This window comes from Mchenga conophoros, linkage group LG8 (genome assembly GCF_057382185.1).
Source record: "Mchenga conophoros isolate Kocher_MC1m ecotype Shallow Benthic linkage group LG8, M_conophoros_male_GT1.1, whole genome shotgun sequence".
In the NCBI taxonomy this organism is placed as follows: Eukaryota; Metazoa; Chordata; class Actinopteri; order Cichliformes; family Cichlidae; genus Mchenga; species Mchenga conophoros.
In genome coordinates, this window is record NC_140533.1 from 5,828,922 (window position 1) to 5,973,100 (window position 144,179).

Here is a 144,179-nt window from a genome sequence, read left to right on the forward strand (position 1 = left end):
ATGATGACAAGAGGTGGAAGAAAGCCAGGCCAAGAGGAGCAGCCTGATGAAGGAGTTGGAGCTTCATCTGAGCTAGAGGCCATGGCAGCAACAAGCCCTGAGGACAAATTGGAGGAGTTGACAGGGTTGGTGAAATCTCTTATGCGGTCTCAAGCAGCCAGAGACCAAAAGTGGGAGAAGGATTTGTCACGTCAGGAGCAAAGGTGGAAAGGCATGCAGCATCAATTTCAGCAAATCCAGCTACAAGTTAACGCTGTAATTGATAAGCCTGATCCACCAGAGGCGCCAGTGCCCCCTACAACATCTGAAGAACAAGAACTTGGATTCAAAGGTGAAGACATTCCAGTGGCCAGTGGGTCCAAGTCTTTAAGTGAACCAAAACTTTTTCCTCTGTCTACAGAAGATGACATTGAACATTTTCTGACTACGTTTGAAAGAATGGCAAACGTGTGTCGATGGCCCAGAGATGAGTGGGCTATTCGTCTGGTTCCCCTGTTGGCAGGTAAAGCCCGCACAGCCTACATTCTTATGGATTTAACAGACTCTGAGAATTATGATAAGGTGAAAGAGGCAATTCTGGTAAAATATGAGATCACTGCTGACACCTACAGACGCCGCTTCAGATCTCTGAAAGTTAAACCAGGTGAGACGCCACGTGAACTTTATGTAAGATTGAAAGACCCGTTTTCAAGATGGATTAAACCTGAAAAATCAACTGTAGAAGAAATATCTGAGCAGATAATTCTGGAGCAGTTTTTGAGAATGGTTAGCCCAGAGCTGGAGATCTGGATACGTGAGCATGATCCGAAGACGGCAAAGGAAGCAGCTAGCCTCACAGAGGTTTTCACTTCAGCCAGAAAAGGAAGCAAGAGCACCTACTTCAGCCGGGAGACCCACTACACCCAACCAAGTAAGTCCATTGGGGGTGAACAGGGTTCTGGTCAAGTTCAGGCTAGAAATCTTTCTAGTTCTAGGCAGCTCCCTTCTCATAGACCTCACAATGTGAAGAAATCCTTTAAGTCTTCAGTTCAGGATATTAAATGTTATCACTGTCATAACTTTGGCCATACACAACAATTTTGCCCTGCCCTTAAGTCAAAACAATCTCTTTTGTGTGCAGTTCCAAGACCAGCCACAGAGCCGGTAGGAAAGAAAGCTTGTACTGTCCCTGTTTTAATTAATGGGCGTAAAGAGGAAGCTTTGCTTGACTCTGGGTACTTCCAAACTCTTGTACATTCTAGCATAATTTCAGGAGAAAAGCTAAGTGGGGTTGGGGCTACAATAAGTTGTGTGCATGGAGACGAACACAGGTGCCCCACTGCTGAGGTTTACCTGACAGTGGGAGGTCAAACCCACTTGTTAGTGGTAGCTGTGGTTCCCAGTTTGCCATATTCAGTGATACTTGGTAATGACATCCCCACTCTTTTTGATCTAATACATCAGTCAGATTATGACCCTCAAGTGAGTGCTGAGAAAGACATTCAAGGCTTAGGTGATGAATCTGGAAGCTCACTTCCTCTAGATATGACAGTTGAGCCATTTAAACCCTGTCATGTAGTCACAAGGGCACAAAGTGCAAAGGAAATGATGAAAGAGCTACCCTTTTTTGAGGAGTCTCTCGAAACAGAGCCAGGGAAGATTAGGAAGTCTAGGGCTCAGAAAAGAAGAGAAAAGTTCAAAGGCTCAGGGGAAAAGGGTACAGCATTGTTCCCTAAGCCAAATAACCAACTTGAGTTTGATGTTCCCTCAGATTTAGGTGCACTCCAAAGAAGCGACCCTACTCTAAAACCCTGGTTTGAGAAGGTAACATAGGTAGAGGGGGCTAGTCAAGGTCAGGTAAGCTGTCTTGCAGACACTGTTTACTTGATTAAAGGAGGCATCTTGTACCAGAGAAAGGGGAAGTGTGAAGCTGTAGCACTCCCACAACAGTTAAGAAACAAAGTTATGGATTTGGGTCATTCAATTCCATGGGCAGGTCATATGGCTTTTCACAAAACACTGAATAGGATCAGTAGCCGTTTTTTTTGGGCAGGGATGTATGTCCAAGTTTCTGAGTTTTGCTGTTCCTGTGAAAATTGTCAGTTGACCTCAGGCAAAGGAGTAGCACGAGCCCAGTTGCAACCACTGCCAATTATTGAAACACCGTTTGAGAGGCTAGGCATGGATATCGTGGGCCCTTTAGAGAGGAGATCCACAGGTCATCGCTACATATTAGTCATATGTGACTATGCGACACGGTTTCCTGAGGCCTTCCCACTCAGATCAATTAAAGCCCGTCACGTCGCTAATTGTCTTCTGCAGCTTTTTTCTAGGGTAGGCATACCAAGAGAAATTCTGACTGATTGTGGACCGAATTTTCTATCCAAGTTGTTGCAGCAGGTTTATAAGTTGTTAGGGATAAAGGGACTTAAGACCACCCTGTATCACCCCCAAACGGACGGGCTAGTGGAGAGATACAACCAGACTCTCAAAAGTATGCTGCGTAAGTTTGTCTCTGACACAGGTGCTGACTGGGATCAATGGCTGCCATACCTTCTGTTCGCCTACCGGGAGGTCCCGCAGGTTTCCACTGGCTTCTCGCCTTTTGAACTTTTATATGGTCGCCAAGTGAGAGGCCCCCTGGATCTGCTTAAGGACTGCTGGGAGGAATCCAAAGCAGAGGGCGAAAACATCGCAGCCTACGTCATCACCATGAGAGAGAGGTTGGAGAAAATGGCATCATTGATGCAAGACAACATGAAAGCTGCACAAAAACATCAAAAGACATGGTACGATCAGAAGGCCAGGGATAGGGTCTTCCTTCCAGGTCAGAAAGTACTGTTATTGCTTCCCACCAGCGATAACAAGCTGCTGACAAAATGGCATGGACCATACAAGATCGTCAGACAGGTGAGTAAAGTCACTTATGAACTGAATATGCCAGAAAGAGTTAAAAAATATCAGACATTTCACATGAACTTGTTGAAGGAATTCCACAGCCGACAAGAGCCGGTCTATCAGTTACTGGTGCATTCAGTTAAGGATGAGGAGGTGACTGAGAAGTTCTTTCCAACTAACATTCAAGTTTGTGCTTCAGTTGACCTTTCTCATTTGTCTCCTACTGAGCAGGCTGATATAAAACCACTCGTGGACCCACAGCTCTTTCGAGAAACACCAGGCTTCACATCACTGGTTCAGCACAAGATACGGGTGAAGGAGGATGCACCCGTTCGACAAAAGAGCTACAGAATTTCAGAACGGTTGGTGCCAGTGCTGCAGAAAGAAATAAAACTGATGTTGGACCTGGGAATCATTGAGGTGTCAAGTAGTGAGTGGTGAGCCCGATTGTTTTGGTACCAAAGAAAGATGACACCCTGAGATTCTGTATTGATTTCAGATATTTGAATGCAGTATCCAAGTTTGATCCCTACCCAATGCCCAGGGTGGATGACCTGCTGGAGAGAGTTGGATCAGCAAGGTACATTACAACACTCGATCTGTGTAAAGGATACTGGCAAGTGGCTTTGGCACCAGAAGCGAGAGAGCTGACAGCCTTCAAAACTCCTTTTGGTATGTACCAATTTAAAGTCATGCCATTTGGGCTTCAAGGTGCGCCAGCGACATTCCAACGATTAATGGACCATGTACTGAGAGATGTGTCAGCATTCTCTGCAGCATATCTGGATGATGTGGTGGTGTACAGCGAGTCCTGGGAAGAGCATGTCATTCACCTACAGAAGGTGCTACACTCCATTAGACTGGCTGGACTGACTATCAATCCCAAGAAGTGCTCCATAGCCAAGAGAGAAGTGGAGTACTTGGGCTTCGTGGTTGGCTCTGGGAAGATAAAGCCGCTAAGGGCCGCCCTGTTACAGTACATAACGTCAATGAAAATAAGCCTGGCATAAATCTCCTTCAGTTCCAGATGGGTCAGGGTTGTGTAGAGTGCTGTGGCTATGGGATCCCCTGTCAACTGGTTATCCCTTGTAATGGAAAATTTTAGCTCGGAATGTCAATTAACCTCAAGTCCTTTGTTTATGAAGTCGTGCTTTGCCTCGTGTTCTACATGTCAACAGTATAACCTCCTTATAACTTTTGCCCTTAAAGAGACCAGGATGTAATGCAGAACACGTCATAACATAACATGATTAACATGTATCTGCTGACTGTGAGGGGCAATGAACAGAGCACGCTCCTGGCACACAACCACCTACTGTTTCATAGATAATGCAAAAGTGGCTCATCTCATTGTGAGCGTAGTGTGCTATGAGTGCGTCATGATACCATAGCGATAGAGCTTATGTGAGATGTTTGTGTGATGCTATAAAAGAGGTGCATGACTATGCAACCATCGTGTTGGCTGTCTGTTTGCTCTCCCATCCGCATGGTAACAAAAGTATTGATTGCAACTGACTGTGTCTGCAGACTTTGTTAACAGAAAACAGGCAAACCAGTGTGGGTAAAATGTGGGTGGAATTCTTTAAATGATGTGTGATGTTACAAGTTTCTCAACTATAACATAACTAGCAAATCAGCAACGTGTAACTGGACTAGTTCTTATATAGCACTTTTCTACCGTATCCTGAGCACTCAAAGCATTTTACACAACTTGTACATTCACCCATTCGCACAAGCATGTTTTTCTACTGTTTCTAAGTGCTTCCTACCTAACATTCATACTCCGATGGATGCATCGGAGAGCAACATGGGTTTACTATCTTGCCTAGGGATACTTTGCATGCAGACTGGACCAGACTGGGATCAAGCCATCAACCTTCCAGTTAGTAGGTGACCTGTTCTACCAATTTATCCAACTCAGAGTATCAGTTGGGCTGGAGCATATCCCCACTGTGGCCATGTAGCCAATTACCAAAGGGATAACAGAGAGACAACCCTTCACACTGACATTCGTACCTTTAGCCAATTTGGAGTTACCACTTACACTAATGTCATGTCTTTGGATTACACAGTTGGAGTACACAGAAATGAGGGAATCTTGTAAATTTGATTTTGACTTGCTTTGAGGTGATGGCTCAAAATGTTTAATTACAATGAGGGCTCGCGGATCTTTGGGACCAGGACTCTGTCTGCTCTGGCTGGCCGGCTGCCTGCATGGTCATCGCTGAAGGCCCACTGTGGCTGCTGGGTGACTCCTGTCTGGGGCTCTCCTCAGCTCTTTTCTAGGTGCCCCTGTGGTGGTCCCTCTTTGGGCTCTCGTGCTCTGGGGGGCCTCTGGATGGCTATGGCCTGGATCTCCTCCATGTCTGCTTCATGTCCGGGGGGGCAGGACTATGGCTCCCCACATGTACTATTAGACACTTACATGGAGAAACCTTTTGAATACAAACACGCTCACAAGCACAGCTGTGCCCATGGTTCCTCACAGACACACACTGTCTGGGTTGGCTGCTGCCTCTAAACATATCGTGCATTATTAGTACTGTGTGCTGCTCGGCAACATGCAGTATTTATTATTTAGTGTTACTTATGCATATGTTGGTTGTTGCTATGATTACAGCGTCTTTTCTCTCTCTATCCCTCTTCTCTATTTTTCTTTTCCCTCTCCTTCTGTAAACTCACTTCCCAGCTTCTCTTTCCTTCTTTCTCTTTCCTGTCTCTTGGTTCTGTCCATTCTCATTTAAAAATTAAAAAAAGTGTATATAAACATGTGAAGGAGAAATTTCCAATTATGATTGAAGAAAAATAAACAACTTTCTCTTAAGTTGAGTTTGATCTTTCTTTTTACAAGTTATTGATATGCAGCCATAGACAATATAAAAAATACAGTCTGAAAAAGTGAAGGCACTGCATAAGTGGCTTTTAATCTGCATATTTTATTTTTAAAAAAGGGGTTTTCTGCTTTTGTTTTTTTTTTTCTCCACTTTTGCTGCAGTGATATAATCCTAACTGTTTATAGACACGTTAGCCAGTAAGAAACCTACAAACATTAACACAATTTGTCATCAAAAAGGTGTACAACTTTGACATTGCGTGACAAAATCTTTGTTTTTCTTGTCCATATATAAATGCAAAAAAAAAAACATCTGAAAATCTAAACACTGACATGTGAATGAAGGGCCAAGACACATACAATTAGAAAAAACCCTTTGTTTTTCAAAGTATTCAGGACTTGTTCATGGTAAGAAATCCAGACCATCCAGTAACACATTGTTTTAGATGGTCTTATTTCAGATGTTCTCTTGACTGAAGTTTTGTCCATTTTCAGAGCCTTCTCTTTGACATGTACAATAAGAACAACTGAATCCACATCCTACATCTTCACTTAGTCGATATGCTTATATGTGCTTTATTGTCATAAGTAGCAGATGATCATATGTCAAGAAGCCTCCAAACATTGCTGGAAGACAGATTTCTGTCTTCATTTACCTTTACAGTTGTTGCAGTGGTCTACATGTTAATTTTTTGTTTGTTGTTGTTTTTAAAAATATATTTGAATCAGAGTATGGTATATCAACATGTCAACAAGCTAACTTACTTACTTCTGGATGTCTGAATGTTAAATGATATTGCAAAACTTCGGAGAACAGCCACGCTTTTTACTCCCAGTAGTGCCTCAGGGCTCGTCTGCTTCTTTTGAAGTGAAGAAATACTTGGACCCAGAAATGTCTAATGACTAAACAAGAGAGTTGAACTTAAATAACACTGTGAAAAATGTTCCATGTGTGTTATTGCATCAGCTTTCTTGTTCTTGTGGTGATGGTCTTGTAGTTGGAGAGAGCATGGAGAGAAAAGGTCTTGTCTTCTACCAATGGAAATGATAACGCTAATGTAACCTTGACCATACACAAAAAAGGACTATGATGCCACTGTGATGTAAATTAAAAAGCTGCAAAACATCTAAAACCTGATAGAAGATTGAAGATTTTCTTTAAATTGTCCATATCCTTTAACTTGAAAGTTCCAAAAGCTCTCAGAATCATCTTTAAGTGCTGATGGTGTGTCACAAGTCTCTCAGCAAATGTAGCGTCAGCACTCATTCTGTATAATCTTAGCCATCCAGTCTGATCTGGACACGAGTAACCTCAGTCTGGCCCCTGACGACTGGATCAGCTCCCTCCCGCTGAAACAGGGAAAGATATGAAAACAAAGTTGCTCGTGCCAAATTCTTAAAATATGAGATATGATAGATTTCTTACTTTTGGTAGTCCAGTCCAAGAAGGCTGATTCCATTAACAGCCAAGATCCTGTCTCCTGGTAACAGCTTCTCACACCGGGCAGCTGGAGAGTCTGGGACCACTGCACGAATGAAGATGCCCTTCGCCTTCAAAGAAGTGTCCTGAAACATGAGGTGTCGAGTTCTCGATTAAAGCAAAGATTTCACAGTTTCTGACTGTGAGGTTTTCAAAATGGTCCTTATTTTTACCTGCATTATATTTTTTTATATATAAATGGCATGAAGTAATATAATTCATGCCACAATACATAATAATATATAGTTATTATGTATTATGTATTATAGATATATTTTTAGTGTTACGCATCTGCTGTTAACAACTCAAGTACAGTTGTCACACAGTGGAACTTTGTATTTATCTTTTATATTGGTTTTATTTTGATTTTAGCGTTTATTTGCGAGTGTAGTTTTTATTGCATGATTTTATTCTAATGTTCGTATTGCATGGTTTTTAGCGTTTTATTCTACATTGTTTTAATCCACTGTGGATTGGCTGGGCATGGGACAATTAGCTGATAGGGACAGACTCCGGTGCAAAATGCGAGGTGGGCTGGGATGTGACGGGTCCAGTGAAGGGACGAGAGGGGGACAGGAGGCTCCTCCTCGTCATTCTGGGATGAGGCTGGCGTGGAGCCCGCTCTGGAGAAGGAATTTCTGGCCTGCTGGTGGACCCATAATGAGCATTCATCTGGGGTTGTGGGACAATTACACCAGTGGATTTTAGTGCAAGTAGAAAATGGTATTTTTATGGGTTTTAGAATTGTTTTATCTAGTCTCCGTGGGAATTTTAGCATATGGAGAACTTTTTATTGTATACTTTTTTCTTTTTTTTTTTTTTTGCCTGTCCCATTTGGTGGCCATGGAGCAGAAGCCAGAGGGGGCTGCAGTGGCGTGCCCGCCGGCTCTGCCGGCGGCCAGCTGTGCCAGAGTGAACCGAGCCCCAGGCCCAGAGGCCGGAGGCCCGAGGGCCCCCTTTGCCCCGGAAGAGGCCTGACCGAGCAACAGGCACCAGGCCCCGCCAAGTAGTCACTGGGAGTGAGCTGGTACATACCTGAGCGCCCAGCCCCGGACACCAAGAACCACCAACGCACCAACCCCTGAGGGCATCAGTTACCGGCAGGGAGTGTGGTGAGGGGAGATAGGCCTTTGGTGTATACTTTTTTCTTAGTATTTGGGTTGTTTTATTTCTACTGCCTCGGGAAATAAACTGTTGCTGATCAGACCTGCTTCATCTTTGTGCCCTTGGTATCTGACTCGCTTGCTTCCCCATGTATTTAAGGAATCGTTCGTATGACATTCTGGCGCATCAGCTTTAGTGTCTGCGTTACACAGTACTGTACTCTGCTTCAAAGAAGCCAAACTTTAAGTGTTTTTGAGTAATAGCTGTCCAGACTTTCAGAAGCTCTTTCAAAGTTTTTCAGAGGATATCGGGCACATTTTCATACCTAGCAAAGAGTCATTTTAAATTGTATTTTTAGGCACTTCATTATTAGGTTGGTTGGTGGCTCAATGCTTACTCAAACCTTATTTCTTTTTCTTTTCATTGTAATAGCTGTAAAAGTTTACAGCTATGTTAGCAGAGATAAGATAAGATAAACCTTTATTAGTCCCACATCTCGGAAATTAGTTGTGTCACAGCAGAAAGTGGACTGTGCAAAGTAACAACAGCAAAAAGAAAAATAATGGAATAGAATAAGATAAGAGAATAACATTTTTTTATTTAAATGGTAAAACACAGTTTTTAAATAATTATAATGTTGCAAATATTTAAACAAGTTTAACATATTACTAATAAAAAGAAAAACAAAACATAAAGCTGATTATTAACTGATAATTGATAATCAGTAGCATGTTTGCTAGCTATTTGTCCTTATCCAGCAACAACTGCTAAATTCAATCCTTTTTAATCACAAGATTTTTTTCCTGTGTGGGAAAATACAAATATTTAAGCAGTGAAAATTGAATTCTATTATCTCTTTCTGAACCTTTTATTGTTATATATATTTTTTAATTTAAAATGTTTCTCTTTCCTCTTCCAAAAACATAAAAATGTTATTTATCTTTTTTTATTAAAATGAGCGCTGTGATGGAGTATCGGGCCACAACATACATCGTCTTTATTGCACGATGGCATAACCATCAACAACCTCACATCTGTTCATTACCAGCATTTCGTACAAAGCTTGACCAGACACAGCTTACTCCATACTCCTCACCACACTAACTCTATGTGCTAAAAGAGAAATCACTTCCTTCCTTGTTGCTAAAACCGATTCTGACATACGATTGCAGTAACTCAGAGGGTATAGCAGCTGTGGTACAATTGTAATCTTTTTCATTTTCATTTCGACTTTTTTCTTGAAATAGATCTTCAACTTTACTCTTGGAATTTCATTGTCATAAAATTTTAGCTGTGCCATAGATTCTGCTAGCCCTGTGACGAACTGTCTACAGGTTAAATTCTCGTTGACTTACCCTTGTGTCTATTAGAGCAAGACCAATCCCTCTTTCACCTCGCTCCAGCTCCAGGCTAAAAACCTCTTCATCTGCTTCTTCTTCATCTCCGTGCTCCTCCTCTTCTTCTTTTAGTTCTACGAGTGTTTTCATATTGCTGCAATCGGACTTTAAGCGGTCTACTTTGAGAGCAGCTAAGCACTGAAACACTAATCCACCTGGAGAGTAAAACAAATGATATGTTCAAAAAAAGACGCAGAGAAGAAACTAGGAATGGAAATGTCTTTCTATACCTTCATCATGTGCATCTACACCAGAGAGCCAGGGAAGTGTCTCATCATCAGACTTCATCCATTTGTCTTGGTCTTCCTTCACCTGATCAGTTCGACCTAGTATGAGGGGACTGTTAGGTGGGGTGAGGAGGCAGGAGGGGTCCAGGACTGACCTCCTCGACTCGCTGGTCTCAGTCTCTCTTGTCTGCAGCTCTAGATTTCTTAGCTTTTGGGACAAAATATTGGCACCAGAGGAGCTGAACTCATCCAGGTAGCTGGTGAAGAGAGGAAAGGGTGATGGTGTTGAAGGCGATGATGGTGATGGCGGTGATGGGGGTGAAGGTGGTAAGGGAGCAAAGGTACTTGAAGGGGAATGGTGATTTTGGTCACTAGGCTCCCATAAGTTCAAATCAGCTTGTAATGTATTCAAAGTTTCTAGACTGCTGTTTTGAAGATTAGCCACATTAGTCAGGTTAGCCTCCATTTGAATCCCATCACCCTGGTGGACAAATAACATTAGAACAGCATGAATAGATACACCAATGAGCATAAAAACAGCCACCATAGCATAGTTCATTGTAACATGATGTAAACGATAAAAAGGGTGTCACCAGATTTATTTTTTATTGCATTATTGTCTGATGAAGAACTTGTGACTGTGAAATGTGCAACAAATATGCCTGCAGTGTTCGAGCTGTTGATTTTTCACTTTTAATGGTCACTTTCAGGCCTAACATCTGCCCTTGCTCTGGTATAGATATGTGATTAGCTTTCTAGTCTAAGGAGCTTGGAAAGAAAAAACATCTGGACTTCTTTAAGTTGCTTGAAGACATTTCTGCCATGTTTCGGTTGTGTACAGGCAGGAGAAGGACCCAAATGCAAAACTCACGACAACAAAATTAAACTCAAAAAGCTGCTTTATTCCAGAATGGCATGGAAAACTAAACTAAACTGGGACATGGATAAACTGACATGCACGGAAACACAGCCATGAGGGAGACTACGACACTGACAAAGAGAAACACAGGGCTTAAATACACAGAGGGATAACGAGGGAATGAGACACAGAAGGAGAGCACAGCTGGGAGTAATCAGGCTGGACGAGACAAGGGAAGCAAAACTAGAATCACTCACATGAGACATGAACCTTCAAAGTAAAACAAGAAACACACTGACTGAACTCTAGACATGCAAACTTAACAGCAACTGAGAAGACAGAACATAGGGACCTGAAACATGGGACAGAAAGGCACAGTAGACACAACGTGGACATAACGCCACAGGGAAAGAGTAAAACAAAACACAGAACCTCTTAGAAAATAAAATAGGAAACATAATGAAACACAGACATGACTACATGAATTTGACAACATAACAGACATGAAACACATGAAGGACAAGGGAGACTTAACAGGGGTTGGAAGACACAAGGGGAATCTAATAACAAAGAACTAGAAAAACTCATGAGCTTAATCACATAAACATCCAAATAAACTAAACTCAAAACACTGGGTCATAAGACCCAGGATCATGACAATTTCACCTCTCATCCGAGAAGCTTCTAAGGTCGAATGGTGGAGAGTCCTGGATTTAAACCCTGTGGGAGTGTCCCCTGTAGAGGGTCAATGAACCCCTTAATGATCCTCTACCTAATCACACGAGCCAAGGTGTGAAAACGGGTGTAGGTCACAATCAGCCAAGGTTTCGGGTGAGCTCATTGTGAAGCCTAGCCCCACCCTATCATGTGATTTCCTGAGGTCAGAAGGCCCAGGATATGAGTGGGCGTTAAGGCATCTGGGATCTCAAAACTGGATTATAGATGGCAGAGAGTTGGTGTTGTAAACCACTGTTCAAAGATGGTCGATCACAGTGGACATAGATGGCTTCTTTCAAACCATCTGTCCTCTCTGTCCAAAATGTGAACATTGGCATCCTCGAAAGAGTGATCATTGTCCTTTAGATGCAGATGGACTGCTGAGTCTTGTCCTGTGGAGGTGGCTCTTCTATGTTGTGTCATGTGTTTATGTTTGGTCTCTCAAATGTAGAGGTCTGAGCATTCCTGAGTATTCCTCACACATACACTACATTGTTAATTTTGTGTTTAGGAGTTCTGTCTTTGGGATAAACTAGTTTTTGTCTGAGAGTGTTGCTGGGTCTGAAGTATACTGGGATGTCATGCTTGGAGAAGACTCTCCTGAGTTTTTCTGATAAACCTGCTACATAGGGGATGACAATGTTGTTGCGTTTGTCTTTCTGATCCTCCCTGTTGTCTGTCTAGTTGTTGTCTGGTCATCTTTTCGGTGCCTCTTTGCTGACTTGATGAAAGCCCAATTAGGATAACCACATGTTTTAAAACTCAGGAGAGTTTTTTCTTTCCAAGCTCCTTAGACTACGATGACCTGGATGACTGACAACCTTCACAGATGATCAGCTTTCTAGTTTTTCATAAAATCATCGACAGATGTTTTAACGTTTAAACGGGCCCAGGCTAGCTGGGACTTCCAGTCTCTATGCTAACTGACTGTTACTCTCAGTGACTTAGTGTATAGCTATTAAATACTGGAATTTGAATATTAAAGACAAGCTGAAAGCTGAACAAGAAGTTTTTCTTGAAAAAGGACTGAGTGGTACTAGACTTTTTTTGTTGTTTTTCAGTTGAAAGCGACATTTTTTAAAATAACATTCTTCCTTTGAAACCGATAATGTGGCTACCTGTTGGACATCACTTCTATGTGCAATCTTTGTTTAGCTCTTTGAATTTGTACTTGCTAAATACCCCAATATATTCTAGTTACTGGAAAGAAACACTCAGTAGAGCTAAGAAACCGGTCAGATCGACTAAGAACTGCTGAACTTTATTAATTAGCAGTTATTACTCCTAATTAGCAAGTGTTATCAGACTAACACTACAGACTAAGAAGGTAAACACAGTAAAAATCAACATGGTTGGTTTTACACTGTTTGCTTAGTGGTGCTAGCGCTTAAGCTAAAGCTAATGCTGCTATAGCCTCACAAGGCTGCTAGCATGACGAGAAAGTTTTCTGATATATGTTTTTTTTAGCAAAGGCTTCCAATCTGACTTTATGTGCAAACTTTATACTTTTATGCTTTATATAAAATATTATTTCTTTTTGCAATTTTCTTACCTTGTGGTCTTCAGCAGTTGAGAGATTTAAGGTGGAAATAAACTCTTTGAGCTTGTCCAGTTCTCTCCTCAGGGCTGAATCTGTTACGGCTCTTCTCAGTTGAAGCTGGTAGCCCACGTCTGGCAGCACCAGTGGATGGTGGGTGTCAAAGCTCTCAAGAATGTCAGCTAAGCAAGAAGATGGAGTGTATTAAAATGAAAAAAATGAAAGGTAAGATTATTGTGTTCACAGTACACTCACTTCTCACCTGTTTGGCGTGCTGCAGCTTGTTCTTGCACTGAAGGAGTCCAGGTGTGTCTACAAGGCGATGCTGGGCTATATAGACTCAAAAGATGGTTCAGCTGGGCTGGACTCAGGGCAGGATAGTCTAAGCGAAGAGAAACCCATGTTTTCTGTGTACACACACACACACACACACACACACACACACACACACACACACACACACAGTGCATTAGAATGATTCTTCTACTACATTTTCATCTGTTAAGTTAAATAAAAACTTTCTTTAAAAAAAGAAAAGCGCTATATAAGAAGCTGTACAAGTCAGTTGTCTTTTTTGAATACAGTTACAGCTGCTCAACGGAAAGGTTTGTATGCTGTTGTGAAAAGCAGCCATTTAAAGGTGAGTACCTAAAAACTGGGACCAACGACCTTAAGCCAGTGTCCCTCAAACCTGACTGGGGTAACCCTGATGTCTCGGTCAGCTTGAGCTTGAACTTGATGAACTACCCACATTCATCCACAGGTTTAAACAGAACTAGGCAATTTATCAACTGCACACAGACTGTTGAATCAGGGTTTAGTATACTCCCCAAGGACACTTCAATATGTAGACGGGAATGACCTTCCAAATATCAGACCACCCACTCTACCTCCTGAGCAGCAGTTGAGCTGTCTATCCATCAAGAAAGACTTTGGTCTGAAATGTTTTCGGTTGGGGAATGTCATTTTTCACAACAAACAAATCTTCAGCAACTGTGGGATGCTATCACATCGCTATGGACCAAAATTTCTAAGAAATGTTTCCAGCACTTTGTTGAATTAGTTCATGTTTAAATATGACGTTAAGCAAACACAGGGCAAGCAAGTAGATGCCTTTAGGCTAAGTGCAGTATGTCAGTTAAATACTGGAACGAGAAACATCATCAAACCATCCATCCATCCCTTCTCTTCCACTTATCTGGGCCGGGCAACAGCCTAAGCAGAGGAGCCCAGACCTCCCTCCCTCTAGCCAGCTCCTGTAGCTCATTTCCAGGGAAACACAGAGGCGTTCCCAGGCCAGCTGAGAGATATCATAATTCCATGGTGTCCTGGGTCTGCCCATGGCCTCCTGCCGGTAGGAGATTCCAGAACACCTCACCAAGGAGGCGCCCAAGAAGCATGCTAACCCAAACCACCTCAACTGGTTCATTTTGATGTGGAGGAGTAACACCTCTACTCTAAGCCCCTTCTGGATGCATGTGCTCCTCACCCTATCTCTAAGGGAGATGCCAGCCACCCTTCAGAGATAGTTCATTTCTGACGCTTGCATCTCATTACCCCGAGATTGTGACCAAAGGTGGGAGTAGGGACCTAGAATGTCCGTTGGCTCTCAGCGAAGGCGGTTGCACTTTTTCTCCTCTCCTCCTTACCCTTATCTCCCCTGCTTAGCCTCTTGTCCTCGTCTTGTCTCGTGTGCATTACTTTCCCTGGAACAGTCTCTCACTGTCGTTCTCTAAAACCTAAAAGAGAATTATGGATTTGATCAACTGGTCTCTGAATGCTATTGACACCCTTTTCTCAACGAGGAGTCTGGGCTCGGGAGAGCCCGAGTGCCCTGGAGGGACTTTCCCTGCCGGATACACGATGGACGGGTGGCAGAACTGGAGGGTCATGTGCCTGGCGGGACTGTCGATCGAGGACGCTGAAGATATCTACCTATTCGGAACCATGATAACAGGGTTCTTGCTGATCGGAGCTGGCTTGGCCCTGGTTTATCGGAGAAATAAGAGAGCGGAACCGGCTGTTCAAACCCCCCCAAGGCTGCCCGCTGGAATCGAAGCGATGGGACGAGGCGCGACCTCTCACAACGAACGCAGCATGGTTAACACCTTGGAGACGCTTACAGCTGCTGTGAAGGCTCAAAACAAGACCATTGAGCGTATGGGGGGATACATCAGAGAGAGGCCTGCTCAAAATGAGACCCTTGAGCGAAAGTTGGAACACATCGCGGAACGGATCACTGCAGTTGTGAGGTCTCAGAATCAAAAGAATGATAACACCATGGAACAGAAGTTTGATACCATCATGGGGAGGCTCGCGGCTCTCCAACGGGAGATTGAGAGACCAGCGTCAGAGTGTTAAAGAGCAGCTTGAAATTCTCCTGGGCTGCTCGCATGGAAAATCAACAAAATCAACATCGTGTGTTTTACCTGCAGTAAATTCTTTCTAGGCGTTGCCAGCAGATTGACAGCCGATGAGAGTGTGTGTGTGTGCTCCAAGGCTAATTCTCCCAGTCCGGCTGCATGGGCCCAGTCAAGGAGCAGGTCAAGATTGGCTCGTATTCGCACACCTCTGGACCACTGATAGAACCCTGGCTCAGATCCTGTGTGCACAACAGTATTAAACATGTTTTATGTACTAATGTATAATGTACAGTAAGTTTAGATATTAGTCTCCCAACTATATATGCACAGCTCAGAATTGGGGCATCCTCCTAATGAGCTGAAGATGGTTTCCTGGGGGATCTCCTTCCAGTTCTGGACTTGGGCATCACTGAGCCCCTGGACAGTGTGAGATGCAACATGGTGGAGGTCATTTTGTAGTTCTTGCAGTGCTCCTGCTGTTCCTCCTTCCACAAAGGAGCAGGTATCAGTCCTGCTGATAGTTTAAGGACCTTTGACATCCCTGTCAACCTCTCCCAATTTTTGGGGGGTAGGGTTATTTAGAAGGTTTAATGAGTTTGTTATATGATTCTTTTAAAATGTTTTTTTTAACTCTTGTATTAATTACTTACACACATGGTTATATTTTAGCCAATATGATAACTGAAAATGTAGAAATCTCAACTTCTCTTTATGTTGGTAAAAACCTGCTGTAACCTATTGATTTATGGTTATTACAGTTGGGTATGTTTAGCTCTTTCATTTGTTTGTTGAATTATAAGAAACAGACAACTGCTATCTTTATTGCATATTGTTAAATTCCCACAGTAGAAGCACTTCGGTTTAAGTCGGCACCTTCATACTTCAGAAGAAATACAAAGGAGACAAGTGAACAAGTTCTGCAGCCACTGCTAAATCTCTTGATGGCCACTAGAGGGCAGGGCAGTTACAGCTAAATGTAACTTCTGTTAGTACATAAACTTTCAGGCCTTAAGAACTTAATTATGAGCCAAGAGATATACGGGAAAAGATGCCAAACACGCTGTAAGTTTAAGCCATACATGATGCATCACAATCTCTGTGCCAGTATAGAAGAAAAGATGAAGTGCAAAGAAATTCATGACAAATGTGACTCAGTGTAAATGTTATTACAAAGTTAGGGCAGAACACTCACACAGTTTTCCCATTTAATAGTAACAATCTGATCTTCTTGTGACTGATGAGGATAATTCACTAGTAGACGAAAGACTGAGAAGTAGTCGTGGTATAAACTGTGAAGACCTGAAAAGGTGAAATGATTCTGCTGACCTATAAAATTATCCACTTCACTTTTTACTACTTGTCAGCTGAGACTATCAGGAAAGACGACGCTCGAACCAGCAAAAATGTGTTGAAAGAACTTGAAGGCAACTATGTGAAACTACTAAAAGATTTTGTGATTTGGATAAAAAGTGAAAGCTACTGAGATTTCTCTAAGGTCATTTAATGCATGTCAAGAAGAAAATGTTCCAGACTTTAACACTCTACATTTATAAAGGCTAATTTACACTATGGAGCCCTGCTTTTAAAAGCTGCCATATGTTTAACACAGTCTGTGAGGCTGGATTTAAGAAATAAGCCTTAATAGTTTTTAGAACATGTTTAGCGCCATCTTGTGCCAGTACAGAACATAATGTCACCGGGTTGGTTGGTTGCAGCTCACAGACATTTTTAAGTTTATGTTAACTAACTAGTGACAGAACCAATAACCCAGTGAAAATCAAGGAGAAAAGGCAGTCTAAGGGGGGTTACTTTTGTGCTGCCTCTGTCTACAACAATGAGTTTTATTCTAAGCAACCAAAGATATAGTGTCCACTTTCAGTCTCTGTCTCTTAAGCAGTAAGTGGATTTCCTTGTTTAGCTACCTGTACTGAAATTGGAAAATCCACCTGCCAGCTATAACGTTTGGGGTCCAAGCATTTTATAAATGAGGACTGTGTGGAGGAGAGCCTGCTTGAGTTACCAGACTGAAAAGCTGGTGTCCGAAACCAAGCAATCAGCTGGCAAAGCAGAGGTCTGCAAGTTACGATATTTTATGCAGTAAATTTGTCTTTCTTTTCCAAGCACAGCCAAACAGTTTACAACATAACAGGTTACTACGTGTGCATCACACCACAAACCAAATTGTGCTTCTTACCGAAGCACAATCGGGGATCTTGACATCCATCAGCATGGACGTTATGTTAATCCTAAACTGGTGTGATGTCTGTGGTGTGACGTGCTTGTAGTAAACAGTTTTTTCTTAAAACATAGTTTTTGGTCTGCGTCGGTTGGAATAATTGGTTCCCTGAAAGCAGAGACTTTGCAGAGTAAATAAATAAAAACATAACGACATACTGTAATTATAATTAGATAGTGCTCTACTGTTTTTGCGTTTTGTGTTATCCTCATGACTAAGGTGTGTTCATTTTGACCTTGTTTTTTAATATCTCTGCAAAGTAATTTGTGACCTGTTTTTGTCTAAAAAAAAGTACCCTGTAAGTAAACTTTACTTACTTACATAATTATTAACCACAAACCCCTGTGAAACACTGCAGGCAGCTTACGGCGTAATTGGACGTGCACTTCTCTATAAATTTAACAACAAGCTGCGTTAAGGCAACCCGCAGCGACTGTGATTGGCCTGTTCTGTATCATCGATTCGACCTATGCTACTGTTTCACTGCAGATTTTGAATTCATCAGTGCAAGGGTAACAGTCATTGTCAATATAAGGAATAATAATCGCAGCATCAGCACAAGGAGTCACAAATGTCAGCAAGTTCCTGAAGCGAGATTGATGAAACTACGGGAATGGATGTGAGGGAATGTACAATGATGTGGAAAAACTTGACGGACAAATATGTTTGCCCCTAAAAAATTCTGACCACAACACATAGTGGGGACCCAGGAGGGAAAAAATTCCCAGCATTCCCACAAGCACCCACATAAATGCTGGCAACAGTGTTGCTGACTTACAGTAGATTACATTGTAGCTTCTACAAAGATTCAGCACAGAAGTCTAAATCAGGCTTTAAACCTCAGAGGGTTAAAGGTCGTAACTGGCTAACCAGACGTTACAAATTTGACCAGTAATTCTGTACATGCAGGTTTTTTTATGTTCTAGTGGCATTTGAAATTCAAGCGTAATTTAGAAAATGCTTCAAAATATTTGACATTAGTTATCCTGATAATAGACTGAACAAGAATGTACCAGTTTCCAGGTTATCCAAATATATCTAAATATCTAAGGGGTTTGTACTTCTTTTATTTAGTGGTATTTATGTGCTAATATTAATTATTAGGTATCTTTGTCTGTGGGTTAGACTGATGCAGCCTATGAATGCACTTTTCTAACTCGTCACTGAGCATTCCTTTCTCTTATCCAAATATGGTCACCTTGCCTAAAAAAACCTCTCAAAGGTTAATGCAGCAAACAGTGGCTACATCCATCTTTAATATAGTCTATGATACAGACACTGGAACACCCCAAGCAACCAGCGTACCTCTCTCCATGAGTGAGTTGAAGAGTGATGCATTGATGAAGTAGAAGAGGTAGCTGATGAGCTGAGAGGAAATCTCCGGGTGAACCTGGCAGTCGGAGACTAGTGTCAGGCACTCGGTCAAAACCTCCACCACCTGCTGGATCTCCCCAGGGACCTGCAGTCCTCCGCTACCCAGGACCTGAGCGCTTTCACTGGCTGTACTCAGGTCAGAATTTTCCCTGAACGGATTGCAATCCAAAAGTCCTGGCAGGAGTGGGTAAAGGACCTTGTGAGACAGAAAACAAATGTGCAGCTTAGAGTCACTCAGTTTTGATGTGGAGCTGGCAATTGTTGATAATTCCTGTGGGTCAATTTGAGGTTGGAAAAGTTAACTTTGTGTGGTGTATGTTCTGATTAGCAGGATAAAATAAAACACGTAACCCCCTAACCTAGAATTCAGACCACCCACAATTTCCTGGCGTGTCTGTCTCACACTATAACATAGCTGATAGAAGACTGGGTAGACCCAACCAGTGCTCGCAGAAATAAAAAAGACATAATGTTTTTAACATTTCCTTCCTTTCAGTGAAAGGCCCTTGGTGTTCTTCAGGGCGAGCCCGGACAACGGCCGCTTTGTTCAGGCTAATTGTACACAGACATCTCCCTTCCTCTCCGATCTCACTCTTAGACCCACCAAGCATCCGAGGCCAACTCCATAGATCACATTCCTAAAAAGCTGAATATGGCTCGTGTGGGCTTGGCATTGCACTGCAAAAAGAACTGCTGAGTGAAGGGTTTTGAAGCAATCCACCCTGAGGAGATCAGTTTACTTTCACTAACGCTCTGAAGCTAGGAAAGGCCGAACATGAACAGGAGAACGTAACGACCACGGATCCCACTGCACATAAGACGCTGGAAATGGCTGAACAATAAAGCAAATAATCTTGCAAATGTTGCTGGTTGGAAAATATCTCTCAGTGGAATCAGGGCAGAGAGGATTTATTCACTCAGCAGCACTGGATTCTGGGATTACCACATGCATCCATGGCACGTATTAGCCTGGGGTAAAAAAACATAAAACTGCATTCATTGTGACGAACACGTAAACACGCAGTCTGCCCACAAGCCTGTTAAAGTGCGCCTTTATTCATCACGACATGTCTTCAGCTGCAATAGCTGCTCACCAGTGGCGCCTTTTGTTTTCCATCCCGCAGCAATAACCCTCACATCAGATGGAAAGCCATGAAAAACTCCTAAATAAACAGAGATTTAAGAAACTTTTAGCATGTCTGCTGAGATTTAAAGCTGAATTTGCTGTGATCTAGGAGGAGTTATAATGTTATCAAACAAGAGGTTTTTCCTGGGTCACCTTGTGGAGCAACCTGTCAGGATTTAATATAACTTTATACTGCCTCAGACAAGCTACACTACATAAAACGCTACTGTAGACTAACAGTGGTCACACCACAGGCCTCATGGCTCTGAGCTTTCTAAGTTGTGGCGTTCATGATGGATGACAAAACATGCCTGGATTATCAGGACAAGACCAGAAAAAAGCAAAAATCAAAGAAGACTATGTGAGAAGAAAGCGAGTTCAATCTGCCCAAACAGCAGAGAAATAACTTTATCCTCTTCTCTTTTGTCTAGTAATCAAGATTATGCAGCACAAATAATACCTCACATTAACCCATCCTTGGCTCATGAACGATTCATAGAATAGATTACAATAAAATAAAGTTTTAAAAGATACATTCAGTTAAAATAAGATCTACGTGGTTTAATTCAATTCAATTTTATTTATACAGCACCAAATCACAACAACAGTTGTCTTAAGGCGTTTTATATTGTAAGGTAGACCCTACAATAATACATACAGAGAAAAACCCAACAATCATATGACCCTCTATGAGCAAGCACTTTGGCGACAGTGGGAAGGAAAAACTCCCTTTTAACAGGAAGAAACCTCCAGCAGAACCAGGCTCAGGGAGGGGCGGGGCCATCTGCTGCGACCGGTTGGAGTGAGAGAAGGAAGACAGGATAAAGACATGCAGTGGAAGAGAGACAGAGATTAACTGTACTTGACTTTACCAATCAATCTATCTTCCTTCAGCAATTTTAAGTTCACCGCAAGTGACGCTGTACAAGATGGATAAAAAAAACCAACAGCAACAGTATTTTGGTGGAGAAGGTGGCAGTTTGTTGTAATACCCTGTTAACATTTAATATCTGGTCAAAACTGGGACAACTGGTGCTTTCCTGTGTCCCCTGAAGTTCTTCATGATCTGCTGTACCATTATATAACACAGCCGAACGAACTATTAGTTGCTCTAATTTGTAAATTGTTTTGTAGAGATAACTAACTGACAATGAAAAGGAAATTATAAATATTACCAGTTGATTGGATATACTCCAATAAAGTATTTTATAAGCAAAACGGTGCAGGAGAGAAGTTAAGGTGAACCAGCTGAACATTACATTTTCTAAAAGGTAAAATTATGCATCATGTTAGAAATTACTATCTGTAGGCAGGTATCTAGACCATATCCTCCAACACTTTTCCTCTTTAAAGAACCAGGGTCATATTACTGAGTTCCTTCCTTCACAGGAAAATTGTTTAAGAAAAGAAAATTGCAGCTGCCAGAATTTATGTGAGACCTCTGTTTTTCTATCTTTAACATGTCAGCATGTCAGGCTGGCTAATGTCATTTGCTAATGATGTCTTGGATGTGGCCTAATACTTGAAAAGACAGAACTCTTTAAATCTGCATTGTTCGTTTGAAGCATCACGGTAACTGGAAGAGGAGACTTCCATATCAACTATCAGCTTAAAGATGTAACTGTATGACTCCAAAATAGGACAGTCTCCTGATTAATTTTTTTTGGATGCTATTTTCACCCACACCCACACACTTAACTGGAAATTTATCTGAATCTTTCCTGGGCAGAGCTCCATGGGTGTGGCGCTTTAGTGAAAGTGCACAACTGGATACTGTGGCTACAATAAAATATGTTTTTTCTCTTTTCCCAAGGAACACTGTGTGAATAAAGCACAACATAAATCAATACAAACATACAGACTAAGAACTGTAAATGATTTACCTTTAGTGTCAGGAACTTGGCAAAATGTGCTTACTAGTTTTCCTACTGTGAGATAAGTATGAACATCAGTCTTTAGTCTAGGAACTAAAATTGGACCTAGAACAAGGAGACAACTAGCCTAGCTTAGCATAAATAATGGAAAGGAGCTTGACTAACTCTTAAACTTCTAGAAAAATTAGACAACCATATACCAATACAGACATTTCACTTGTATATTTGAATTAATAATTCTTTTTTTTGCCTTTGGGAAACCTGGCCTTTTTATTGCTCAAGGTGGAATCATAGTTTACTAACAAGGTGCTAACTTACTGGAATACAGTGTGTTTTCACTGGCAAGAAACATCCAAACTAAGAAGGAAGAAAGAAAGAGTAAAAAAAGAAGAGAAAAGCTACAAAGCTTGAAAACCAAAAAAAAAGAAGCTAAAAGGGTGCAAAAAAAGTAGGTCTTCATTACTTCATTAGTACAACTGTCACATCATACAGACATTTGAAACTTTGTTAGCATGAGAATATGTGCACAAAGTCCTTTCTCTACAAATAAAAAGTTGAAAGAAATGGTTCCTTGCTAACACACACACACACACACACTCACACACACACACACACACACACACACACACACACACACACACACACACACACACACACAAAGGCCCTTGGTGTCCCGCCTCTCTCCCATGTCACAATGCACTCAGTGTGGTCTGGCAGCATTGCTGCTCTGTCTGCTAGAAAGCTACTGGAATGCTAACTAAGCTCTTTATTCTCAGCCATTTGCAATGGGTGGACCAGATGATCTACAAGTTGTCTATGCAGGTCAGATCGTTTCCTTCCAGTTAAACCAAGGACATATGTAATCAGCAATTTGTAAACCGCACCACTGAGTCACTTCCTTGATAGTAGTCTGTTACCTTAGTGAAGTAGTACACACACTGCTGAAAGGCGAGCATGATGACCTCCTCTAGGACAGCTATCGTCTCTTCGCTGGCTGAACGGACGCAGGACATCAGAAGCTCTAACAATACTGAAAGGTATACATTCAGAAACGCATAAATGTCATGTAATCATATGGTTGGAAATGTGGACTGTGCTTCATAATTTTGCACTGTTTGGTTGCACTACTGCCCAGCATAAGATAAATAAGGAATATGATGAATTTTAAATTATGCCAGCAGAGATCAAGAATAAAAATCCGGAGTTGGAAACAAGCAGAATAGCTCCTCTTTCATTATTATCATGGTTACATGCTCTCTACAGCACCTAAACAACTAACCCAAGTTCTTTACTTCCTTGCTCTCATCATCTTCCTTCTCTGGTTCCTCCTTTTGTTCCTCCTCTTCTCGGGCTCTCCACTCCAGAATAAGAGGCAGCTGGTGCTGAATGAGCTGCAGCAGCTCCAGGCTGTTTGACATCCACACCACTAGGGGGTGCAGTCCAGGGATCAGCTCTTGAAGGCAGAGAAGAGTGGGGTCTTCTGGGTTTGAACCTTCGCACCTGAGACTGCAACACAGGAGGAAAGCTGTGCAGTGTTCTCTGTGAACTGTAATATAATTAGTGTCGGGGAAATAAAGAAAGCTCTGCTTACACTTCAGGCTGAACTGCAGCCAGCTCCTTGGTCTGCTCCTGCACGACAAGATTAAAAGTTTTGGAGTGACTTAAAATAGCAATAGGTAAAATTGTAAGCCAGAGCCATCTGGGGGATATAACACAGTATTTCTCTGTTCTTCAGATAGTAACTTAATTTAGTAATTCAGTCCTTGGTTGCTACAGTGAACAGCAGTTTGAGTTCCTAAGAAATGATTCCCTGAAGAAAGTTCTGCTTTGGGAAATTAACTTTTGGAACAGAATTTTAAGCCTGATTTTCTCCCTGCAGACATTTTCTCTTTGGTCTCGGTGTGCTCGTGCTGGATGCACTCAGCAACACTTGAAAGTGACCTCTCCTTTGGTTAGCAGTGAAGCAGATGATTGAAAAAGACTGTAAGCACATCATGGCGACCAGCTATGGATCTCTTTAAATATTAACCTGTGCACATCCTTTTTTAAACATGAAATCTCTGATTTCCTGACATTGAACACATCTGGAGCAACTTTTTTTGCTTGTTGTTGTTATGCTCCACTTTAAAATGTGGCCGAGCTCCTTATGTCTGTTACTACAACTCACCCACATGGCACTCTGAACTCCACTTGCAATACGCAGCAGAAGCCTGCGTAGGTCTGACGTTTGAAGACAAACTGATGAATACTGAACACACATGCACAACAGGAATGCAACAGTCAATGGTGGTCTACCACTGATGCTGCTACTGCTCCCCATAGCAACAATCTCCTTCACAATAATGTCCTCGTCTTCAGCTGCATAGGTAAGAGTCAGACTGTGGCCTTCAGGTGATTTTAGAAATGGAGGCCCTCCGCTCAAGGGCAGTTTGCAGTTTGGGCTCTGGTAGGTGATGCAGGTGCTACAGAGGATCTTTTCGCTTGTAGTTGCAGAGGTGGTGTGACCTAGAGTCCAGGAGGCGGCAGACAGGCTGGGTTCAAGAGCATCACTGATCACTTCCTTTATTTTCCAGAAAGAAACAAGAAACATGAAACATGAAGCAGGATTTGCACTTAAGAAAAAATCCAAATTGATTAAAAGTAAAAGATTTTGGTTCTTGTGAAGGTAATCTGCCGTTACCTTGTGCATTGAAGCTAGAGGGTCTTTGAAAAGAAACAAGTAGTGCTGTCCCAACCCAATAATATCACCAGAGCAAAGCGGTTCCTCATTTCTCAGCCCTTTTCCATTCTTAGTGACCACGGCATCCTGACGCGGGCAGAGAACGGTGGGTGCAACGGCGCTGTGGCGAAGGAAGTAGCAGTGTCTCGGAAGAATATCAGCGGCAAAGAGAAGGATATCAGCCTTTGACCCTTCCTTGTGACCGCTTTGTTGACCAACAACAATATTTGGGCTGGCAAGGAGGTAGATGACAAAGTCCTGAGTGAAGAAATAAATGACAAGTTACCAAACAATCACCAAGAGTTCGCTATATCTCATCTTCTCTCAAATGTATTCCACCCTGTACAGTGCCGTTGTCTGCTGGTGCTTTGTTCAGGCATGCTCAAAGAATTTCTTTTAGTATATAAAGAAGCATTATGATTACCTGACCTCCCATGTGAGATTTTTATTTTTTTTTACTTTGGTATTATTGTTTTGGTTTTACCTGCTTCTTTGATTACATTTAACTTCCAGATCTACTTGGTTTAATTCAATTCTATTCAATTTTATTCATACAGCGCCAAATCACAACAACGGTCGCCTCAAGGCGCTCTGTATTGTAAGGTAGACCCTACAATAATACATACAGAGAAAAACCCAACAATCATATGACCCCCTATGAGCAAGCACTTTGGCAACAGTGGGAACTAAAAACTCCCTTTTAACAGGAAGAAACCTCCATCTTAACCAGGCTCATGGAGGGGCCCCCCCTCCATGAGCCTGGTTAAGATGGTGACCGGTTCAGGTGAGAGAAGGAAGACAGTATAAAGACATGCTGTGTTTAAGCACCAAAAGCTTTAGAATGGATCATAGTTTTGGTTCAAATCAGAACTTGCACAATGATCCAGTGACAGGTTCCAATACTTCTAATATAGCCTATGAATGGTTGCCTGAAGAGGATTTAGTGATAGTAGGAAAGCTAAACAACAAGAATGCAAAGATCTGCTTAATACAATTCAATGACAAGTGTCTGCACAGTGAATGCTAGCATGCTGTACTTGAGTATAAACAGTGGTAAAAAAAAACAGCATTTAGTAACAGAAAGGTGTGTCCACACAGGCAAGGCCAACATGGAAATCTGTGCTGACACAAAATCTGTGACATTCAGTGACTTCAGTAGGGTTCAACTTTTCTGAACTTTGAGGCGAGCAACGGAAGTGACTGTCACTGAGCTCAAACCATATTTTAATTACCATATGACAGGATTGTAAATATATTTGAGGGTTATCCAGTTATCCAGGAAATCGAAGTCTGGAATGTCCGCTATCAACCAACCATCAGCAATAAAGCAAATTGCTACTGGTGTGAATGCCATAGACATTCCAGACAGACCTCTGAGGTCTAAGTCATCGTAGGTGGAACACTACTATTAATGCTGACGCTAAACCTATATTTTAGAGAAGGTAAAAACTGATATATTTTTTTTATTTTTGTCTGATTAATTTCTTTGTACCTTGATTGCAGAGACTTGGGAGCACAATTTAAAGGTACAGTAAGTAATCTTTTGACATTATTTAGTAGAAAAAAAGACAGTTGTACTCATAAATATACATTGATTAGTGTATATGTACATCTTCTAAAAAACTGATGCATTCTCACAAACTCGGAATGAATTCATTAAAAATACATGGCAGCGAGCGCTCCTGTGGGGATTTGGAGGGATAAGAAAAGATTTTACACACTGTATCTTTAATAAAAAAGAAAAAATACATATTCTGATTGCCCAAGTTTAAGAAAGCATATCAATCACTGAAGAGCCAGCAGCAGTCTAGTTGCGGTTGAAGAATAGCGTAAAAATTAAAGTTGAACAGATGTTGCAGATGTTACTCTGTCATCAGCTCAAGGTGCTTCTTAAATAGCGCCTGAATGTCCTTGTTAGACTTTCTAGTAATAGGTTTGCATTCAAGAATCATTTTCTTCTGTCTATTTGCCAATTATATAGACAGTGGAAAAAAACAACAATTAAAAAAAACTTGAGAAAATTATGAGCAGAAGAAAGAAAAGCACACACTTCAAACCTCACACATTTGTGTCCACTGAGCTAACTGCCATTATGTTCATGTGGTAGCATTACTGAGTTAATGATGCTGATCTGACACATGCTGCAAACTTCACAAACCAAAGGGTAACGTGAAGTCGGCTACATCGATCTTATATACACAGTCTGTGGTTAATCAGCAACATATCTGCAACATGTTAACAGACTGCATCCATTTGACTTTGTTTGGTCTGTAAAAAATGTTATAAAAAAAGGCTCAAATCTGAGTAATGAGTGCTTTTGTAATGCTTGAGTTCATTTTATGGATAGTGCTGTGATCTGGAGACACAACTACACACGTTAGCCCTTTTGTTAATCACTAACAAAAAGAAAGATTGAATTTAGTGCATTACGTCAGTCCACCATCAGCTATGTAACAGTCTCCCTCAAACAAAGCTTAGCAGTCTGATCATGTGGAGGTACTGGAATTAAAATCTAGATCCAAGCCTGATTAGACAAACAATGTTTTATTAGCCCCAGTGAGTGGCAAGCATAGTGTGTAGAGATTATTATGTTTGACATTCCCCTTGTGATGCTTGTGTTTTCCAACTGGACAGATTAAAGCTGAATTAATGCACAAATAAACTCTTTAAACCTTTATAATAGTATATCTTGGGGGTACATGATTATATTCTTATGAAGGGTATTTTGGGAAAGAGCTGTGACGCAGAGCTAAAGCACTGCAGAATCTGTGTATGTGTGTGTGTGCCTGCATGTGTGCGGCTGTTGGCCACCGTTAAAAAACCACTGGTAATCAGTCAGGAAGCAGTGCCAGGCTTGTCTTCTTCTGTTTCCTGAACAGTGTTTTTATACTGACAGTTTTTCTACGTGCTGTTCACTGACCTTCACAATAATGATTCTTTCCGCTGCCTCTCACTTTCACTTAAGAAAACAATGGATTTTACAGCACATGTAACACTATACTTTAAAATGTAATGGTTTGCATATGGAAATATTTTTTAAAGAAGCTGAAAACAACGTACATGCAGCTAAAACTGTAGAGCAGTCTAAATTTACCGTTAGCTGAGTCGTGCCCAAAAATTATACCTCATCGTTTTAGCTAACCACACCTAACAGAGGCAGAGCTACTGACTGACTATAGCGGTTTTTAAGTGTAGAATCTACCTAGCTAACTGATAAAGCAAGTTCTCGTTCTATGAATTTTATATAAATGCATTTCAACTTAACAACGCATTAAATTGTCTGGTGAAAACTGCATGGTGCTAAAAGACTGAAGCTAAAACTGCCTATTCCAGTCAAAAGTTAGCATGCTCAGCAGTTGACATAAAAGACACAGCAACGTATTCCATTGTGTTACTCAATGAGAGTAACGTATTCTGAATGCTTTGGATTCAGAATACTCTTAATATAAAATGAGTAACAGTAGGGTGGACATTAGTTGAGGCTGCACTTTATGCAGCGATTTCGTATAGAAAATTACTCGGCGCGTAAATAAAACAGGCCCGCGGCTGCGAACCGTAGTAAAGAGACCTCTGGCTAATATGTCGGGTTCCATGTCGGGCTCGTAGCCGAAAACTAGCTTTACTTTGTTGTCTGGGTCAACTTTGCTAACGAGAGACAGAGCGAGGCGTTGAAAGGCTGCTCCAACGGAAGTTATTGTTTTGGAGGAAAACACGAACACAGTGTACAGTCGAGTCTAAATAGCTTACTTACAACTGGGTTCGTCAGGCACTCTTTTTGGCTGCAGTGGTTATTATTATATTTACATGTTCCATACATGCTATGGCTGTAACACTCTGCCTATTGCCTTCATATTAAATAATTTTTTGAATAATACTTTTAAAAAAATATTTCTTCACGTCATTATGCGGGCCGCAAGTAGAGGTGGCATGGGCCCCGAGATTGAGAAACAGACTCAATCTCGGGGCCTCTCAATGTATGTTTTGTTTGCATTTCCACCGGCGTGGAATTACCAAAAATAGAGAGGGCATAGCCTAACATATGAAGCAGGAAAAGATCGCAGTGTAATCCCTTTATTTCGCAAAGTAACTGTACTCTGATAACCACCTTTTTAAACAGTAACTGTAATGGAATACAGTTACTCATATTTTGTATTTTAAATACGTAATGCCGGTACATGTATTCCGTTACCCCCAACACTGGAAACAGAATCATTGTTATAGTGAAAATGTAACTATGAGTACAAGATAAAATGTTAAGATCCATTCTGGCCAACTGCAAAAAAGTATAGTTTCCTAATCCTAATCCTAGAAAGTGTTACCATTCAAAACATCTTAAGATGTTAACATTATAGGGTTTGAGAAGCTTGCCAAACATTTACCTAACAGTTCTTTACTGGCTTGTCTCACTGTGTGTTAACAGACCTCTCTCAACTGAATTATAGTTGTTATTTATCTGTCTCTCTTCCACAGCATGTCTTTATCCTGTCTTCCTTCTCTCACCCCAATCAGTCACAGCAGATGGCCCCGCCCCTCCCTGAGCCTGGTTCTGCTGGAGGTTTCTTCCTGTTAAAAGGGAGTTTTTCCTTCCCACTGTCGCCAAAGTGCTTGCTCATAGGGGGTCATATGATTGTTGGGTTTTTCTCTGTATGTATTATTGTAGGATCTACCTTACAATATAAAGCGAAATGAATTGTCTGGTTTAAGCTCCAAGAGGGACACAAGAAAAATGCTTTGCTTGAGGCTTCAGAATGAGACCTCACTAACCAATGGGTGACCTCACAGTGGCCTTGTCCATCTTATACATACAGGCTATATTTAGGAAGTGTGAGGTGAGCCCCTTTGGGGGGGTCAATGTAGTGATCATGCTGGTCCAGGACCAGGATAAATGAGGAGTGTTACATCTTTGCCATGCATATGGATAAAAATAATGCAGATTGCTCAAGTCCCAAACAGATGCAGATGATCAACAGTGGCAAAGCCTAAGAAGAGAATTTAAGGGAAATAACCAAATGAGTTTGCCAATACTGTTGTCTGCCATTATTTTTTGTTTTTGTTTCTTTTGTGGGAGTGAACAGTTGGTAGTGTTACCCAAACTCAGCATCCGGGACAAACTTCCACACAGTAAGTAAAAACACATGTGTAGTTATTATGAACGGGACCATTTTTTTAAATGTTGCACATACACACTTTTTAGGTCTGTATGTAGTGTACTGTTATGCTGCTGGTTCTGTAAACATAATATGATAGCTATTGCAACTTTTTAGAACAAATAAATGAGGGAGCTCTGGCAGTAGCAGTAGAGGACATCAAAGTTAAGTGGTAACAATAACTTGAAATATAGTTTGGGATTCACCTTTCATGAGCACAATTCACAATTTTATCCCCGGGAAACTTTTAAAGCATTGATTACTTAACTATAAAGATAAACTTTATGTAATAGCTGAATTGTCATGACACTTTAATGCCAATTCAGCTTGTGTGCATCAGTAATGCTAATGCAATGACACTGTAAAATACACTGCTAGTTTACATCTTTTTAGTGCGATCATATAAATAATGACCTGGTTGTTGCTGAAGGTTCTGAAGGTGAGGTAAATAAAACAGTAGCTAAAGTACACAGTGTAACCAAAAGTTTTTCAGTTTGATTATCACTTTCTGCATGTTTCCTGTCTTGTCCTATTGGCCGAAGAGGCAAATTGCCAGAAAAAATAAAACTGACATCAGATAGACCATTCCCTAAACGTACACTATTGTCTTTTTAGTTTTTTTTTTATCATATAAAAACACCACTCACCCGCTACTAAACTCTTTAAATGGACGATTTCAACACTCGAACATGTATAAAAAGCCAAAGCACTGACAGGCATTGCTGTTTCCTACTGCTGCTGACATATGATTGGAAAACTGCTTTTCGGGGTCAGATGCAGAGCGTGTGTTTGGATATGATACCTGCGCGGGGTTGTAGCCCTGCAGCAGTAGCAGGTATGGACAGTCGTGAGGAGGGTGAATAGAGTACTGTGTGGTGTTATCGTCGCTGCTCTCTGTCTCCTCCCTCTCCGACTCCTCTACTTCCTGCTCGCCTCTCGGCCTTGACGGACAGAGGTTCTCTGTTTTGGCCCCCTCTGAGGGAGCTGCAAGGCTGTGAATGTGATTCTGTTCTGGATGCTCAAAGCTTTGCACTGACGTTTGATTCGGGCACTCGCTTTCATCCTTGACACGTTTTTCGTGATCTGTGTCGTGTTTGGTCTCTAAGAGGTCCATCTCACTTTTGCTCCTCCACAGTTTCTGGCTCCGGCTCATGGTTTTCTCTATGAGGGTGGAGGTCACTCTGGAGCGGCTCTTCTGCAGCTTACGAGCCTGAGCATTGATACCTGAGAGGGAGATGAATAAACAAATAAGAGAGCTGGGAATAGCGTTGTAACTACATCCAAACTGAGCTGCAGTAAAAATATACAGAGCTCAGGGCTAATGGAATGTGGTGATAGAGCAACACCCTTTTTTTTCTTCCTGAAGCAAGGTGAGGTGTGTGTGAGCCTCGGTCATTTGTCCATGGTGTGTTTATGCCAGGATGAACACAGAAGCACCATACAGGAAACAGACCTCAGTGGAAAGAAAGAGAGCTCATGGAAAAAAAGAAGAAAAAACGGCACCCCCGCAGCAGGCATCTACAAGCTGACACCGATAGAAGGCCATCACAAGCTGTGCCATTCATAAAAGCAAAACACATAACAGGACACAGTCTTACACTACGAACACAGCTGTGTCAACCACAGCTGGGGCCCCTAGTAGAAATGATTGTAGAAAATAGTCCAGCCAGTGCTGTTACAGTACCACGGAGTGTTTGTGTCAGGTATCTGTGGAAAGTTCTGGTGTTTTTCTTCTGTCACATCATCCCTTGTAAGGCCAATTAGATATTGTAGCAGTGTAAATCTTTTACAGCATTTTGCAGCAAGCAGTGAAGTACAAAAGATAGGGTGTGTCACTGGAAGAAATCTAATTAAACAAGTGTGTCTGCGACATCAATTACATTTAAAGTTTTAAAGAACATTTTAATGGAACTGAGAGCAAATGTGATCCCCAAATTTGCAGCAGAAATTGAAAAGAAAGGAAAAAAAGAAATAGTAGACCTATTAAAATATAGCTTGGCCTATGTGGCTTGGCCTACTTTCACTGGAACAACAACGTGCCAACAAACCACATTTTTACTGTGAGAACTTTAAAACTGGGCTTAACACTGACAATGCTTCATTTACTGGTGAAGACTCCTATTCCAGGGCATGCACCCTGGTTCAGGATGTGGTATAGTGTGCAGCGATAACTCCTTATTGCCCTGTGGCTATAGCGTACCAGCAGTGATGGTATCCTTCTCTTTGGATGTCTTCTCCTCTACTGAACTTCTCTTCTGGATTTCGAATCGTCTTGCCAAACCATCTCTGGGTTTCCACAGCGACTGCAGGAGGAGGGGTTTTTCATGGTCGCCCAGTACTCGGAAACCTTCTGTTCTCCACGGATGATTACTAATGGAACCAATGGTGTCACAGAGAACGTAGGACTCCGCTTCCTCCTTTCTCAGGCCATACCTAGATCACAGTTAGCCATGTTATCATCCTTTCAAACCCAGAGACAGAGCACTAAAACAGTAGGCAGCAAAATGTCTCCTGAGAATTTCTCCTGGACAATATCATTAATTCTCTTGAGACCGAAGCATTACATTCAGAAGCACTCAAGGTTTATGTTCGCTTGTTAGCAGCTAACTATGCCTGTTTCTTCACAGTGGGTTTATTAAATGTATCTTGCGTAAAACACCCTTCTGCTGTGTCTAGAAACAAATTTCTTAAAAGAAGTGACAGCAAATTGCAAAACTTTATACTGAGCTCAAAAATGCTTAAATGCTCTGAACAAGTGAGAGAGACTGTTCTTGAGTGCAATATTAGCTCATCACCAAAAGCAACTGCTTTCACATAAGTGTTTATATACATTACATGCAGTACTATGTAAAAGTGCAATAAATTTCTTTATACTTTACTAGGATAATGGAAAGGAAGTGCAGCAATTTACTGATTATATTGTTTTTCTATTCAGGTTTGCTAATAGCATTGGTAAAATGTTTGGTATTATTCACGTGTTGAGAAAGAAATTAAAGCATCTGTTTTCATAATTTCATCAGTTTTGACAAGATTAATCACCCCCTAAAACCCGTTGCCATTGATTTTCAGTTTAATTCTTGCATAATTTGGCATGTCTAAGTCTTTTCTTTCCCCTTTCCTTCCTTAAGAATCACTTTTTGAGCTCTCCACTGAAACATTTTCTGTTGAGGCTTCAATGAAGGGGGTGAAATGCATCTATCTGACCCTGTTTCAGGTTTTTCCAGTTTCTTAAGAACATGACTTTTAGATAATGTTCATCTGGCACATTTGCTTTCATCCATCACTAAACATTCCTCAACATTTTTTAAGGACACACTGCATAATGCTGAGATATGTCAATTTTCAGGCTAATATATTTCTGGGAATCTACCCTGTTGGTACAAAAATAAAATTTTATGCCCCTTAGATTTTGTTATCCTCGGCACTTTTGTAGGATCAGCTAAAAAAAATGGGAACAAATTGTGTGCTTGTGACAAGCTTTTAGTAACAAACTTTACTGTTCTTTGCTAAGTTGTCTATAATGTGTAGACACAACACTGATTCATCCCTTGAATTAGATAAGTTTTTGTGCTTGAATGATTCATTTATCAGTGTTAAGTGGTAAACAAGTAAGTAAAATAAAAAACCCAAAACATTCCTCTGAAAATGTCAGGTACAAGGACGGGACTGAATCAGCAGCTAACGTCAAGAGAAAAACTAAAAGACCTTTAGAAAATCTGGAGCTCTATTGCTAAAAACACTTACAAATTAAAAGAAAGTCTTCGTCTTACAGTACTGTACTAACTTTACAATTTATCAATATAATTTTGACTGATAAACCTTCATAGACAAACAAACACAAGGTCAAATAAGTCAAACTGACTAACTTACTGTTTGCTAAGCCATTACGCTACTGCTAATGTTAGCAAGCACTGCCTGTTAACTGAATCTTCAAGCCTTTAATCCTGCTTCACTTTTTCATCTTTTTATGTAGAGTGCATACATCCAACCTAACAAATCTACCATATCATTGACAAACTATTATGTGTGCATAGATTTCTTAGCAACTAGTTGCACATTTGTCCATACAACAGAATTAATATTTAACTTTAGAGTTGTTTTGTGCTTGCTTGTTGAATGTTAATCCAATATTCACTTTACTTTGGGCTTTAATTCGATTTCCATTTGCTCCTGAGGGAAATATCTGTATTTAAAGATGCTAAAACCCAACTTTGTTTGCCAGCTAGTTGCTAACTATGTCTGCCTTTGTTGCCGTGCATGTAGTGGGTTTTTAAGAGCTGGAAATGGGTTTGCTGGGAGTGAACCAAGTAAAAAATGCTTCAGGCTGTTAGAAACGCAACAATTAGCTCCAAGAGGCTAAAATGTTTGGTATAATTGATGGAAGCTGTAGAAACTAGGGGTGATTCTTAGTGGTTTCTTCACTGTTGGCACCATTTTTAACTTTACATATTGTAATGGGTCAATGGTTAACATTAAAGGAATTAATGCAGCTTTGACACATTTGTCTTCCAGATGTAACAGACCCTCCTTTTATTCTGTTTCTTTGAAGTAGTCAAAGCAGTATCTTATGAATATTACAATAAACCTGTTTTCATTACACAAAAAAATAATTATTTGAGAGTGTTTGCTGAACCGTTACTAAATGCATAAAGTAGTAATGGCATATTTAAATGTCACTGCTGCAGAGAATTATTTTCACTAAGAGAAAAGAGTCATGATTTACTCCTTCCTCTACAAAGTGAATACCGCTTGCATTAATCATCCCATTATGTTTTTTGGCTGAAATATAAGCAAACGCTGACAGACACTGATTCTCTAGAGGCTGCCTCGGAGCTGGGCCACACTGGCCGTCTTTAACACAAGCCTGTGGTTTTCTCTGGTCCTTTTCAGCAATACTAACTCAGTGGCCCTGTGTGCACTATACTGCAGTTATAACAAACAGAGCAATGGGTCATACCAACTTTGTTCATCTGAAATATACAATTCTAAACACAGAAACGTAAATGCGCTAACCTTTCATCAGGCACTATAGCCAGTCTATAAAACTATTCTGACTGCATTGATATACAAACTCCGCTCCAGCAGAAGAAGCATATGGATATACATAACTCAGCCAGGCTCATGAGCAAACACACAAAGCAGGCACATATGGCAGGCAGACGCATGTTCCCAGATAACACATGGTCTCACCGTTCAAGGGCCTCTTTGACGAGCTCTTTTGCACTGGAATGCGTGGTGGCGAGGACGCTTTTATAGTGAGCTCCTTCCAGGATTTCATTTCCAAAGATCTTCAGGATTCCTGGGGCAGTTATCTGATTGGACAGCTCAGATGGGTCTTCTGCAATTAAAGCATCTGCAGAGATCACTGCAGAAAGGGAAGGAAGGTTTAATGCTTTACTCAGTTGTGGTTTGGTATTATCGATGAAAGGCCAAACTTTTACATGTGATTACAAAAATTAGTTTTTATTAAAGGAGCTCCATGTTTTATTCTTAACTCTGCTAGAGTAGCTTTGTATGATTCACATTTAGTAAATACTATATTTACTTTTTTTAAACCTCATTCTTGAAGTCAGGTTAAGTCAGGTTTCCTCTGAGTTGCTGCCCATTAAAAAACAAAAGGTTTGAACAGAAGGTTGGTGGGGCTTCTGTGCTCAGGGCCAGTTTCGGTATATCTACTCTATCTTCACATCATATAGAGCCAAGAGTAGAAGAAAAACTGTCAGAAATTGAGTGGATAGAACAGCCTGAAGCCTGAAAAAGTATAACAGGTCCCCCTTCACGGAGCATTAGTAAAAAAGCATGCAGTAAAACAAGTTTAATGCTAACTGATGCAGTTTAGGCTGGTTCCTCAGTTTCTCTTTAGCTGATTGTCATTCAAAACCATTTTAACCAATTTCAGAATTCATATTTGCATTTGAATGGACTTTGTTTTTGTGACTTTCCAAAAATTGAAGGACAATGTAATGAAAAAATATGGTGAAAATCAGAGGTGGGACCAAGTCATTGTTTTGCAAGTCTCAAGTAAGTCTCAAGTCTTTATCCTCAAGTCTCAAGTAATGTCAGGCAAGTCAGAGTCGAGTCTCAAGTCACTGGTGTAAAAGTCCGAGTCAAGTCACAAGTCTGAAACTTTGAATTTCAAGTCCTTTCGAGTCTTTAAAAAAAAAAAACGAAAAAATAATGTTGCAGTTATGCTAAATGTAAATATTAGACCATGTAATTTTAAAATCTGTGTTTTTCTCAACACATGACAAAATAGTGAACTTAGAAAATATACACAAATTGTGAAATTGCACCTCTTTAAAATGCAGCTCAATTAAACCTAGCTCCAAGAATAATTTTCACCGACAGTTCTGAGATAAGCTGCATGTTATTCTTGGATGCGGTTGTAGGACCAGCTTTAAAATCGCATGACAAAAATATCATACACATTAAAAAAAAACTGTATCACCAACGTAGCCTGGACAACATTTGCTAGTTAGATGAAGTCAGCTATCTCATCGTAGCATATTTATATGCATATTTATAATCATACGCTTCTTGGAGTGAGTGCACAACGACGGATGGGTGCAGGACCTTGAAATGCACCGTGTAGAAAGTAAAGACCATCGTACATATCATAAGTTTACCAGTCTCACAAATCGTCGTCATAAATACACATTCCTTAACCGTTTATTAATAGGACCTTTGAGCTCAACGGTAATTAATTAGCAGTGGAAATAATTTTTGGTAGCATCACAGAAATGTAGCAGTGACAACAATATTGTATGCTGTAATCGTACTGGGCAATTAGTGATACAAAAAACCTGTTTTATCCTGTGAATAAAAGCATATGTTTTTGTCAATGTACCAAAATAACAGAAGCGAAACGCAATATTGTGTCAGGACAATTCACTATTTATGCACAATAAACAAAGGAGCATAGCGCGACCATTTCTGTTCAGCGCCAGACTTGCTTGTAACCTATATCACTAATTATGTTATGAAAATGACGCATTAACTACTAAAAAACACTGACCTTCGTGTAAATGCTTGGAGCAGACTAACCTGTGAGCTGGAGTGTTCTGGGACGTTATATTTGATCTTTGAATGGCTGCAATCCAGTCGCGTCTTTGTTACTTCGGAAACATGGCTCGAACAATTTCTCTTCAACGACGTAATCCGATAACAACCGATCTCTTTACCCGTCGGCTTCCCGTGGCTGTCATGCGACCGGCTATTGCAGTTAATAATACAACAGCTTCTTGACATTTTTGTGTTTCTTTTTATCGCTGTATAACTGATTTTAATTGAAAGCCTGAGTGCGCTAGTACCGCTTGCCACGAGTTCCCAGAATCCTTTGCGGTTCTACCCGTGAATGACGTCACATTTTCAATCTCTATATAATATGCATGTTAAATTTTATATTTGGGGTAAAATATCAAGTCTTTTCAAGTAAACCGGTTCAAGTCCAATTCAAGTCCCAAGTCATTGGTGTAAAAGTCCAAGTCAAGTCACAAGTCTTAGAACATTTTTTCAAGTCAAGTCTAAAGTCATAAAATTAATGACTCTGACTCGAGTCCAAGTCATGTGACTCGAGTCCACACCTCTGGTGAAAATTAATGTACAGTAAGTGCAGTGGTTCCCATATAGCACTTTTTTACTCTACGTGAACACTCAAAGCACTATATAATCACACTCGCATTTATTTCTACATCCAGGTGCTCTCTATCTCACATTCTCACTCCAATGAACATAATGGGAGCAACTCAGGTTCACTCAGGTTCAGCATCTTGCCCAAGGACACTTTGGCTGGCTAGGAATCAAATTTCCTGCCTTCCGATAGTAGATGACCTGCTCTACACCCTGAGCCACAGCCCCTTACTGTACATCCATGACCCGCTGATGAATATTCTTTATAACACAAACTGCACAACTGATGCAGCCAGTTTAACTTAGTGGTATTGTTTGATTTAATCAAAACAATTATTATTAAAATGAAAACAGCAGAGGCAGAGCTACTCTGACTTTTATTTTCTAAACTGGCTCAGCCTGCATGCAAGATTTTGGTATTAATCTAAAGCGCTTGCAAACTAGTGCCAAAATAGCTCTGATGATATCATTTGGGTCATCGTCTTGCACATCATCACTTATCCCAGAGCCACAAGTCATCTGTGCTAAAAACACTAGCTGTAGCATTAGCACAACAAATCCTGAGTGTAAACATGCAGGGAGAAAGTAAAGTCACTGTGACGTACTGCTTCCCTTCCTGGTGTGGACAGACAATGATGACTTGAGTCCTGCAGTCAGTGCCATGGAGCCTGAGGTGGAGGTGGGGGTGCGGAGAAAGACACCTGAGAGGCGGTGGGTGTTCCGACGAATGCGGCTTTTGCAGGGCTGTCTTATGGCCACGCCCTCAGCAGATCTGCTAGCAGATGAACTTCCAGTGGATGAAGCTGAACTGCTAAATAAAAAAGTAAAAAAAGAGTGTTTGAGAAACATTTTGAACACTTACCAGCTGGAGGACTGATAAAGCCATCACATCGGTTCAAGATCAAGGAAGACATGTTTGCGTCTTCAATCAATCAGACAATCATCAGCCACAAAAAAAGGGAACCAAAACAAAGATATCAGAAAAAGCAAATCGAATCATAAAGTATCATGTCCATTCTTGAAAGCAGCACGTATGCTAGGCACATACCGTTCTGACCGTAATGCAGTGCTGCCTGGTTTCCTTCACCATGCTTCTCTAAGCTCTCTTGGGACATGAATGAAATAATCAAGTGTTGCTTTACTTCTGACTGAGCCTCTAAGCTACTTATCATTATGTTTCAAAGGTTCTCTGCAGTTACGCCACCACTTGGAAATAAACGATTTTACATGTCTGATTGATAATCTTAGCACTCCTAGTTGCACATAAGCAGTTGCATTAGAGGATAATGAAAGCTCCTTCAAGTTCTCTCGGCTCAAAATGTGGGTTTATTTGTAGAAGAAATACGCAGTGGCATTTTTTTCAGTTTGGTCTTCAGCTTCTGAATCAGGCCAATAGTCTTAAAAAAGGAAGACGAGCACCAGTAGCTGAGTTCATCATAGTGTAGTGTGTGTAGTAGTGTGCAACAATACTGCAAGGCTCTAGCTGTACCAAACTTAAGTTCATGTGTCCATGTTGAATTAAAAACCACTTGCCTGAGCTTTTTCAACTTTGAACTGAACTTCAGTGTGACAGTATCATTGTCCATGTATGTGTTAGTGCAGCTTCACTGCTGGCATCTTTATGGTTGTGTTTCTTCAAGGGATAAGTCCCTGTAGAGCAAGGTGAATTTTGCTGAATATCTTTCATTTAAAACCTCGTTTTATTTTATGATGAAATACTTTTGTAATGGCTCTTGTTGTGTATGATACCTATAGTTTGCGTTTCCTGGTCTTAGCTGACAGGTTTGGTACCCAGTGTGGTCTTCTGCTGGTGTAACCCATCTGTTTCAAGGTTACATATGTTGTGCACTTGATTAGTGGTTATTATTTCAGTTTGTGGTCTTCTTATCAGCTCAAAGCAGTCTGACCATTCTCCTCTGAGCTCTGGCATTTTCATTTTAATCTCCACGCCACATCTAAAGTCACTTAAATCATCATTCTTCCCTATTCTCATGATCAGTTTGAAATTCAGTAGGTCACCTTAATTATGGCTAAATGGCTAAATGGAGTTCCTGCAGTGTGACTGTCTGATTAGATATCTGTGTCAATGAGTGGTTGAACAGATGTATGTAAGAAAGTGGATGATGAGCGTAGAATTGATGACTCTGCCTCAAGGTACTGGAGAAGTAAATCTTACAGTAACAATTTATAGTGCAGCCTGTCAACTGTAATTAAATAATATTTCAATATATTTTATTTGAAATAACAATAGAAGTATATTTACATACAAATACTTAAGAAGGTAACAAGTCATATTGTACAGGAAACAAAGAAATAATTATGCGGTAAGTAAATGTAACTTATGTGGTTACATATGTAGAACAATTTTAAGTTCTACATAAGTAATTTTAAGTACTGTGTGATTTCCCTGTACTTTTTAGAGTGTGGCTGTATTTTAGAGTGGGATAACCTTGCCTAACTTACAGGTATTTTACAGAAAAGGAGACAGAAATGATCCTGTAAGTAATATGAAGTATGGCCTAACTGAGCTGTGTGCAATTACCTGATGGTTTTGTGGGAAAACAAGTATTCATTAGTTAAAATTACTTACATACTACTTAAATTTACTTAGAGTGTAAATATTTCTTTGCTTCCTAACAAAATCTGACTTGTTGCCCACTTATTCAAGTGCACCTACCATTAAGTATTTGTATCTAAATATAATTAATAGTAATTTCAAATAATGTACATCAAATCGTCGACCTTGGGCTGGAAACACCAATCTGCAGATGGATTCTAAACTTCCTCACAAACAGGCCCCAGGTGGTGAGAGTTGGTAAGCACACCTCCTCACCACTCATCCTAAACACAGGTACGCCACAGGGTTGTGTGCTTAGCCCCCTCCTATATTCCCTGTTCACACACGACTGTGTTGCTAAACACGAGTCCAACATCATCATCAAGTTTGCGGATGACACAACCATCATAGGCCTCATCACAGGCAATGATGGCCTATAGAGAGGAGGTGATGGCGCTGTACGAGTGGTGTCTGGAAAATAACCTGACTCTCAACATCAGCAAAACTAGAGAGATGATAGTAGACTACCGGAAACGACCAGTCAGAGAACACCAGCCCATCCACATCAACGGTGTCAAGGTCGAAAGGGTCAGCAGCTTCAAGTTCCTTGGAGTCAACATCACAGACGACTTCTCCTGGACCCTTCAGACAGACACTGCTATCAGGAAAGCTCGCCAGCGGCTTTATTTCCTGAGGAGGCTGCGGAAGTTTGGCATAAACGCCAACATCACCTCAAATTTTTACAGGTGTGCAATTGAGAGCTTGCGGACGAGCTGCATCACAGTTTGGTACGGACGCTGCTCTGCCAGCAGCTGTAAATCACTACAGAGAGTGGTGAAGGCAGCAGAGCACATCACTGGCATGAGGCTTCCTGCCATTCAGGACATTTATCTCCAGCGATGCCTCCGTAAAGCACACAGCATCATCAAGGACCAGAGCCACCCAGCACATCAGCTGTTCTCCTTGTTACCATCTGGCAGACGTTACAGGAGTCTGTCTGCTCGGACTACAAGACTCAAAAACAGTTTTTACCACCAAGCCATACGACACCTCAACCACAACACTTAAACACACACAACACAGTCCACAGGACGCACTCAGAAGCTACCCTGCAGCTTCACAAGTACTCTGTTTAATCTGCACTGGTCACTCCACTTTATTGTTATTGATATTTATATTTAAAAGTGCAATACTGTAATTTTCTGCTGCTCATTCCTGTGCAATATCCCATCTGCCCCCCGTCATATTTCTTTTCAAGATTTTCTTATTTAATCACTAGTGTACATATATTTATATTTATAGATACATATATATTTAGTCATCTTTTCTCTTTTACCACGTCTCTCTAATATTTTGCTCCTTACTATTTTTCAATTTTTTATTACTTTATTTTATTTTATTATATTTTATTATATTTTCTTCTACTGTACCATGCTGCTGAGTGACTGCTGCTCGTCAAACACCTTTCATTGCAATGTTGACCCTGTGCTAACTTGCATATGACAAATAAAACTGAAAACTGAAAACTGAAAATTCCACTTAATGATTGTGCTTTTAGTAAATGGCTATATTATAAAGCATTACCACTCTTACAACTCTAGGTCTGTTTGCCATGGATGACTGCAAAACACTACGAAAAAAGTAAGAAGTGGAAAACTGAACTGTGAAATGCTATAGGAGAAGTAGACTGACAAATGCATGTGTGTATAATTTTAAAAATCTATGTCACGACTGAGCCAAAAATGACCCCATTCAGTCACTTGAAGTTTAAAATTTCCGATCAGTTCCTGTTCACAGTGACTGGGACTAATATTACATGAAATACAAAACATTCAAATCGGAAGAAAGAGACAGAAGTAAACTTGCACTTGGGGATACAAATGTTTTGTCAGGTGAACAATCAACATGGATCATCTGTTTTTGTTACAATTAAAGTCAAGTTCACAGTTCAAATACACAGACAGTCTGTCAGTGTGAATGTGAACCTCATGCTTTGTTATATCCAGTGGGGATCGCAAGTTCCAGGACACATCAGGATTGAATACATAACAGCATACAACAACATTCAGACAGCATGCCTAACAATACAATCAAATGACAGGAAGCACGAAGACAGAAGTAAAGGTGCACTGAGGCAGACAAAAGTTTGGTCAGGTGAACAACTTGTTAATTAAAGTGCACATGAACACAATTAGGCACGAATACGCATTTGTTAGCACGTGTTTCATACTCACTGCTGAGAGCCATCACTGGTCTTCCTCCCCAGCCTGACAAACCGTCTTTTTGGGAGAGCTGCAGGTAAGTTCGGGGGTCTTGGTGGTAGAGAGCGCAGCTCCTCAGAGGAATCTTTAATCCGACTCATTCCTGTCTGATCCACCTGGTGCTACGTTAAAGTGGTTTTATTCTAAATGATCAGAGAGGGTTATTCTAGTGCTCGACTGGAGAACAGCCGGTGTTGCCTTGCATCATTCCTGACATGTTCCATTCAGGAACCGAGGCGCAAATTCATCCAGCTGCTGCTTCATTTTCCGGAATAAGCGCTGCAGATGTTTCCAACCCTCATCCAGCTGTTGACGGACTGCTCAGTCCAACAACAGCGACGAAGCTTCTCCAGTTACAACTTCATCTCTTAACTGTCTCTGGGACGCTGACACGTGATCGAAATATATCTTACTGATGTCATTCCAGGGAGCGGACACATCTGATGAACACTGCTGCCATTATGACGTATCCTGTCCGCTTCCAAAGGAAGCAGCCTGTTTCAAATTCATAACGAACCCGCTCTCCAGATGTGTTTCGACAGCGCAACTGCCTGAAAGTGCCAAGGCTGCACACACCCGCCCACCCGCACTGAAACTTTCAAAATAAAACCTTACTGAAGAACTCGTCTGACCTTTTAAATCCCAGCTTTTACAGCATTGCACCGCTTTTCTTGCTGTGGAAGATGTGCTAAGTTCACGTCTGTGCTTGAAGCAGACAGAGGAACTCGAGCAGTGAGTGAATCCAAGATTTCTGTGTCCATCACTCCATCTTCTGGCTGAAAGCAGATCACAGCCAGCGCCCTAACCATAACCTTTTTCCTGACCTTAACCAGGACTTTAATGATGTTAAATAGCGTGTTTCTAAGCGATTTGAAGAACATGTGTAGATTGAGTCCATACGGTTCTCATAATTCCTCATTTTCCCGAGGTCGTCATTTAGGAACGTGGTGGGTAGCCGAAAACGTAATATGTTGACGATTTGTCACCTAGCGTAAAATGTTACGCTTTGGGAGTGAGAACGTGTTGTCACAGCAGGATTTTTTTTATTTATTTATTTGTTAATGTAGGCTTATTATTCTAATTTGCAGTTCCGATTTTTTTTCTTTTACTCTTAAATCTACTAGATTCTAGCTTTGCAATGATTTACCTTTCAAATTAGTCCTTATTTATCTAATACAGGTCCCTGGTGTAACCCCTCAATACCAACTAGTTTAGGACTGACTCAGTCCAAAAGTAGTCAAAGCCAAAGTTCTTCTGATTTGCTTTCCCACGAAAAAAAGAAGATTTGAACAGCAGGTAGGTTTCTGCTTGAGATATAGTAACATCCCCTCTTGTTGGTAACACACAGAGCTAGTATTTAAAAAAGTGTTTAAAGCTGCTTTAGCTTTAAGCTTGAGGGATTATTTTTGCATATTATGTCATTACTGGAGTCTTTGCCCATCTTTAAGTGGAGCTATTATGGAAAAAACAATCATATTTGAGTTGTCGGCACTACGTTTAAGATACTTTTGTTAAACCTTTAATAACTAAAAAGATTTAGTGCTTGGTAAATCCTTTTTAGTTATTAAACCCTGAACCAAATTGCTGACTTATGTCATCATCAGAGGTCCATGTGTGACAAGAAATGTTATAATACTTTTATTCAGTGTTCTCAGTAAAAATATGCTAACGCATAAAACCAATGTGTAAAATTAGCTGATTGCCCTGAATGCTGTCATTTAGGTTGCTGGGTAGAAGACATTTCTTGCTATAACTGGCAAACTCACATCAGAGTGTATCACATGTGTTTTGTAGTTTCATGTGATTCCAATTTCGTATCAAAATATAAACAAATAAGAGGTGACTCAAGACTTTTGCACAATATTGTAACTGAGGTTTAGTTATTCAGCCCATTACCCATAATGAGAAAAGAAAGTAGCTACACAACAAATAAGATCCACTCCATACAAAATTTCACTAGTGGATGTAAGAGCTAATACAATATTACACTAGAATGATAAGATACAAGCTTAAAGTTGCTTTTTATGTTTTTCCATTCGTCCGTCAGAAAGTCCACCAGCAGCTGTTTTGTTTGAAGAGTTCCAAGAGCAACACCACGTGACCGTCGATTAGAGACATGACCACTAGATGGTGCACTGCACTGTGCGTTACAAATAACCGAGTGTAACACCCTGAACAGAAGCTCTGCTTGTACACTGACATTGTTTATAAGGGATTCAAAAAATTGAAAACCTTACATATTTCATATATATATATATATATATATATATATATATATATATATATATATATATATATATATATATATATATATATATATATATATATATATATATATATATATATGTTCTGTATAGGCCCTTTTGGATAACATGACGCTTCTGATACCTGAATCTTGTAACAGCTCCTGTAGTGTAAACACTACGCAGGGCTTCCCCCGCATGTCACTGCAAGTTCACACCGTACAGGTTCTCTCTCGTGTGGACTCGTTTACTTGCACTTCACTGGATAGGCTATCCATCTTATCGTGAGCAGGAAAGAATCCGCCTGTAGGCCAAGGTCAGGCTTTCTCAGTACATAGGAAGAGAACAGAAGGGCTTAAGATCTAGTAATCAGATCCCCGGCTGGAGAAGGAGGAGTGACACCTGCAAGCAGGAGACTTAAGAAAGCTTTACAGCCCATACCTAAAAACTTACCTAACAGTAGTTAAGTCAGTGCTGCTGTTTGCGGAACAATTAAAAATGCCTTTACTACACACAAATCTCCCTTTCTTTCACTATCTCCAAAACAGAAAACAACACATCTGCTGTGTTATGAGCCAAAATAAAGCAGAGCTCTGTGCTTATGTTGACTCTGACGTCTATAATTTGACCAGAACTGACCTGCTGGAAATGCACTGCATGACTCTGGTATTTTAATCAGTTTTGACAAAAACATTAGCTTACACAGCTTAATCAGAGGTGCCAATAGCAGAACTCATATATTACTGAGTGGAAAAAAACTAAACTGAAGTTGGCTGTGTTGGTTGGTGGAACATCTGATGTGGTGTGCACATTTAAACACAGATCCAAAGGGCTGAGACAATTAAGGATAATTTGGTGGACAAAAAGGGTGGATGGATTGACAGCTAGTTGTTTTTCTATAAAAGTTGCAAAAATTTTAAATTAAAGATTTTAATTTATTACAGTGTGGAGTTACATATACTCCTGGGTGTGTTCAACAGATTGACAGGTGACAGGAATTGATGTATGCTGGTGGTTTTAACAGAGAACTTCACAGCTCAGTATCTCAGCATGACCAAACACTACAAATTTTAAACAACAGACTCGTGTGACTTTTTCCATCATTGTGGAACATTTTCATGCTGCAGTATTTTGTTTTGTTGTTTTTACCTTTCTTTACTTTTTTTTTTTTTACAGTGTAAGAAAAAACTCTTGTTGTAAAGACAGTTGGGAGTAATGAACACTGTTGTTGAGCTAGTTAATAGGTATGCCCTCGTTGTCATCTGTTGTGATTTTATTTTGAAAGGATGCTTCCTGTTATGCTGCAGAGTGCACGCGAGAGTTCAATAATAAAAACTAAGTGTTGTTCCGGTGAAAAGCCGATGCCCCACGTGTGATTATTCCTCCGTCTAGACAATATAAGTATCTTCAATATTCATGCAGATTCCGCTGGAAGACCCGTCTCTGCTAACAGGTTATGGGCCCAGGAAAACATTGAAGCTACGCCAGGGGAAAGTTTACCACCAGAAAAGTCGCAAAGTACAGCGTGTTCGGTGAGGGCTAGCGTGCTAAGTTAGCACCATGAATAAGCGTGCTGGTGAACCCAGTGGCCGATGGGCAAGGTTGGTTTTTGACGGAGATGAGAAGAATTATGAACTGTGGGAGACAAAATTTTTGGGACATCTTAGATTACAAGGTCTAAAAGACACAATATTGAAAAGTGATGAGGACGATGAGGACGACGAAGATAAGAATGCCCAGGCCTATAATACAGTTCCTGGATGATAAGAGTTTATCGCTCGTGATGAGAGAAGCTGCCGATGATGGACGCGAGGCACTGAAAATTTTAAGAGACTATTATGCAGGAAAAGGTAAACCAAGAATTATCAGCCTTTATACCGAACTGACTTCTCTGAAGAAAGCAAGCAGTGAGAGCGTCACGGAGTACATCATACGCGCAGAGACATTTATTACAGCCCTGAGAAATGCTGGAGAGACACTTAGTGATGGTCTGCTTGTAGCGATGGTGTTAAAAGGTTTACCAGAAACATTTAAACCTTTTTCCGTTCACATTACGCAAAGTGAATCAGAAATCAAGTTTGCGGAATTTAAAACGAAACTCCGCAGCTATGAGGACACTGAGAAAATGCGCTTAATGGAACAAGAGGATAACATCATGAAGGCGAGAGTGCAACCCAGCGTGAGACCCGCAGCAGCTGCTAATGACCACAGGAGAGACATGTCAGACATAGTCTGTTTTAAGTGTGGCCAACGGGGACACAAGGCCAGAGCATGCCGCTACAGACAGTGGTGCGGTCACTGTAGGAGCAACACCCATCGAGAGTGGACTTGAAGGAGACGACAACGGAATGATGAAGCACGCATAGCCTCGGAGGAGGGCGACAACGCAGAGAGCGACGACACCTATGTCTTCCGGATGAGCGATGACTACGCGGCACCTCAACAGCCACAAGACATCAGGACCAAAGGCCTAATGGTGGATACTGGCGCAACATCACACATCCTGAATGATAAAACAGCGTTCAAGAAATTTAATGACGACTTCCAGCCGGGAACGCACTGTGTGGAATTAGCTGATGGCACCAGGTGTAAAGGAGTGGCTGAAGGCAGAGGAGATGCAGAGGTGTGCTTGATAGACAGCAGAGGGAGACAGTGTAAAACAACACTGAAAGACGCCCTATGCATTCCCTCATTTCCACAGAATATCTTCTCTGTGAGAGCGGCCACCACGAACGGAGCCACTATCATCTTTAAGAAAGGAAGGAACGTCCTTCAACACAGAGACGGTACAAAGTTTCACATCCATGAGCACAACAGACTTTATTACCTTGAGACTGTGAGGCTACGTTCACACTGCAGGTCTTAATGCTCAATTCCGATTTTTTGATCAAATCCGATTTTTTTGTCTGCTTGTTCACACTACAAATAAAATGCGACAGCAAACGCGCTCTAGTGTGAACGCTCAAAGCGGCCCGCATGCGCAAAAGAAGATGTCACACACAACGCGCTCTGTTTAGACCAAGAACAAACAGTATTGTTTGACTGATGGCCGTTAATATAAAGACTTCGGACTTTACGTTTCCAAATTTTTGCTTTAAGTTATTTTGTTATTTACATAATAATGTAAATAACCTAATAATGATCCTTATTGCTGTTTAAGAGAGGAGCGGTGCTTCAAAGGATAGCTGCAGATTTCTGTCAGAATCTGCAGATTATACAGTACAAATAAAATGTTTACGTTGTCTTCCCAACAGTTTCACTGACATCTACACTGGATGGCTAGGAAGCGTTCGCGATGTCTTCTCCGGCGCTGATAATTGGCTTCAGTCTTGTGTCGGTGACGTAAAAGGCGGATTTAATGCGACTTGACCGTTCAAACAGCAGTCGCTTTCTAAAACATCGGATATGTATCGGATTCAGTACCACATACGAAAGTGACCCAGATCGGATTTGAAAATATCGGATTTGCGCCGTTCACACTGTCATAGCATGATCGGATATGGGTCGCATAGGGTCAAAAAAATCGGATTTGATGCGCTTTCGCCTGCAGTGTGAACGTAGCCTAAGTGTGTACGATGATAAGTATAATAATTGTTTTGATGTGCAGACATGGCATGAAATTTTGGGACATTGCAATCATAGTGACATTCTGAAGCTACAAAATGTGGTTGAAGGTATGAAAATCAAAGGGAAAACTGACAAAGAAAGTTTGAACTGTGAGGTGTGTATTCAGGGAAAATTTGTCCAGACTAGGAATAGAAACCCTGACAGGAGAGCTGAGAAACCTCTCGAGCTGGTACATACGGATCTAGCAGGGCCGATAGATCCAGAATCACGAGATGGACACAGATATGCATTATTGTTTACCGATGACTTTTCCGGTGCAGTATTTGTATATTTTCTCAAAAACAAAAGTGAAACAATGCAAGCAACTGAAATCTTTTTGGCCGATACAGCTCCACACGGGAAGGTAAAGTGTATCAGGTCAGACAACGGCACAGAGTTCATGGCAAAGAGTTACCAGGTATTGTTAAACAAACATGGAATAAGACATGAAACTTCAGCCCCATATTCCCCTCACCAGAATGGTACAGCGGAACGTGGCTGGAGAACACTTTTTGATATGGGGAGGTGCATGCTTATTGAGAGTGCCATACCAAAGGAATTATGGACGTATGCAGTTCAAACAGCGGCTATCGTGAGAAACAGATGCTTTAACAACCGGACAGGGCAGACACCTTACTTTTTGCTGACTGGGCGGAAGCCCAATCTATCCAGAATGCGAAAGTTTGGGTGTGAGTGTTATGCTTACAAGCAAAACAAGGGTAAGCTGGATTCTAAGTGTACAAAAGGGATTTTTGTAGGCTACGACAAAAACAGTCCAGCATACAAGGTTTATTTCCCAGACAGCGCCAAAGTGCAAAAGTTTAGGCTGGTTAAGTTTGTAACCAAACACAATGAGGAAAAGCAAACACAAACTGATACGACATCTGAGGATGAAGACATACAGGTGAGGGAGAGACCAAACGTGAACAGGGAAAGCCCCAGTACCAGTTCACAGGAACCAGATACTGACAACCAACCAGAAGTGAACAGTCAGATGCCACTTAGTGATGAGACTGAAAACTCCAGAAGGTATCCTTCTAGAACAAGAAAGAAACCAGATTATCTAAATGAATATGAGTCAGGAGAAGACATTGATGATCAAGTGCTGACTAACATAGACTACTGTTACAGACTGATAAGTAACTCACCCGTGACATTCAGTGAAGCTGCAAGGTCACCCAACTCTAGAGAGTGGAAAGCAGCTATGGATGAAGAAATGCAATCCTTAAAAGAGAACAACACCTTTACCCTAACAATCTTACCTGAGGGAAAGAAAGCAGTGGGGTAGGGCTGGGCGATATGACCCAAAATTCATATCTCGATATTTTTTTAGCTGGATGGCGATATAAGATATATATCTCGATATATTTTTTTAAAGCCATAAAGTAAGAACAAAAAGAGAGTTCTTAGTCAAAGCTGTGTCCCAGATGTCACACAGGCACTTTTATTAACATAGAGCAGATGTACATAAAATTTACTCAAAAATAAATTATGAGCATTTATTAAATAATAATGCTCCATAAATAAAAGAAAACAATGTTGTTTTTGTGCATAACAAAAAGCTCACAATTGTGCAGTCAAAATGTAAACTAAAAGACGCTGAGCACAATAACAAAGACAGATTTCACAGCTGCTCTGTTCCCAACTTGTACTGCGTGACTGACAGCCTGGAGTTTGAAATCCGCTTCGCAACCGCGTCTCTTAACAGGTGCCATTTATAGTCCTTATACACAGTAGGGTAATATTACGTTGAAGCACAGTACGTATCACTCCGCGAGGCTCAGCCGTAATGCTCCGACAATCCATCAAGCGGTGCAGCTCCGTAGCTTACCAAAGTCGTACTAAAACATTTTTGACAGATTGCTGAGCGCCGTGTTCCACATAAAATCGGTTCGCGGCCATCAAGCACAACCAGAATTCATACATAAGGCGCGCTGTCAACTTTTGAGAAAATGAAAGGATTTTAGTCCGTGCAGCGCCTCTGGGCTGCATGGCGTTAGCGTGGTTAGCTCGTTAGCGTGGTTAGCTAGCTAACACGTTGACGCCGTCCAGCCCCACGCACGGGGCGATGCGCAGTAACTCGTTAACGGAGATTTGCCGTGTCCATCTTGTCGCTTCCTGCAGGTGAAGCGATGGGGGAGGAGGGGGAGTTGTGTTCAGTGAAGGAGAGGCGAGGCCGAGTAACATTGCGTAAAGACGAAAGTGGACGAAAGAGAGGCAAACCTGCGGCTCCACAAGTATAATTATAACGTAACATAGACTATATCGATATAAAGGATATTGTCACATCTTATATCTCGTATAAAAATATATCGATATTTTTTAAAAACTCGATATATCGCCCAGCTCTACAGTGGGGGCGTAGATGGGTATATGTGAAGAAAAACAGTGGTGATGGATCAGAAAAATATAAAGCACGGTACGTAGCTAAAGGTTACAACCAGTGTTTTGGGATAGGCTATGATGAAACTTTTTCTCCGACTGCTAACCTGACAAGCATAAGAGTATTGATGCAGTGTGCAATACAAGAAAACCTGATTTTGCATCAGATGGATGTAAAAACCGCATACTTGCATGCACCAATAGATTTTGAAGTGTATGTTGAGCAGCCAGAAGGCTATGAAGTAAAAGGAAAAACAGATGAGAAACTGGTCTACAAGCTGGAAAAGTCACTTTATGGGCTTAAACAGTCAGGCTGAAACTGGAACAGGACATTACATGACTATTTGATAGAGAACGGTTTCATGCAGAGTCCTGTAGATCATTGTGTTTACACAAGGAAAACAGGAAAAGAAAAAGTGATCATGATCATATGGGTTGATGATATTATTATTGCAGCCAGTGATGAAAGGGTTTTGAAAACTGTGAAGGAAATGCTAACTGCAAGATTCAAAATGAAAGATATGGGGAAACTCAAACATTTTCTTGGTATTGATTTTGAGCAAACCCAAGATTGTGTAAAAATGTTACAAGAGAGATATGTAGAAAACATACTGGAAAGATTTCAAATGCAAGACTGTAAACCAAGAAACTCCTTGTGAACAAAGGTTGAACTACAATGATGATGCTGAGAAAATGAACAATGTCAGAATGTACAGAGAGGCAGTAGGTAGCCTTATTTACTTGACCTCTTGCACACGACCAGATTTGAGTTTTGTTGTAAGTAAGCTGTCACAGCACTTCAAAGAACCAGCTGTGGAACATTGGACTACTGTGAAACATGTTCTAAGGTACCTGAAACAATCAAAAGACAAGACATTGTGCTACAGGAAAAGTGACAAAGATTTGAGAGTACAAGGTCACAGTGACTCAGACTGGGCTGCGGATGTGACTGACAGGAGGAGTACTACAGGTTACTGCGTAAGCCTGAATGAAGGAGGTACTTTGGTGTCATGGCGAACAAAGAAGCAGCCAACTGTTGCCTTGTCAACTTGTGAAGCAGAGTACATAGCTTTGGCAGCAACAACACAAGAATGTTTGTACTTGACACAACTGTTGCAAAGCATGTATGAGCATCAAAAGAGACCGCCAAAGATTTTTGAGGACAATCAAGGGACTATTGCATTGGCAAAGAATCCTGTTAACAGACAGAGGTGTAAGCATATCGATATCAAATATCATTTTGTGAGATCAACAGTTAATGCTGGAAATTTGATATTGGAGTATTGTCCGACAGGTCTGATGGTGGCCGATGTTATGACAAAGCCAGCAACAAAGGGGAAGTTATTGAAGTTTGAGAAATATATGTTTGGAGTGTAAACAAATAGTAAAGAAAAACTGTTTCTTTTGAAATGCATGTAAAGCTGACAACGTGAGTGCAAGTGGGGGTGTTGAGCTAGTTAATAGGTATGCCCTCGTTGTCATCTGTTGTGATTTTATTTTGAAAGGATGCTTCCTGTTATGCTGCAGAGTGCACGCGAGAGTTCAATAATAAAAACTAAGTGTTGTTCCGGTGAAAAGCCGATGCCCCACGTGTGATTATTCCTCCGTCTAGACAATATAAGTATCTTCAATATTCATGCAGATTCCGCTGGAAGACCCGTCTCTGCTAACAACTGTTTTAAAAAAAAAACTTTCAGCCATAGGTAGCTTTCATAAATATTCAGAGGCAATAAAAGCCACCTAGCCACGCTGAAATGCCGTTGAGTGGGTTGCCATGACAACCCAAGAAGCTGGTATGTGAAATCTTCATTTTGATTTCTGTTTATTTTCTTTTTGTTTATTTTATATTTGTGTACAATTATAGTGAAACACCACAAGATAATTTACAAGTTTATGGATGCATTTCTTTAAATAAATTTTTTCTGATAAAATTGTTGTCGAACAGTCCCCGCCTCCGTGAGTCACAGGAACCGGAAGTTGTGAGCGGGAGAGGCAGAACGATAACACGGCAGACTTCAACAGTAGAATTATGAGCATTAACTTTGCTAAGCACTTACGTACTCTGTTAAAGGGAACACGTTTCTGAGATGGATGTCATATGTAAAATTGAAATGATTTTATTTCTCTCTGTTTTTCACGATGCTTCAGCATTGTGAGAGGAAAATAAACTGAAATGTGGACGTTAGTATGAAGCGTGTTTTTTTGACCAGAGTAGATACACTAGCAGTGTTTGATTCTGAGGTTAATTCTTAAGGCACAGAGGTGCATCTATTTTTATGTGGCGAACCAAATGTTGGCGTGGAGTGGATATTCTGAAGCAAAATCTAGGCTCTGATTGTTCACACACAGCAACACTGAGCAACAGAGGAAATATTCAGGCATGCTCAGTAGCTGTACTTCTGCAAGGAGCCTGCTTTTTGGGCACTTATTTGGAATGTATTTGTTAAAGCTTTGATTCCTGTAAATAAGATAATAACTGCAATATTCAGTAAAAGTATTTTGACTTCCGCTTTCCTTTCTTTGACTTGGCTCAGAATGCAGAAATCCGCAAATGAGCAGAGTGTAACTGCACAGAAGGGACGTTCAATTCATTTTTGTGTAGCTAACGCTGAATCACACCAGCAGTTGCTTCAAGCCGCTACGTACTTTAAGGTAAAGAGTATACTTGAGAAAATTCCACCAATCAGTTGGCCCCTTATGAGCAAGCACTTTGTTAGGGTAAGAAGGAAAAACTCCCTTTTTACAGGATTAAACGTCAGGCAGAACCAGGCTCGGGGATGGGCATTCATCTGCTATGACTGTTTGGGGAGTGAGGGGAAAGAGAAAAGAAGAAAGCAAGAGCAAAGAGAGAGAAGGCAGAAATGTAACATTCTGTACTGATACAGAAACCACATGGCAGTGGTACTGAAACCACATCAGAGTACCACAGGAGCACCCACAGCAGTGTGAGCCTATAGTTGCATAACTAAGGGATGATTCAGGGATACCCAATTCAGCCAAAGTTGTATCAGACTGTTAGGTACAAGTATGCACTGTGCACATAATTTAACTGATGCTGAACCACTCTTGATATACAGTACATGCATTAACGCAATCAGACGGACAAACTGATAAATAATGTGGTACGCTTCAGATCATGAACCATTTCTCTGGCCTTTTTTGTGTGTGTGTAATCAGTGCTTTGCAGCTTGTTCTAAATCCTCAGGAAGTATCTGTGGAGTTGGACAATGAAGCAATCACGCTTCAAACGAGTTTTATAAGAGAACATTTGAAGACATTATGTCTCAGGTGGTTTATACAGAGCTTGACATGTTTGCCAATAGCTGCATACTCCATCACAGGGCCATACATAGGTAAAGCTGAAACACTTTTCGAGATTGTCTACCTTTCAGTTCATTTAATTTCAGTTGTTTTATAGGAGGAACAACAACAGGAAGAACATCCTTTTAACAAGAAGGCCTTCAACAGAACCAGGAAAGTGCAGCCATGTGCCATATCTGGTTGGAGATCAGAAGAAATGTGAGAATGACAGAATACTAGGACTCGCTGATTTGACTTGGCCCATACATGAGCTTAAGGTCACAATACCTCAAACAGAGTTTATCTGTAGGACAGGAAAATGTATTTTATAATAACCTTTTAAGCATGTTGAACCAGTCCAAGAGGAAGTGTAACAGGTTTACGAGGTGGAAGGAAGATTTAAGGACTTTTATTTAAATACCTTTCCAGTCATACAGGTTTGAAGATATATTTGTTAGGTGTGGTCCTACTGTATGTTCTCTTTAAGTGCATGTGTCCATATGTAACCAAGCATCACCGTCACAGAGCTGTGCCCTCCAGCACACATTCGTTTTCTGAAATACACCATTACTTGAGGCTGCTTTTAAAAACAAGTGTTTATTTACCATTCATCAATTTCACATACAGTGCACTAAAAGGACTTAAATATTTTTTTAAACATCTCGGAGAGCTTGCTTTGTGTGGATTTAGGTTGTCTTCACTCTCTTCATCTAATAGCCTGATGCTGACATCAGAGCTCTGTGTGGGCCATACCATCTGTTGCAGGATAAGATTTTTATGACTCTTGCTGCATGTTTTCTAGTGGTTGTCATGCTGCAGAATGAATGCGGGACCAGTCTGGAGCACTTCACAATATGATCTCAGTGAAGATAATGTGAGCAACCCAAGCCCTCTTATCCTGGCCACAAAAAAATCTAAGTCAAAACCTTTAAAAAAAAAAAAACATAACTACAAACTGTTATCGCGTGTAAACCCTAATGATCTGACTCGGAAGCTAAGCATTATTCAATACTGTCGAGTCATGTTGACTGTACACGGTAAAAGTGAGACAGGGAGCAGCAAAAGGGGTGGAGCTCCGCAATATGTACAACCTTTTACTGTCACTAAATCCTCCAGCGAACTACTTCTCGAGCTGACTCTGGATGACTTCTCTCGTGGCAGTGCGGAAGTACCGGAGCAGTAACTGCGCGAGTCGGTCCACGCCGTGAAGAGAGAGGGGAGCGCGATACAGACACCCGAACCAACTCCGCTACAGTGCACTCGTATGTGTGGCATGTGACGGTTAGAGAGCGTCCAGTTACGAGAAGGAACAGGAAAGCAGGTCGTTTGGCTACAAAGAGCTCGACCTGTAGAAACTGTAGAAGGTGCACGCAGAGCTCTCCGGTGGTTCCCCGCTTCCCGCTGTGACCGAGATGGAGCGGTTGTGCGGACCAAAGCTTCCGTTCTGGGTGAGTACCCTTCTGCGCTCGGTGGTTTGTCATGAACATCGGGGTATACTGCAGAATACTCCCCTACCCCGGTGTATAGTTCGTTCACTACCAGGTGGTTTTGAACAGTGTTATGTCACCGGCTGCTCTTGTTTTCTTTCCGTCGCAGCTGTCTATAAATAAGCTTTTTCCCACCTAATAGCATTTACCGGTTTAATAAGCTCACAGTTAATGACACGGCGAACTGCGTGTTTTCGGTTTAGAGAAGTCGGTCACTCGTGCAAAAGAACACCTCATACATTGGATAAGTACCTGTCAACTTCTGTTTAATGGCTCTTGCGGCACTCCTTAGACATGTCGGGGTCTTTAAACTTCTCTAACAGTCCATAAACAGTAGCAAGATGATCGAATGGGCAAGAGCTACTAAATAGCTTGCTACATTAGCCTCACTGGGAATAAAGGAGGGATAAACTCACAGTTAAGCATCAGCACTAATCATTTTCCCACTGGGAATATTTTGGTGACTCTGTTTTTTCCCCTTCTGCTGTTGATGATGCGACACTGAGGAAACTGAGGTCATGCTCGGTGTAGTGCGTCGTTTGTCTTATACTTGCAGGTTTAATGCCATAAAACATGATTGCAGCTCCTAATGTAAACACGGTTCAGAGTTTCATTTCCCCCGCTTTAATGTTAGGAATGCGGAGCGGGCAGAAGTGCAGACATTCTGTACTTAAGTAGAAGTACAGAATGTCTGTACTGTTAAAAAAAATACTCCAGTAAAAGTATAAATAATGATTCATCTTCTTTACTCAAGTAAAAGTGAAAAAATACAAGTTCTGAAATGTACACAAAATAAGAAAATAAAAGTAGCTCCTTAAAGAATATTTTTTCCAACTATTTGTACACAAAGCTAATTGAACCTTGTGTTATATTAATAGTTGCCTGAAAAAAAAGTTGCCTGAATTTTAATTCTAATAAATACACTCAGTTTGAATCAGTAAGTGTAACAAGAATAGAGAAAAAGAAGGAAATGTTATAAAAAAGTGGCGTTTTTTTATGTTGCCTACATTGAAGGGGGGACTTTGCCTCTTAACAGGAAAATGCGTAGAGAAGAGGTTAAAGCAGTTTCAGCAGGTGGAGAACCCAATAAATCTGTTGTAGTGGCTCAGTGTGAGGAAAAGAATCACAACTCTCAATAATTTCTATTGAGAGCTCCGGTAGATTTTCTTAGTGTACAGGCTGTGATCAGCTGTGGGTTTACACACCTGAATTAAGCAGATGTTTCATGAGCTGTCCTGGTTGATTTCCATCGTCTACACTGACAGTACACTGTTTATAATGTCTTTATACCCAATAATTCTCAGCATCATCAGCTTAACTTCAGATTCTCCTCTGCTACACTTAATGTAACCTAACTCTGATCATGGAACCACAGCTGCTGCACACCAGTCACGCACTGATCCATCACAGTACAGCAAACTAACCTGTTTATCCTGTACAAAAGAGTATTTCCACGCACAGTTTGTTCCAGTGTTGTGCCAAAAAAATAAATAGAAACACTGGCTCACTTTAACCTCTGACTATGGCACAGTTTTTTATGCCACATCCCTTGGTGATCAACACATGAACAGGATTGCCTTTCATGTGTTACGGTTCAGGCTTAAATCGGTTTAATGTTTGAAGGCCTGCAGTCACATGACAAAATAACTCCCCTCAAATTAAACCAAAAGTATTGAGTCTTGTTTTGAAAATCTGATTATTAGTATTTGTACTTTGTTACTTCCCACCTCTGTGAGAATGCAAACACCGCCTACAGAGTGTCATCATTTAGCTTTGACTACTATGACTATCTCTGTTTGGGGAAGTCTGTTTTAAAGAAGTGACATTGCGGCAAATGAGTATTTCCCAGGGTGGGTGACGGTAATATGCTGCTCTCATGGAGGTTACAATGGTCACTTCACTGCAGAATGCAGATTCCAAAATGACCACATTGCAAGGTAACCGACAGCCACGCTCAGTAACACTAGATTTGCCTGGATGCTTTTTATCCACATGTACTTCTTAGTTATAGCCTGCCTGGCTTCCTGTGGTTGAAAGACCATTTACAATGTGCTGTTTTAATTTGAATATTTTGCAGCCATATTGTAAAGCATTAAACGAATAGCTTCTTAAGGCTTTAATTTCATGGTTTAGCCACAAATTGTGTATTGATGACCAACAGTTGCGCATATAAACATCGATCTGACCCATTCAGATAAAAAGGATTCTTTTTGTTTGTTCGCTTTTGGCGGGGTTGTCTGGCTGTTTAGTATGGATGTGTGCCAGCAACTGCTAAACAGCACAAAACGAAGAAGCTTGTTAACCAGCAGGTGCTGGACTGGTGGCTCAAGTCAGGTGTAGTTACACTAGATGCGATATACACACAAAGGAAGCTAGAGAAAGCCAAAGATGACCACAGACCAAAGATAATGAAAACTAATTTTAAAAAGAATAAAATCCCAAATTTTTGAATCTCACACAATGAGCTCCAAGTGAACATCAAATATCAAATTTTGGCTTGAAACGGCCATTCTCAGCGTTTAGCACCTGATTGCTTCGTGATATTACTCAGCTGACCTGCATCTGGTTGGATCTCACATTAAGTGCCGGCTCGCTCTTGAGGCCTATTTGCCTATCCTATTTGCTGCTGTCCGCTTTAAACAGACCGACGGCAGTTGTAATCCCCTTGCACAGTGCAAGTCAGGTTAACTACTAAAGCCCCCGTTCACATATAAAGCGATTCGCTTGTAGATGTGCTTCTGTAGGCAGCCTTATAATTTGTCACCATGTGTGATCCTTCCATTCCAGCGATGGTCATTTCAATCATTCACTTTAAAGTTGGTAACAGTTCACCAGTTATTACTAAAGGTTATTTTGCTTGTCGTCACTCCAAGTCATCGAACGTCATTGTCGTCCATGGTCACTAGTTGTCCCTTTAATTTCCTGAGTGTATGCCCCTTAGCACATGGGAGAGAGCTTTATTTGTTCCCTCACTGTTTGCAAAAGGTGTAGTGTGCACCTTTCCCCTTTAAATGATTGCTCAAACATGGCTGTAGTAAAATCAGCGTTTGCACTGCTCATTTCCTTGTCGGGTGATTTATGAATTAGCCTTTGTGTGAATGAGCGTGTACACAGCATTTATAAAAGGGAGTTTTGAAGTACTATGCGGGGGAATCTTTTGCTCTGAAACCTCACACTGACAAGATTTGAATGGTAAAACAGCTGGCTTTGATGTTTGTTTCTGACCTGTTTACTTCTATCATAAAGCACATAAGAGTTTATAGACAAGCCGCCCCTGTATTTAACATTTGTGTCAGTGTGACACTGGGTAGGCTGTCTGTAATGCTGTTACCTCTGTGGTAAATCAGCGTGAAGCCACATTAGAGAAAATGTGCCCTGTGTTCTGTGGTGAGTTTTAATTTTGTGACTCTGGTTTCTGAATATTTATAAAGACAAAAAAAGGTTGTGTTTAATAAAAGGGCTACAATCCCACTTTTTGATAATGCCATATGGGTTTTTAAATGAGTCATTTAGTGTATAATATTAAATAATCATCAAAATATCTTTTACAGTTTTTCACGAAAGTTTTAACAGTTTCAAAGTGTAAAGAAAAATGCAGCTATTTCCCCATTTTAAAAAAGGCCCAGAAAATGATTGTTGACTGAAACAATTAAATAGTTATTGGAGCGGTTGCAGACTGTGAAATACCAATGATTTGATATCGACCAGGAAAGCCGATGTCAACCAATACAGATATCGGCTAATACCAATGTTGAGCCAATGTTTGAAATACAGTCATGTGACATAGGTGGTTCCAGTCCTATTGGTTTGGCTTTGCAGTGACCGAGCAGTACAAAAAGGCTCAAAAGACATGCAAATCGTTTTGCACATGCCAGCCCTGCACACCATCTGCCAGAACTGTCTCCATAAAATCATCTGACAGCTGCTTTTTGGGGCTTCCCCACATAATCTTCCTTTATGGATCAAGTTCTCATTAGATTGCAAATTTTAGTTCTTCTGAGCTTTTTAAAGACTTCCCTGTTGGTTTCAAAGTTGATGTTGAAAGTTCAGTCTCAGCACTGGACTCAGCAGTTTGCTACCACCTGCAAATCTTCATTATCGACTTGCTGTGAACAGTGTCATGCGAAATAAAAAAATGAAAATCACGTTTTGTTTTGTTTTTTTAAAGGGAGAAATGTTTTATATAAACACTTTGATGAATATACAGTGGGGCAAAAAAGTATTTAGTCAGCCACCGATTGTGCAAGTTCCCCCACCTAAAATGATGACAGAGGTCAGTAATTTGCACCAGAGGTACACTTCAACTGTGAGAGACAGAATGTGAAAAAAAAAATCCATGAATCCACATGGTAGGATTTGTAAAGAATTTATTCGTAAATCAGGGTGGAAAATAAGTATTTGGTCAACAACAAAAATACAACTCAATACTTTGTAACATAACCTTTGTTGGCAATAACAGAGGTCAAACGTTTACTATAGGTCTTTACCAGGTTTGCACACACAGTAGCTGGTGTTTTGGCCCATTCCTCCATGCAGATCTTCTCGAGAGCAGTGATGTTTTGGGGCTGTCGCCGAGCAACACGGACTTTCAACTCCCGCCACAGATTTTCTATGGGGTTGAGGTCTGGAGACTGGCTAGGCCACTCCAGGACTTTCAAATGCTTCTTACGGAGCCACTCCTTTGTTGCCCGGGCGGTGTGTTTTGGATCATTGTCATGTTGGAAGACCCAGCCTCGTTTCATCTTCAAAGTTCTCACTGATGGAAGGAGGTTTTGGCTCAAACTCTCACGATACATGGCCCCATTCATTCTGTCCTTAACACGGATCAGTCGTCCTGTCCCCTTGGCAGAAAAACAGCCCCATAGCATGATGTTTCCACCCCCATGCTTCACAGTAGGTATGGTGTTCTTGGGATGCAACTCAGTATTCTTCTTCCTCCAAACACGACGAGTTGAGTTTATACCAAAAAGTTCTACTTTGGTTTCATCTGACCACATGACATTCTCCCAATCCTCTGCTGTATCATCCATGTGCTCTCTGGCAAACTTCAGACGGGCCTGGACATGCACTGGCTTCAGCAGCGGAACACGTCTGGCACTGCGGGATTTGATTCCCTGCCGTTGTAGTGTGTTACTGATGGTGACCTTTGTTACTTTGGTCCCAGCTCTCTGCAGGTCATTCACCAGGTCCCCCCGTGTGGTTCTGGGATCTTTGCTCACCGTTCTCATGATCATTTTGACCCCACGGGATGAGATCTTGCGTGGAGGCCCAGATGGAGGGAGATTATCAGTGGTCTTGTATGTCTTCCATTTTCTGATGATTGCTCCCACAGTTGATTTTTTTCACACCAAGCTGCTTGCCTATTGTAGATTCACTCTTCCCAGTCTGGTGCAGGTCTACAATACTTTTCCTGGTGTCCTTCAAAAGCTCTTTGGTCTTGGCCATGGCGGAGTTTGGAGTCTGACTGTTTGAGGCTGTGGACAGGTGTCTTTTATACAGATGATGAGTTCAAACAGGTGCCATTCATACAGGTAACGAGTGGGGGACAGAAAAGCTTCTTACAGAAGATGTTACAGGTCTGTAAGAGCCAGAGATTTTCCTTGTTTGAGGTGAGGTGACCAAATACTTATTTTCCACCCTAATTTACGAATAAATTCTTTACAAATCCTACCATGTGGATTCATGGATTTTTTTTTTTCACATTCTGTGTCTCACAGTTGAAGTGTACCTCTGGTGCAAATTACTGACCTCTGTCATCATTTTAGGTGGGGGAACTTGCACAATCGGTGGCTGACTAAATCCTTTTTTGCCCCACTGTAATGTGTTACGTACTGTTTTGATAACCTCCCTTGTACAAAGTCTGTGTTGTGTATCATTGTGAGAATACAGCTGCTAACTGTCGTGTTCTGTCTAGTTGTGCGCTGCCTCTTCATGCTCGACCCCGGCCTAAACACTTAAACCAAATGGAGTATTTCTGGAAGCAGCAGCCCCTCTGACACAGACTGTCTCCTTATTTGTACTAGAATAGAGAAAGGAGGACTGCAGAATGTTCCTGAACCTTTCCCAACAGTGTTTGAAGTTTGAATGCGGAAAATGCTTTTTGGGTACACATAAAAAAGAAATATAGATAATAACTGTATGTTTCTGTTTAAAGTAAAATAGATGCATTCCAGTATTTACTATATTGGCTGCTAATAAGAAAAAAGCTTTTGAACGGATTACTTGAAAGATAATTGGAATTGAACACATTGATTAGCTTAAATGGCTTAATGGACATTTTCTAAGTATGACATCTTCACGATTAAGCTATTTATTAAAAGCCAGCATTGGGAGTGACCACGAGGGACAGGATTGTAAATGAGGACATCAGAGGGACGACTCAGGTTGAGCAGACTGGGGACAAACTTTGAAAGGCGAGGCTGAGATGAGGGAGCTGCTAGACTGGAAAAGAGGAAGAGGACAGAAAGATTCATGGATATAGCAAAGGAGGACACGAGGAGGGTTAGTGTGATGGAGGAGGATGCTAAGGGTAGGGTTAGATGGTGGCAGATGATCTGCTAAAGGATACAGTAGCACGGTGGTGGATGGTGAATTTCCAGAGAAGCAGCTGAATTAATTTCAGGGACCACCACAACAATGGCCTGACCAGACGGCCAAAAGGACTGGAGCTAGGTGGTTATCAGCGACTGGATGTTTTCAAGTGTGAGTGTTCTTGCAGCGCCCAAGTAAAGGGTACAGTGTGTGTGTGTGTGAGAAACTCTGCAGTTTCCCCGAGTTCAAAGTATATTTAAATAAATGAAAATGCCAGAACGTGTTCAGCAGTGGCAACAATAACTGATTAAGTGCGAAGAACTTTTCTGCCTCACAGCACTTTATTAAAACCTCTGTCAGTTTTATTAAAGTAAGCATCAAAGCTGAGGTTGGGCAGGTTTAAATGCGCATGTAAAGGTTATTACACTAATGTCACCCTGATGTGTATTCGGCCAGAATGAAGAAATGCCCACTTATTGTAACCCATACTCATACAGGAGGGCGTAGCACAGTCAGACAGAATGCATGGTATGCAGCGCACACATTATCAGACTGATCCAAAGCCTATTTATCAGCAGCCTTATATACCAACAACTCAAACTGTCAGCAGCAGCTTGGATTACAGTTGAGTGCCTTGGGGAAGATCAGCCGTGCAGGAGCTGAGCGTCGTCTTCTCAAAGACTTTAAAGTGTAGTGTAAGCTGTTGTGTAAGGCTGGAATAGTTTGTCTCATGTGCTGCTCTTAGGCAGAGGTTGGATACTACGAGGCTGAAGCTGAATTGAAATTGAAAAAGAGGAAGTTCTTGTATTGGTATTAAACTGTAGACATCGAATGCGTAGCGGTTTTTGAGCTTTTAAACCCTTGTCACACGCTGCAGGGAAGTGAGAGTACTGATGAGGTGATGAGTCTGCAGATGTGCTTAGTGCATTCAGTGTGTCTTGACAAGAAACTTACTGTGCACATTTGTTCTTCATTCATTTTTACATTATTTATTCTTCATTATCCATAAAAGTAAAGTATTGGCCTTTATGCTTTCTATCCTCCATCTCATTTGGCAGCCTTTTATGGCTATATAGCAGCTGACCATCTTAACAGTAGTAACCAACAGTTTAAAATGACATCCTATTAATATTTAATCACCTTATAACTGCAATCTTTAGATCAGCCTGCAATCCCTTCAGGTCTGCTGTGCAGATCTGTCTGCCACCAGTTGCACAGACAAAAGAAAGACTTTTGTTTTACCTCATAGCTTGTTGTTGACGTTGGTGTGCCTGCTCCAGGTTAGGAAGCCTCAGGATGAAAGAGTTCAAGTATCTCAGCCACAGTGGACTGGGAGATTGACAGATTGTGGTGAGGGTGAAAGTGAATCTGTTGGTTTATTGTATGAGATCGCCCACTCTTTAAAGAGTGGGTGGCCTCTCCTTTAAAGATAGCGTGAAGCACTCGGTCATTCAGGAGAGGCTGAGAGTGGAGCTACTACTCCTCCTTGTTGAGGTGTTTTAGGCATGTCCCAATTGGGAGACGGGGCAGACACAGTGGAGAAATTGCATCTCTCGGCAAGCTTGGGAACACCTTTACCTGGAAGGGCTGGTGGAGATGGCCAAGGAGAGAGGTCTGGGCATCTGTTTAGACTGCTGTCCCAGTGACATGGACCCAGACAAGCGGTAGAGGTTGGATGGTTGGATGGACGTAGCCCTGTGATAACACATGAGGGCCTCCTAGCTCTATTGCCAAAGTCTATGTGACAGCACATTTGTGCCTTTTTACTTTTGGATTAGTCTGAGGAAATATGTTATCCTTAGTCGATTTGCTCCAAACTAATCATCCCTCCTCAAGTAGTTGCTGTACAATAGAAATTGATCTAAACTTTGTGACAGTGGTGCCCAATGGAGTGGAAGTTGCTTGTTGCTATTTGAAGTCTGATTTTTTTTTTTAATTCCTTAAAAACAAATTCTGCTTTTTTGTTGTAGGAAAAAAAATGTAGTTACATGTGTATTATGAATTCCGGTATTTTAATGTCAGTTTATATCTGTCCACTCTGGCATGGAGAAGTAATGATGCCCTAGGAAAAATTCCCCCGATGCAGTGTCTACTTCCTGAACCGAGAGACTGCTAAGTCAGCAAAAGCTGGTAATCGACACAGTTGTGACAAGTCTTGGTTAACAGCTCTGAATGAGTAAGGGAGGTTACAGGCTCATGATACCATGTTTTAATAAATGTGGTTCTCTGCGTGAACCCATAACGTTGTGGGTTTAAAGTGTAACAGCAGTCTTTCTGCCGCTCAGAGTTCTTCATGTTTTCAGTTTTCTCTCAGCCGGCTGGTCCGATTTATCTTTCCTCTACGGTTTGCTGTATCTTCTTTAAGGCCCTTTGCCCCCCAAGTTACGCAACACATCTGTAAAGTATCATCTTTTATCTGCTCCAAATATGAAAATCTATACTGTAGTCTGCATTTAAGTTATTTCAGCAATGCCCACTATACAGACCAAAGATCCATGGGTAAAATGCTAATGTTTTCCATGCGTCGGTGTAAGCAAACACAGCCAGCAGCAGTTCCTGTCCCCCTGCAGTCTTTACTGTCGTCAGCCTCCCATTCATACCGCTGGACAGCTTTTCAGTGTAACAGAGAACAGATGGAGATGGCCTGTTGATTTTCTCAAACCTCTAGATACACTAGAAAGCATAAGCCTGACTAAACTGTGTTGGTTGATGGTAATTCAAGTACAAGTACAAGTTAATACAATTCCCCTGCACAACAGTTGCAGTGTCTCAGTACCGAGTAATTCCCTTGCTATGGCTTTCAGTACCCTGGTGTATTGTATTAAACCACATGTAATTAAAGTATGAAACCAGAGCCACAACATTATATTTACAGTCATTAGCAACAAAATGAGGTTAGTAAAACAGGCCTAATGCATTTGCTGCACAGAGTGTAATTTTGTCTCCCCAAGGCAAAGTGTACCAAGCTGTGTTCATACACATCTGAAGTGCAGTTTCATAACCACAGGAAAACATGCAAAGTGCTTGATCAGAATTACCACCACATCAAAATGGGCCTAATGCATTTAAAACTCACCGGTTACCATTTGGTAACTCATTTTTTTCATACTCATACAGTATGAAAACTAAACTGAAATAAGCCAGGCTTTCTATTTCCTTAAGTCCAGTCTTTATGCTAAGCTATGCAAACGACAGTTTTACAGGTACAGATGTCCAAGATTTCCATAAGGAGATGAGCATGCACCACTTTGCTGATAAAAAGCAGTCTAAGGATTAAAATTCATTGTAAAATTAAAGGCTGGATCTTAAGCGCATGTGGTTGTGTAAGAAAGTTAGATTGTGCCAAAACAAATCATATGATTGCATTGCTTTGGGCATGTCGCTACAGGTACTTAGAAGACGAGCGTGCCAGATGCTTGATCCTTTTTTTGCCGTAGATAATTGTATTCTGTGTATCACTGTAAGTTACCTGATCAGGCTTGTTGATAATTTTATGCTTCTGAAAATCAAATGAACACTAAACCATAAACCAAAACACTGCATGTATATAGTAAATGTTGAATAAGCTTGAGATTCACCACTTTCATAAATGTGTTCAAATGATGTCATTGGTTAAAAAAATACACATGGGGAAAATGGAAAAACATCTGGGAATGTGGCGTTAGGAAGTAGGCATATTCAGTTATTTGCTACTAGCATAACAACTGTAAGCACCAGGATTAAAAAGGATGAATTAAAAAAATTAGACACCACCTGTGGCTCTGCTCCATTACTTCTTAAGCTGTTCAGCATTCCACTCTTAGAACAGTGTTTTATTGAATAAACTGCCTTAACAGCTCAGTGATAGCACTTTATAATCACCATCGTCATTATTAAATGGTGAACTGATAGCTCATTTAGCTTTAGTTAGTAGTTTTGACTGTTTCAGTGGATTATTTTAAAGAACAAATACTTTACCTAAATAATATTTATAGCTGTTCTTATGTGTTTAAGTATTCAAAAAGGCAGGTGGGATGCTAGTGGAAAAATCACAAGACTCCAAATCTAGAGATGGTGGTCTGTGTCCTGCTTTTTCTTTTCTTTTTTTTCCATATTCATTTTGCTATTTGCTTGAGTTTATCTTCAGTTGATGTGTTGATCAAAGGTTCTACAAACCTTTGATATTAAATCTCTGGACACCTGAATGAGCGTTAATTAAAAGAAAACAAAAAACTATTAGATCGTAAATGGTTACAGAAAATTAAATAGTAACGGAATTCTATTTTTTAAGTATGTATTTCGCTTTAGTAAAGTAATGGCAGTTAACTCACTTTTGGTGAAAAGTTACAATAGATAAAACTAACTTCAAGGTAAGTTTAAGATCCTGTAATATTAGACATCATGAGAATGAGGTTAAGTTTGCTAATCAACAATAAAAGCTTTATTACAAAATTAGAGTTTGTGTTAATGATCACAAAGTCAGAATGTAGTATGTAACGTGTGTATGATTTATAAATCGGGGATTAAAGTAGTTTGGTAAGAGCCAAACTATCCATAGGTTGTGTTCATGATTCTACAGCGCTCATGTTCAGTTAAGCTGATGATGTCGATTCACTGACTGAACACACAGTAGCTTTATACTTACTCGGGATGGGAAATTTGACATGATGGCTTGTGTAACATAAGTTCTAATGATGAAATCCACAAAGAGCAGCAACGCCGATCAGCTGATCACAACCTGTGCAGAAAAGCTGCTTCTCACAACAGAAATCATTATCGTTGTGACCCCATGCTGCACCACCACTCATTTTTCACACCTTCAGATTGGTGGTAGTGGTGCACACCTGCCAAATCTCACTTTAACCACTCACCCTCCTACAGTGTAGTCAGAAGCAAATAGAGCGGATTTTCTCTGGTCAAACTAAGTGGATTAGATGTAAAAATTATGCATAAAATTGTTATTCCTTGTATTGATACTATTCGATTATGACATGAGATTTAATTAGTTTGGCAAAAATAAGCTTTTCAGTTTAACTTGAGTGAAGAAGTTGAATCGGTAGTTTCAAACTTTTAGCTGAATGTTTTTTTTAATGCAAGTATCTGATTCTGCTAGAAGAGGCACTCGTGTGTGCTTTTCCCACTTCTGTTATCAGTTTACAGCTAACAGTTTAATTTACTGTCAATCTATATTTTACCAACAGTGGCTATTTTTAGTGTCACTTCAAGTGATGTTCATTTGAAATCTTTTCATTTTTCATTTTAGTCTCAGTTGCAATATAAACCATTTATAAATCACCTCAAGTTTTGACAGTAAAATTGATTTTGACATGGCGACAGTCAAGTATTTTAGCAAAGGCCTTAATCATTTAGTGATGTGAAATGTATCGAAAAGCTTCACTTCAGTGATTTTGTGACTTGGATATTTAAGTCACAGTGCTGAGATTTTCAGTTTTGAGGTTGCTGACATGTGCTTGTCTCATTAAATCACTGAAAGGTTGGGGGGCAGATGGGGGTATGCAATAGAATGACTGTGTCACCATACTGAGTCATCTTAAAAGCACACGTTGCAACAAGTCTAAACAAATTAGACAGCGAGTCTCAGCGAGGAAAGAGCAGCTCTGACTCACTGGTTGTATTAAAAGTCAAACTGCCAGCATGTACAGTAGAGATTTTGTACTACTGTAAGCTGCATCGCTCGTTGTATTTGAAAGTGGTAGTACTTGAAGCTCAGGTGATAAAGTGATCTTTTATATTGCTCCATAATTTCAGATATAAAGCTTTTCACTTTCTGATATTCTGCAAATGATTTATTTGGATTCACAGGGTGTTTTGATTTTACAACATCAAAAGTTCAAGAAAAAAAGACGAGAGGGGGCTAAAATTTTTGTTAAAAGACCTTTTAATTAGAATGTTTGTCATTGTGGTTTAGTGATTTTACTTTGTTTATTTGTTCATGTTAATATGGCATGAATACTGTCTTATTCAGTCTGTTCTATACTAGTGTTAGAAAGAAAGCCAGCGTGAAGTGCCTTAAAGCTGCATTCTTTTTAATGGCCACCAGGATCTTGTTACTTGTTGCAGTGTCTTCTGATTAGGGCTGCTCGATTATGGCAAAAATGATAATCACGATTATTTTCACTGAAATTGAGATCTCGATTATTTGACGATATTTATTTAACCCTTTAAGACCTACTATAGAACCAAGTCCACCAGAGCTTATATTATTTTTTTACATGCTGTAGTGCCATTTGTGGGAGCATTTCAAGTTGCTATACATCAATACAACTGTTATAGCCCATATTTTAATAATATGTATGCATTAAGTCCATAGTAATTACATAAATTGCAAAAAAGTGCAATAAACTACAAAAGAAATTGAAAATCGCTTTTGTTTTGTTTACATATATTTCTACTTGGAGAAATTTAAGAGGTTTATCCCTCAAAACTTTAAATACAATAAAGTTGCAAAAAATAGTTTACAACAACAGGAAATTTATTTTGAGTGTCTTCATAGTTTTATTTTGGAGATACAGCAATTTTTATATACTGCAGGAAAAACAAAAAACAATCCTATGATGCAAATTTGCAAAGAAAACAGCATGTGCATCATTTCACTGTGGGAAGTGTTACGAACAGCTGATAGGAACGGCAAAGCGTGTTTCTGGAATATTATGTTTTTGTTCCTGCAAGCGCTTTTTATGCAATTTTTGCAAAGCTATATGTGGAACGAAACCGTGACCGAGGACAAGCTGATGGCATCAGATGTAAGTACAACTCCTCCGGTTTCATATGCAAAACAAATTATTGCTAGCTTACACGGTTCAGGTTCTACAGGGATTTAACAATAGTTACGCAAAACGGAGCGTGCTGCTCTGACCGGCTTTAAAGGGTTAACAATAACTTTAAAAAATAATATAAAATAGTGTGCAACACCACTGAAGTTTTTTTTTTTAAACTCTCTTTTCAACCAACGGCAGTCACTCTCCAAATAACTTCTGCTTAGCTTTCCGAGCTTCCCTCGGGTCCTCTTAATCAGCGGTCTCCAACCTTTTTTGCGCCACGGACCGGTTTATGCCCGACAATATTTTCACGGACCGGCCTTTAAGGTGTCGCGGATAAATGAGGGAGGGGCTAATAATCGGCTCAGTCATTTTTAATGATCGTTGAAAGCCCAGATCGTAATCGTGATTAAAATTCGATTAATTGAGCAGCCCTACTTCTGATGTTGTTGATCAGTTTATGGCAGCGGCCAAACTTGCGGCCCACGTCACCCCTACTTGAGCTGATACATTGACCTGAAGAAATAAAATGCAATTTGGCCTTTGAAGTTACTTTTCTTTTTTTTTCTTTTTAGGAAGGATTTGTTCGTTGTTGAGTGCAATGTTAAAATAAGTTCTTTAAAAAGCAACAAAATATTTAATATGGAGGCAACAAGCATGTGGGGAGCACAGACATGTGGAGGGATTGGCTGTGTTAGTTCAGTTCTTTGTAGAGAAAACAGCTTTCACTATCAGTGAGAAACTAATGTGTACACTTAAGTCTGCATTCTTACTTTGGTAAATACGAACAAATTTATAGCAGAAGTGCGGCCACGTGTGTGGCCAGAAACAGAGGACCAATTTGTTTATTTGGTAGTTCAATAAAAGGCTTCAGTTGGTTAAGAGTGAGGGGAAAATTGTGTTTGCATTTGCAGTTTTGTCTTCGTAGACAATATTTGAAATTTCAAAAACAAACAAAACACTAAATTTTCTGTGTGTGTTTTCTTTGTTTAGTTTTTTGTACTACTTGAACAGCAAAGTTCCCTGAAATGAGATGACAGTGCCAGCAGTGGCCCACAGCTCATTTAAGCCAGAGACCCCTGGTTTATGGTCTCATCCACTTGTTTTGGGTCAAACTGATCACTAAATCAGATTTAGTAATTCTAAGATTAAGAAAATAGAATTAAGCAGGATATTCTCATAGCTAATGACTTCTGATTAACGAGCGTGATTGACATGCAGAGTGACACAATTTTCTTCTTTGTGGTTTTAGTCAAAGATAACACGTTTCCTGATGAGTCGAGAGAGCAGCTTCTGTATAAATCAGATTGATTTGATTACCATGAAGCCGATGTACCAGGATGTTTAAGTCAAATGCCGCTATTGAATCTTTCCTGGCTCTTATCGCTCAGTGTGATCGGTATTACCACTTGATGAGACTCATAAGGGAGAAAATTATCTGGCTTGCAGTTTAACACTCCGGTCTGCTTCTGCTTCTACTAATATTTTATCTCAGTCTTGTGAAAAGAAATCCTCCTGCTCTCTGAACCTTTACATCTCGCCTTTTGTTAAAGTCTCAGCATTCAGGTCTTTAGTGCGAAGACAACGACCTTGAAAGTCTGTGAAACAGAATGAAGTCTAGTACCGGTAGTCTGCCTTTAGTAGCAGCTGCAGTGTTGAAAGTAGCTTGTCTCTTCCCTTTCATTAATCTCCTGCTTGATAGAAGCCTCTGGTGTTTCTTAAGGCTTCTAAAACACATTTTGTTAACTTGTTTTTCCTTAATCAATATCAGTTGTAATATTTTAAGCTTTTACAGTTACACCACTTTTACACTTTTACACCAGCAGTGTTTTACATACTACAATCTGAACACAAATAATATGTTGTCCTGCTGCTCAGGTTGACCTGAAGAAAGGAGAAATGGAGAGGAGGACCTATTAGTTGCTGTGTCATGCGCACATTTGCAATGCAAAGCATGCAGAAGTCACTACTTCATTTAGGTGAAAAGTAACATCTGCTTGCAGTAGTCCTCCATGTGTCAGGTAAACCTGAATGGATCATTTAAAAAAAAGTTGTTTGTTCCAGAGAACCAGAGAAGAAGATTGGTGCTGTTCTCATGCCTGTGTGATAAATGTATTAGTCCAGACAGGAGATGGTTAGCTTAAATGGAAACGGGCGCTAACACAGTTGTATCCACAGGTGACAACAGCCACCTGTTGACACTTCTCACTAATTAGCATGCCACACTTTCACTTCCCTGTGTTATTTTCATAAAAAGTGAAGTTAAAAATGACAACTTGTATGTTATACAGGGTTAAGAGCTTGGACTGGTTACACCAGTCCAAACTATTGAAGCTGATATAATGCCATTAGCACCCAGTGTTCTTTGTTAATAATAATAAAAATAATGATGGATTGCATTTATATAGCGCTTTTCGGGACCCCTCAAAGCGCTTTACAATACCACTATTCATTCACACTCACATTCATACACTGGTGGAGGCAAGCTACAGTTGTAGCCACAGCTGCCCTTGGGCAGACTGACAGAAGCGAGGCTGCCATATTGCGCCATCGGCCCTTCTGGCTATCACCAGTAGGCTGTTGGTGAAGTGTCTTGCCCAAGGACACAACGACCGAGACTGTCCGAGCTTTATTTGCAGGGTTCAGGTTGTGCATACTGAGCATTTAACAGCATGTTCCCTCTATCTGTTTGTCCTTGTAGGAGCACCAAGGTGTCCTTTTATCTAAATGCTTCATTGAGCAGGTTAAAACCAAAACAATCCCAAACAGATTCCTTTTCGTAGTATTAACATTTTGATAAATCTTTAGCAAATCTGGAACTTTGGATTCTTTGGACCCAGACCGAGAGACTAGTTGGGGATTTCTTGGCAACGTCAACTCACTATGGAAGAAAGTGTATTTCCCCCTGCAGTTTGCAAGTGGTTACTACAGGTTGCTGTCTGTCGCTGGGTGATATCAGTGACAACAGAGTTGCTCCACAGAAATTCTCCTTGTGATTGCTAGCAGATTACCTAACCTAGGTTAGGGTTAGGGTTAGCTTGCATAGAAGATGATTGTTTGCAAACATTTGCTAACTAACCACAGAGCGGTTGTGAAACTAGGAAAAAATGTGATGCTGACCTGAAATGGAGTACGTTTACCTTCAAAGTAAAAGCTGCACCTTTTGAAACATGTTTTTTCAGTAGAAAGGACTGTGTGCAGCAACCAATGCATTTGCAGGGCGGTCTTTAATGCACCAACACATGCCTTCTTACAACCAATTTCATCTAGTAAGAGCTCGGAAGCTGCAACCACTTGCCAGTTGGTTGGAATTGGATTTTTCCTAAAAGACTGGCAGTTACAGCGGGTCACTGACCTGTCTGTAGGCCTGCATGATTTAGAATAGTTTGTTTTCAGGTTTATATTGATTAACCACTGAGTGAAATATTTTTTATTTTTAAGATTATTCTTTTGGCCTTTTATGGATAGAGACTGTGTATCTAGGGAGGGAGGTGGGGAATACTGCTGTCCCATCATACAGCATATGGTAAATGGCCAGTATTTGTATTGCACTTTACACTACATTCAGTCATCCACCCATTCACACACTGGTGATAGCAGCTACACTGTAGCCACAGCTGCCCTGGGGCGCACTGACAGAGGCGAGGCTGCCGGACACTGGCGCCACTGGGCCCTCTGACCAACACCAGTAGGCAACGGGTGAAGTGTCTTGCCCAAGGACACAACGACCGAGACTGTCGGAGCCGGGGCTCAAACCGGCAACCTTCCGATTACAAGGCGAACTGCCAACTCTTGAGCCACGATGGTAGCATATGATCATCTGCTCACTCACTGAGCTACACTGAGTAAAATAATTTTGCTGAAGTTTTGCTGCAGCTTCTTCCTAAAGTTTATGTTAAACATAATAGATTATTATCTCTATGACAATGTACTGAAGTAAATGTGTATCTGATGGTAAAATACAGCTTATTGTTTTGGCTTGTGGACTTTAACATCCTGTGAGTCAGAAAATTCATTTCTGTTTGGACTGTGAAATGGAGAAACCCTGCTGATAAACAGTACATTCACGGTCTGAGAATTCTTTTAGTTTCCTGTCATTATTGGAGCTAAAGTGCATACATTTTTTGTGGTAAAAACTGCAAACACACACTGGGAGAAGTTCATGAATTTAGGTTTAAAAATAACAAGTTTATAAGGCTCACGTTCACGGTCTGGGAAATCTTTAAGAAGATTAGCAGAACCACTGGTTTCACTGCTCGCTCTTGAGCAATGTTAAGACTATCTGAAGTGGAGAGGGACATTCTACAGCCACACACACATGCGCAAGCACACACTTAGCCATGCAGATGGGCGTGGCAAGGTATGAAGAGTGGTTAGATGCTGGCAGCTGTGTTTATCTTGGTTCGATCTGTGGGTGGGCCTTCAGCCGTGTGGGAGCACCATAACTGCATTGTCAGAGTTGCGTATCTGCGAATGTTTACTTGGCGTTCTCCTCCGGATGTCCTCTGGGCTAATCAGATATTGTTCTTCAGCTGCAAGTAAACGAGCCATCTGTCTTTGACACGTCATGCTAAAGGTTTTAATATTTACACATTATCCGAAGTGGTGCACACTTTGTACATGTTTCTTAACCTCCATTGCTACTAATGCAGGTGGACTGCACTCTGCTTTCCCGTCAGTGCAGTTTGTGGACCAGTGTCGGCTCATCTAAAATAGACGCGGACTGATTTATCAATCGGCAGATATTATTGGCCGATAGGCTTTAATCTTAAAGTAAAAAATGTTGGATGAAAAGTCAAAATGACAAGGTGAACATTATCCACAGTATTAATGCACATTTACCTTACAAAATAAAGTCCTGTTGGCGTTAGATAAATAAAACTGTATTGAATGCAGTTTGCCCATATACCCATTATGATCGTGAATATTATGGTAATTTGAAGTTTTTAAATATCCAGTTCAAAGAAATTATTAAAAGCCCCAAATTATCCTGACATTTATCCTCATACTGATTGAATTTGAGTTTGATTATTAAGGAAAGTGATTAACACAATGCCAGGTTACTTTCACTGGATATATATATGTGTAGTTTAAATCCAAACATCAGATATAAAACAAACAAAGACACACAACTTTCTTCCACTGGGTAGCTAACCAACTGGTCACCTTTGAAGTTATAGATTTAATATTATTGCAGCCCAGCACATCATGTTTTCCTGCCCCCCAATTTGTAGCAATGAGCAGATGTTCACAAGATGTTTACTAAGAGTTTTAACTTAAGGAAACCAGTTGGTGTGATTAAATTCTGTAGGTTGTGGAGGTGGGATTCCAGCTTGTGCAGTTTAGACAAGGTGTTAGCTTTGTGGGTCTTTCAGTGAGATGTAGGCATGTAAACTAAACCGCTGTTTTCTTGTGTCCACAGGTATCCAACCGGACATTTAATTCCAGTTGGCCTGACCTCCCAGAGTGTTTTCAGCTCTCTGTTCTCTCATGGGTGCAGTGCATCTATCTGTGGGCTGTCAGCCCAATCTACATCTTCTGTCTCAAGAAGAACAAGAAAGGATACATCATGATGTCACTTTTGAACAGGTTCAAGACGGTGAGAGAGCATTTCATACACTCATCACTTTAGTTTATTATAGTTCAGTGTATGGTAATGTCACATAGTACACATTATTGTGTTTAAAACTAGTTGGGAGGTACTGCAATATGTGAGATTTTGCAAGATAATTCGTATATTCATGTCTATAAAATAAAAACCCAAGGGTCCAATACTGAACCATGTTAGATTCAACATTTATCTTTCATATATTCACGTTTAGTGTCTATAAATTGTACATTGTGTTCATTTATTTAAATAATTACTGAATAATATGTAATCTGTTTCTCATATATGGTATAACCGCAGTACAAAGAGGAGCATTTCATGTTCTATGAATGCAGTTTTTAAAGCCTCTTTTATGTGTTTGATTTCTAGTAACGTCCTGCAAACTAAGGTTGCACTAGAGTATATCAATTTTAGTAACCGAGTACTTTGTTTCTCTGTTTTAGATGGTTAAATGATTTTCAGGTTATCATACATGTTATCATATATCATCACATTAACTCGACCAGCAGAGAGCGTCTAGAACTTGAAGTATAAATAAATATATTACAAACTAACTAACGAACTAAACCAAGCACAAGACTGGCCAGAAATCTCCTCATATTTTGATGGCTTTGACTTCTGTGTCTTATTTCTTTGTTTTTATATAATTCAATGTTTGTTTTCTCTCCCTTCGTCTCTCGGTTTGCTCTCAGGCATTTGGCTTTTTGCTGTGGATTGTGTGCTGGATAGATCTTTTCTACACATTGCACGAGGGCAATCAGCCGCCCATCTACTATGTAACCCCACTCGTGCTTGGCATGACCATGGTGAGGATCATGTTTTATATATATATATATATATATATATGTTTTTTTTTTGTTGTTTTTTTAAGAATTATACAAATGTTTTTTTGCATATTCAAATACAGGCTGATGTAGGCCACATATACAAGAGATTAATATCTGAGTGATAAAAGATAAGAGTCACGGAGACTGGCTTGCCAAAATTACAGCAGCTGTTCGTGTGATGGATAAAGTGAAATAGCAACATGGGCAGTTAGCTTGCCTTCAGTGCTCCAGAGGTGTTTTTACATGACTGTAACAGAAAATCGAAGCTGACATTACACATTCATAACCAGCTGTGGCCAGTTAATGTGTGATCCGAATCTTTGTTCATGTTCACATGCACACACTCAAATACTGCGTGTGGGTGAAAGGCTGAAATCCTTTCTCTTAGCTTCTTCTAAGCAAGTGTAACTCGGCTATGAAGCACAACAAAATAAGTGAGTTTTGTGTAAACAGAAACGTCCACAGAGATGTGGAGGAGCCTGTATAGACAAACAATGTGACTCAGAGCTTAAGGAGCGGGAGGCCTCAAACTTTTTTTTAAATCATCTTAAGTGCAGTTATGGTCTAGAATAATAAAACAAAAGAGGAAAACGTAGCAATCACTGTGTAATTCTGTGTCCATTTCCTGCTTATGTCTGTCCGTGGGCCAAAGCTAAATTATTTGGTCTTTGTCAGGAAATCCAAAGGATCAGTATTTCAGCTATTTATTGTTTGATTTCCTGAAGTAACAAGAAGTGGGGAAACATTCCTGTATCGCTGTACTTCAAAGACACGGGTCACAAACGCAGAAATGTTTCTCCGATTGATACATTTAAGACATAATGCCACAGTAAAGACTTCCCTGTTTTTTGTAAAACAACAACAACAAAAAGAAAACCAAATGAAACTATGCAAGAGAAAAGGGTTTCTCACACTCATATATGCTACTTTGATTTGAAATCCCTGTAGTTGCATCATTCCACACTCATAAATGTACAGGGTTTGGCAGCAAAACTTTAGACTTTCTGATGGTTCAGCTTTTTTCAACTTGCAGTCATGGACACTATAGACACAATACAAGAGGGGTGTCCAACTCCAGGCCTTGAGGGCCGGTGTACTGCAGGTTTTAGATCTTACCCTGAGTCAACACACCAGAAGAGAATAGAGATGGCCGTAAAAATGCCATTAAAACAGTCAGCTTCAAATGGAAATTCTCTGAACTGATACAATTCACCCAAAAAAATACACAAAATATTGATAAAAGATATGCACAGTGCCCGTGAGACCATGAAATGAATCCTAGACTCCACACTGAAGCCTCTTTGCCATCATGTCAGACGTGCTAGATAACATGCTAGAATTTCACTCACTAACTGCAGCAGTAACTTTGTTGGTGGCCTTTTCTATTTGTCAGATAATGCCAATAAAATGCTCCAAAAACCATCAACACCACGGACACGTTTAAAACCTCTCTAAGAGCCTTACCAGCTACAGCTGCCTAACTTGGCAGACTTGCAGATAAAACAACTCCTAACTGTGTAAGCCTTGACAAATGAATGGGTGAGTTATACAAAAAAAAGACAATGATGCCAAAATAGTTGTTAAGTAAGGGAAATTAGCAGGTTGGTCAACACATGCTTTGGAGTGTTGTAATGTTTTAAAGTTGGGTGTTTTAACACAGGAGTCCATGGGACTGAGCGAGGCTCTGGAGGCAATTTTAAGAAATGCAGTTTTTGGTGCAATTTTTAGCTCATTTGGAGCTAATCAGTATCCCAGTAGTGCTTTCATTTGAGCCACAGATCAAGACAGACTGGAGGAGCGGGCATTGAGTTGGGTTTTCAATTCCTGATTAGTTTACTAACTCATGTGCTTGATTAAAAGATACATTTTGTTGTTTATGAAAGGTCAAACATATATATTGTTCAGCTAATATACATTTTCCCATGTGGTTTAATGTTGTTAATGTCCAGTAAATGAATGATCTGTTAGACTGTTGATGTTACCTCTTTAAATCCCAAACTGTTAAAAACAAAATGCATCCATCAGTGTGATAAGTGCTCAGATGCAGTTATCTAAGATTGGACCAAATAAACCAAGATGCAGAAGTGAAGGTACTCTGGCACATTTCTGCACATGTGCAGAAATGTCCTTGTCACACTGGATACAGCTGGCAGTCTTGTGATAAACAGTTTACACCATCGTGAAGTTGTTGCAATTTCAAATGTCGCATGTCTTATTCCAAATCAAAACAGTTTTTTTTCCAGGACGTAAAAACAAATCTGAAACAGTTTCTGTTTCTTAAATCAGAATCAGAATCAGAATACTTTATTGATCCCTGGGGGAAATTATTTTTTGTTACAGTGCTCCATTTTAAACCAACATTAAGACAAGACAGACAATACACTAACTAAGAATAGTACAATATATACATATATATACATACATACATACATAAGTCACTCATAAATAAATAGTTGGAAAAGAAACATGTGTAGGCAGTAAAAGGAGAAAAGTCATATGCACTCTTTTTTTTTTTTTTTCCTTTCTCCAAACAAATCCATTAACCAGGCCAGTGCTACAGACCTGAGGCCAGATACTGTGTAAATGGTGATGCTGTATTTTTTTCCAGGTTCCTCTTAGACAGGAAAATTGTATTTCGTCTCCCCCTCCACAGCAGTGGAATGTTCCATCACTTCAGTTGTTATTGTTGGCATAAATTTACTGTTTAGAGAAAGTTTTCTGGTGGAAAAGGTGATGAAATCCTTTAGAACCACTAAAAGTCGGACAAGCACACTGCAATGGTTGCCCAAAGTAAAATTAGACAGGAAGCACTGAAATGAAAAACGTCACGCAGCAGCAGGAAATGAAAAAGAAAAAAAGTGGACTGAAAAGATGAGAGAATCTTTTCAGTCAAAGACATTGAGGTTTTCAGTCTGCACTTTAAAAAGGAAAAAATCCTGAATGGTGAAAATAATGTAGCTGTGAGGTTTAAAGAGCTGGCCTTGTTGATTTGAGGTGAAAGAATTTAATAAAGGCAGAAAAATCCTTACAAAAGAAATCGACTGCTGCAGAACATTTTAATGATGACTTTGCTCATCCTCTGAAACTTTAGCACGTTTTTTGGTGTAGATGTTCATGAGTCTTTATGACCTTTGTGCCTTTTTTTATCCTGTGATAAATATTTGCCAATATTTGCTTGACAGACTAAGTTTAGACAGGAAAAAGGAAAAGATTACTTGCTAAACACAAGTGAGTCACATCGGCTAAAAAAAGAAAAGGCTGTGTGTATGGACAGCATTGCAGTCCTAACATGCTTTTTACATCTGGAAATGTGCAATAGTCTACTAGGATCCAAAATTTCATTATCAAAGGGTGAATGAGAAGATGTATGGATGCAGATGCACTTTCCAATTCACTGTCTGTGTAGCCACTGCACTAAAAAGACACCGGCTGTGCATAACTCCTGTAGGCGGACTAGAAAGTAGGATAACAAGAATGAGTAAGTGTACCGAATGTCCTGAATGAGGACATCCTCAAAGGAGCATGCAGCTTATTGGATTCTATCAGAGTTCATTTGCTCATTAATAGCTTAAATACTTATTTACGTTACACTGGGACTTGATGCAGCCTCTGGGTTCATCATCTGTCTGAAATCAGCTGTGTTAGTTTTTCTCCCTGTAAGCCAACTCTCTTCTGATTGGCTGCCCCTTGAAAACAGAAGATTTGAACAGTAGGTAGGTGGAGCTCTGATGTTATTATTTTAAATTTTGAGCATGTTTGATATAAGGATCCACCTCTGAAAAAGTCTAACAGAGGATGAAAAGCAAGTTACGCTTTCACTCTTAATTTAAAGACGGTCCTTAAATTGGTAATTAGCACGAGTTTGATCTCACTGTCTTTTTTAAAAGTCTGTCTTTACCTCTCCATCACCAGAAATAATGTAGCAGAAGCTGACTGAAAAGCCAGATAGGAAAACAGTGACGCGGTCCTCCTGAAGTAAACTGCCCTGAGTGCTGCGGTTCCACGAGGAGCATATCTAACCCAAAGTTGAAACACTGACCCAGTTTGTGTGTGGTTTACCTCACATGCCCTCAGTTATTCTGTCATGGCTAATCTAATACCGTCTCTCCCTCTGCCCCTCACCCCTTCCCAATCCTTTTTCCTCTCTCTGTGTGTCACCCCCACCCCTTCCTTCCCTCTCAGCTGTTGGCCACATTTCTGATCCAGTTTGAGAGGTTACGCGGGGTCCAGTCCTCGGGGGTCCTCTTCATCTTTTGGTTGCTGTGTTTGCTGTGTGCCACCGTGCCTTTCCGCTCCAAGATCCTACAGGCTTCCAGCCAGGTGAGAACATGCCGTTGCCCTCAAATACCTTTTACTTGTCTGCCATCATCTTCTCTGCCTGGTGCCCTTTTTTCACCCGTCTGAATCTCCTTCCCCCAGTCTTGTTGTCTTAAGAGTTGTTTTGGAGTTTACAGTGGGTGGATGCTCTGGCAGGGGTTAGATCAGGGCACCACTAATCAAAAAGGGAATAGTAGGCCTGTTGTTCCCAGTGTACTTATCTTACCTTCAGTGTGCACCGCTCACCAGCGGAGCTGCAGCTCACAGCAAACAAACCCTGCAGGGAGTATGGAGCTGCGGTGGAGACTGATGCAGAACAGTTGTTTGACCCAGTAGTTCTGCGAATTCTGGTTTTAACAATTGCAAGGCTCTAATCTGCAGGACTTGCATGACTCCCAGATAAGCTTCCCGTCCATGAGAAGGGAAATTGATTAGTGACCCATTAAACTGTTGTACTACAAAGGCTGAAAACTGCTGTTTTTACACAGTAAAGATTCATGTCAAAGTTGATTGCAAGTTGTGCACATGATGAAGAATGGTGCAGTTTATTGAATAATGCAAGATTTTAGACCTGAGTGTATTTAGTGTTATTTAAGGCAGCAAAAATCTATATTTGTTCATAATCATGGCGTTATGAATACGGAACAAAACTGCTCCTAATAAAAACTAGACTGTGCATTGCATTGCAGCATTTTTAATCTTTGTCTTTACTGGTTTGGTCCATTCTTACTATTTATAATCAGGTACCATACACTTGGTACTGCCTAGTGAGAATAGTGGACGATTTAGCTGCTGTACAGGCAGATGTTTCTGTTTGTGGCTGGTGTCGTTTAATACTCAAAAAGATGACCAGCCTCAGTGTTGGATATGAAAGGCTTTGATGTCTGATATATGTATGCACAAGTAATTCTTTTTTTCACGAGTTAATATTATTGTGGAGAACAGAGAATGGAATGACTGTCATGTGGGGAATGTTAATCTTGTATAAAATCTTTAAGTGATATACTTGTTTTCTGTTATAAAAAGGTCAAAAGCTGTGTTAACGTGCACGTAATGATGGGATTATAGTCAATAATCAGAGTAAGGCTTACCCCAATTAGCGTGTTTACATGGGTTCATATTCACATTTTTACATGTGGAGGATAATCAGATTTATGGCTAAATGTGTCCCCCCGTGACCCTCAACAAGGTTCTGTCTCATCTCTGTTTCTTGGTGCCAGCGTTGATCTCTCCTGATAGCTGCAACGTAGCGTGCTTTCTGAATGGTAAATACAAATTCACTGCACCAGACAACATTCATGCGTTTGAGATCTTCAGATTCACATCTGTTGTGTTGGTTCATGGCAGACCATCTCTCTCCCCAACCAGTTGCGGCAGATGGCCCCGCCCCTCCCTGAGCCTGGTTAGATGGAGGTTTCTTCCTGTTGAAAGGGAGTTTTTCCTTCCCACTGTCGCCAAAGTGCTTGCTCATAGGGGGTCATTTGATTGTTGGGTTTTTCTCATGTATTATTGTAGGGTCTACCTTACAATATAAAGCGCCTTGAGGGGACTGTTGTTATGATTTGGTGCTGTATAAATAAAATTGAATTGAATAGTGGCAAAAAAGGGGGTGCCTGATTTTTGCAGACTTTTGGCTTTTGTGATACTTTCTCCTCTGTGTGGATGTTTAGTGAATGGAAAAGCCATTCTATTACCTTGTAGGGTTGTTTAGCCTTTGAACCAAATCCTAACCTCAGCACACTGCTGTGCTCACTGTGACAATGCTTATTTTAGCTGCCAGTAGTATTGTACTATTGTACACACATACAGATCCAACGGTTCTACCTCCATTCATATGTCAAAAGGTGTTTACATACGAATATCCTGCGGTCAGCTTCCATCCATTCATGCGAATGTTCCTAACACCCACACACTTACAACTCATGCTTACCTTTCTCCTGGATGATCGTAGCAATGCATGGGTGGGGCTGCCTGCTGCCTGACTGCAAGGGGTGAATTTTACATTCATCACCAAAGCATAGGACTTGAATAAGAATTTAAGGAAGGTTCTTTTTTAAATTTCCATTTACTTTGTCATAAAGCTGTAAAATTGCTGTAAGCAGTAACTCATATCATCATGTGTCACAAAGAACCTTTTGCACACAATGACAACACCCAGACACACCTGTGAATTCTGATATAGCTGCAGGTCTGAAAGGTGCAGTCGAGGAATAACATTGTTCATCTGTTAGAGGAGGTTATGACAGAGGGCCGCCCCTCCCTGAAGCCTGGTTGCTCTGGAGGTTTCTTCTTGTTAAAAGGGAACTGGACTTTCCAGTGTCGCCAAAGGCTTTCTCACAGGGGTCGTGTGAATGTTGAGGTTTCTATATAATATTGTTGGGTCTTTAGCTTAGGATTTAAACACTCCTTGAGGTGACTGATGTTGTGGACTGGTACTTCAAGGACATGGTGTGTTTTCCAAAAAGCCATCTCATCCCAAAAACTGATAAACGCTGATGTCTTGGTGTCTGCGTGTGTGTTCTTGTTATACTTTACAGGGCGAAGTCACAGATAAGCTGCGGTTCACCACTTTCTACTTCTACTTCAGCATGGTGGTCTGTGAGTTCATTCTCTGCTGCTTCAACGAGAAACCTCCTCTCTTCTCCAATGTTGTCACTGACCCTGTGAGTCATCGGTCACAGTCCGCTCATAAATAATTTTTGTGTTTTCCTGCTCACACCATAAAGTCAGTGTTCTGAGTAGCTGAAAGTCTGAGCACGCTCCGGGGCAGCTCTGTGCTTGTTAAAGCAGGTCACACAGTCACACACTGAATTCAGTTGTTACTGGCTTCTCAGTATGTCCTCTTTATCCTCATTTAACCTCCCTGGTCTCATATTATGCGCACTCATCCTCTTTTCCCCTCCCCCAGAATCCTTGCCCTGAAGCTACAGCAGGTTTTCTCTCAAGGATCACTTTTTGGTGGTTCACAAGGTAAGCTAACATTGCTGTCTGCCACCAAACCAACCTCCACAGACCAACAGTTTGTGGTATACACTAAATGTTTTGGGGCTTTAAAGGCTCTGAGGTGTTCGTTTCTCCATCTTTAGACCCTGCTATTCATTTTTCAAGCAGTTTTTGTAGTTCTGTGAATATAGTAGGACGTGCTAGTCTGTTAAATCTTTAGTTTGGGGCTTTTGCTCAAGATGGATTAGCCCTCTTAAAACAAGAAAAATGTTTTAGGATAATTTAAGTCAATCTAATTTATTTGGACGTATCTCACTTAGCTTAGCCTGAGAGTCATTTGGCTTCATACTATTGTTGTTTAGATTAGCGCTAGTTTCTCCTTTCCTTTCTCCTTTTTTATTGCAGTGATCATAAACGCAGTGAAACTGAACAAGCAGTGTCGACTTACCTCGACCACAGCTGGTGGTAAAATGTAAAACGTTTGCAGTCATAAAAAACAATGAATGAAGAAGCTTAGAAATCGCTGTTACTTTTGCTGTTAGCTTGTTCCATGCTATGTTAGCTAATCCACAATTAATAATATATGTCATTATGTTAGTGGCTGTTTACACAGTATTCACTGTGTTCAAACATGCAGAATGATAAAAGTGTGATCTTTGTTCACATCTCTCATAGTGACTGCAATTGCCATGGTAATAAATAAATGTAAGGTCATCATAAACCATGCTAACATTCCTTCATTCATATTAGTGCTTCAACCCTTCAGTCCTCTTTTTAATGCACACATACTGTGGCTATATTATTTAGTATTGCTTGACCTCAACTTTACCTAAATGTAAGAGTTATTTACTCCTTCATTGTACAGTTTATTGGTTACAGTTTATTAGTTGTTTAATACCTTTTGAAGAAAAAAAAGAAATGTTGCTGGCACCGTTACTCCATGCTACAAATATTGTTTCCTGATAATTTTTCATGAATCACTGTTCAGCCAAACCTGTCACTGAAGAGTTTGTTTACTTACTATATCACATGATGTCAAAACATGGGGGTAGTTTGCACTGTGATTATAATTACTTAGTTCATAATGTAGCTTAAGCTTATTTAATACTGCAATATCATATTATTATTATTATTATTATTATTATTATTATCTGTTATTTTTGCATAGACATGCATCTCTGTGGGGGAAAAAAACATGAGGCCAGTTTCCGGTGAAATTCAATCCAGTTATACATAATGATCATTAGCTAATTCAGTAAACTCAATTAAGTATTTTTGAGGACAACATGTATTGGTAAGATGGCTCTGGGATAAAGAATTTTAGTGTTACATGTTGGCAATGAATCAAAGCAAACTAAACAGAAAAAAGAGGCAAACATGCACTTTAACCATTTAGATAATGTCTCATTTGTTTCAGTCACACTTGTAGCAATGAATTGCTTTAATGTAACAGATTGAATTAAGTTGCTGCTTCTCTTTCCCAGTATGGCTGTAAAGGGCTACAAAATGCCCCTGGAGGCCAAAGACCTGTGGTCTCTGAACAAGCGCGATAGCTCCAAAGTCATGGTGCCCAGGCTCCTTAATGAGTGGGAGAAGGAGGAGGCCAAGGCAAAGTTAAGGTATGTTAAACTTAAAAGCTTTGAGCTACACTTCATTTCTTTGTGTTTTGCTTAAAATAAGACAGGCTTTGATGTCTTTTAAGGTGGTCTTACACGACAGTTCTCCAGGCTTCAGACTAAACCTGGAGAACTATCTTCAGTCACTCTCAAGGAAGATAAGCTGTGAGAAAAGGCTGCAGACTTATAACTAGGCTGAAAATCAGTGTCCATGGGTCCGATAGAGTGATGAATCCATATTTTAAATTCTTGCACTGTCATGGTTTGGGGCTGCTGGTGTTGGGGGTCATGAGAAAAAAAAGGTGGTCATACCAACTTGACTTTCAAGCTCATCAGAATTGTACAAACCCCTTTTCACTGGGATTCAACCGGCCTGATGAGCTGATGAAGTGTTGTTCTAAATGGGGAATAGTTAAAAGGCCTTGATCTGATGATTGGAGAAGGCTGATGCTAGAATAAGGTCTTAGCAATTTCAAAATATTACTGGAAGCCAAGCAAGGACACAGACAATGTGTTGTTTTTGGCTGCTAACTCGCCAGTGAGAGCACGTTCTGAGCCAGCTGAAGATGGGGTAAGGGATGCTGAACAGTGTCCGCCTTAAGTTCTCTTTGTGGCTCAATGACATTTACAAAACTTTTAAATGTAACATAGTCCAATGATGCCGGCGCACACAGACGTATGCAGCGGCTAATATTGCACCTTTTTGTGTTTTTAAAACCTTTTTACTTTGTCTTCCTGCAACACGCTGACTTTTCTGTTGTGTGCCTTTCTCTTGTTGTGCATGTATTCCTCTAGACCGTTTACATTTCTCCTGTTTGTCATTTATTCCGGCTGTCTGAGCAGTGAGCAGTCAGTGAAAACCTAAGAGTTCACATTTATAAACTAATTTGAATTTCTATAAATGCTTTCTTTGATCCACATAATGTGAATTTAAAAAAAGCCATAGCTGATTGTAGCCCCGGGCTCAGGCTTTCAAAGGAAGGGCAGATTTATTAGTTCTTTGTTAGACTAGAAAAGGGAAGGGATGTTGTCGTAGAGGGCAGAGCTCTTTGTGTATGGTTGTGCGCATGCAGGCGTAGGTTCATTCCTTTTTGCACAAGTGAAACTACTAGCGCGTTTCTTTTGTAACCCTAGCAGGAGGGTATCAGTATCTGAAGCTACCACACACCGTTTCTACTTTAAAGAGTTGTGGGAAACTCCATGCACACAGACTGCAGCAACAACTCACACAGAGAGCGTCTGCAGGCATCAGAGAGGATATACGAAATGCACTGCAACATTATAAAGGAAAGCAGCTCGTTTGTAGTAACGCTGCTCTGATGTTTCCTGTACGTTTGTGGAATATCTCGGGCTTTTACTGTCAGAGCTTGTGAGGATTAAGTCCACCTCCCGCTGCTCTGCAAAGTGAATGACTTTTCTCATATTAAGGATGCTGGATTCTATTCTTTTGAGTTTGTTCAGCTTCATGCAGGAGAAATTACTTTCCTTGCCTGCCGGCTGGGAACAGCATTCCAGCTACACGTTGTACCGCTTTAGCAAACACGCTTGACAACTTTGCTGAACTCCGACCTCTGTCAGGCTGCTTCCTCTTTCTGTGCAGTTTTCCTGTCTGTGCATTCTTCTTGTAAAATGAGAGGGAACAGTTTGGTTAGGGCCTTTTCAGTAGTGACCTGTAAACCTGTTTCATGTTAACAGTTGTTTGCTGAACTGTAGTCTCCCTTTACTTCACTGCTGTAATCAGACTCCTGTGCTTTAAGCTTGTATTACACTTTGTGTAGTATGCTGAACAGAAGTTGTCTGAGCTTCTTTTGAGCAAATAATGCCATTAATACCATTTAAGCAAATGCAGCCACCAACAGCCACAAAAACTCTTAATGCTGTAGTTTTTGTTGTTGTTTTCTCCCTTTCCGATGTTTGCATCGCTGCTCGCCACTGGAAGGATCCAGGTTTGCAGAGGGAATCTGAAGTATGATTTGTTTATGCGGTATAATTTAGAGCTAAAACAGTTTAGCTACTGAACATTGGCAGTTGCTCTCATAGTGTGATTCATCAGCTATGGTAAATTATAGTCAGTACGTGACAGTGATTTACTGCTTTTCTGGGATTTTTTTTATTACATTTCCAGGGATTTAGTATCAACAGTTCACTGTACTTTACATTTAAGTTGAATCCTTTAATGGGTGTCTTTGCAATTTAGGACTGAGTAGTCAGTCGTTTCCTCCAATGTTTGCCATAAACTGGCAAACATTTTTCTCATTTATAAACATCATCAAATCTGCAGCTAAACTAGCTTCAAATTGAAGAAATTTTGCTAGCAACCTGAGACGACGTCTAAAGGTCAATAATATTACCTCCTGTATCTTTTGTTGAACACTTTCCTAAATGCATTTGGTATTTTCATCAAAGGAAAGTGATTGGCTAAGAAAGCATTTGAAAAGTTTGTACAATATCAAACGGATATAATAGCAGTCACTTTGACCAAGAGAACAATTGACTTTAATAATAATGGATTGCATTTATACAGCGCTTTTCAGGGCCCTCAAAGCGCTTTACAATGCCACTATTCATTCAATTTCACCTTCACACACTGGTGGAGGCAGCTACGGTTGTAGCCACAGGGGGCAGACTGACAGAAGCGAGACTGCCATATCGCGCCATCGGCCCCTCTGGCCATCACCAGTAGGTGAAGTGTCTTGCCCAAGGACACAACGACCGAGACTGTCCGAGCCGGGGCTCGAACCGGCAACCTTCCGGTTACAAGACGAACTGCTAACTCTATGAGCCACGATCGCCCCAGTATTATGATCTGAGGTTTACGTTAGCATAGGTGGTAACCCTAACCACACCATAACCCTGTATTTGGGAGGCAAAAGGCAGAATTTTCATTTTTTTGGAACAAATGTGAATAGTTTTTTGATGTGTCAAAATTTACGCATTCTTATGGAGTTAGTTAGATTTAGTTGTTGGGGTTGGACCTCAGACGGTAAAGCTATTTAAATCCAATGATAGTCAGGAGCTCTGGCAGTTTAATTTACTTTTTCGAAACTCATATCAAATTATTACTAGTAATTGTTTTGAAATATTTTAAAAATCTGGAGACAAATATTTTGCGAGCACAGCACACAAATGGAAAATCTTCTAACATAAGACCTGTAATGCCAAAGATGTATGAGATTTCATGTGAAGCGCAGCATCTTCTCGTTTCTGAACTGTGCCTGTGCCTAGCATGTGGCTTTAACGAAAGCCAGTGCTGACCCTGAAAGCCTGCTGAAAGGGTTAGCAAATGTTAAATATTTGGCAGAGGGAGTCAGACACATAACATGCTGCTTTATCAGTATGAGAGTGCCACTTTCTGCTGCTGTAGTTAAACAGTCAGGATATGTGTCATTAAAGAAACTTAAGTTAGACTTTTCCTTCCAAACATTTTGATCCAAATTGTTGTGCCAATTATCTGTTCACAACAGATGTTATTCAGAAAAAAGCACCTCTGAATCTTGAGTAACATGTTATCTTGGCCTCACATGATTCAATCACTATGCTTGGGTCCTGGTGAAGGTCCAGTGCAAAAGCCTCTTTCTGCCTAGTTCAGGGGTTTCATCCTGTTACTGGGGAGTCTTCCTCCCGAGTGCTTGCTTCTAGGAGCCATCTGATTGTTGGGTTTTTTTGTATTATCATAGGATCTTCACCTTACAATATAAATCGTGAGGTGATGATTTGGTCATGATTTGGTGCTATATAAATAAAATGTAATTGTATTGAATCTCTTGCTCTTTTTCTTTCATTCCCATCCTAAATACCCAAATCCTCCCCCCTACAGTGAAGAGAGTGTGGCTAGCCAGGCTACGTACGCTAAGCCCCCGCCGTCAACCACCAACCACATCTCAGGAGGAGGAGAAGGCGAAAGCAGCCCAGAGGAAGTAGAGGTGCTGCTGTCCAGTAAGAAAGTCGCGCACCAGCCATCCTTCCTTCGCGCCCTCGTCAAGGCCTTTGGACCCTACTTTCTGATTGGCTCAGGCTACAAGCTCCTGCAGGACATCATCACCTTTGTCAACCCACAGCTCCTGAAGTAAAGACAAAGATTCTACTCTACTGTTGCGTGCTCTCTTTACTACAGCACACAAACAACTATTGTTCCAGTGTTGTGGAATACCATTTCCAGGACACATTTTTGCATGCTGCGTTTGTGTTTTTGCATTTCGGTCTTCTTTATGCAGAGCATGTTAGCTGTCTATATTTAAAGGCGTACACTGGCCTTGTTCAGGATGCAAACTCCTCATGTAAATATGTTTCCTCTTTATGCCTTTAGTAGCCCAGGGTGCAAATTCAATGATAGGAGTCTTTCTCAGAAATCCTTATCACTGTGTAGATAAGCTGTCAGAGATGGCTTCCCAGATAGTTTTCCTGCATGTGTCTTTTGTGGGACTGATGTGTTTGAACATTCCCTCCTGACACTGATGTATCATACTTACTTGCGGCACAGTGGGGGGAAATTTTAATTTCAAATTTTCTGTCCTTTTATTTGACAGTTATCTTTTGATAAGACAGCTTTTTCATTTATTTTTGTAGTATGCCCAAGTAAAATCCTAACTTAATGTTAAAGTTCCAGCCTCTCCTCTATGGAAAAATGGATCTCAGGATTTAATACGATGCCTTATATGTAAAATAGAAAAACTAATTTTGAGCCATTTTTGGAAGTTAATACCGTCTGAGAAAGAGAGGGAAAAAAATAGTGAAGGGAAAACTTTACAGTCCTTCCAAACATTCATTAGAATGTCGGTGGTAACGCCATCCAGTGATTCCTATTTATATTTTATATGTACAGCATGTTTCCTTTCACAGAGATGCTGTTGTTGCTTGTTCCAAATTTTGTCATGTTACAGTCTTTTTCAACATTTAATAAATTCATTGCTCTGCTAAAAATTCTACACACAGTTCCCATGATGACAAAGTGGGCAAAAACTTTGCTTGGAATTCTTTTAAATTTACTAAAAACGGAAAAAGTGCATAAAACATGCACATAAGAATTAAAAGCCTTTGCTCAGTACTTGAAGCACTTTTGGTATCCTCAGTGACAGCCTCAAGTCTTTTTGAGTATGATGCCACAAGCTCAGCACACCTTTCATTCTTGTTTGGAGAACCTCTCAAGCTGAATCGGGTTGGATGGAGCGCATCAGTGCCCAGCTAGTCACTGACTGGGCCACTCATTCACAGAGTGGTCTCAAAGCCATTCCTTTGTTATCTTGGCTGTGTACTTAGACTCATTGTTCGTTTGGGTGAAAATCCTTTGTTCCAGTCTGAGGTCAGGAGTGCTCTGGAGCAGGTTATCATCGAGGATGTCTCAGTACATGTCTGCATTCATCTTTGCCTCGACCCTGACAGGTCACTCAGGTCAGCAGGAACCTTCATCATGGGGTATTGTGTACATAATTTTGTGGTAATGAATTTAGCTCATTTTGGAAGAAGGCTGTAACTGGACAAACTGTGGAGCAAGTAAAGAGCGCTCTTCAGATGCACTGTATTTATAATCAAACTTGTAAAAGTGGTTTCTAAGAGTATAACCACAGTAATAACAAAACCCTTAACCAGAAGAAGCAGTTGCCACACACTTAAACATTAAAGACAACTATTTTGTCCCTCATGTTCAGCTTTGACATGCCATTGAGCCCTTTACTGGTTTATATACTATGCTATACTATGAAAAATCTACTGTTACAACAGAATGTACCTGTCATTCTAGCTCTGGCCTTTAAGCTGCCTTTACATACTGTAATCACCCATGGAAAGAGCAGATAATCTGCAGATTAAGTGTATCTATCTCAGGTTAAACAGGTTCTGTTATTTGTCCCTATAGCACGAAATAGCAGTCCTTCTGGAATGCGACATTAGGGAAGTTAGGGAGTGTCAGGAATAAGTGAGTTTCTGATATATAGTATGTAAAGCTTTAAAGGTGACATGCTAAGCTAAATAACGTGTGTCCTGAGTCGCTAACTCAAAAAGATACAAATAAGTCTGTAGCTTTAAAAACTTTGCAAGACTAATGAAGTAAAATGCACGAAAAGTTAAAACAGACTAGAGTTTTGGTTTAGCTGAGATTTCGGGGAACGCGACTCGCCTTGAGGGCAAAAGCATGAGCACAGTTTGAACAAAGGAGCTTCAGGTGATTGTCGGAGGACATTCCAAGTCTCGTGAGCCTCGTGACTTCTGTGTCCTCGTAACGGTGTCAGAGGACGGCTGATTAAAGAACATGTTTGATTTGGTCTGATTTCAACAGGCGAGCACAGAAGAAATTAGAGGCCTGGGAAACAGTGGTGTGTTGACACACTCACACCATGAGTCAACAAAGCCGCTAAGGTCTCTGCTAATAGTAACACTCTTTTGTGAATGCCAGACTTTTTTTTTTTTTAATCTTTTTTTTCAGGTGTTGAAGGTCAGCAGTTCTCCCCAGTATTTTAAGGCCATAGTTAAAGAACAGATGTCTGTACAGTCCAAACTGTAGGATACCTGGATCATAGTGCGCTAAATGACACTAACATTTTGCAGTGTGTGTCTGCATGGATGGAGGATGGAGGGCTTACACAGGAGTTTACACTTTTGGTTATTTCAGCTTCATGTGCTTTAATCAAATTATTCCTCTTCTTTATCTTTCCAGGATGCTGATCTTGTTCATTAAAGAAAAAGATGTTCCTAATTGGTGGGGGTACACGCTGGCCTGCCTTATGTTCTTCACGGCCCTGCTGCAAACCCTCATACTCCACCATCAATTTCAGTACTGTTTTGTCACTGGCATGAATGTGCGCACTGCTGTCATCGGAGCTATCTACAGGAAGGTATGCAGGAAACGATCCCATTAGATTTTTTTTGTTCTGCAAACAAATTACATTCATATTTAAATTTAGAAGGGAGAAATCAATTGCTTCATAGAAAATATTCTTGTGGTGTTAAGGGTTTTGTTCCCTGATCTTCTGTTTTGCTTGTTTTTTTTTTTTTTACAGGCACTAGTGATAACTAATGCAGCCAAGCGTTCATCTACTGTGGGAGAGATAGTCAACCTGATGTCTGTGGATGCGCAGAGGTTCATGGATCTGACCACCTTCCTTAACATGCTGTGGTCTGCCCCTCTTCAGATTATGCTGGCACTATATTTCCTCTGGCAGGTACATGCACAGATTGTATTTCTGTTACACTGAGTCTTCTCCTTATGCCAAGGGGACTTTATTTAATGCACTCATGAGAATAACAGCTAAAATTTACTGTAATTCGGAAGCTGTCTGACCATTGTCGGTCACTGAGATCATCTTCGTCATCTTCCAAGCTATGACTTCCATTCAGCAGCCTGTCAGAAAAATTTGTGGTTTGTTTGGTAAGAGAGCCTCCTCAACCACCACAAAGGTGAGGACAGGTAGGAAGTGAAGGGCTCAGGAGGAGCTGACCAGGCAGAAGAGCCGCTGCGGCAGACTTTGGTGTTGGCAACAGCATGCCAATACCATGATGCAACAAAACCTGGGAAGAAGAAAGAACCCAGTTGGTTTAGGAAGGAATCTGAACAGGGGTGGAGGAAACCTGCACAGCTAGAGACAGACTGTGACAGCAAGGGGTGTGGGCTCAGTGGGAGAAGGGAATGGACTGGAAGGTCTCGTGGTCAGAGCTGTGGCAAGCTGAGCCACACTGGATCAAGTTCTTTATCCAGTCAGTCTACAGTTTCCTCACCAGACCGTGGGAGGTAGTGGTTATCCAGGACCTGCCACGTTTTTATTTACACACAGGAGAGTTCTTCTTTATTTTGTATCATAAATTTAATCATTTGCTGACTCTTGTTTATTTTACAGATCCTCGGTCCATCTGTGCTTGCTGGGGTGGCTGTTATGATCATGCTGATCCCTTTTAATGCATTTATCGCTATGAAGACTCGAGCCTATCAGGTATTTCAGTGTAAAACAAACAGAATGAGACATTCACACAATTGATTTGCTTAAAAATAAGTCCCCTTTGTGTTTTAAGTATCAAAATTCACAAGTAAAAACAGCTGGTCTCACCATCATCGTCAGGTGGAGCAGATGCAGCACAAAGATGCTCGTATCAAGCTGATGAACGAGATCCTGAACGGCATCAAAGTCCTCAAGCTGTACGCGTGGGAGAGCTCCTTCAAAGAAAAGGTTCTGGCCATTCGGCAAAAGGAGCTTATCGTGCTACGCAAGACGGCCTACCTCGGAGCACTGTCCACCATGGCCTGGACCAGTGCGCCTTTCCTGGTAGGCTTCCCCCAAAAAACTCAAGAAACTCATGAAGTAAAGTTGACTACACAGTAAATCTAAACAGGATGAAAACTTGTTCAAATTTGACAGTTTATTATTATGACACCACTACAGGTTTCAGCACAGCTTTTTGTCTGTTATGGTTTGTTAATAAAAGCCTTGACAAAGAGCTTTGTCAGTTTCTAGGTCAGTTTTTAAAGTCATATTTTAATAACTTTACTGGTTGGAAGCTGCTTTACATTAACATGACTTTCATTTCCAACTTGTATAAGAATGTCACATGTTGGCATTATTATTAGGAAGCTCCTCGTTAGGGGGTTTTAGGCCTTGATATGAAAATATTTGGATTAAGATTATTTGCAGATACGATCACACTAACCCCATTTGTTTGTTTAGCATTTACAGTTTAATTTACATACACATAATTTACTCGAATGATTTATGATGAGTCTAAACATCTCCCATCAAAGTTTGTTAAGCAGTCTGAAAAGCTCTGGATAAACCTACAGTGACTAAGTATTCTGGTGCACTTGGAGCCACCACAGAAAGTTTGTGTCCCAATTGCGAAAGGCTAAAATATTAAGAAAAGTGTGATTTTTGAGACAATATTGGAAGAACCAGAGTGCTTCTAGTGCTTCGACTTTCACCACTCAGCAGGCGTCTTTCTGCAGCGGACTAACAAAACCACAGGAAACTGAACTGAAGCACGTGTATATATACACATGGCCTTACCCTGAGGTCAAGTTTCTGTGCAAAGAAGAAAGGAGAAAAGTCTTCATATGGTGTGTGAGCAGCGTTTCTTTTCACATGTGCTCATGCCTGCAATTGTTATCTTCTTTAGGTCACATTTTGTGGACGCATGTTTTATTAGTTGGGTAAATGAGCACTTCAGCCTTAAAGGTGCTGTTGATATTTAGATCCTTGCTGAGTCACTGACTGTCTGGCATCACGGCTCTGCCTCCTCTCTGCATTAAACCGATGAACCTTGATGTCTGAGTGGTCTGCTTTTCCCATGTGTTTCCAGGTTGCCTTGACAACATTTGCCGTGTATGTAACTGTGGATGAAAAAAACATCCTGGATGCGGAGACGGCCTTCGTGTCGATCTCACTTTTTAACATCCTTAGGTTTCCCCTCAACATGCTTCCCCAAGTCATCAGCAGCCTGGTACAGGTGGGAACCTTTTTCACGTCCTGCGCTGTGTTCGTGTTTCGGGTTTTCTTTAGCAGAATTCATTGCATGCATCTGTTTATTCTACATCTCAGGCGAGCGTCTCATTGAAGCGAGTCCAAAATTTCCTGAGTCATGATGAGCTGGATCCAGATTCCGTAAACAGGAGCAACACAGTCACAGGTGAAATTAAACACTTGGATTAACTTGTCAAAACTTTGCTTTGTCTAGTCATTTAGATTACATTTGTTGCTCAACAGAGTTTGCAGTCACGGTTGTCAATGGGAAATTCACGTGGGGCAAAGACGACGCTCCTGTTCTACACAAGTATGCTACGAAAGCCACACATCGTATTTTTATATTCACCGTATTTGTTTTAGTAAAATATTTGATTGTGTGCTTGCAGTATTAACGTGATGGTGCCCCAGGGCTCCCTGCTGGCTGTGGTGGGCCATGTTGGCTGTGGGAAGTCTTCCCTGATCTCAGCATTACTGGGTGACATGGACAAAGTGGAGGGAGAGGTTTCTGTTCGGGTAGGAATTCCCCTAGTGTTTTTTGAATAACATACCGGGAAGCAGCAGGTGGTTTTGACCCAGTTATTGCAGTTTTCCTTCCTGTAAAGTTTCGCCATTTGATATTTTCGTGTGAAAGCTGGATCAGTTGGCCAGATGTAAAATGAAACGGCTCGTGTTTAATGATCAAATAGTTGTCATCAAATTTTTTTGCTCCTTTTGACGCAACTTACTTACTAAAAAACTCTGATAAACTCAATAAACTCGTTTTTAGATATTTGTCCTCTGAAAAGATGCGTTTATTTACTACTGCCAAGTGACAAATAAACAAAACAAAACAGACAAAACAAGCATTTTCAATTTCCCGAATATCGCTGGCAGAATGAACATTAATATCTGAACTTCTACAAATGTTTTTCATTTTATTGAATGTTGATATTTGCATAAACCTCCAGTTTATGTCTGAAATGTTGCAGGTAAACATCAACACAGATACTGAAGAATGAAAAAAACGACTGTAGCCATTGTGCCTAAAATTAATGACGCTCTTTGATCTTTGTGGTTCAGTAACAGTAATGGTGGGAAAATGGACGGTCACCGTGACGACACTATGCAGCTGCTTTAAAACCAGACGTCAAGCACGAGGAGTGGCTCTGACAAGTTGCTCTGTTTTAGATAAAGGACACAGAATATACTGCAGCCCATAAAGTCTTCAGGGACCTTTTTACCAAGATTACAAAGCAAATGAGCTGAGGGCCGCTCCCTAAAGGTTTCTCCATAAGGTTGCCCCGTGCTTTTCTTTGAAAATGATGCAGGTTTATGGGACTTGGCTTCAATTTCTCATCTTTTAAACATTTTTGTTAATTAAAAACAGTCTACATAATACATTTAAGACCATTATTAACATAAACATGTATTTAATATATGGGTACATTCATTCTTTAAAATATTGCAGACAGCGTTCATAAGAGTTTGACATTTTGGGAAAAAAATGAGGAGAGCTAGCAGTCTCTTAGCTTAGCTTAACTTAGGCTCAATTCTGGAAGTAATAAGTAATAAAATATAAAATCCAGTTAGACAAAAAGGAAGTTATAACTTAGTACTGTAAAGCTTAGTCTTGAGTAGAATATATGTGTATATTATTTTGCTTAACGTTACATTTAAAAAGGGCACATCAGTCCTATTGCAGTGGGAATCATTTCTAGAAAATGTGGCATGGTTTATTCTGATAATAAAAGGTTTCCTATTTGAGGAAGTGAGAAGAACCTGGTTGTCTGTCTCTATCCTCAGGGGTCAGTGGCTTATGTACCTCAGCAGGCCTGGATACAGAACGCCACCCTGCGGGACAACATCCTGTTCGGGAACCCGTACAATGAGCAGAAATACAATTCTGTCCTGGAAGCGTGCGCCTTAACCCCAGACTTGCAGGTGCTGCCTGGAGGAGACATGACTGAGATAGGAGAGAAGGTACAGAAGCACAGGGAGCGAGTTTAGTCTCCTTGATTTTAATTTTTAATCTCTTTCTGCATCTGTTTTATTTCCAATTTTCTCTCAGCACTTGTTGATGACTTTCATCAAAGATCTCTCCTGAATTTATTGGATACTCGTTGCTAATGTAATCAGGCTTCTGATTCGAGGAACTCTGATATAAATTCAGCCTCGGCCTTTTTATTTGGTTTTTGTCCTGCAGGGCATCAATCTGTCTGGTGGTCAGAGACAGAGGGTGAGCCTGGCTCGAGCTCTGTACAGTGATGCTGATGTCTATCTGTTGGATGATCCGCTGTCCGCGGTGGACGCCCACGTGTCCAAACACATCTTTGACAACCTGATCGGCCCAGAAGGGGCTCTGAAGGGCAAGGTGAGGAGACTCTAAACTCAACTTCTGTCCTGGTTAGTTGATGATGTAAAGGTTCTCTGTAAACAACACAACCAGTAAATATGACATGAATCTTTGTCCTATTATGTTGTAAATGAACTGCTACTTTCAGCTCAGTTTTACTGCTGAAGTCTACTACTACTAAGTGTCATTCACCCAGTCACACACAGCGTTTTATCTAATATTTGCATACACTCACACTCCGTTCAGTAACTTACACGCCGATACTTCCAACACATGGCCTGGAGGAGCTGGGCATCGATCCACCGGCCTTCTGTTGGTGGACATCAGGTGGTTGTCTGGCTCTGTGCCGGAATGCGACCGTTAGAGTCTGAACAGTTTCATGTACTTGTATTTATGTAGTACTTTCCTACTCTTCCTGACCACCCAAGTGCTTTAGACTACCATTATAAACTTCTGCAGTTCAGTGTGAAACGGACAGCCTCGCAGAGCTGTAATTTTATCAGAAGAGGAAGTTGTGTCTTATCTTTCTACTGGACAGGAAGTTTTATGAGGTTTGATCACTTTCCAATCTGCTGATTTTTCATATTTATGACACCAGTTTGTAAAAAGAGTAACTTTGTGTGGCAGCGTTCTGCTGGAAGTAGTCATATTCAGAAGTTACTGAACCTGACTAACAGCTGGCCTTCAGGTTTTCTTTATTTATATACTGTACAATGCAGTATTTAATATAGTATGTACAGTTGTATCTTTTTCTCCCTCATTAGTAAGATGCTACTCACTGTTCTCTGCCGGTTCATTAGGTTTTTTTGGGTTGTTTTTTTTTCCTTCTCTCTTTTGTTACTTTAAAGAGAACTATGAACCAAAAGTGCATTCAGCTAAATTGTAATGGCTGTAGCTTTTAAAAGTAGGAACAAGAACCTAAAAAGTACACAGCGGTTCAATATTTTTTTTAAAAAAATGAGGGGAAGGGTGTGGAGACCTCTGCCTTTTGGTGAAATTAAATGCAGGTGTTTCCTGTCAGGTGTGAGTGTGCGTCCTGTATTTATTTAAGAAACAGGGATGTATGAAAAGGAGAGTTGAAAGGAAATTATGAGTGCATGCACACATATCTCTGAGTTTCCCAGAAGATGAGTTGTTGTGATAATCTTCTGAGATTCAATCGTCACACATGGCTTTGTCACCTCAGTGCTTTCTAGGATTAAATTGCTAGAAGTTGAGAGAAGTTTATTTTTGGCTCACCTGCTTCCCATCACCCAGATTCAGCAAATTCAGGATGTTTTTTTTCCCAACAACCAAATCTCAAGAAAACCTGAGTCATGCAGCAAAACATACACAACATAACAAAACAAACATAACTTGCAAGTCATTCTTCATCAGAACGGTCAAATACAAAAGAAATCGAATGTTTTGGAACAGCCAAGTCAAAGTCCTGACCTTGTAATAATAGAAATACCATGAAAGTGAATATCTGGAATCCAGCTTGCTCTAAAGCTCCTCTAACCTAATGTGCAGGACAGATCGGCGGTTCCTGCAAATGTGGTTTTCGAGGGATTGTTGCACAAGGCTGTACGCAGAAAATAAGCGCTTGGGATCGCGTGCTTTTTTCCCCCTCCCAGATGGACAATATTAATTTTAATTTCATTTTAGTTTTATTTAGAAAGAGGGACAATACATATTAATGAACATAACAAATGTAAATATGCCAGATTATAGCCTTGGGCTAAAGGATGATCTTCCTCAATAATTAAATCACTAAGTCTAATATTTTCATTTTCGGCAGTTTAATTGGTCTTGTTCATGCAAATGGTAATTGTCATACTGGTTTATTGCATGACAGAAGTTTCTTGTGTTTGACTCCAGACACGCATCCTGGTGACACATGGCATCAGCTTCCTGCCTCAGGTGGATAATATAATGGTGATGGTGGATGGCCGGGTGTCAGAGATGGGCTCCTATCAGGATCTCCTCAAGCAGAATGGAGCATTCGCCGAGTTCCTCAGAAATTATGCCCTGGAGGATATTATGGAGGAGGATGAGGCCAGCGGTACAGCATTTCCTCCCCTTACATATCACCTCATGTTGGTGCAGAACGGATTGATGGTTCAATAGTATCTCATGCTGGTGTTCTGCTCTCACAGATGAGATCATTGAAGATGACGAATTGTTCCCCGATGACGCCCTTAGCAACCACACAGACATGGTGGACAGTGAACCAATGATCAATGAAGCAAAAAGAAGTTTTATAAGGTAAATTGAAAAAAACTGGATATTTAAACTTGGATGAGATAAAACGGTTGTTGCATAAACTCCAAACTTTGTCTTTTTTTTTATCAGGAATTTCTCAAGAATTATATGAGCTTTTTAAAACATTAAGCAAATTGAAAAATATGGAGTCTTTTTGCACAAAATAGCAGTTGAATAAATGCATTATCGCCACCAGTTATCCTGACCCTGTTCAGTAGCGTGAGCTCATTGCCCTGTGCCCCTTTTTACAGGCAGATGAGCATTATGTCCTCAGACGGAGAGAACCCCAGGTCCCGTTCAGTAAGGAGACATGGCTGCAGCCAGCGAAAACATTCAGAGTCGCAAGACAAGAAGAAACCGCGCGAGATGGAGAAACTCATCCAGGCAGAAACGGCAGAAACTGGCCAGGTCGGTGCATCATATTTCAATTCTTTTTAACCTGCAAATATATAACTGCTCATTTTAAAGTTCTCCACCTTTGATCTTCCGACCCACGACTGCTCAGCGTTCACTGCAACATAGCAACCTGGTATTCACTGGTTGGACCACATCGACCCCTGAATTATCTTTTGTTTTGATCCCAGGTGAAAGGAAAGGTGTACCTGGAGTACGTCAAGGCAGTCGGACCACTGCTGTCAGTGGTCATCTGCTTCCTGTACGGCTGTCAGAGCGCTGCCTCCATCGGAACAAACATCTGGCTCAGCGAGTGGACCAATGACGCCGTGACGAATAGCACCGCGGAAAATGTTCAGATGAGGGTGGGGGTGTACGCGGCACTGGGGTTTGCACAAGGTAAGACACGCTGATGCTGAATGTTTATTTAAATGCATGTATTTAATGCGGAAATGCAAACAGCTGCCATGTCGGATTGTTGAACCTGAATGCCTACTTTATACTTCCACTTCCACCCTCACAGCTTTTTCTTTGTGTTTTACTGAAATAATCGGAACAGATTTGCTTTGCAGCCAGTTGAAATGCTTCTCTTTTGTACAGTAAACTCTGGAGAGATGCTGTGAGCCAAAGGAGAGTTAATCTGATTACAGCATCGTTAATTGGAATACACTGAGCATTGTTCTTGTATACAAGAGACATCCTTTTTTTCTTTAACTGCGGCTCCTTTCATGGTGAACTGCTCCCCTGACTACCTCACATTCAGGACAGAAGCTGCCCATGTCTATTTATAACAGCTGCTTTCTCGTTCTACAGTGAAACGTTCCTCCCCCTAATCAATTTTTCTTCTGCTCCTGTGGTTTAACCTAATCCCAGGTATCCTGATCATGATTGCTTCCTTCACATTAGCCATGGGGAACATCGGTGCAGCCAAGAAGCTGCACTTTAACCTGCTCACCAACAAATTCCACACGCCCCAGTCTTTCTTTGACACCACCCCTATAGGACGCATCATCAACCGCTTCTCCAAGGACATCTACGTGATAGATGAGGCTCTGCCGTCCACTGTGCTCATGTTCCTGGGCACCTTCTTCGTTTCTCTCTCCACTATATTAGTTATTGTTTCCAGCACACCCATTTTTGCTGTTGTCATAGTACCCCTGGCTGTCATATACGTCTTTGTCCAGGTACTTGGGTGGGGTCGGGTGGCAGTGTGGCTCGCGTGCCAAATGTGTCCTCTCAGTTCTTCTTTTCCTTGAAAATGTGGGGCTCTTCCTCTTCCTCAAGTGGCATGCTGCTTGCATGTTTGCCGCAGCAAAATTTGTAACCGTCAGGTTTGGCTTGTTTCCTCCGTAGCCTGCAATGTTGTCCATGATGAGCACCTCCTGCTGTCATTTTTTCCTTTTCAGTTGTAAACTCACTTTGCTCTTTCTCCACAGCCAAAACACTTCCTGTCCTGCCTGCAGCTTGCTGCGATGCACATGCACACACACACCTCACAGATCACGCTCCTAAACACATTCACACCATCACTGTATCGTGAACAAAATCAAAGTCACGTCAGTCAGTTTTTAGTGATCTATACCCCCCTCTAGTGGTGAAGCACTGTTAACACAACTAAATAAACTTTATTTTTATCGAAGGCCAGTGTGACCTCACCTTCTTAGGTGAAATGATAGCAGTATCTCACATTTCTCTGTTGAAGTTAATGAAATTTTTAATTATTTAGTCTTTTAAAATTTCCACATCTGGTAGTTTTCCATTAGATATTAAAAGTAAGCACCATGTGCACAAAAGGGAAGCATAAATGAAAGAATATGATGATAAAATGCCACTTATGAGGTGTATAAGTGGCGTAGAGGACTGACTCTGGGAAACCTGCACTGACACTGAAAGTTGCTGTCTCACAGGCTGCTCATCCATTTAACGCAGGCGTTATTGTGTTGTCACACCTGACCCCCTCCCCTCCTGTCTCGCAGGTGTGCTGCTGTTGATTAACTGCCTGCTGTGCCGGGCCTACAGTATGCTGCAGGCAGCCAAGCTCACACACCGCAACTTACTTCAGGGGGTCCTGCGAGCTCCGCAGGGCTTCTTCGAGAGCACCCCTACTGGGCGGTTACTAAACCGCTTCAGCAAAGATGTGGATGCTATAGACTCCCAGATCCCAGACAATATTGACATATGGATGCGCACTTTCTGGTACACACTGAATGTGCTGCTCATATGCTGTGCCCTCACCCCAATGTTCCTCATAGTCATAGCCCCGTTAATGGTGTTCTATTGGTGGGTTCAGGTAAATAGGAAAAGAGTCTGCTAACTCATTAATATAACATGCATGTCTGCGAGTGCTGTTGAGTGTGTGTGTGGTAGTAAACAGCTGCATGTGGTTGAGGCAGTGATCGTTACTCGTCTAGATTTAGTTGCTGTGTGGTTTGGTCTAGTCCAGTAGTCATAAATTGTTGTGGCCTTAGTCGCTCAGTGGCCAGTCTGTAGTTTAAGACTGTGTGAGCCGTAGTTATTTCAGTTGTTTTATGGGTTTAAAATGCAGCAAAACGTCAGTTAAACTGTTTTTTGCTGTAATCAACAAATGTGAATTGGATTGCAGTTAGTGCTGGGCAGTATGACCTGAAATATCTATCACACAAGTATTTGCACAGTAGATCATGTTGTTGTTCTTGTTATAGTTACTGCATGAACACATCTGACCAATCACGTCACTGCATTTGGCACTCGTATCTCAAAGCGCGCACTGGTACTGAATATAGACGTGGTAAAATAATAGTACTTTGCGAGAGACACAGCTGTACGTCTCTAAGTCAGTCAGCTCTGTGAAATGATTTCTGTGTCGTCAGATGCTGTCCCAACAATAGTAAAATAGCCCCACTGACATGCTGAGATATGTATGAAAGCTTCAACTCTGGAATCAAACCATGAAATTCTCCCCGCCGCTGCCTTCTCACGAGAATCGGATAAAACCAGAATCTCAAGTTTCTTCCTTTTCTTCTTCACAAACATCAGGACCAGCTCATTTCACGTCCACGTTATTTTTTTCAGTGAACTCGTTCGGTTCGGTGTGTGTATGTTACAAGTTCATATCTGAAAAATTCAGAATTTCGTGTCACTTTTTGCAACACACTCATCGTGTAATGGGCTTAATTCCTAAATTCCTGTCAGTTCTGATTCAAGAATTGATATGATGCCACTTTTCGTCATTTTAGCAAGTCGAATAACAAAAAGTTTTCACGTCAGTGCTCCTGCATACGAGCTTGTGAGTGAAGCATCACATTTATAAGTTATTCTTCTAAACTTTGTAGCCCAAACAAACACCTGTTAGCCTTGAGAAACGTCTCTGTGTACCAGATATAAAGGTATACAGCCCAGCACTCGTTACAGTCGATCCACGGAGGCAGGGCTTCTCTTAGGGCAGAAATAATATTACTAACTGAAAATCAGATGTGGATAAAGAGCCGTGCATGTTTTTCCTGCTTTTAACATCGTTCAGTGTGTCAAAAAGAAACTTATCTGTTCCTCTGCGAGGTTTCATAAAGCAGTAAAGAACAGTTTTTAAGGAATTTTATTTTTCATTTCGCAAAACATATTTGGGCCTTTGCGCTTTAAATTAACTGTCATTGTTGGCCTCATACAGATATATCTGTATCATCATATATGTTGTCCCATATACACCACAAAAAAATATAATTTTGGCTACAATGCTGTCAGGTTATTTCAATAGATGTGTTGGCCCCAGCCTTGAAGGATCCAGTGTAATTTGGTTCTAGTTTGGGAGCTCGTATTACTTATTAAAAAGCTCATGCATGAACTACATTTCTTTATTTACATCCTGTTTTTTAAACAATCACATGCACAAAAGATGAGCAACTTCACCGAGGACAGGGCAAACATTTCTGCCGTGAGAGCAGCCCTTTCTAATCTGTTTAGTGGTGTTGGTGTCAGCAGCAGTGGTTAGTGTTGGTGGTTTCTCTCTATAGTGTTCAGCACTGCTGTGTTAATATACGTTTTAATAAATGCTACGAGATATAATCAACACTAACATTCACAAATCAACACTAACATTCACAAAATAAATTTCTGCTGATTACGTCGTCAGTTTTAAAGACTCATAGAAAAGGTGGTTGTCTCAGTGCTCAAGCAACACTTTGTTGCCTATATGCAGTTAAAGGGCAAACTAACAATTTTAACACATGGTGTCCTTTTTACTTTTCTGGTATCAGGGTTATCTCGGCTTTCTATTGCATATCACAGGTTTATCTAACTCATCGGATGAAATTGTGCAGTGTCAGCCCTTTGGCTTTCAGTTAAGTGTGCAGGCATTTAGTTGAAGGCTCAAACAGCTGTTCAATAACTAGGTGACTAGAATATGAATGAGTATGAATCTCTTTTTGTCAGGTGCCAACTCACTACAGGTTTTTCTTATAGGATTTTGAAAGGCTTTAGGACAGGGGTGAGCAACTCCAGGCCTCAAGGATCCTGCAGGTTTTAGATGTCACCCTGGGTCAAAACACCTGAATCAAATGATTAGTTCCTTACCAGGCCTCTGGAGAAGTTCAGGACATGTTGAGGAGGTCATTTAGCCATTTAAATCAGCTGTGTTGGCTCAAGGACACATCTTAAACCTGCAGGACACTGGCCCTCGAGGCCTGGAATTGCCCACCCCTGATTCAGGATAATACAGTTAGCCTGGAGGTGACTGGGAAGTGACACAATTTTCACAATTTAAGCTCTCTGATGCCACAGAAGATGTAGTAGATGAAGAAAGTTGTCTGTTAAACTGCAATGCTTGGCTGAATCTGAGTGAGCCCAGCAATGTGAGACTGTGTTTACGTCACAGCCTGTCGGCAGAAAATATAACTGCATATTATCCACAGAAGATTGGAAATTAACACTAACATTTCCAGAGTAATCTGACCCAACAGAAGCATGTAGATGGAGAATAACATGCGATTCTGCCAGTGCAACAAAAACGTGAGACATTTCAAGGACAATGATTCAATTCAATTCAATCCAATTCAATTTTATTCATACAGAAATTGCAGCAACAGTCGTGTCAAGGCGCTTTATAGTGTACGGTTAGATCCTACAATAATACATTCAGAGAAAAACCCAACAATCATATGACCCCCTATGAGCAAGCACTTTGGCGACAGTGGGAAGGAAAAACTCCCTTTTAACAGGAAGAAACCTCCAGAAACCTCAGGGAGGGGCGGGGCCATCTGCCGCGACCGGTTGGGGAGAGATTCACCTGGCTCCAACTCAACCTGTGATTTAAACCAGTGCCCAATTCTTTTTAATGTTGAGACTGATCGCTGGTTTGCACCTTGTGGTGAACCCTCTATATTTACTCTTGTGGCATCTCGATTTACCATAGGTGTGGATAATGATTTACGGACATCCTAAAGAGTGTTATCTACGTTTTTTTTTTTTTTTAAATCATGGAAGGAATCCTGTGATCATTCATCCATTATCTTTGTTTTCCGCAGATGTTTGCAGATGTCTTTTTTTTTTATCTTATTAAGTACACATTAACTCTTTTAGAATGAACTAAAATGTTTATTAAGCCATTAATCTTCCTACAGTCCATTGTAGTCAAAGGGAAGCCTGATTAAAGTGGGCTCATTTAGCCACATGTTGTGCCATGACCACATGAGGTATATACGTCTCATATTCTAACCTTTTCCTGTGTAACTAATAAAAATATCTATAACGTAGGTTAATTATCAAGTCATATTTCACATCATGAACATATAAAACTGTCTATACGATTTATTTCTTTTTTAATAAATAAAATTGCATCTTTCATTTCAAATGTGGCATAAAGGGCAAAAATGATAAAAGTTGCGTCACTGCCCAAAGATTTGCTTACCCAACTCTCAGTTTGTCTTTAAGGGAATATTCTGTGTCCTCACTACGTGATACTAACTGCACACTCACACAACTAATATCAGCTTAACAGTAACACTAAATGTTGTTCCTGCAGCTTTGTCATGGCATCCACTTTGCATCGCTTGTCTCTCTGCCATATTCGTCTTTAATCTCACTGTGCTCAGAAACTACCAAATACTGGATGCAGATATATGTGTAATGAAAAACAAAACACCTGCAGATAAAAATCACCTGTTCTGTCAGCTTTGCGGATTTTATCAGTGAATCTTGTTATTTGTATTAGTTTAATATGCTTAAATGCTTAAAAGCTCAGGGTCAAATATCTGCAGTTGTTTTGTTAACATAGGCTTTCTTCATTACTCTGTGTGGGTGTGCGTGTGTATGCGTGTGAGCCTGTATTTGCATCATATTTAAACATATCTGAGCACGTGGAAAGCCTTGTTGTGTTTTAACATTGTCTGTTTTTCTCCCCCTCAATGCTTGTAGAGATTTTACGTTGCCACGTCTCGGCAGCTAAAGCGTCTGGAGTCGGTCAGCCGCTCTCCCATATACTCCCATTTCTCTGAGACCATCACTGGCTGTAGTGTAATCCGAGCATATGGCAGGCACTCTGCCTTTGTTCTGATGAGTGATATCAAAGTGGATGAGAACCAAAAGAGTTACTACCCTGGTATAGTGTCAAACAGGCAAGTATCCTGCTCCAGCAGAGAAGCAGCTGTGTTCCAGTCTTGAGTTCTTGTGTCGCTCTGTGCACAGCCACTGCATGTAAAAATTCTGCGTCTCTGTTTGGCTGATTCTTTCTGCTTTGAATTTTGTTTCAAATTGTGGCTGCACATAATCTGTTACTTATGGAGCCCCTAAAGTTCTATAAGGTGGGTTTTTTAAAAATCTCATTGTCTCGTGTGCACAAATGGCGAATATCTAGTGTTTATAACTATAGAAAGGTAAGGAGTACTCATGCTCAAAGACTTCTTCTCTTCTATTCAGCCTTAAGTTTGAGTGACAAGATGAGAAAATCAATCCTGCTCGTGTCTGTAGGTTTATTATGGTTAACTACAATGACTGTTTAAACTCAAATTGCACAGTGAAATTTTGGTGGCTTCTAACAAAGCTTAGCAAATCGTTTGCACCTGTGTGCAGCTTTTATGATAAGCTAAGCTAACTGGGTGTAGCATAGGTAATATTCAACTCAATTCAATTTTATTTATATAGCGCCAAATCAACAACAATCGCCTCAAGGTGCTTTATATCGTAAGGTAGACCCTACAATAATAGATACAGAGAAAAACCCAACTATCATTTGACCCCCTATGAGCAAGCACTTGAGCAAGCACTTGAGCAAGGCGACAGTGGGAAGGAAAAACTCCCTTTTAACAGGAAGAAACCTCCGGCAGAACCAGGCTCAGGGAGGGGCGGGGCCATCTGTTGGGGTGAGAGAAGGAAGACGGGATAAAATACGTGCTGTGGAAGAGAACCAGAGATTAATAACAAGTATTGTTCAATGCAGAGAGGTCTATTAACACATAGTGAGAAAGGTCAAGGTCAATATCAAAATTCTCACCTGATCCTTTTTTAAGAAAAAAGCAGATTTTCTAACATCTGTCCATCTTATTGGAAAGATGGCGTTAATGTGAAACACTGTCTGAGTGCAAAGAGTGAAAAGCACAAAAGGAATTCGCACACTGTCTATACACACATAAGAAAATATACTGTACTTACTATAGTGTTGCTCCACAATAAATAATATTTCTAAAACTTGTGGCTCTATCAATGGCACTGCCCCTTGTATCCCAGTAATGAGTATAAGTCATTATTGTCGTAACACGAGGTGCTGAATTATCCCGTGTTTTAGTTTCTCAGGTGTTCTTAAGGTCAACTGCATCTGCTGTTTTACAGGTGGCTCGGAGTGCGAATTGAGTTCATTGGAAACTGCATTGTGTTGTTTGCTGGCCTGTTTGCGGTGACAGGAAAGGACAGTCTTAGTCCCGGCCTCGTGGGTCTGTCGGTGTCCTATGCTCTACAGGTACTACTACAGCTATTGCAAGAATATGACCTAGATATCTCATTTAACCAGTAATAATGTCACTTTATAGCATTTTTTATATTTATAATGCTTTCTCAGTAAAGCTGCAGTCACTGGTATTTTTACCATGGATCAAATCAGTGTTTTATCCTCTTAGCCTATTGTTTGCTTGAAATACAGAGCGCTATAAGTGTTCTCAGTATTGCCTCTTATCACTTTATCAGTTACTTTTAACTTTATGAAAACTCATGTTTGTTGTTTAGCAAAGCATCTTAATTTATTTCAAATTTTAGTTTCTAGCATTTATCCTTTTAAATATTTTATCATCTGTGCCTCACAGTTACTACTCTTCTGATCTATAATGTGCTTGAGAAATTTCAGTGTTTACAGACTGTTGCTTAAAGAAGAGGGGGGTGTTGCACAGTGGTAAACATGGATCTGTCTCTGTATTTTTGAGATATGTTGCTGTCATCAAATTAAGAATGAGCTTCATTTTCTCACTTAAAGCAGATCATTGCTTTCTGAATGTATCTGCATTTTACTCTGTATCACAATTTTATTGGATGGGGTTGTTTAGTAACATCATTTATCCTTTTGCTCAGTTTTAGCTAATAAACCTTACTTTACTTGCATGCTAACGCTTCCCTTGAACTTCACCAAATATTATACAGCTTTAATTGAATGAAGTTATATGTGAATAAGTCTTCATATTGTAAGTTCAGCTCGTTAGTATCTAGTTGAGCTGCTTCACGTTCATGTGAAGGGCCTACTTATTTTCTGCTCAATTTAAAACTTTTTCCTTTTCATTTTGTCTTAATGTCTTTTATGTAAGTCATTTTTTATTTACAAGGCTCTGGAAGTTGTTTTGCTTTGCCTTACTTTGCTGTAGTGGACACACAGCATCCCTTATTGTAAATTTCTGGAGTGTTTCATAAGGCATTGTTTCAATAGGTGACCATGTCTTTGAACTGGATGGTGCGGATGACTTCAGAACTGGAGAACAACATAGTAGCAGTGGAGAGAGTGAAGGAGTACTCTGAGACCAAGACAGAGGTATGTCATGAATCCCTTTAAGCACCTTTCTAATACTCTGTGAAGATGGGACTGTTCATGTGTTTGCTTTTAAAGTGGTGTTGGCTTTGTGCTACGGTTAAAATGTAGGAATTTAGCCACGTTAAAAAAAAAAAAACCTGCCTTGTTGCTCAACTCTGCAACACAAGACCTATAAACTGTAACTAGTTCCAGAAATGTTAGCTTACCTGCTGCCAACAAGGGCCCCTCTGTTGCAGAGAAACAGGGCACTTATACTGTACAGAGTGTACTTTTTCAGTAGCCATCACAGAAAGTGCCCCTTCTGTGCATTAGTTGGTGTAGCTGTTATTGAAAGCCTCTGTTTGAAGCATCCGGTGCATCCCAGAGGTGAAATAAATATTTGGCAGCTCCGAGTGGCTGTGCAAAGAAGTACAGCTCTCTGACTTCTTAGCCTGATAAACAAATCGGTTCTGGTCCAAGCCAAATAGGCTAATGAGTTGCTCAGAAAGTTTTCCTACCATGAAGAGCTGTGTTTGTGTTTACAGGCCCCCTGGGAGGTGGAGGACAAGAAGCCCCCACCTGAATGGCCCATGCAGGGGAATGTGGAGTTCAACGACTACAGCGTTCGGTACCGAGAGGGACTGGACCTCGTTCTGAAGGACATCACGCTAAGAGTCAAGGGAGGAGAGAAGGTGTGGGGAGGATATGCCGAGATGATTTATTTATCAGTGCAGAATAATGGCTCAGTGGGGTGTTCAACACAACTCCGTGTGTTTCTGCGCAGATCGGTATCGTAGGTCGTACGGGGGCCGGCAAGTCTTCGATGACGCTCTGCCTCTTCAGATTGCTGGAAGCTGCGGGAGGCGAGATCACCATCGACAACGTGAAGATATCAGAGATAGGCCTGCACGACCTGCGGTCTAAACTCACCATCATTCCACAGGTACGACTGTCAAATTCTGCCTGAATGAAGCACCTGTATGTTTGAAAAGGATTATATGTCAGTATTTGTGCGAATAATCTTAATTTTCCAATGAAATATGTACAGTTTAGATCTCATACATCAACAGGAAAAAAACTAAACTAAATGATTCAGAGTAGTAATTACAGTATAAAAAGCATCTATTTACTTCTAACACTTATTAGGGTCTGGTATAACTCAAGGACCAAAACTTTTAAGCCAATGCGGACATAGCGCAGTTAATATTATTAACTGTGATATCTGCTACTGCTGTCTCAAGCTCTATATTCCACTATCTCTAGTTGGGAAACATCTGAAATCACCAGTCAAACAGCCCCCTGTGAGCAGCCACTTGGCGACAGTGGGAAGGAAAAGCTCCCTTTTAACAGGAAGAACCAGGCCATCTGCCCCTCCCTGAGCCTGTTATTGTAAAAATGTTATTGTAAAAATTGTTCAAAGATTATGTGAAAACAGCTTGAGTCACATAAACGGGGTTATTTAGATTGTTGTTATGTTGACTGAGGCTCTGGAGACTGCTAATTCTTAATTTAGTTGCTGATCTGTCTGTGTGCTGTAAACTAAAGCTAGTGCTTTGCACCTTACCAGTGATACCCACCACCACCCTGCACCCACCCAAGTTCACCCTGCCACTCTGTAGCATCGAATAATATCAGAGTGAGAGCCCAGCTGAATGTCCATCTGTCGGTTTTCCTTTCCAGCCAGGGTTGTGGTAGCTTATTCCTGCTCACCTGTGTTTCTGTGTTTGCCTCAGGAGCCTGTGCTGTTCTCTGGGACACTGAGGATGAACCTGGACCCTTTTGAGAAGTACAGCGATGAAGAGGTGTGGAAAGCCCTGGAACATTCTCACCTCCACAAGTTTGTCAGTAACCAGGCAGCAAAACTGGACCTCGAATGTTCAGAGGGAGGAGAGAACCTCAGGTACGTTCAGAGACAAAGAAGCACGGTGAGCAAGGCTTGTCTGTAAATGCTGTTTCACTTACTGGATTTTGGTGTCTCCAGTGTGGGCCAGAGGCAGCTAGTGTGTTTAGCTCGAGCCCTCTTGAGGAAGACCAGGATCCTCATCCTGGATGAAGCTACTGCTGCTATCGACCTGGAGACAGATGACCTCATCCAATCCACCATCAGGACTCAGTTTGAAGACTGCACCGTCTTCACCATTGCACACAGACTCAACACAATAATGGATTACACAAGGTTAGTACCTTACCAATTACTTTGAAGGGAAAATGCACCACCTGCTTTTCCTTTTTTCTGTCATATATTTATATGTACTGTTACAATGGTGAACGCTCATAGACGATGGATATCCTTAGTATGGTCATCTCAGGAACAAAACTGTGGTTGTAGCCGACCTGCTGTTCAACTCTTCTTTTTTGCAAGGGAGAGCCATTCTTATCATCCTTGGCTTAAAGGGAGGATGCCCTCAAAGAGAATGTGGCTAAAACATCTATTATTCATTATTTTGAATCATGCAAAGCTACTCTAGTCAGGTCCCAGGGGCAGAAATGGGCCACTTTAAAACTATTTTAGAAATAGCTGCTCATTATTTTGAAGTAAGTGAGATTTTTAGAACTGTAACACACAATACTGATGCTTTTCTACCAAAAGCAAAGTAGGAGTAAATTTGATAATGTGATGTGTGTGTAAAAGAAAATAAGAATGTACTGATTTAAAACCTGTATAGGTCTTGTGAATGAATCACACTCTCTTCCTCTCTTCTTACAGAGTGCTGGTGTTGGACAAGGGACGGATAGCTGAGTTTGATACTCCTACAAACCTTATATCTAAGAGAGGAATCTTCTACGGCATGGCTAAAGATGCAGGACTGGCACAGTAGAACTGCCTTTTTGTCCCGATGTTGTAAACCAGAGTCTGGAATTCAGCTCAGTTCACTTCAGTCTGAGTCTGTTTGAAACCTGGCAGTGGAACTGAAGAATACTTTCTGTGTGCACTTGTTATCATTTTCAGGAACCTTATTGCTCTCTTTGAATGAATCCTGAGCTCCTCTACAGACTTGGGTCATTTAGCACTTGCAAGTAGTTGCAGCGTCTGTCAAAAACACATCAGGACATAAACAAATGTTTCAGTAGGAAGTTTCTGGCTCTGATTGTCCTGCAAGTAAAAAAAGCCATAAGTGCAAATGTCATTTGAGCCAAGTCTGCTCTCTAGTGCCTTCTGCCAGTGGGATAAAGAAAGCCAGTGAATGTATCGTTTTCTAATCGGCTCTCTGCTGCAAAACAAACAACACGACAACAAAAAAAGGAGGACCTTTTTAATGTCATATTTTCTACAAAGAAGAATAATGTGCCACTGTACCTTTCACATGAGAAAAACCCTACATTTTTGTGATGAACCCACTTATTTTTGTACTGCACTATTATTTAAGCTACTTTTAAAGAATTGTCTTATCTAGGGAAGTGTGCTCAGTTACTTATGTGATTCTTCTGTGAACCAAATCTATAAAAACTTGAATTATGTACCACCAAAATATGTAATATGAAAATGCCTTTATATATATAAAAAAGGAAGAACGAAATTGTTGTGCTGTCTCTAAATGGTGCTGGGGTATAAAACCTTCTGATTTTTGTTTCTGCTTATTGAAGTCATGGTTCCAGATGGGATTGTCATTTGCATGCCAAAGGGTCAAATATGATATGACTTTAACATTTTACAATCAAGACATTTTACAATCAAGATATTTGCTTTTTATGTTAAAGAGGCTGCTTGGGGTTTATTTTGTTTTAGCCATATGTCTGATTTTTTTTTTTTTTTAAACGCTGCCTTTCAAATGAAAACCTTTACGTTTTTCCACTTGGGTGTGGAACCTTTATCCTAGATGGGTTGCTGTGACCTCGTGGATGCTAAGAGATTAATGTGCTCTGTTGTTAGTTTGGGCACATAACAGGTTTGTTGTAAACTGGTTATTCTAGCCCAGGTGTGTCAAACATAAAACCCAGAGGACTATATTAACTATATTTTCTTAAGAGCCACCACAACCCTATCTGCAGTTTTACCCATATATTTCTTACAAGTCCAAAGAGCCTTTCTGAACTTCTTTCATTTTCTACAGCAACTTCTCTGTGATGCAGAAAAACCTGAATTATAGAGGCCCTTAATTTGTGCAGCTAAAGTTCTGGGAAGGGAAGCTTCACTGGTTGCGGCGGCAGTTGTCGTCTGGCGCTATGGAAATGAATGAATTGGTCCAACCCACTTAAGGTCAAAGTGGGCTGCATGTGGCTGAGATGAGTTTGACGTCCCTCCACTAACCCAATAGTGAAACTGAACAGCTTGTTGGAAGATTGACTTGTTTTTTGTTTATCTGAAAAATATATTTAGAATTACTCATATTTTAAGCCCAGCCAATCCTGCTTACCAAGTCTAAAATGTTACACATTCATATCAAGTGTTCTTGTTGTTGGTTGCAACTCGTCACATACTCACAACACTGAAGAACATTTCATGACCGAAACACCACAACAACAGAAAAACCTGAAGAAAATAAAACATAATGCGTATCTGAAAGGTTACCATCATCTTTTGGGACATTTGTAATAAAGATTTAATAAATCATCAGTAATGATAACGCCATTGCAAGAAAATGTATCATATCAGCTTCTGCAGGAGTCTTTGTTTAGTGTCTGATTCTAGTTAATCTCAAAGCATCCACCAGATTCAGGGTGACCGTCGAGGGCCGGTGTCCACCTGAATCAAATGATTAGTTCATTACCAGGCCTCTGGAGAACTTCAAGACATGTTGAGGGGGTAATTTAGCCGTTTAAATGAGCTGTGTTGGATCAAGGACACATTTAAAACCTTGAGGCCTAGAATTGCCCACCCCTGGTCTAGGGTTAGGGGTTGGGTTAAAGCCCACCCCTTTAAACAACCAAACAGAAAAGCCTTAAAAAAAACCCAAAATATTAATAGGTTTAAAAAAAGGATGGTTTAATTCTTGGGTTTTTCTACCAGATGAGAGTTCTTCGAAGACCTTATTTGTAGAATTTAGGAGTAGTATGTAAGTGGGAACTTTTTGTGTGCACATACATGCAAATGTACCAATTATATACTACTCACATGGGTTGAAGTGTGCAACTAATTTTTCTTCCACATTTTTGTGGGGATATTTATTGGCAAAGATAATAAAAGAAACCCAGAAAGTTCTTTTAAAGTTACCAGCACCAGGGTCAATCCGTTTGGAACTCGGGAATACAGGTGTGGATGAATTATATGAAGTGAAACTTGTTAGAGTTAACCTTTAAGCAAAGGTTGCATTGACCTGATAAAAAGGGATGCAGACGGGACTTTCAGAATATCTTACACAGCGGCCTAAAAATCCAAATGGGGTCTCAGTGGTCACAGGGATTACTGCTTTGGAAGGCAAATCAGTTCTATAATTGGTTATGTGACTCTGGAGAAGCCTTAGTTTAAAAAATGTATGCTGATGATGTCCAGAGGGTTGTTCCATTCAAGTTGTGGCTAATGAATCATTCCCATGTAGCCTTGTAGTCAGTACAGATTTCTTAAATTAGATCTTTTACATATTTGGAATTTTTTTTCCAGGTAAAACAAAACAAGACTGTTTCAGTTGTGCTTTGTGTGAATGTCATTTATACAGTGATGCAGCAAAGATTTATTTATTTTTTTACAATTAAGAAGAGACAGTGTTACAAATCACCAGTTTTTGGGGGGTAATCTAACGTCAGTGCCAGTCATTATGTAATTATTCCAACCATCCACTAGAGTGTGCTCACACTCAGTCAGCAAGCCAGGAAAGTGACTGTTGCCCCAACTTCTTCACTTACAACTGAAGGAACTTGTGTTTTTTCCTTAATGTATCCTAACAGGCAAAAATATGGTAATTTTACTACAGTGCTGGTAGAAACTAATACAAAAATACAATAAATTAAAATCTAATAAGACAAGAGAGTTAATGTAAGAGCTTTCCTAACTGTGGATCAAGAGGGATTTGTTGCTTTTTCTATTGTTTTATACATTGATTCTGTGGATATGTTATTGGAAATTGGGTTGTCTGTTCTCAGAACTGATTGGGGATTAAGAGAAAGTAGGAAGAGAGACCATGACGGGGCAAAGAAGAGAAGTTCACCTTAGATTCCTTACAGCAAGATGTCTCTTGCCCCACACACAGAAACACTGCAGTTAACATTTCTCAGTATTTTTCCCTGGCACACACCTTTCTTTGTCTCCAACATGCTAAAACTGATAAATGTTGATAGGGCGGCATGAATGAAAGCTGTGCTGCCAGCTTCCTTGATAAGGTCCCTGCCTATTGGCACAGATGTACAGAATCGGACCCAGAGGTGAGAGGAAGATTAAAAACAACTTTAGCACAACAGTGATACAGCAAGAAGGTTTGAGTGTTATTTTTTGATGCCTTGTCAGAATGTTGCTCAGTATTGCTCAATATCGGAGTACCAGACAGAGCAAGATGTTCTTTTGATATGTCTAAGCCACCCACAGATGTCAGGAAATTCATAGAAGAGATTTTTGAGAAATGCATAACTGGTTTTAATTTGAAAAATGAATAGGCTGACATTAGTCAGATTTTACTGTAATATAAAGCTAGAGTCAGTTTCCTGGTAGCTTCTTTTGGCATATACACTGTAGATGTGTAGGTGGGGGTGGCTGCATATATAAGAATCAGTCCATTTACCATTTGTAAATGAGGGGCCACAACATTAAAGGTCGCCACAGCAGATGGATGATGATATGAGATAATGTGTAGTGTTTGATTTGGCACAGATTTCTTAAAAAAAACGAAGTATATATATATACTTTTTTTTAATGCCAGATGCCCTACTTCTGCTGATATCGCTTTAACCAAACATGCAGATGTTTGCTAAAGATGCTGAAGTCAAAGTTGTTTCTTTGGATTTTGTTTTACTTCACCAACCTGTTGCTAAATTCTTCAAAATACTTTTTAAAATTTTTGTACAACCCAAAGGTCTAATGTCAGCCAGCTGAGCTTCATTACTGGGGTAATCTCAAAAACTATGATGATGTTTTGTCTCTTCTACTTTGACAGGTGTTGACTTTAATAGTCTAAATAAAAAAAACTGATATCAAAGCTTGTAATCCTCACATAACCTCTCACCCGAGGGCGTGCCATTTCATGATTTTGTAATTTTCCTGACACCTGGAGAATTTTTGTGATTCTACAAAATAAGCTTATTATTTGTAGCCCCAAGATGTGTCTGGCCTTACTGAGTTTGACAACAGTTAACAGCTTACAATCCTCCCTCATTATGAAACCTCTCATTTGTAACTCTTTCTGTCCTGGGGAGAGCGACAGGTATTTTCACCTGTGTACACGCACACATTTTGCCCCTAGTGAATATCCTATAACAATAAGTACAGTAAGCTGCCCCAACCACAAACACATATCCAGTAAACACTAATATAAGGTGACATAGTGAATCATGGAGAATATGGGAATATGTTTTTTATGATTAGCACTGAAATGGACCTAAAATAATCCTTCTACAGGATCCGGAGCATGGCAAGATCCAGATAAACAAGGCTTTATTTATTAGCTTGTCATACACACACGCACACAGGTTTACACAAAAATCACCACGTCTGCATGAAGAACAAACAATCTCCTGCACACACATACTTAAACTCAGCATGAGTCCACCGTTATTGCACTGGAAGGCAGTCTAATAGCTACCCTGTCCTCAGCTGAACTGTGGAGGAAACGGTTTACACAGGAAAGGACTGAAGAAATGATAATAACAACTTCATTCATTAAACATGGTGCCAACTCTCACGCCCACTGCAGAGCACACCTTCAAAGTATTTTTTTTCCCCGTTTTTGAGTTGCACTGTCCTCATCTCACCTCTGCTGGTTTGCCAGTCGGACTTGTTAAGGAACGAAAAGCTGGACTCATGTTTTCTATTTTAAGTCTTGGATATGAACCCAAACCCAAATGAGTACTTACGTTTTGGGTGATAACCTGTTTCAGTGCTCCAATTAAGCTTTGTTCTTGTCAAATAATGTCCTCAAGCCAAGATTCAGAGACCGTTTTTTTTTCTTTTCTGGAATTTAAGAACAAGTCTGTACATTTGCATAAATTCAAAGTAATCCTGTGTACAAAGACATGCTTTGTAGGATGTATGCAGACGGCTGAAGAATGTGGACTGTATAAATGGAAAACTGTGCTACGTGGAAAATAGAGATTGTTGTGCAACACCAGTCACGTATCACAGATTGCATGCATTTACAGAGACAAGAAAAAGTCCACAGAGTGTGCAATGTATCAAGCAGGTAGAAGCATGAACTTGTACATGGCTAAAATGGCTTTATTGAGCTCAGGCTGCAAGTTATCATGTTTTACACAGTGCAGAAAGTCTATTAAAGTGAGGAACAGTATATAATCAGCTACGTCAGTGTGTTTCATGGAATCCCAATGAATGCAATCACATTGAAATGGATTCTGTTTATAATTATGTCTAACCTGAAGGAAATGTACTGCATTTATTAGTGCTGATCACAAAGTACTGCAGGTCACAATTTCCCTTTATTTGGCCCATTATAGATTTTTACAAACAGTTGTCTTTAATATTAAGTAATGAAAAAATTAAGCATATTAGAATAAAATTATAACTATGACATGGTTTTGTTTTCTTTAAAAATGCAGTCTTTTCCAAGAGCATATTGTGTTTGTTAAAATATGAGTTTCAACATCTGTAAAAAAAAGAAAAGAAAAATCCTCTAAATGATTTCACCCAGATAAATTTAGCTGTTGCAAATATGCTTAAATGATGAACAGTTAAAATATGAATCGTTTAAATTTTCATTATTTCAGCTGTTGTCGTTTTATTTTGTGTAAAAGTGACTCATTTTTCTTATATATGTGTGTGTGTGTGTGTGTGTGTGTGTGTGTGTGTGTGTGTGTGTGTGATATAAGTAATATTCTATATTCATAGTATGTAAAGGCAAAGTACATCACTTCTTGTTACCTGTAAAAACCGCAGCTTTAATTCAAACAGTCTGAATGTGTGTTAACATGTGTTTTTTGCTGTTTTGCAGTCGTTAAATAATAAGAACTACATTTTTTGTAAGCTGAAAAATGCCTTTGAGACTTTTTTATTCCGTGCGTCATAGCGCACGGTGCGCCCTGGCGCCGGCGGGGACCGCAAAGGGTTAAACGGGGTTACCAGCAATCCTTTTCACAGGCAGGTGCCCCGCCAGCTTTTCGCTTTTTTTTTAAGCTTCTTTCAACATCTAAGGAGAAACTCATAACTGTCATTTTGCGAGTTACTTGGCGCGTCTTGTTAGCAGCGATGGCGGAGGGTTGGTGGTATAAATAGAGAAGTGAATTTATCAACTGACACACATCGCACGGACTCTGGAGACTGATGCGCTTTGACTCGTTTGCACACCTGCCTTTATTTCGAGAACAACTGATTTACAGCCGGATCACAGAAACACACATTACTTTGTTCGTTTGGTTATTTTAACTTTCAGCACTTGTTGAATTGCGCGCCGCTCTGAAGATGTGGTGGATGCTGTTTCCGCGCTGGATCTGGTTCCTGACGTGTGTGTCAGTGTGGATGGAGCTCCAGGTCGGAGTTTTGACCCACATTGACTATACGCACGGGGGGATCTGCCCCAATGATATGAACCCCAACCTGTGGGTAGACGCCATGAGCACCTGCACACGAGAGTGTGAATCTGACCAGGTAATGTCATGGCAGTAACTTGGAATGAAAGCTTATCGTGGTTTGTTTTATTTTTTGTTAATAGTGCATGTGGGATTTTCAAATAGAGTGAACAAAAAAGAAAGAAAGAAAAGTCAGGATAGCTATATTATTGTGATGGTAGTGTGCCACATTGTTTGATGTCCTTGGTTTTGTTTTTTATCAAATTGACTAAACTCAAAATACAAGTGCACAAAAATGATGACAGACTCTGTAATTATGACTGTAGAAAAAGAACAATTACACATTTATTTACTTTATTAGAATATGTGCCTTACTGGTGCAATATTTCTGTTTTATTTCTATTTAATTTGTAAATATCATATCATGCATGACTCTTTCTAGTTGTAGTTATTTTTCAGCTGCTTCTGTTTTAGGTATGTAAGTTGCTTTTGACTTTTTTAACTGTTTATATCTCACATGGAAAGTTTAGTTTTGTTCCATCTTGGATTCAAAGCACTTTTCCCCCCCTTCTCCTCTTGCAGGAGTGCGAGTCCTATGAGAAGTGTTGTCAAAATGTGTGTGGGAATCGAAGCTGTGTGGCAGCCCGTTATGTGGATGGAAAGAAGGGCCCCGTGGGAATGCCAAAGGAAGCAACCTGCGCCGGTTTCATGTGCACTCAGCAGGGCTCTGAGTGCGACATCTGGGACGGTCAGCCGGTGTGCAAATGCCGGGACCGCTGTGAAAAGGAGCCACATTTTACCTGCGCCTCTGACAGCATGACCTACTACAACAAGTGCTACATGGATGCAGAGGCGTGCTCCAAGGGCATCACCCTGACTGTTGTCACGTGCCGCTTCCATCTGATGTGGCCCAACACAAGCCCTTCTCTCCCCCAGGTGACCACTCTCTGGCCAACCACTGCGACCCTTCAGGCGACTATCCCACCCATCACCGAGCCTCAGCCACCTGTACTGATCAGCAGCCCCACTCCACAGACTGTGAATGTCGGGGAAACGGCAAGCTTCCTGTGTGACATCATCGGTCGCCCCCGGCCTGAGATCACATGGGAGAAGCAGATGCCTGATGGGGTAGAGAGGGTTCTCATGAGGCCCAATCATGTTAGGGGTAACATGGTGGTCACAAACATCGGTCAGCTTGTCATCTATAACGCCCAGCTGCGCGATTCAGGGGTCTACACCTGCACGGCTCAGAACCCATCCGGTTTAGTGCAAGCCAAACACCCATTCACTGTGCTGCCCACAGAGTTACACAGAACTCCTGAACCCAAGAACCAGACCCGCTGCCTGCCTGACGAATGTCTGAAACCCCTTGACAGCGCAGATGATTGTGGGAGTGAGCTGCAGAAAGTCAGCTGGTACTACGAGTCCAAATCCAACAACTGCTTCTCCTTTACGCACTGCCACAACAGCAGCCAGCAGCCCAGGAAGGTGTTCCAGACATACGAGGAGTGCATGCAGTGCTGTGGTCCAGAACTGTCGGGCCCCTGTGGGCTCCCCACCCTGCAAGGCCCCTGCAAGGCATACGAGCCGCGGTGGGCGTACAGCACCACCCTACAGCAGTGTCAGTCCTTCATTTACGGCGGTTGTGAAGGAAATGACAACAACTTTGAATCTAAAGAAGGCTGCGAGGAGATGTGCCCCTTCCCCAAAAACCAAAACTGCAAGGCCTGCAAGCCGAGAGGCAAGATGGTGACGAGCTTCTGCCGCAGCGACTTCGTCATCCTGGGTCGCATGTCTGAGCTGACAGAGGAGAAAGACTCAGGCCACGCCCTCGTGACTGTGGAGGAGATCTTCAAAGATGAGAAGATGGGTCTCCGCTTCTTTGGCAAGGAGCCCCTTGAGGTCACTTTTATCAACATGGACTGGAACTGCCCATGCCCCAACATCACAGCTGCTGCTGCAGAGGGCCAGGTCATCATCATGGGCAATGTCAGCGATGGCATGGCCATCCTTCAGCCTGAGAGTTACGTGGGAGCATCTAGCCCTCGTCGGGTACGGAAACTGAAAGAAGTCATCTCTAAGAACACATGTGACATTCTCAAAGCGATCACCAACAGCCCTCAGTAGGGCTAATATCTGTACATAATGTTAAGCTGTTATATTCTGAACATTGCCCACAGTACTGTCGAGATCTTTTGAGCATTCTAGCTACATTTGGAGTTCTTAATGTTTCACTATGATGTTGTTTATGTTTTGTGTTGTCAGTTTGCAGGGAAGCATTTCTTTGTCCAGCCATTGGAGTTATTAACCCAAATGCCATGTAAGTGAACACAGGAGAGTTACCTTACTCTGCCCTCCCTCATATCCTCTCTGACCTATGCAGAAATATAGCTTGTAGACGTTTGGCATCAAAGCATGAAACAATTTGAACTCTCCATTTTAAATACTTGTTATGTGACCAGGAACTTTTAACATCCTAACATTTACTCGGTGTGGCACACCAGGACATGTGCCATACTGCATATGCAGTATGACTGCATAGATTTCATCCAAAAGAATGAGTTGTAAAATATTCTATTTACCACATTTTCTCCAAAGCAGCTGCTCATTTTATATCGTCCTTCTCTTATTTCTTGGGTATTTATTACCATGGAAGCTTGTCTTTGATTTTGTACCTCACATCCTCTCTGAAATCAAGTGGACTTTTGTATTTTGTGTAATGTATAAAGAAAATAAACATTTGGGATCTTCTCTTTCCTCCTCATTTCTTGTCTTGTAACACCATATTATGAGGGATTATAGGGCACAGTCATAGCGATCTTACTTTTTAAGGCTAACAGGAGTGCGGAACCAGATTTGGTGCCTTTGTACCTGTTGTGATGACAGACAGCAGCTTCTCTGTGTACTGTACCTGTGTAGCTCCGCTGACAGGTTGTGATAAAAGAGACTTGGGAATAGCATATCCACAGTCCACCCTGCCCCCCTCCTCATCCCTGCAAACCTCCAAACAGAACCCATCCATTCCAAACACCCATGTGGCATTGTAAAAACTTCACCCTATTTTGTTTTGCCTCCATGGTCCAGCCTAATTGGGTAAGGATCCCAGGCCGTAAACCTCAGATCCACTCCCATACAAGAGTTATGTGTTTCATGCCGTGCCAGCCGGCATCTCTGGGTTACTAGCAAAAGGCCTTGGTGGGCTTCGACGAGGGTGTTCTACTTCCCAGATGAGATTCTGTTTCTCCCATCCAGAGCGGTGATGGAGGCAGAGATCAGCCCATGTATGGTGTTCCTTTACTGGCAAAACCCCCCGGGAGGTCAGACCTGCACTTCAGCAGCTGTTGAGTCTCTAGACTCTGAAAAATATTAGATCTGCAGCACCTTGGATCACATCAGAAAGTGATATAAACAACACAAACACAAAGTTTGCCAACCTTTTATTGCTCTCTGATACGCTGTTAATTCATTTTAGAATCTCTCAATCCCTCATCCCATCCACTATGGACGGGATGACATTACAGACAACTCCTCAGGACACTGAGGTCTGTGGGTTTGACTGCTTCATTCACATAGCTGATCTAAAGATAGTTTAATCTTTGGTATGTTTTTGCAGATTTTCCAGATTTTGACAACTAAAAGCAAACTAACTGTATGGATCAAAATGCTATTTTGGAAAGATGGCCGTTTAGAAATACAAGTTAATTAGATATACCTGATAACTGATTAAAGGACTTAATTACGGAGATTGGGGCCTCTATATGCAAGTATAGCTGTACAAAAAGGGTGTAACAGGGGAGTGCAGGGTGGCACCTCCACATCTTGTGCAAATTATCAATTCAAAACAAGATACTTTTAAGTTTTGAAACATAGACTCTCATAAGCTACATAGTGGTTTTGCTTACTCCCTATAATTCCCTAACTTCTGCACATTGCAAAGAAGGGCTTCAAGGCACAAGACAAAACAGCCATGTTTCTTAATGTATATTTAAGGAGTCAAGCAAAGCTAGCAAAAGCTGTTTTCAACTGTATTGCTCGATTGCTTGGTGCATAAGTTTGAAATTTTGGATTTTCTTCAATCCACACAAGGTGAAAAGCAGGATTTGGTTAAATTTCCCTTAGCAAGACTCACCTTGACCACATTCTTTTAGTAGCCATCAATGAGGTTCTGGGATAATCCTAGTTGGATATTTGACCATTCTTCTTGAGTTAATTTAAATTGGTTGGTTTTCTTTGTTCAGACTTGGCTTTTAAGCCTAGTCCATACATTTTCAGTAGGGTTGAGGTTGGGGCTTTGGGAAGACCACTGCAGAAGCTAATTGTTGTTATCTATTCCAAACCAGTTTTGTTTGTTTGGGATCATTTTCTGTTGAAACACCCAAACTGAATCAAACTTTCAACCAACTAGCTGTTGATTTGACATGAAGTTGAAGGACATGGAAGTAGCCCCACTTTTTCATTATTCTAACAATATTCAGTACAACTGGCAGCAAAACAGCCCCAGAGCGTGATGCTACCACTACCATGTTTGACAGTTGGTATAATTTTCTTAGGTTTGAAAGCCTCAGGTTTACTCATCCTCCAAATATAGGTCTTCTCATTGTGACCAAATTGCTCACTGTTTGTTACATGCAACCATTAAAGTTTTCTCAAGACGTTTGGCTCATCCATATGGGCAGCTGCACATTATAGTCACGCTTGAAGGTGTTGATTTTTGGCAGGATTGAGCCATGGTGGTTCCTTGGTTGTTCCTGAACATCCTAACCAATTTATTCTCATCTGAGGGCAGCAGTTAAGGTTTTTGTCCAGAACTTGGTTAAGTGCTGAATAACTCTCAGAATCTGCAGTTATTAAGAAATGGCTCCCAAAGCTCCTGCTTCAACCCCACTGAAATTTTTTTGAGTGTGCTAACTGTAAACCAAGTAATTAAAATGGGCTCTACAAATTCTACCAAGATGAATGGTCAAGTATCCAGCCCGAATTATGTCGGTCATTCCACCCAAGAAAAAGACCAGTTCAAAGAAGTCACTGAAAGGTCTAAATTACCATGATATTCAAATCTTTTGTTGGATTATTCTGTATGTGTGTGGTTGTCACCAGGGTATAGTGGTACTTGCTTGTCTGCATAGTTTTACATCAATGACCAATTCTACATGGACAAAAAGATAAAGACTGAAAATCTGCATTAAAGAAGAGGGTTTATCATTAAAAGAAAAGTACTCAAATGATTGCATAGTGAAAGAATGAGTTAGAATGCTAAAGTTGATTTCACAGCTATCAGCCAGAACCACTTTTCACCCAGTAATGCACATTCTTTTAATATTTAAGGCAGTTTTTAACACTCCAGAACTTTACATAGAAAGGTGAGGGTTTGAATCATGAACCTTCGCAGAGCTTGGATACAATGCACAAACCAGGTAACTACATCATAGTGTCTCCAAAATGGGAATGCTTGTGTGTTTTTCACAGTCAGTAGTGGAGAGTCCTGTAAGTGAAGCATATCAGGGTTATGTGCATGAAGATTTGAACCACAATAGCTTCATGCTGACAGGTCAAAACTGTTTCAGTGGTGCACAGAGGACCAAGTATAACAGTCAGGGTTCTTCATAATGCTTTCCTCATGAGTGCATACCCACACTACTGTCCCTTTAATTTAGTTTGGATTAAGGCCAAGCAGGTAAAACCAACAGTTCATCTGAGGAAACTAGCTCAACAAGCAAACAAAAAATCCCTTAAAAGAACCGCAAAAGCCATCAATTATTTTTCTTCTCTTCTCATTTTCCAACCTATGTGCATTAAAAAAACACCTTTAACTACTTCAATGCATCGTCTGAGGTCTACAAAAGCACAATTTATTATCAATTAAAATTCAGCATATTTGAAACATGTGTGATCCTTAGTTTTCAGGCACTCGCAGACTTTTATGCTGTTCTAATTTGAGCTGGGCCAACTGAAAGGGTACAAGAGTTATGCTTTGATATGCTGTGCAGAATTTTCACTCACGTATTTTTTTCTCCCCCCTTTGCTTTCTCTCTGGCTTTGCTGATTTGATGGGGTCACTGCGTTCACAAGCTCGGTTCACACAAGGCCGGAATAGTCGGTGTGGTCTGCGTGAGTCTCAGATGTAGACTTGCATCAGGGAGAAAGGACAGCACAGGGAACGGAGACTAGGACAGCAGGGCCGGTTACACTCTCTGTGTGTACATCTATGCGGTGCCTTCACGTTGTCTATCCAGAGCAGATTTGGACAGTAGCACCTGTGGAACAGATCAGCTAGCCGGGTGGTTTAAGACCTTTGATTCATGACCTGCATCTGTTATGGTTATATCATTTCGAATGTCTATTGAGAAGATACAGTGGCCACTCACACGCATTGACTGGAGATGAACGGGCTCTCCGTGGCAGTATATCATCCTGGAGCAGGAGCAGCTGAAAGGTCTGAAGCTGGTAGGTGGTAGCTGATCTAAAGCTGAAGCGACTGTTAAATGCTGTCACTACCCTGAATCACAAACATAGGTGGCCTTGAGCGAAGTGTTTCACCACAGGCCCTTCTTTGTCAAATGTGACAGACTCTCTGATGATGATGTCTGAAAAGGCAATCACCGAGTCCAGGCCAGGAACAGATTACCTCACATCACGGCATTTGTCAAGGCTTCTGCTTATATTCTTTTTTTTTAAATCTCAATCTAAAAATGCTATTTAGCTTTGTTCTGTTTTCTCTCTATCATTGTAAGGTTTTTACCCTACAATATAAAGTGTCTTGAGGCAACTGTTGAGCTGTGACAGACATGTCTTTTTTTCCCCCCAGGTCACGTAGGGACGACCTAGTTGACAGAAGTGTGGGGATCTCAGTGTGTTGGCCCGGTTATGTGGTTCTGTATTTGACGAGGTTGCATGCACCACAGCATCCTCTGGTGTTGACTGCAGCTTGTTTTCATTCAGATTTTTCCTTTGCTACCAACACAAAGTCCAATCTAAACTAAATATATTAAATGTATGGAAATATGATAACACATTTTCTCCACACATTCTGTACTTTGATGTTGTTTAATCTAAACGCTCAAGTTGTTACATCAGGATTCTGCTGTAGTCACTTAAATGTTTAACAGCAGACACCATTTCCCTGTAATCTGAAAGTTTTGTGCACAATAAATTGAAAACTACATTCCCTTGTTAAGGGTCAATAAGGGAAATGTGACTCCATTCAAGCGCAATGGTGGCATAGAAAGCAATGTGATTTGCTCCCTCTTCCAGTCTGCATGTTTACTGTAATCATCTTTAGACAAGATACTGAACTCCTGACATGTGGGTGCGTGCCTAACTGTTAGACTTGGGAACAGAATAAAAGTGCTGGATGACTGAGTGAATGAGGCTTGTAGCAAGAGGTTCTGGTCCTTTGCTTTAATTACCGCCACAAAGGAGGTTATGTTTTTGGTAGCAGTTGCGTGTGTGTGTGTGTGTGTGTGTGTGTGTGTCACCTCTACAGGGTGCAGAGTGGGGTCATGTTAACATTCCATTAAATTTATCTTATCCACCAAAGTTTTCAAGGTTGACTTAAAAAAGCCTCATAACACAGAAATACAGGGAGTGCAGAATTATTAGGCAAATGAGTATTTTGTCCACATCATCCTCTTCATGCATGTTGTCTTACTCCAAGCTGTATAGGCTCGAAAGCCTACTACCAATTAAGCATATTAGGTGATGTGCATCTCTGTAATGAGAAGGGGTGTGGTCTAATGACATCAACACCCTATATCAGGTGTGCATAATTATTAGGCAACTTCCTTTCCTTTGGCAAAATGGGTCAAAAGAAGGACTTGACAGGCTCAGAAAAGTCAAAAATAGTGAGATATCTTGCAGAGGGATGCAGCAGTCTCAAAATTGCAAAGCTTCTGAAGCGTGATCATCGAACAATCAAGCGTTTCATTCAAAATAGTCAACAGGGTCGCAAGAAGCATGTGGAAAAACCAAGGCGCAAAATAACTGCCCATGAACTGAGAAAAGTCAAGCGTGCAGCTGCCAAGATGCCACTTGCCACCAGTTTGGCCAGAAAAACTAATGACATGGCCACCTTGTTCACCTGATCTGAACCCCATTGAGAACCTGTGGTCCATCATCAAATGTGAGATTTACAAGGAGGGAAAACAGTACACCTCTCTGAACAGTGTCTGGGAGGCTGTGGTTGCTGCTGCACGCAATGTTGATGGTGAACAGATCCAAACACTGACAGAATCCATGGATGGCAGGCTTTTGAGTGTCCTTGCAAAGAAAGGTGGCTATATTGGTCGCTGATTTGTTTTTGTTTTGTTTTTGAATGTCAGAAATGTATATTTGTGAATGTGGAGATGTTATATTGGTTTCACTGGTAAAAATAAATAATTGAAATGGGTATATATTTGTTTTTTGTTAAGTTGCCTAATAATTATGCACAGTAATAGTCACCTGCACACACAGATATCCCCCTAAAATAGCTAAAACTAAAAACAAGCAAAAACTACTTCCAAAAACATTCAGCTTTGATATTAATGAGTTTTTTGGGTTCATTGAGAACATGGTTGTTGTTCAATAATAAAATTATTCCTCAAAAATACAACTTGCCTAATAATTCTGCACTCCCTGTAGAGTCCTACAAGTGTGGTGTTTATTGTCAACATATAGAATGTAGTGTATAAAGATCTTAAATATCGTGTTATATTTGACCTCTGACCTCGCCTTCAAGGTCAAAAAAGTTCAAACTTTCATAAAATATCTTTACTGCCTGTGTTTGTGTTTAGGAAATAATACTGGTATATGGGGATTCTAAATATCACATTGCACAGTCAAATATCATCTCATATTTGAACTCGGACCTCACTTTTATATTACATGTCTGCCTTTCTTTCAAGTTGACCCCAAGTTGTTATCCAAGATGGCGCCGAGTATGGCAGCCTCGTCGCGAGCTCCCCCAAGCAACAGCTTTTTTCTGTGTTTAATTTTACTTTTCCTTCATTTTTTCGCGAGTAGCACATGTCTCCTTGTGTACGACCGACAAACCTTACTGGACATAAAAGACGGTCATTCTTATAACTTTCCGGAGTTCAAGTTTTGCAACACGGACGCTCCGTTTGCAGACCCCCCATTCATATCACCTGAGACGCCTTTGTTCTCTGGCCCTGGAGGCCGCAAACGCCGACGCAGAGGGAGAAGATCTGGCGTTCTGGTTCGACTGAGACGGCGCACTAACAGACCATCGTTACCCAGTTTATTACTGGCTAATGTGCAGTCTCTGGAGAACAAGCTGTGCGAGCTTCGGGCACGGATCTCATTCCAGCCAGAGATGCGGGACTGCTGCGTGATCTGCCTCACAGAAACCTGGCTATCGGACAAGGTACCGGACTCCGCAATACAACTACCGGGGTTCTCCGTGCATCGCGCGGACAGGTCACAGGATCTTACTGGGAAAAGCAGAGGCGGTGGTGTGTGTTTCATGATCAACAACAGCTGGTGTGATTATGCGAACGTGCACCCGGTCAAATCCTTCTGCTCACCGGACCTGGAGTACCTGATGATTAAGTGCCGGCCATTCTGGCTACCGAGGGAATTTACAGCAGTGATTATTACGGCTGTTTACATTCCCCCACAAGCCGATACTGACCGTGCACTCAGGGAACTGTACAGCGCGATCAGCAGCGAGGAAACCGCACACCCAGAGGCAGCGTTTATCACAGCCGGAGACTTTAATAAGGGAAACCTGAAGAAAGTCTCACCCAAACTCCACCAACACATCCATTTTAACACCCGTGGAGATCGGCTACTCGACCACTGCTACACCTCTTTCCGGGATGCGTACAAAGCCCTCCCCCGCGCCCCATTCGGCAAATCAGATCACTGCTCCATCCTGCTCCTGCCCGCCTACAGGCAGAAGCTGAAACAGGAAGCTCCAACCCGGAGGGCGGTGCACTGTTGGACGGACCAATCGGAGTCTGCGCTGCGGGACTGTTTTGATCACGCGGACTGGGAAATGTTTCATGTGGCTGCTAGGGACATTGACGAGTACACAGACTCAGTCTGCGGATTTATCAGGAAATGCGTGGAAGATGTCGTCCCATCCAGAACAGTCAAATCCTTCCCAAATCAAAAACCCTGGATTAACGGAGATGTTCGCGCGGCACTGGTGGCACGGAGCACCGCCTTTGCCTCCGCGAACACATCGGACTACAAACACGCACATTACCAACTCCGGAAGACGATCAAAGCAGCCAAACGTGAGTACAGGGACAGGGTGGAGCAACAGTTTAACAACCCTCGGAGTATGTGGCAGGGACTAAACACGATCGCAGACTTTAGAGGGAAAACCAGCACACCGCAGACCACGGCCTCTCTGTGTGAGGATCTAAACGTATTCTACGCTAGATTCGACACAGCGAACACCATGAGACCGGACAGTGTGCGCACCGCGGATGACGTCAGTGCGCACACTGTGTCTGAGGATTATGTGCGGAGGTGCTTCGGGAAGGTGAACGCACATCTTCAACCTTTCCCTCTCTCTGTCTGTAGTCCCAGCCTGCTTCAAAATGGCCACCATCGTCCCTGTACCCAAATCCTCCACCATCTCCTCATTGAACGACTGGCGACCTGTAGCCTTGACCCCCATCGTAAGCAAATGCTTCGAGAAGCTGGTCAGGGACTTCATCTGCTCTGCACTACCCGACTCACTGGACCCTCTACAGTTCGCATACCGCCACAACAGGTCCACTGATGATGCCATAGCCCTGACACTACACACTGCCCTGTCACACCTGGAGAAGAGACACACGTATGTGAGAATGCTGTTGTAGATTACAGCTCAGCATTCAATACTATCGTTCCCTCGAAGCTGGACAGGAAACTGCAGGATCTAGGACTGAGCAGCTCCCTCTGCAGCTGGATCCTTAGCTTCCTGTCTGACAGACGCCAAGTGGTCAGACTGAGCAGCATCACCTCATCCCCCATCACACTGAACACTGGTGCTCCACAGGGGTGTGTACTGAGCCCTCTCCTATACTCACTCTACACCTACGACTGCACAGCCACTAACAACTCCAACATCATTGTGAAGTTTGCGGACGACACTACAGTGGTGGGTCTTATCACCAATGGTGATGAGACGGCTTACAGGGAGGAGGTCAGCGCCCTGACCCACTGGTGTCAAGACAACTATCTCACCCTCAACGTCGCAAAGACAAAGGAGTTGATAGTGGACTTGATAGGAGGTGCAGAGAAGTACACACCCCCATCACCATCAACGGCGCTGCTGTGGAGAGAGTGAGCAGCTTCCGGTTCCTTGGCGTACACCTGGCTGAGGATCTTACGTGGTCAGTACACACAAACAAAACAGTGAAGAAGGCGCAGCAGCGCCTCTTCTTTCTCAGGAGACTGAAAAGATTCGGCATGAGCCCCCGCATCCTCAGGACCTTCTATCACTGTGCCATTGAGAGCATCCTCACTGGATGCATCACCACCTGGTATGGCAACAGCACCGCCTACAACTGCAAAGCTCTCCAGCGAGTAGTGCGGTGCTCTGAACAGATAATTGGAGGTGAGCTTCCCTCCCTCCAAGACATCTACAGGAAGCGCTGCCTGAGGAAAGCGGGGAGGATCATCAAGGACTCCAGTCACCCCAGCCATAAACTGTTGAGACTACTTCCATCACGAAGGAGGTTCTGCAGCATCCGGTCCCGAACCAGCAGACTGAGAGACAGCTTTTTCCATCAGGCCATCAGACTGCTGAACACGTCATAGACACCTTAGCTTCACTACTGGAACTTTAACATTATGCACTCCATACTGTACAGTAATGCCACTGTTTTGCACATGTCTCAACTCTGTATATTTTTATATATTTTATTTATTGTTTACTCTATTTAATTTGTAAAATATGTGTACACACACACACACACACTCACACACACACACGTAGAAAAATATGAAGTATACACATCCAGAAATGCATATACTATTATATATTGTACATATATTTATTAGTTTCAGATGTAGCCATTCTTGTATTTTGCTTGTTTACGTTATTGTATTTTGCACAACTCTGTTGCTTGTGAAGCTCGCACACAAGAATTTCACTCACATGTGCTGTACCAATGTACCTGCACATGTGATGTGACAATAAAAGTGATTTGATTTGATTTGATTTGAAATGCATTATATCTTTAAAAAAATTACTTTCAAGAGAAAGAGAATGAGATGCCTATTTAGTTTGAAATATACTGTGGTATAATATTAAAAGTTATATAAATAAGTTCAAGTTCTTCATGTCAAGATTTTTCCACAGCATGTCTTTATCCCGGCTTCCTTCTCTCACCCCCAGCCGGTCGTGGCAGTTGGCCCCGCCCCTCCCTGAGCCTGGTTCTGCCCGAGGTTTCTTCCTGTTAAAAAGGAGTTTCCTTCCCACTGTCACCAAAGTGCTTGCCCATAGGGGTCATCTGATTGTTGGGTTTTCTCTGTATGTATTATCGTACAGTCTACAGATACTGCTATTCAGCGTTTTTTTTAATTATTGCTAATATATATTTTGTAACATATTGTGGCGAGCTCGGACAAGGAGGAGACGGAGGTATCGTTTGGTCTTGCTTCCCGTGAGCTAGCCAGGGAGCACAGCCGTTTATTAACATTTGCAGAAGAACACTGCCGCTAGCTAACTGCTCAGCGCGGCAACAACAACAACAACACACAGGGCACCCTCTAACCCTGGAAGGACACACCGTCGCAGCGAGAGGGCGTCACCCGTCACTATGGCAACATAAACAAAACATAACTGTACAAACAGAACCCCGAACAGCCCTGACCCGCTACATAGCCCCCACCTAAGGGGTCAGTCGTCCCCGACGACCCCATTACCCCACACAAAGTCCTGCAAATGTCCAGGTGCCTTCTTTTGGCGCACTGGCCGGTCACGACCGGCGGGGGAAAAGTCACTCGGGTCAGAACATGGGGTGCCATCATCATCCCCTGCCCCGGCATCTGCCGGAGCGAGCGGTCGGTACGGTGAGAGCCTGTCCCGGTGCAACACCGCCATGCGCCCCGGGCCCGGCATGCGGATACGGTACACCACATCTGTTAGCCGCTCCACGACCTCCGCCGGCCCCTGCCAGTGACTGCAGAGTTTGGGGGACACCCAAACCTTGTCGCCAGGCATGAAAACCCCCCCTTGGCACTTGGTGTCTTAGGCTCTTTTCTGTCGTACTCCGGCGCTGGCCTGGGCCTGGCGGGTGTAGTCATGAACCACCTGCAGCTGCTCCCTCAGCCTCCTGTAGTAGTCCATCTCTGGCCCACCATCAATCTCCGGCTCGGGGGGGGACCCGAACACTAGATCCACAGGCGTCCGGAGCTCCCGTCCAAACATCAGAGCGGCAGGTGTGCACTGGCTGGACTCCTGAACCGCAGTCCGATACGACCAAAGGACCAGGGGCAGATGTCGGTCCCAATCCCGCTGGTGGCGGCTGGTGAGAATGGCGAGCTGGGTGGCCAGCGTGCGGTTGAAGCGCTCAACCAAGCCATCGCTTTATGGGTGGAGCGGTGTGGTTCTCTGGCCACTTCGTGAAATAGTCCATAGCCACCAACACATACCGGTTCCCTGACTCTGTGACGGGGAAAGGCCCTAGGACGTCCACTCCCACTCTTTCCATTGGGGCCCCCACCAGGTACTGCTGAAGGGGGGCAGTGGAGCGTTGAGTTGGGCCCTTCTGTGCCGTGCAGGTGTCACAGCAGTGCACATGAAGTTCCACATCCCGTCGACAGCCAGGCCAGTAGAACCGTCCCCTGAGGCGGCGGAGAGTTTTGGCGTTCCCATAGTGTCCTTCCCCCACCGAGCCGTGGACCAGCTCAAGCACCTGCGACAGAAGTTGAGGAGCCAAGTCAGAGATGCAAGGTCAGTGCGCAGGAGGAACCGGCAGCCGTGCAGATATGGCTGGAAGTGCCGCACCGCTAGCACTACGGCCAGCAGCTCCCGCCGGGTCACGCAGTAGTTCCTCTCGGCTCGCCCCAAGGCACGACTGAAGTACGCCACCACCCGTTCTCCAGCCTCGTCCTGCTGGGAAAGGACCGCCCCGACTCCTACATTGCTAGCATCAGTGTCCACAATGAAAGGTTGCCGGGCGTCGGGGTAGGCCAGGACTGGGGCTCTGGTGAGGGCCTCCTTCAGCTGTGCAAAAGCCGCAGCACAGGCATCCCCCCAGCCAAACAGCTGTCCCTTGTCAGTCAGGCAGTGGAGGGGGCTGGCTATCGTCGCGAACCCCTTGATGAACCGACGGTAGTAGGAGGCTAGGCCCAGGAAGCTCTGCAGTTCTTGGACGTTCGAGGGAGTCGGCCAGTCCCGGACCGCAGCCACTTTTGCGGGGTCAGTGGCGACACCTCGAGTGCTGATCACATGGCCCAAGAACGTGGTCTCTCTCACCAACAGCCGGCATTTCGCGGGGTTGAGCTGCAGCCCAGCTCGTCGGATGGCACTCAAGACCTCGCTCAGGTGAGACAGTGCACTGTCGAAGTCGCCACCGTGCACCAACAAGTCATCCAGGTACACAATGCAGCGGCTACGAGGGATATCCACGAGCACCCTCTCCATCAGCCTCTCAAACATCGCTGGCGCATTGCAGAGCCCAAATGGCATGACCCTGAACTGCCACAGCCCCTGTCCAATGGTGAATGCAGTCTTAGGCCTTGCGTCGGGGGCTAGCTCCACCTGCCAGTAACCGCTGCGTAGGTCGAGGGAGCTGAACCAACTGGAGCCGGTAACGTAATCTAGGGCCTCGTCGATCCGCGGCAGCGGGTACGAGTCCTTCATGGTGACTGCATTGAGACGGCGAAAGTCCACGCAGAACCTCGGGCTGCCATCCTTCTTCCCCACCAGAACCACAGGTGTCGCCCATGGGCTATTGGACGGCTCGATCACCCCAGCCGCAGCCATCTCACGGATCTTCTCTTCCGCTACCTGCCGTTTTGAGAGGGGCAGCCGGTGTGGGCGCAGACGGATGGGCTGAGCAGAGCCGGTGTCGATGGTGTGCTGGACCAGACTCGTCTGCCTACAGTCTTTGTCACTGGCGGCAAAGATGTCCACATTCTTGTCCAGGAGGCACCTCAACCGCTGGCGTTGGTCGACGTTGAGGCCTACGCTGCTGCACTGCCAAAGGTCATCAACAGCCTCGATGGTCTCGGTCGAAGGAGGTTTGTCGGGCTGAGAGGCTGAGGCTGAGGCGAGTGGAGATGACCCGGAGCCACCGGCATCCGAAATCTGCTGAGCGGCAGCTGCCCGACGCCTGTCTCGTCTGGTCCCCACTCCCTGCATTTTGGCCGCGCTGGAGGGCAAAAGTCTCTGCGCCAAGAGTGATAGCCAGCTTCGCGGTGTCGACGCAGGCCCCCCAGCGGCTCAGCAGATCCAGGCCAATGATGCACTGGTCTTGAATGTCGGCGAGCCAGAAGTCGTGCACCAGCTCTAGATCCTTCACTCGGATCCGCAACGGTTTCTTCCCCCGCATAACAGTTTTCTCCCCCGTCACTGTCATCAGCTGGGTGTCTGTGGGCAACCAACCCTTCACCAGTGGCCCGGATGTTTCAGGGAGCACGCCAGGTCGTATCAGGGAAATGGTAGACCCTGTGTCCACCAGGGCCTGGCATGGCTGGTCCTCAACACAGCAGCTCAGGTAGAGTCCCTTGAGGTGCCCAACCACTGTGCATCGTCCTTGGAGGGGGGCAGGAAGCTGGAGCGGTGGTCCCCTCGCTACACCGCTCCCTCCTCGTTTCCCTGACGCTGCATAGTTCTGGTCTTCGGGGCTGGTGCTGGGCAGTCATGTGCCACGTGGCCAGGCTCATCGCACCGATAGCAGCGGTTGGTCAGTCGACGAGGACGCCTCCGGGGCACCGAGGGTTGCAGCTGGGACATCTTGGCGACCTCCCCTCCCCGTCGCAGTCTGCAGCTCTGATTTGGGGGTAGTTTGGGGGGGGCACCTGCTGGTTAGGTCGCGAGGTGAGCACCGGCTTGGCCCTTTCAGCCTCAAGGAGCGCCTCACGGAGGGTCTGAGGCATGGCCAGGCGGACGTGTTGGCGTAGTCGCTCTGGGAAAAGTCCTTGCAGAAAAGCATGCAGGCTAAGCTCCTCACGGGCTGCTGCTGGAAACTCCGGGTAGCCACGACGAGCATACAGCAACACGTATGCTGCAAAGGTGCCCAGGCTCTTCCCCCGGTCGACGGCTCCGGTTGGTCAGCTGCTCTCTGCTCTGATCAGTGGAGTGCCGCTGCCCATATTGCCTCTCGAGTGCCGCGGTGAGGGCCTGGAGCTCATGCTGCTCTTCCGGGGCTAGGTCAAGGAGTATCTGCAGTGCATCTCCCTCTAATGCTAGCGCTAGGTGTGTAGCAGTCTCCTCTTCACTCCAGCCACTATGTCTGGCGGCCAGCTGCACTTGTGAGAGGTAGGGCTCTAGCGGGGTTAGCCCGTTGTATTTCGGTACCTTAACTGGCGTGGTAGGCATAACTGCTCGCGGTTGGGGGCTTGGCGTGTGGGTCGACAGAGGTAGCCCATGAAGTATTGCGCTAGCATCTGTCGTGACGGTGCGCTCGCGCCATCGGGACCCGTCGGGGGACTTACATGGCCGCTCACATCATCTCTCTTCAATCGCCAGTTTCCCAAGCGGGGAATGTTCTCCTCGACAGCTTGCTCCAGCCTCTGAATGTCTCTCTCCATTACGGCGAGGGTGAGCTATCCCACTTCTGACACCAATGTGGCGAGCTCGGACAAGGAGGAGACGGAGGTATAGTTTGGTCTTGCTTCCCGTGAGCTAGCCAGGGAGCACAGCCGTTTATTAACATTTGCAGAAGAACACCGCCGCTAGCTAACTGCTCAGCGCGGCAACAACAACAACAACACACAGGGCGCCCTCTAACCCCGGAAGGACACACCGTCGCAGCGAGAGGGCGTCACCCGTCACTATGGCAACATAAACAAAACATAACTGTACAAACAGAATCCTGAACAGCCCTGACCCGCTACAATATCTATATTATGGCTAAAGCACTTCTGGATGGATGCAAACTGCATTTCATTGCCTTGTACCTGTGACACGTGCAATGACAGTAAAGTTGAATTCTATTCTATTCTATTTTACAATAAAATATAAAGCACCTTGAGGCAACTGTCGCTGTGATTTAGTGCTGTATTTAAAAAAATTGATTTGAATTGAATGCCACCCTTATTTGATTTTTAGTGCACTAAAAACTATAAACTATTAAAAAGAACAATGAAAACAAAATTAATATACAGAAAATAAATTCTGCCCAGAGAGTTGAGTTAGCACTATCAGAGTGCTTCTTGTTTACTATAAAATGCAAGTCCAGGCCTTCTCACATGCAGCTTGGTGTCTTCTTACTCATGAAATGAGTTAGCCAGTTTGCAAGAATGAGCATTTTTCACATCAGAATACTAAATGATGATTTTCATTGATTGTGACCACAATTAGAAACAAGTAAATAGGAGGGACAGCTCAGGTCCAGCGGTTAGGAGACAATGTTAAAGTGGTAAGGCTGACATGGTTTGGACAGGCACGAAGTAGGGACGAATGGATACACTGGACAAAGAATGCTGAATATGGAGCTTCCAGGCAGTAGGGAAACAGGAAGAGCACAGTGAAGATTGATTGATGCAGTGAAGGAGGACATGCAGAAGGCTGCTGTGACAGAGGAGGATGCTAAGGATAGAGTGATATGAAGGCAGATGCTTCTCTGTGGTGACTCCTAAAGCAGCTAAAAGAAAAAGGGGTTGAGTGAGAAAACTTAGAGATCACTGATTTTGAATTTTACCTGCACGAGACAGCGCACCTTTATGACACCAACCTAAAATTTATAGTGTTCATTTTCTCAGAAAAACTCTATCTGAGCTATTTCTATACTCTGATATGAAGAAACTTTCATTTACAGATCTGTCCCTTTGCTTTGAAGAACAATATTTTGTTTCAGCTGCATGCTGCTTTTGAGTTCAACAACTTTCTGCCTGCTTCATGTGTCTTTGTAGCTCATCTTATGACTATAATCGAAATCACAAATTCTATTCGTCTTAGTTGGTGTTGAGGCATTTCTTATGCACTGTAAATAAGTTCGCAGTTGCCAGCCTCTCTTAAAATTGCCTGCTTCCTTGTGTTTTGCCTTTTGGGGAGATCGAGCTTAGAGGTGCTTGAAGCTACAACCAGGGATAAAGTATTTTTAGAACCAACAATGACGTGCAGGCTGGATTAAGATCTGAGTTTGACATGTGATTTAACAGTGGTGGATGACATAATTAGCTCCTTTCCTTACATCAAAGTAAAAATAAAATACAGTGGTACATTTGTAACACTGAAAAAAACCCATCTTAAATATCAGAAAACCTTACTAAAAACAAACTCATTTATTAACTTAAAATTTAAATGTAGTTCAAAATATTTATTTTTTATAAGAGTAAAGTATGTGAACACTAGCATACACTGATCTGTGAAGCCTGAACCATAAAATAATTGCCAAAAAATCCTTTGGTAAATGCAAGTTATTGCTTACATTTTTTTGTGGAATTTATTTAAGTTTGTTCAGGGAGGAAAAATCCCACTGATGATGTAGAAATCCAGTTCACAAAATCTACATGTATCAAATATGATACAGTTGTGTAGCAGGATGAATAATGAAGTGACAAACAGCTCTGTCCTATCGAGTCATAGACTCCCCTGAAGTAGTGTAGCATCTGGTGGTATTTGGTAAGATGTAGATTGTGAGGTGGGACTTCTGGGGGGGGGGGGGGGGGGGGGGGGGGGGGTTGTTTTCATTTCCAAACATAAACCCATAATCATAAGTCATAGGTTAAACTGATGTTAAACTGATTTTCTACAGCTCATGTTCTACTTGGGACTTGATCATCCTTCAATTGTAAAAGAAAAGTTTCTTTCTCCTAAAAGTTGTGGAGTAAAAGTAGAAAATGGTAAAAAAAAAAAAAAAAAGGAAATTTAAATAAAGTACCTGGATAATTTTTTATGAATATGCACATTCATAAAAGTGACTTTCTACTTAAGTCGAATAAGTTGCCTTAATTATTAATAATGCTTATCTTAATGTGTTTGCAATTAAGGCTATAAAGAAAAACAAATGCGCATACCATGCAAATAAAAATCAATGACAGAAGTTGTCCTGTGTCTGTTTCTAGCTGTCATGCAACCAAAAGGTGCAGCAACCTTTCAATTCCACTAGAGGGAAGCACAAGCTCATGTAATCTGTTACCTCTACCATCCATACTGAAGCATAGTGACACAACACTGTGAGCATACATCAGTTCACTTTCTCTCAGTTTGCACATTTTTCCTATAATTACATTTAAACAATTTCAGAGGTCAGTGGTTTGTTGTTGGAGTCTTTTTATCCACAATGCAGGAACACGTTCAGGAAAAGTAGTTTGTCTTCTAGAAGAAAAATGCTGTTATCTAAAGCCCAGATTATTGACCATATAATGAAGACATTAAAGGGAGCTATTCAAATGGACTATCGGCTTCTGTCTTCCATCCAACTGCTAGATTACACTTTTAACTACCCCATTCTGTAAACCAGTTACCGAGCCTAAGGTCACATCTGTTCTACTACTGCTGTCCTTATGTAACAAAGGTTGGTAATGTATACAAAACAAACACACGTATACACATTCGAGGTCATTACATCGATTTACCACCAGCTGTCTACCCCTGTGCTAACCTTAAATCAAGTTATCAGCCTAAAATATAAGGATGTAGCCATGGGGGGGTTGTTTGTCTTCAACATAAAAGAGACAAGTCCCCGCAATGTAACTATACCAAAAATGCATGTCCCCACAATTTTAGTAAGACAAGCACACACACACACACACACACACACACACACACACTGCACACTCAGCATGTTTTGATGCTTGAAGCAAAACAGTGAGTGGCTGGTGGAAAATAAGGGGAGAAAGTGCATCCTCCTTTCATTTATTTTCATGTCAGGCTGTGACAACATCAGCAAATGACACTTTCAGAACCAGTTTACTCTCCTTGATTGATGGCTCCTGAATATTTAATGGGTTTCATTTGTTTTGGGGATTTTTTTTTCTCATGCATAATGAGATCTTTGATACTGATTTAATGGCACGAAACTCCCCAGAATAGTAAACATCAGTAAACATTACGTAACAGCAATGCGTATTTCATATTAAACATTTACATATCAGCGACAGATGGGATGAACAAAGAAAAAGCAAAACGGCAAGTGGATGAAGCTATGGTACCGTAGCATTTGTTGGATACAGTAAAGGAACGCTTTATCAGTGGAAATTTCCGTGCCAAGCTCGGCATTAGTTACAAGTTAATGTGGCTATGTTTTTAAAAAGTGCACAAGAACATATGCGCTAAAATATAGCCAATGCATTCTGTTTTTTATTTAACATTAGCTAATTTTGTCAAAGCAATGCATGTAGAAAAGGGTCAGTCATGGTGTCAAATACAGAAAATGAGCATTAGTTTGCTGGCTACGTTTCTGAACCTTGGAGATGAACTTTTTTGCCTTTGCTACTATATGTTGCTTAAAAAAATGGACATGACCAGATTTGGCCAAGTGGAAGCAAATGCTAGTGCTACCTACATTGCTGGTTCCTACAGAATTACCTGTGATATTAAATCAGATGCTACGTTTGAAACTCCTTAAATTACCTTTTAGAGCAACCAGATGACCCAGCCACCCATTTTTAATCTCTTTATCCAAGGTGCAAGGTTTCCATAGCAGTAGAAGTGCCTTTAGGTCCAGCAGAGGTGCATTAATTCATGAACTACTTCATATATGTAGCTCATTAAGTATTAAACCTCTAGTGATGTGCAGGAAATGTACAGTATATAGAACAGCCACAGTTTAAGAGCTAACAAACAAGCCTAGATGCTTCACCCTTGCTTCTACTTTTCAAAAAACTGACAGCTTGTGTTTAGAGGGAGAACTTTATCCTGAAACAATTATATTTATGTTGTCTCACTGACTCATCTCAATGTTTAAATATGATATAAAGCTTCAATTAAACCAGAGAAATCTAATAAAAAAGGCCAAATCTAAAAGGAAGTGTGGGGAAACGGAAGTTTACACAGTGATTAACAGAGATTAGAGATTACGTGGAGTTTTTTTTTTCTTCAAACAATCAAATGTCATAGTAAAGCTGTCCCAATTGTACTTGTCTAAATGTGGCTAGAAAGTGTGTATATATCTGTCGGGGGAGTGTTGCTGCATATGCATGTGCTCGCCCACTCCTTCATGTTGTTTTATTTTTGGAACAGCACACACAGACTGGTCAGGAACAGAGCAGCAGTCAAGTGGAATGGACTGACAGGCTGGTCTCTCTCGGTCTCTCCTTCACTTGCCTCCATCCCTTCTCTCCAGACACTGAGCAAGCTCGCCTGAGTGTGTCTGGTCTAATCACTCACGCTGGCTCCCAGAGCCACCATGACCTGAATCCATCCCTTCTCCTTTCTTATGCAATCCCTTCATCAGCGCGAGAGAGAGAGAGGGTGCTGTTCTAAATCTCCACTGCCCCGCTTCTGTTGCACGTATTATGCAATCTGCTTTAGAAGTTTAATCAGGGTGCTGGCAGACCACAAAGACACAGAGTGTGTGTGAGAGAGAAAGCGATCAATACAGGATCTATCAGGGACGTTATATACTAAGCCCACTGTTACCGACCGACCTGCAGCGATGGAAACATCAGAGCCATATGGACACAGCCTGATTTAGTTTCACATGAGAGCTGTAGCAGATGCCGTTTGCAACCAAACTAACAGAAGAAATCTATTTTTAGCTTAGCAGAGTTGATTTACCTCGATCTAAATCTTTGTGACATAATTGTGATGTAAGTTGCTGTTGCTGATTGCATAAAGAAAAGGTTTTATGAGGACAGAAAGATTTTATTTACTGCTTTGTTTTTACAGCTCTCTTTTTAAATATTCTGTTTCTAGAGCTAATCAAAATGTATGATCGGCTGTGCATCGCATTAAAAATATTGGATCAGCGTACACAGTATGCTCCATTTGAAGAGACAAACTGTAGGTAGGACCTGAAATAGAAAACGCTGCCCAGGTTTCCCAAGCTAAACATTAGAATAGAGTTATTATTTAGAAAAAGGTCATTCTAAAAGATTAGGATTTCTACTTTAGGGGCCAAAATCAGTAATTTAATTAACCGATTCATTAAATCGACATATAGAGTGTCTCATATGCCAACAAATCAACAGATTAATCACTGAATTAAAAAAAAAAGTCTTTCTAACTTCCATACCTCTACTTAAAGCTTCAACTGGTTATTTTATTGTAATAGATTTTCTCAGGGGTCAAAATCTGTGTAGTTGTATGGTAAATAATCGGCTCCTATTTTTTTAAATAACCTAAAAATGTTTAACTTTTTTTGAGTGTACCAATATATTCACATGAATTCAATACTTTACTATAGTAGAAGAGCTGCAGTGTTAAGTATAAAACCTTATGTTTTAACAATCACCCTGAATGATAACTGACAAAATCACCACAGGAGTCTCAGTCATGGTGGTGCGTTAGCTCAACTTTATGCTGGAACACTTGGACAACATCCACAACAATTAACATCCAATCAATAAAAGACGATATAATTGAAATAATATTCACAACACAACTACATTAAGGATTTCAGAGTAAACGTGAGTCATAAGTCTTTGCAGTTGCTACTGCACAAGTGTGAAAATATTAACTTACGCAGATATGCACAGCTATTCTTTTCAGTACAGTTTTCTTTTTTTAGAAAACAAGCACAAATAAGTCAAATTCAAACATGGATTTAAATTTAATTAAAGGCGATTCACGTTTGTTGAATGCTAAATGTGTCTTTCTGATAAATGACTGATTCTTAATGTAGAGTTTTGATTAATGTAGAGTTTTGATTAATGTAGAGTTTTCAGAGTTTTGTTGTTCTTTATAAAATGGTTGTTTGTTGCTGCTGCAAATTCAAACAAATCAAGTTTATCTGTTACAAAACCAAAACAAGGAGCTTAAAGATCCTAAACCTCTGACGGAAACTGTTTTCCCCCTCTTCATACCACAAATCTTTACTGCTCACTTACATACAGCTACAGTCAGTGTTGGTCAAGTTACTTGAAAATGGTAATTAGTTACTAATTACTGATTAGTTTTCCAAGAAAGTAATCCTGTCACTTTACTGATTACTTATTTTGAAAAGCAACTAGTTCCTTTATTACTTAGTTACTTTTAAAAAACATTACACAACCTGGATATGTAATAAAGCAATCGACCTTTCAGCCCAATTGTATTTTTTTCTGCATAATCCATCATATAAAACTGAATCAAATGAAAAAGTCTCTTTTTAAAACATGCTTCATTAGTTTTAATCTTTTAACTTTATGCACACTGCATCAAGCAAAAATGTAATTGTATGCAGCATTCTTTGACTTGAAGAAATTTGTTTAACATTTAAACCTATTTTCTGCATATTCCAGCATATAAAATGAAAATGTTTTTTGTGTTTACACTCACTCTTTCAAATAGCGGCACTAAGTCCTGTCACTCTTAAGTCTATTTTCACCTGTTTAGCAGGAGTAGGGCGGGTGGAGGTTTGCCCCGTGCTGCAGCGGTCATGTCAGTGGGAGGATCCGGGGGTTTCTCTGTGAATTTCACACTCCTGTGGCAGCGTGCTCGTTGCTTGCTCAGATTTGAAGTTTAATTTTTCACTGTAGAAAGAAGTTTTCTTCCCACGCAGAGTGTACAGCAAACACTAACCTTTTTGTCACTTTTCACAGAATGAAACTCAAAGTAACGTCAGCACTTACAAGCCTTAAACGCTGCATGGTCGTACTCTCTCGCGCACTCCATATTATCCGTTGTTGATCTACGCACGTCTGTTACCACGGACATCTTTGTACGTCTGTCATGAGACACAAACAAAATAACGGTTAAGTAACGCAGTAAGGCAGTAACGCAGCGTGCTTATGGGAGAGTAACAGTAATCTAATTACTTTTTGCAATAGTGATCCCTTACTTTATTTGTTACTTGAAAAAAGTAATTGGATTACAGTACCGCCCATCGCTGGCTACAGTACAGTACAGCAGTGCAGCTGCTTCTGGTTCAGACACTTTTACACAAACATATATAATATATAGAAAAACACAGGGATTCAGTACAAATGTATATAGATGGAGAATCAGAGGGAAGCAAAGTTTTTGTTCAATTTATGTTAATTGCCTGGCAAATTGCCAGAACAGACAAAAATCTCTCCGTCTTTATCAGTGCTGCAGTTCTAATTGGAAAATGAAGTATGAGACATTTCTGTTTTGTCAAAACACAATTAGGAGAGCGTCTCCAGCCTCCAGACTGTAAAATCTCTCGGCTGTGTGTTGGCGGAGAACTTCATTAATTCCTACATGGTGTTGATCTCAGCTGAGTCCTCTTCCCCTCTTGGCTCCATTGTTTGCAGGCTCTGAATAATTTGCTCGTGTTAAAGTGGAGCAAAGCTCTTAAACCCAGATTTCCCTTGCTCATCCAATTGGTTCCCTTCATCTACCCTCTCTTTCAGTATTGCTGTTTCTCTATCTTTTCAGACCCACCTCCCTTCTCCCTGATCTGGGAAAGAGTTATCCAATTAGACTGCTGAAAAAACCCCCATCCATCTTAAAAAGTTTTCCTCTGACTAAAATATGTGTTTGGTGACATTTATCTCTCTACCTGTCTGTTAATCTTTCAGCAGTACTGTTCGAAAACTACCTTGTGAAATTTCATGAGATGAAACTTCAGACTCTCAGCTTCTGAGTGGGAGTTTTAGGGTTAGTCGTGGCTCAGGTGGCAAAGCATGTTGCCTACTAATTAGATGATTGGCCCTTCCATGATCATTTTTTATTTTAGTCACTAACAAACTTTAAATTTGATAATGAAGTAGAATCACTCTGTCGTGCATGTCCCCCCTTTTTGCAGTCTGCATGTTGAAGTTTTGTTGTTTACTTTGAAGTGGACGACGTAGACAGCAATGTTGTTGTTAGAAAGAACCGTGCATCACCAAAGCAAGAACATATGAGAGTACTGTGAGTAAAGACTGAAACAAACTGTGAAACCACATGCCTATTAGTTAAAGACTTGTGATTGTCCATGACCATACTTTGTATATATTCATGATGAGGGTAGCTCAAGTACAACAACTGACCACTGAACAAACTGGCAGCAAGGATTCAGCGTGCCAAGCTTCTCTGGTCATTCCTGGGAAAAATACTCTGGCACTCGACCTTTTTTTTTTTTCTTTTGTTTTGATGGGACGGGGTTGGACAGAAGAAGAACTGTGGTCAGAAAATTCAGTGTCAGAAAGGTGTTGGCCACAGATCAAAAACACCACCTTAATAATTGCTTAGCACGAGATATGTTCCCAAACTAAAAACAAGAAGCTCTCAGTTGCTGCTTTAAATTCTCAGTGCACGTGCTGCTGTAGCCCTTTAGAATGTGACTGCATGTGTGTGTGTGTGTGTGTGTGTGTGTGTGTGTGTGCGCCAGTGTGTATTTTAGAGGGGTTCTGTTTTGTCTTCATGCTGCTGGCGCCAGCCTGCAGGCTTGGCACAGGAGACGGCATTCACCTCACATGACCAAACTCTACTCTAAGCTTCCAAAGGACAAGTGAAAGGTAGCGAGGGATGAAATACAAGGAGAAAGGGAGAGAGAACGAGGAGAGGAAGTGGTAGGGAGGCGGGGTGTCGAGGCCATTAAAAGGCTGCTGAAGACCGTGAAAAAAGGTTTGGAGGACAAGGGCAGGAAGGAGAGGGAAGAAGTGTGATAAGACAGGAAGTCAGGGGCACTGGATGGGTATCGGTGGCAGTATGTGTTTTGAGGTGGGGGGTAAAGTGAGGTCACAGGGGTAGATCAGATTAGGATTCAGACAGACAACAGGGAAAGGGGAGGTGGGAGAGGAGGTGTCCCCAAAGTACATAGCTGTGAGCAGTCTCCTACAGTTGGACACGTCCCAGGAAAACTGTGCCTGGGTACATCGTGTTCACTCTCCCCTTTCTCTCCCTCTCTCAAACACATGCACTCAGCACACACAGGCCTGCGCACCAACACTCCCACGCTCAAATTTGTTCAGAATTGCTGAGACATATTGACACAAATAACAGCCTAAACACAGAAAACAATCTGTTAAACCACACACACACAAGGGAGACACAGTAAACGTGTACCTCGTGTACTGTGTGATCAGTAACCAAAGAGTAATTCCAAACTGACTAAGTAATTCTGCAGCTAATCTTCTAACTGGCCGTAAACATCAGATTACGATTGGAAGTTACTGCAACAGATCTGAGGGAAATATTTCTACAGTACTTTTTGTTAAAAGGAGCAATGTGTGATCAAAATGTTAAAGGAACAGAACGAGCGCGGCAATTGCCTCTTTCATTTTATTCCTGGCTGTGTTAGCTCACACGGTCAGTCAGTTTTCAGAAGTCATTTTAAGTTACAGTTTTATTCACTTAGCTTTGATACATCTGTGTATCCTGATGTTTTCTCGTGCTGATTGTTTACACTTGCAACACCAACCCTGCATTCTTAGAAAATCATTGCCGTCCTTGTCTACATTTCTGATAAAATTCCAACATAGAATCGTACGCCGAGCATTACATCCATGAAGTTTGCATGCTAACGTGCTGTATAAAATACCAACATGTTAACTGCATCGATTTCTGCAAACAACATTTATTAATTCATTTTGTCCTGCAGTAGGTAAAAGAACAAAACTGAATGAACTTGTCCTGTCTTCCTTCTCTCACCCCAACCGGTCGCAGCAGATGGCCCCGCCCCTCCCTGAGCCTGGTTCTGCCGGAGGTTTCTTCCTGTTAAAAGGGAGTTTTTCCTTCCCACTGTTGCCAAAGTGCTTGCTCATAGGGGGTCATATGATTGTTGGGTTTTTCTCTGTATCTATGAAGTGCCTTGAGGCGACTTATGTTGTGATTTGGCGCTATATAAATAAAATTGAATTGAATTGAATTGAATTGAATTGAATTGAATGTGCTGCAGTTTTATCTCAACTTGCAAACAAGTTTGCAAATTTCCTCAGTGGTTATTTTAAATAAAATGAAAACTAGAAAATGCAAACAACACAATGGAAAATACTCAGCTTATGTCCTTAATTGCATCCATTATTTTATTTACAACATGCATACAGGCCAGCTGTGGCCTTCCTGCGTGGAGTTTGGATGTTCTGCCTGCGTATCTTCTCTTCGGGTACCCCGGCTTCCTCCCAAAGGCATTC

General features: G+C 41.4%; 3 protein-coding genes across 4 annotated transcripts; 2 read left to right on the top strand and 1 right to left on the bottom strand.

Moving 5' to 3' along the window:
• Positions 1–5,410: 5,410 nt before the first annotated feature.
• On the bottom strand, positions 5,411–42,843 carry radil2b (Ras association and DIL domains 2b). The gene is made up of 18 exons (XM_085283733.1): positions 42,291–42,843; positions 38,105–38,310; positions 35,061–35,235; positions 32,071–32,303; positions 30,673–31,094; positions 24,685–24,981; positions 24,172–24,564; positions 23,596–23,633; positions 23,284–23,510; positions 22,922–23,034; positions 18,936–19,200; positions 15,461–15,633; positions 13,294–13,438; positions 13,047–13,213; positions 9,922–10,399; positions 9,650–9,846; positions 7,137–7,276; positions 5,411–7,060 (listed from the first exon to the last, which is right to left on the bottom strand). Exons 1-18 carry the CDS (start codon positions 42,416–42,418, stop codon positions 6,967–6,969), a joined length of 3,891 nt encoding a protein of 1,296 aa, XP_085139859.1. The 5' UTR covers positions 42,419–42,843; the 3' UTR covers positions 5,411–6,966.
• Positions 42,844–54,962: 12,119 nt separating this feature from the next.
• abcc3 (ATP-binding cassette, sub-family C (CFTR/MRP), member 3) lies at positions 54,963–110,815 on the top strand. 2 transcript variants are annotated; one of them, XM_085283736.1, is made up of 31 exons: positions 54,963–55,296; positions 74,047–74,223; positions 74,925–75,038; positions 79,242–79,379; positions 81,914–82,039; positions 82,285–82,346; positions 83,804–83,938; positions 87,753–88,001; positions 90,585–90,762; positions 90,928–91,089; positions 91,762–91,854; positions 91,981–92,184; positions 93,212–93,358; positions 93,451–93,538; positions 93,616–93,682; positions 93,762–93,888; positions 95,158–95,334; positions 95,558–95,725; positions 97,568–97,751; positions 97,846–97,954; positions 98,203–98,359; positions 98,536–98,743; positions 99,218–99,528; positions 104,729–104,928; positions 106,139–106,265; positions 107,217–107,318; positions 107,843–107,989; positions 108,082–108,240; positions 109,031–109,197; positions 109,279–109,473; positions 110,005–110,815. In XM_085283736.1, the coding sequence occupies exons 1-31, from the start codon at positions 55,261–55,263 to the stop codon at positions 110,114–110,116; spliced, it is 4,626 nt and encodes a 1,541-aa protein (XP_085139862.1). In that variant the 5' UTR covers positions 54,963–55,260; the 3' UTR covers positions 110,117–110,815. The 2 variants fall into 2 exon arrangements, with proteins under 2 accessions (XP_085139862.1, XP_085139861.1); XM_085283735.1 differs by lacking the exon at positions 99,218–99,528 and adding an exon at positions 100,321–100,634.
• Positions 110,816–116,538: 5,723 nt separating this feature from the next.
• On the top strand, positions 116,539–119,639 carry wfikkn2b (WAP, follistatin/kazal, immunoglobulin, kunitz and netrin domain containing 2b). The gene is made up of 2 exons (XM_085283334.1): positions 116,539–116,979; positions 117,483–119,639. Exons 1-2 carry the CDS (start codon positions 116,794–116,796, stop codon positions 119,025–119,027), a joined length of 1,731 nt encoding a protein of 576 aa, XP_085139460.1. The 5' UTR covers positions 116,539–116,793; the 3' UTR covers positions 119,028–119,639.
• The last annotated feature ends 24,540 nt before the right edge of the window (positions 119,640–144,179 follow it).

Bases quoted from the DNA above. Each gene is read 5' to 3' on its own strand.
- radil2b (XM_085283733.1), bottom strand. From the start codon at position 42,418: ATGAGTCGGATTAAAGATTCCTCTGAGGAGCTGCGCTCTCTACCACCA. The intron at 32,304-35,060 runs GTGAGACCATGT...ACTGTGATCTAG, and splicing joins GTCAAAGAGGCCCTTGAACG to GTATGGCCTGAGAAAGGAGG. The intron at 13,214-13,293 runs GTGAGAAGTGAG...CTTCTTGCTTAG, and splicing joins AGCTGCAGCACGCCAAACAG to CTGACATTCTTGAGAGCTTT.
- abcc3 (XM_085283735.1), top strand. From the start codon at position 55,261: ATGGAGCGGTTGTGCGGACCAAAGCTTCCGTTCTGG. The intron at 95,726-97,567 runs GTGAGGAGACTC...GTTTGACTCCAG, and splicing joins AAGGGGCTCTGAAGGGCAAG to ACACGCATCCTGGTGACACA. The intron at 106,266-107,216 runs GTACTACTACAG...TTGTTTCAATAG, and splicing joins CGGTGTCCTATGCTCTACAG to GTGACCATGTCTTTGAACTG.
- wfikkn2b (XM_085283334.1), top strand. From the start codon at position 116,794: ATGTGGTGGATGCTGTTTCCGCGCTGGATCTGGTTCCTGACGTGTGTG. The intron at 116,980-117,482 runs GTAATGTCATGG...CTCCTCTTGCAG, and splicing joins GAGAGTGTGAATCTGACCAG to GAGTGCGAGTCCTATGAGAA.